This window comes from Perognathus longimembris, chromosome 11 (genome assembly GCF_023159225.1).
Source record: "Perognathus longimembris pacificus isolate PPM17 chromosome 11, ASM2315922v1, whole genome shotgun sequence".
Taxonomy (NCBI): domain Eukaryota; kingdom Metazoa; phylum Chordata; class Mammalia; order Rodentia; family Heteromyidae; genus Perognathus; species Perognathus longimembris.
The window spans coordinates 59,772,837-59,900,084 of NC_063171.1; the positions used below are offsets into that span (position 1 = coordinate 59,772,837).

Here is a 127,248-nt window from a genome sequence, read left to right on the forward strand (position 1 = left end):
GTGTACATTATTTGATTTTTTTTTTAATACTAGTAATGGGTAGTTTAAACTCAGGGCTTCAAGCTTATTGGACAAGTAGTCTACCACTTAGGCCGTAACTCCAACCTTTTTGCTTGAGTTATTTTTCAAACAGCATCTTGCATTTTTGCTGGAGTCTACTAGGACCACATTCTTCCTCTCTACACCCTCTAAACAGCTAGAATGACAAAAGCACACCAGCAAACTCAGCTTTATAGGTTGGGGTCTTACAAATGTTTTATGGGATTGGCCTCAAACCACAATACTGATTGCTACCTCCTACGTAGCTGGGGATACACGTGTGAGCCACCATACTACCTTTATTTGATTCTTAGTAAGGTCATTTCATAGCTATTATAATGTTTGAGTATTCATGTCCCTTCCAAAATTCACTTTGAAATTTAATCTCCAAGTATTAAGAAGGGAATCTTAGTCCTAGGAGTCACAGGGATTGTTCCCTCATAAATAGGATAGGACCCTTTAAGGAGGACTCATGCCCAGCAACAGTGGCTCATGCCTGTAATCCTAAACTCAGGAGGCTGAGAGCTGAAGACTGCAGTTCAAAGTCAGCTGGAACAAGAAAGTCTGTAAAATTCTTATCTCCAAGTAAGGACCAAAAAAGCCAAAGTGGAGGTGGTGCTCAGAGTGGTAGAGTGATAGCCTTGAGCAAAAAGAAGCCAGGGACAGTGCTCAGGCCCAGAGTTCAAGCCCCAGGACTGGCAAAAAACAAAACAAACAAAAAAGCTCAGGGGGAATACCAGGTCCTTAGTTCAAGCCCCATGACCAGACCAAAAAAAAAGAAAAGAGCATACCAGACAAAGCCTTCCTTTAGTACTCTGAGGAAATAACTTGCTCTTCTTTATAAAGTAATCCCAACTGAAGTACTTTGTTATAGTATCAAGGAGAAGTAGCAAAGCAATCAAGACATCTAGTGAAATTCATTACAACATTCATTACCTGGAGGAAAAGAGAAGACCACATACCTGTTTTTTAAATTTGAAGTTGAACTCCCACATTGGTTCTTGTCTATTCCCAACAATCTTTCTGCACCAGAAAAGTAAGCACTGTTTAAAAAAATAATAATGATAATAAAATAAAGAGGGAAAATCAAAAGTACACTATAAAGTAACAAAAAAACAACTGGAACAAATCTGTCTGAGGGCTCTAAAGCCAAGCACAGTCCCAATGCTGAGGCTTTCCTTTGGCACATGTGACTCAACTTGACATGGGTGCAACATGAAAAGATAACCCCAGGGCTACTCAGGAAGAAGAGGGACCAGTTTAAGTCAACCTGAGAGATTATTGAGATCAACTCGATTATTCTTGTCTTTAAAGGCAGAAACATGGTCTCAAAGTCAGGGGCATTTTCTCTGATTCAGCAGGCCACTGCTCTACATTAAAATATCAGGGCAGCCCACAGCCACCAGGCAAGATGATCTCAAGGCCATAAGGCAGGCAAGGAGTACCGGCCCTGTAATAGGAGCAAGCCACTCAGGACTTTCCTGGAACAGACAGCCAGTAATAGAAACCACAGAGCTGGGCTGAATGCAGTCTGAAGTAAGCCCCTCAGTAAAAGTCGGCTACAGCTAGGTTTAAGCACAAGAAGTGAGTACCTCCCAGGGGATAAGGGGTGGGTCGTCCGCCGTGCCAGCTGTCCTGCCCTTCAGACATGCCCTGTACGTCCTGCTGTTCCATCAAAAATAATGGGCTTGGCTTTAAGGGGAAAACACTTCTGCTGCCATCGCAACGGCTCCAGTGTCCCACACAAGCTATGCTACTGCAAAGAGAGAGAGGGGAATCAAATACAAAAAGGTGGAGTCCAGGACATGGGACAACTCTCTTCAGGCATGCTGGCAATTCCCTGAATGCCATGCGACCGTGGGCATACAAGTGGCAAGGCCATGCATGGGACATCTGCTGCTGCAGGCCCCACTACTTCTTCCAAAGACCTCTATCAAGGCACAAAGAAGCAGCCAGATGGCCTAAGCTTACTACCTGGATCAAGATCTTAGTTCTCATTCCACTTTGGCTTTTTAGTCTACTTTTTAAAAATTAATATATAGCAGCAAGAATATGAAGATATGAGTCTTAAAAGATTTAAGCAGTAGCCCTTGCATTGTGCACTGGAGCCGATAAGATGTGTCAAGCATAAGGGGTTTGTTCAATGCTGCTCTGCTCAGCAAACTCACCCTTGGCTTGATTAGCTCTAGGATGATCCCGCCCTCCCCACAGTTAGTCTGATCCTGTCAAATGCTTCTGGGGGAGGAACACTGTCCACTCATATTACAAGTAGAAGCAGCTGCTATGCATGCACAGCATGCTTTGCCTGCCCTAAATCCATCAGCTGCCATGATATTATGTTGTGTTCAGTTAATGGCTCTGACTAGGTATCTCAGTTTGTAAGCCGAGCAGAAAATCTTGGGTATCTTGAAATCAATAGTACCCTTTTAATTTATATGTATCAGGTAGAATATTATCACCATAGACCTAACCTAAGAGAGAAGAATCATCCTAGAATCATTCCAGAATCATTATATGGCCATCATCACAATGATGGCCGCAATCATAAAGACAAAGTGTAAGAGACTAGGAAGTGCTAGAGAACCTTCAATATGGGGTAGGAACAAAGTAATCACAATTACCTATCAAAATGGTACTAGTTGAATAAGAAAAGGTCCAAGATACCATCAACTTGCCTAAATAATACCTATTAAACTCACCAAGCCTAGCAAAAATGACTTTTCCAGGAAGAAAAAAGGAAAGAAGAACCAAAGACTAGCTGGCCTATTTATTACTAATCAGAAGAATTTCAGAAACTTGAATATAATGTATGAACACAAAATACTGGAAACAAAACAACAACAACAAAGCTTAAAACACAGGAGGAACTTTGGAGCTCTAAAGTCTATGAATTAGAGAACTTCACAGTTTTTAAGACAACATACCAAAGAACCTGGGAATAGTAGTCAGGCACATGGCACTTAACAATTTAAAAGCCTCTATCAGAATCCTTTAAGGAAGTCAGAAATAAAGGGAATTCTCGAATGTCAGTTACTTTAGAAAATCAGTGAATTACTCATGTTCTATCCTACAACATAAAGTAAGCACCTTTTAAAAACTACAGTATACACCTGCCATTCAACTGTGTGCTCTCCTTGCCCCAAACCATTGTTATATCTGTAGTCCAATGTACAATATATGCAAGTTAAAATAAAGAGAGTAAAGGATACACTAAAAGTACAAGAAAGCTTTACGGTAAAGAGGATGTAAGCCAGCTCAGCTCAGTGGGAAGGTCTTAGAGAAAGGAAATCTCTGAGTCCTAAGTTTAGATGAGTCCCCTATCAGCCTAAGACCAAGAGCCCTCCCATTAAAGAAGCTGAAAACAAGCCACAGTAAACAGATCCATTAGTAAAACCCCAACACTAATTCTCACGTACTTTGGAATTCTTTAGAGTGCTGGGAGTACTTTCTGGAATGGCTGGATTCTTGGAGATTCGAGCAGCAAATGGTTCATACATATGGTACAGAGATCGGATCACACATGCCCGGAGACAGCGCAGCTTCTCCATGGACTCTGGTCGCAGGCGCAAAGGCAGAGAGGCATCCAGCGTGTAGTGCCTGGAACATGACACATTACTCCAACTAATAGGTGACCTGTCCTTCCTGGTCTCTACATGAACTCTGTTACACTTTTCTACTAGTTGGTACTTAGCTGGCACACATACAAATCACCACTTCCTTAACTCCTCGGCAACTTCCGCTTCTTCATCTTCTATTCCTCTATTTCCTCACCTTCTGAAAATGTTTAAATCCACATGACTGCACTGTACAAAGGATTAACTCTTGAAATGATACTCACATAATATACTTCAGCTGCTCAAAAAGAACCTGCCCTGGGGAAGAGCCCCAGGTTCCCTGTCATTTGGCTCAGTTCTCTACTCTCTGCTACATCAACATGCGCCTACCATAGCCTTCCAGCTTACAATCTCCACTTCTGTGCCCATATCCAAACATACATAGATAGCGTTTTCATTGTTCCTATAATTCACTCCCTCCTCAGCATTACCATTCTATGTAGGGTAGCATAGCTACAGAAACTATGTAGTCCCTGCAGATGACTAGAAAAAGCTAGACAACAATTAATCCAGTGGGGAAAGAAGCAGGTAGGCATGTGTAGATTTTGAACATTCTAGTTAAGATAAACCTCTGAAGAGGTCCCAGTTCTCTCTGAGACATAAAGCAACAGGTTTGCTAAAAGCAGATAATGGAAGTCAGGGGTAGTAACCACAAGGAAGACAATCCCTGGACAAGCCTATTAAATTCAAATTTATAGAGGGGTCAAGGAGTCCAAAGCTAGGGTCCTACTCAGGAAGTAAAGAAAGTTTTGTTTTTTGTTGTTTTGTGTGTGTGTGTGTGTGTGTGTGTTTTGTTTTTTTTAAGGGAAGGACAACATCCAAGAAGCTCCAGATCCTAAACAGCACTGGAATTGGCTACAGAGAAAACAGTGAGCTCTCTGTGGTCGCACCTTCGGTACAACCTGGTCCAAAAGGCAGCAGTGCAAGTGACAGTCCAGGCATTCTTACAAATCAGGGAGAAGTTCACAATGTCCTCAGGACGGATGTAGGAAGCCAGCAACAGCCAAATATCCATGGGGTACTCCTCTCCTCCAGCCCCGTCCGGGTCTTCTGAAAGAGAAAAAGAACAATATTTTCTTTGATTTTCTAAACACACCTATCTAAGACACTCATTTTAAGTTTCCCACAGTGTGCACATTATAAAATAAAATAATAATAAAATAATATAAAACAAAAAGGTTTTAAACAGGCTCTGCTGGAATATTAGCATTACAAGCAGAAAGCTTTGAATGTGACAGTCTTAAAAATTATAAATACTGGAGGGGGAAATAAAAATATTATAACCAGGAAAAAAAACCACAACAGGCTCTGTTGGGGGAGGGGGAACCTTGCTGGAAGAGGTTGGGCTAGTAAGAGTGGTGAGGAAGAATATGGTCCAAGTTGTCTATACAAAAATAGAACAATGAAGCAGGATGAAAATTCTTTTAAGAAGGGGGTATGGGATAAGGGATAGTACCGAGGGGATAAGGTTGATTGGAATACATTTGCACAGGTGTGAAAACTCCCACTTGTACAAATAATGTATGCTAAGCACTAGGGCTCAGCTTCTCAGGAAGCTGAGATCTGGAGATCATAGTTCAAAGCCAGCTCACGCAGTAATGTCCAGTGAGACTCGTATCTCCAATTAACCACCAGAAAACCTGAAGTGGCACTATGGCTCAAAATGGTAGAGTCCTAGCCTTGAACTAAAGAGCCCAGGCCCCAAGTTCAAGCCTCACATCCAACTCTTTTAAACAGGTATGAAGACAACTCAGGCTGATATTTCCTACTAATTCTAGCTGCTAAAAATGTTTGCCTTCTACCACCTAAGTGGATAAAGAAACTCTTTATATACTATTTTGAAGTTTTCAATATTCCTTTGCATATTATGTCAAATAATTCTTCAAAAGAAATATGGAGGATATTATTGAGCCCACTTTAGTAATAAGAAAACAGAGCCTTGCCACCTAGACAAGGTAAACAGAATTCAGGTTTCGGACTCCAACATCTAGCTTTGCATTATATGCCTCCCTGGTCTTGGTATTTTTTTAGAGGGGGGTCTACATCCACCGAACATTTTCTTCAGTAATGCAAAAAGAATAAAAAAATGCTGCTAGGCACTGGTAGTTCACACCTGTAATCCTAGCTACTTAAGAGACTGAGACCTGAGGTTTGAGGCCAGCTAGGGCAGGAGAGTCATTGAGACTCTTATCTCCAGCCACTAGAAGTGGAGCTATGGCTCAGTGGTATCAGCCTTGAGGAAAAAGGTAAGGGACAGGGCCAGACTCTGAGTTCAACTATAAGCAAAAGAGAGAGAATCAATATTGATTTATAATGGTACAAGGACATCTCCAGTGCAAACTAAGTATGAAAATAAAAGCCAGATTAGTCACAGTACCACTCATCACTCCATAGCTGCTGGTAAACATACTTCTCTATTTTTACTGTCAGTTTAGCCTGCATCTCCAGAGAGGAGGCAGTCACCCCTTGACAATGTATCCCTCCTCCTCCTCCTCTTCCATCATACCTCACTGGTATGAATTTCCTTAACCCTGAGGTCCACTATACATCTCAGCTTCAGTTCACAATACATGGAACCCTCAATTCAGACCTAGTCATAGTGCTATTCTAAAACCAGCTTTCCCCTTGCCTAGAGCAAAAACAAACACTACACAACTTCCTCAAGTCACCCCAGCTTATCTAGCTATTTTCAGTACTCAATGACTCAATCAGATTCTGGTGTTAGGGTTTTCAATAACAAAGCCCAGCGTATCTGAAACAATGTTCTCTTTTCTGGTTCCTGTCCCCTCTTGTGTCCTGACTCTACCTCCCCAGTCTAAGCCTCACTTTCTCTCACAATTCATCCCTTTGACAGAGAAGGAAAATAATACCTACTGAGACTCATAGAACTTTTACAGAGTACTATCAAAGATGCTATCTGTATCTTTAAAGATAAATTCAGATCTTTCTGAAAAATTATCAGGGCTTTATACATAATTATTGAGAAACTGCAAAAAAAGGGAAATGGAATTGGTCAAGAAAAGCTTTACAGATAAAAGTCATAAAGTACACAAAACTTTGATAGGCACAGGTTAAGAAGTAAAACACAACAAGTAAAAGAAAACAGTTACACAAAGCCAAGACACTTAGAAAAACAAATCACACATCAGGGAAGTACAGAAAAAAAGTCTCTAATAAGATTTTCCTGACATTCAGAAATTAATAAGCAAAGTGCTTATTAATGTGACCAAGTGACCTAGAAAGCACAGGTCTTGGTTCAAACCCCAGTACAGCAAAAGAAAAAGTAAAGAAAAGGAAAAGAGGGAAAGAGGAAGGAGGAAGAGGAGGAGGGAGGGAGGGAGGAAACAGGTGTGGTAATACACATCTATAATCCTAGCACTCAAGAGGCCCTGAGTACAAACTCCAATATAACTTAAAAAAAATTATCTTTTGGAGATACCTACTAAAATATTGACAGGTAATAGAATATCTGGAAATTGTTTCAAAATGATGTAGTGTATGACAGGATAAGGAGTAATGGTTGTAATATAAATGGCAGTAGGTTGAGAATTGTTCAGGTTGGTTTATGGTTACAGAGTTCATTGTGCTATAGTTTCTTTTGTTTTTGTTTTTGCCAGTCCTGGGGCTTGGGACTCAGAGCCTGAGCACTGTCCCTGGCTTCTTTTTGTTCAAGGCTAGCATTCTACTTCTTGAGCCACAGAGCCACTTCTGGATTTTTCCGTTTATGTGGTCCTAAGGAATCAAACTCAGGGCTTCATGCATGCTAGGCAAGCACTCTACTGCTAAGCCACATTCCCAGCCCTAGTTTCTTCATATATATATATATATATATATATATATAATATTTATATAAATATAAATATAAAAATACATATATTCTTTGTGGGGGGGGAGGTAGGTGTCAGTTGTGGAGCTTTAATTCTGGGCCGGGGTCTTCAGCTCAAGGCTAGCACTCTACAACCAGAGCCACAGCGCCTCTTCTGGTTTTCTGTTGTTTAAATGGAGATAAGAGTCTCACAGGGTTGGGAATATGGCCTAGTGGCAAGAGTGCTTGCCTTATATAGAAGCCCTGGGTTTGATTCCCCAGCACCACATATACAGAAAACAGCCAGAAGTGGCGCTGTGGCTCAAGTGGCAGAGTGCTAGCCTTGAGCAAAAAGAAGCCAGTGCTCAGGCCCTGAGTCCAAGGCCCAGGACTGGCAAAAAAATAAAAATAAAAGAGTCTCACAGACTTTCCTGCCTGGGCTGGCTTTGAACCATGATTCTCAGATCTCAGCCTCCTGAATAGCTAGGATTACAAGAGTGAGCCACCAGCGCCTGGCTTATATATATATTTTATTTAAAAGAAACTAATGGAAAAAGGAGGGAGGAAATCTAATAATGGAGGAATCTTATGGAAATACCATGAAGCAAGAAAGGTGAACTATAGATAGCAGCCACAAATCATGTATCTGATAAGCAGCTGACATCCTGAATATATAAAGAATTCTTACAACTTACTACTTAAATACGAGTTTAAAGTAAGCAAAGCCTTTGAATAGACAGTCTACAGAAAAATACACAAGTACATGAAAAATGTTCAACATAGTCATTAGGAAAATGCGAATTAAAACCTCAGTAAGATACTTCACATTCACTATAATTTCATGTCAAGAGAATAGCAACTGTTGGCAAGAATGTGACAAAACAAATATTCACACATTGCTAGTACAAATATAAAGTGATATAGCCACTTCGGAAAATAGTTTGGTGAGTTCTCAAAAAGCTAAACATAATATTGTTAAAGTTCATAGACTTCACAGGCTATATAGAGTAAAATGACAATTTTCATCATTGTGAAAGTTAAAATGTATACTATACAATATCTGTAATAACTTAAACCCAATTAAAAAAAAAGTTAAACATAGGCTACTATTTTATCCTGTAATGGCATTCCTTATCTAAAAGAAATGAAAGCATATGCAAACACTTGGCTATAAATGTTCATATCAGTATTATACATAATAGCCTAGCAAAAAGCAAAAAAAATTGGGTGTGATGGCACACACCCACAATCCTAGTACTCAGAAGGCTGAGGAAAGAGGACCTCAACTTTGAGGCCAGTGTGGGTTGAATACAGCAAGATCCTGTCTCAAGGTTTAAAACAAAAATCAGCAACAACAACAAAAAAAAGCTGGGGGCTGGGAATGTGGCTTAGTGGTAAGAGTGCTTGTCTAGCATGCATGAAGCCCTGGGTTAGATTCCTCAATACCACATAAACAGAAAAAGCCAGCAGAGCCTTGGCTCCAGTGGTAGAGCAATAGCCTTGAGCACAGACAGGCTCAGGGACAGTGCTGAGGCCCTGAGTTTAAGACCCAGAACTGGCCCCCCCCCAAAAAAAAAAAAAAAAGCTGGGCATCATGGCTAAAGCCAGTGATCTTAAGTACTTAGGAAGCGTCGACTGGGAGACAGTGGCTCAAGGTCATCCTGAGCTATAATAAAGTACTCAAGGCTCATTTCAACAAGCTGGGAACAGTGACATATTCCTGTCATCCCATACTCCATACTACAGGGAAGCACAATGGCAGAGAATGGTAGCAGGTGCTTGTTATGCAGGTAGATGGGGAAGGACAAATAGAAAGATCACAGTCCAGGCCAACCCAGACATAAAGCAAGACCCTTTTACAAAAAATAATCAACATTGGGGCTGGGGATATATATGGCCTAGTGGCAAGAGTGCCTGCCTCATATACATGAGGCCCTGGGTTCGATTCCCCAGCACCACATATACAGAAAATGGGACAGTGCTCAGGCCCTGAGTCCAAGTCCCAGGACTGGCCAAAAAATAATAATAATAATCAACACAAAAAGGGCTGGCAGAGGGGCTGGGAATATGGCCTAGTGGTAGAGTGCTTGCCTCGTATACACGAAGCCCTAGGTTCAATTCCCCAGCACCACATATGTAGAAAACGGCCATAAGTGGCGCTGTGGCTCAAGTGGCAGACTGCTAGCCTTGAGCAAAAAGAAGCCAGGCCCTGAGTCCAAGCCCCAGGACTGGCCAAAAAAAAAAGGGCTGGCAGAGTGGCTCAAGTGATAGTATACCTACCTAGCAAGTACAGGCTCTGAGGTCAAATTCCAATACTGCTAAAAGTACATGAAAATACATGTGTATGCATTCATATGTATGTATATGTTTACACACACACACGAACCCTTAATAGAGTTGTAGTGTACATAGGAATTTTAGGGGAGAATAAAATGTAAAGAATGCTGCTGGGGCTGGGAATGTGGCTTAGCGGCAACGTGCTTGCCTAGCATGCACAAAGCAGTGGGTTCAATTCCTCAGTACTAAAAGGCCAGAAGTAGTGATGTGACTCAAGTGGTAGAGTGCTAGCCTTGAGCAAAAGAAGCTCAAGGACAGTGCCCAGGCCCTGAGTTCAAGCAACAAGACTGGCAAAGAAAAAAACAAAAAGAGGAAATAGGCCTGATGTATTAACACGTACTGTCCAACTGTCAAAATCTTAGCTGAGAGCCAGATTGTCCCCTAACTCTAGTTTCCTACTGATAGCTCCCTGTATGTGGAGAAAATAACAGCTTCAACTATCACCATAGAAAGAACAATTAAGGCAGAAGAGAGTAGGCTCTGTACCTTTGTGCCTCTTGCTTTTCTTTTTTCTGGAGACAGTTCTCTCATGGGCACTTTCTTCCTGAGCATCCATCTCATCACTGCTGTCAATGATGTCACAGGGCTCACCGGCCCCAGAAAGAACTTCCTCTGCAGGAACTTGGGAGGCTTCCAAGCCACAAAGAGATTTTACTAGAAGAAAATAAGGGAAGAATGAGATGGCAAAGAATCTCACCCAGAAGTACAAACAGCTTAGCCAAGGTTCCAGCATCCATTGGGGCAAGGGAGGAGGGGAGTCTTGCAGGGCTGCTGGAGGAAGCTGAGGACCTAAACTAAGTTAAAATTTTAGCATTTTAATAACATAAATTTGAAACGCAATGGACAAGCGGACTACTTCAGCAAGAGCGTGCACATAATCCATCCACTATAAACCCGCTATTGCAATAAAAGCCAAAGGTGAACTTTACTCTCCTCTACATTAACTCTGAGAAGTCAGGTTTAACCCTAGTCCTAAACTATAGACAGAAAAGTCTGAGGGATCCACGAGTTTAAAACTTTGAAAGCAAGAGAAAACACGAGAAAAGGAAAGGAACGTGGCAAGGTTATTAAGGAAGCAAAAAAGGGAGAGAGACAGAGGGAGGGACAGAGAGAGAGAATGAATTACTGCAAGAGATTAGTACCCAAGAAGCAGCAGAGGAAAACTACACAAAGTTGCTTTTTCTTCTTCTTCTTCTTTTTTTAACACAAAGACAGAAATGCAGCTATAGAAACCGCTAGTCTTGGCTAATCCTCCCCCTCACTCCTCCCTCGAATAGGAGAGCAAACACGTTTATGGAAAGATGCCCAAAGGATGGCGGAGGGCGGGGGGAAGGGGGGGGAGGGACGGGGGAGGAACGAAGACAAAACTCCCAGGAATATAAAAAGCCTAGCTCAGTCTACAGGGCCTGGCCGGCCTACCTTCCTGCTGAACGGCGTTGGCCACCGCTTTCTTGACCCGTCCAGACCTCACGACCGCTGGATCCGAGTTGGCATAATCCGCCACGGTGACTGAAAGACAGCACCAACCCTCAAGGCATAGGCCTTCTTCTCTGGGAGGGGGGGGGGGGGTCTTTCCCACCCGTCCCCGGCCGTCAGCCCGTGCCGGCGGGGCGGAGCGGTCCAGCCTAGCCCGCCCCACCCCCACCCCGGCCCCAGGCCCTCGGCCCGGCCCCGGCCGGCCGCCCCTCCCCTCCCGGCGGTCCAGTCCCACGTCCTGCAGCGCCCGCGCCCCAGCTCCCTCGCCCACCTCGCCCGGAGCAGGCGTCTTGGGCCCGGAATTTGAGTCGTTTTCCTCTCTTGGGCATGGCGACCGTATTCAGGTGAGGCCGGCCTAGAGGGCTGAGACCCCGAGCCATGTCTCGGGCCCGAGAGCCGGCTCCGGGCGACACGAACCAGCTCCGCCCGGTTCCGCAGCCATCCCGCACCGAGCCCGCAGTTCTCGCGATAACTTAGGACTAGCTGGTGCTCCTGCCCCATTGGGCAGCCGACGCCCCTCGTCAGCAACCAATCAGCGCCGGCCGCAGAGATACGTCATCACCCGACGCCCGCAGGTTCAGTGGGATCACCCCGGTTCTTCTGCTGGCTGGTCGTGGGTCGGGACGCATCTCCATTTCCGGGTTATTACACCAAAACACCCCATAGAAACAAAGACAGGTTGAGCCTCGTAAAATGAACACGTTCGGCGTGTCAGGCCGGATCCCCACACCCGCGTAGTTAGAACGGAGCGTGTACGTCCTGGTCCCCCGGATCCTCTGGGCCCTGCGGCTCCCGCCCTGGCCCTGTGGACGGAGCGCCCGCTCTTCCGATGTGAGTGAAAAAAACTCGTCGCAGGGATTCCTTAAGTTTTTCATTCCGTCATTTCCCCAAGCAAAATTCTAGGAGGATCGATGAGAATTCCATCTTTTGTACTGAGAAATCCTGAGTTGTTTTTCCTTGTAACTTCCAGCTCTCAAAATGGTAGGATCCCTGGGGAAGAACGAAGGAAAGGGTGACATTGACCAAGAAGCATTGTACTCCTAACCTGACTTGAGTAATTGTAACCCCTTTGTGCAACTACTTAATAAAAGTAAATAAAGAGGGGCTGGGAATATGGCCTAGTGGCAAGAGTACTTGCCTCATTATACATGAAGCACTGGGTTCGATTCCTCAGCACCACATATATACAAAAAGGCCAGAAGTAGTGCTGTGGCTCAAGTGGTAGAGTGCTAGCCATGAGCAGAAAGAAGCCAGGGACAGTACTCAGGCCCTGAGTCCAAGCCCCAGGACTGGCAAAAAAAAAAAAAACAGATGGAACGGGGAGAATCCCTGGCTTGAGAAACACTGTTTGGAGCTCAGGCATCCAATCTTGTGGAGACACCCAGACACCAGTGCCACCTAAGTTGATCTAATGAGCTAGTACAGTACACTGAAAAAAGTACAGCACACCGAGACCTTCTTAGGAGCATTATGTAACAGACTACCGGCAAAAGGTCATGCTAATAGGCTTGAAGCAACTAGGAATTATAATTAGAATGAATTTAACTTCATATAATTGAACTTTATTGTAACTGATTATAATAGTAAAATATTCTCGTTTAACTTGCCTATAGTTATAAGAAGAAACAAATTTTATACACTCAACTAAAAATACTGCCACATAATTTTCTACATATGCATAATTTAGTTTGTGGTTAAGGTCAAAATGCAGATGGTAAGCACTGAGCCTTCTCACGTCACACTGTCAATAAAAAATTCATGAAGTCTTCATGCATGTATATTTCTACTCAGGTGGCACATTGGACTTACGGGAATCAAAGAAGCAAGAGACATAGGCCCTTTTAATGTACTTATACTACCAAAAATTATCATTTTAATGCACTGAAATAAATTTCAAGTTAGCCAACCTGCATTGGTTGCCAGAATCTTCAGTTGAATTTTAATAACCTTTGAAATTCCAAAGCCTCAGAACTATTATATGGGAGGCATCCTAAAATCAATCCTAATAATTTGAAAAACTGCATGTCATTAAAATCTACTGGAGGGCTAGGAATATGGCCTGGTGGTAAAGTGCTTGCCTCGTATACATGAAGCCCTGGGTTCTATTCCTCAGCACCACATATATAGAAAAGGCCAGAAGTGACACTGTGGCTCAAGTGGTAGAGTACTAGCCTTGAACAAAAAGAAGCCAGGGACAGTGCTCAGGCCCTGAGTTCAAGCCCCAGGACTGGCAAAAAAAAAAAATCTACTGGAGAACACTTTAAAATTTAGCTGAGTGGGGCTGGGGATATGGCCTAGTGGCAAGAGAGCTTGCCTCATATACATGAGGCCCTGGGTTCAATTCCCCAGCACCACATATACAGAAAACAGCCAGAAGTGGCGCTGTGGCTCAAGTGGCAGAGTGCTAGCCTTGAGCAAGAAGAAGCCAGGGACAGTGCTCAGGCCCTGAGTTCAAGGCCCAGGACTGGCCAAAAAAAAAAAAAAGAAAATGGCCAGAAGTGGCACTGTGGCTCAAGTGGCAGAGTGCTAGCCTTGAGCAAAAGGAAGCCAGGGACAGTGCTCAGGCCCTGAGTCCAAGGCCCAGGACTGGCCAAAAAATAAATAAATAAAATAAAATAAAATTTAGCTGAGTGACATGAAGCAGTATCTGAATACCAGTAGATTGAAGGCAAAATCAGACTTTCTTGGGTTCAAAACCTGCCTCTGCCACTTACTATGTGTTAGAGAAGTTAACTACTCCTGGCCTAAGTTTTCTTGCCTATAACAAGTATTCAGTCTTCAAAGCCCATATCTAAAACTACTGTATTATCTCAAAAATGAAGAAACTAAGCCTTTGCCTTTGATTAACATTAATAACCTAAAAAGGGATTCATATCTCCAAGCAGCATGCAGACAGTGGCTACAATGGGAGAAATGTCTAAGGCAGAAATAAATAAAAGTGCTTACACAATGAATTTCTATGATATGACAAATCTGTTGACCGCATATGAGAAGAATTTGATGCGGAATAAGATGTCGGTGGCCCTACAAAAAGTATATTAATTTTATCTGGGGAGAAGAGCTTATGATTTTTTTTTCTTTTTGGCTAGTCCCAGAGCTTGAACTGGAAGCTGTCCCTGGCCTTTGTGTGTTCAAGGTGAGCCACAGCACCACTTCCTGATTATTCTGAGTAGTTTATTGGTGATAAAAATTCACAGGCTTGGGGCTGGGAATATGACCTAGTGGTAAAGTGCTCACCTTGTGTACACGAAGCCCTGGGTTCGATTCCTCAGCACCACATATATAGAAAAAGTCGGAAGTGGTGCTGTGGCTCAAGTGGTAGAGCTAGCCTTGAGCAAAAAGAAGCCAGGGACAGTGCTCAGGCCCTGAGTTCAAGCCCCAGGACTAGCAAAAAAAAAAAAACAAGCAAAACAAAATTCACAGGCTTTCCTACCTGGGATGACTTTGAACCATGATCCTCAGATCTCAGCTCCTAAGTAGCTAGGATTATAGGCATGAACCACCTGCACCGGCTGTGACTAACTTTTCAAGTCTTACAACAGTCTGTCTGGTTAAGTTCAAGTGGATGCTGAGCATTCTTCAGTTAATGATATTAAAACACAAAGAACAGTGGCTGGGGATATGGCCTAGGGCAAGAGAGCTTGCCTCGTATACATGAGGCCCTGGGTTCGATTCCCCAGCACCACATATACAGAAAACGGCCAGATGTGGCGCTGTGGCTCAAGTGGCAGAGTGCTAGCCTTGAGCAAAAAGGAAGCCAGGGACAGTGCTCAGGCTCTGAGTCCAAGCCCCAGGACTGGCCAAAAAAAAACAAAAATAAAACACAAAGAACAGCCTTGTGATAGAAAGCTCCAGCATTAGTCTAGCAGAAGTCTAGTATGAATCATGGCTGAAAAGCCCTGTAAATAGCTACCCAATCTTGAGAAAAATCATGTAATCTCTCCAAAATTGACCTTCTTTGTTTTTATAGTTTTGTTGGTTGTGGGGCTTGAACTCTGGACCTGGGCACTGCCCCTGAGCTCCTCAGCTTAAGGCTAGCACTCTACCACTTGAGCCACAGCACCACCTCCGCTTTTCTGGTGGTTAGTTAATTGGATATAAGAGTCTCACAGAGTTGCCTGCCTGGGCTGGCTTTGAACCTCGGTCCTCAGATCTCAGCCGCCTGAGTAGCTAGGATTACAGGCATGAGCCACCAGCAAACAGAAAAGTTGAGTTTCTTGGCTGGGGATATGGCCTAGTGGCAAGAGTGCCCTGGGTTCAATTCCCCAGCACCACATATATGGAAAACGGCCAGAAGGGGCGCTGTGGCTCAGGTGGCAGAGTGCTAGCCTTGAGCGGGAAGAAGCCAGGGACATTGCTCAGGCCCTGAGTCCAAGCTCCAGGACTGGGCAAAAAAAAAAAAAAAAATGAGTTTTTTAATCCATATGATGGGCATATTAATGATGCCCAGTTCATAGGACTATGAAGACTAAATGAAAAACTATATGGAAAGCTCTGAGCCCCACACCTGGTACATAACAAGCACTCAACGGCAGTTCTGCTAACAATAAAGAGCATGGTCATCTGAATCAATGCTGCACAACCATCTCCCTGTGACATTTTATATAAAGTGCAGTGACTTGGCCCCACAACTACACCATTAAATGTTCCTGCATTTAAAAAATAAAGCATTACCCAAGTATTCAGCCTTTGTATTGAAACCGCAGGTTTAAATCAAGCATCAGCAAAATCATTGCCTTCAGGTCAAACCTGACCACTACCTGTTTTTGTAAATACATGGAACATGGACAGCTCTGTTTATGTTTTATCTATGGCTACATATTACTTCTTTCCACAACTGATCATTAGTTCAGTAAAGCTGATAGATCTGGTTATCAGCATGTCTCAAGTGATAGAGTGCTTGCTTAGCAAGCATGCAGCTTTAAGTTCAAACCTTAATAGTTCCATCAATAAATAAATCTGATCAATCATCTCCAAAAATGACTTCAGGACTGGGGTCTGTGCTATTGGAATAATCTATCAATATCAGAAGATCCAGTGAGTCAGAAGCCACTAATAGATTCTCCTCTGGATTTTCCTGAGGATTGTCTTAGAGCCTGCCAGAGTCTTAGGACCTTCCTGCAAGAAGTTTTTCCTCATGGTGATTTGCAGAATCTTGTCGGAGCTGAGCTGGTCTTTGCACTTGGAGATTCTTTCTTGGCCAAGTCAGCATGCATCTTCGCCACGGGGTTCCGTTGTGGCTGACTAAGGTTGTTCTAATTCAGCCACTTATGCTCTCATCAGCATCTTTCTTAGCTGCATCTTCCTATGGTGAACTAGAGTGGACCGACCAAAGTCCAGCGAGAGCCAAGACCATATCTCCCTCAATGTGACTACTTTTGCTTAAGGGATAGTGGTAGTGATGGGATGGTGAGTAGTGGTGACGAAGACCACTGACCCCTCAAGGTCTAAAGTATTAGTGGTCTGGCCTTTACTGCAGATTGTGAGCAGCCTCTACCACATGGAGGCAGTAGAACCTCACTGCAGGACCTGGAGGAGCCTAAGACCTAATAAAACTAAACTTTGACTCTGCGAAACTGAGCACAGAGATTACAGAAATGAAAAATGATTTTCGGACTTCTTGGTTTCTTTCCCTAATTTCCAAGCGCTTTAAAGACACTCAAATACCAGACATGGTTCCCTTCTACTTCCATGACTAATAAAAACAGCTTGCCCCCCAGGGTTTTCTCCTCACTATCTAATCTTTTCCTCCAAACTCCAGCTTCAAAACTCACTTGTTCACTGAACGCCAAGGCAGCTTAGGTGTTCTAAGTCTCTTCCTCCTCTTTCTCTACTTCCTCCTCCTCCTCTTTCCTTCTCTTCTTGTGCCAATACTGAAGCTCCTCTTCCTCTTTCTTTTCCTCCTTCTCTTTCCTCCCTTCTTCTTGTGCCAATACTGAAGCTTGAACTCAGGACCTTGTGCTTTTTTTTGTCAGTCCTTGGGCTTGAACTCAGGGCCTAGGTGCTGTCCCTGCACCACACACACACACACACACACACACACACACACATACACACACACATCCATGTGCTTATTTGGGTAGGATCTTAAGATCTATATACTGCTCATATTTCTTTGAAGAGCTACATCCAGCCCCTGACATCATTTCCTTTATCAGTTGTGTCCCTTTTCCTGTTCAACATCTTCCTCCATGAGAAAAATCTACTATAGTTAGAATGCAGATTTCTTTGGGAAGTAACAAATCTGATCATGGAGCCTATTTTCTTTTCTTTTTTTTTTTTTTTGCCAGTCCTGGGCCTTGGACTCAGGGCCTGAGCACTGTCCCTGGCTTCCTTTTTTGCTCAAGGCTAGCACTCTGCCACTTGAGCCACAGCGCCACTTCTGGCCGTTTTCTGTATATGTGGTGCTGGGGAATCGAACCCAGGGCCTCATGTATACAAGGCAAGCTCTCTTGCCACTAGGCCATATCCCCAGCCCCAATGGAGCCTATTTTCAACCATTGGGTAAAAAAATGTGTGGTACACTCTAGAATGTAGGAAAATATTCTCAGAAAATAAAAATATTTTAATGAATACTATAGGAAATGCTATAACTTGACTGTTTCTTTTCGTTAGGTAGAGGTTATTTGTCAGGTATGGTGGTGCATGGTGCTAAAGACCTAGTTCTGATACAGGATCACATGTGTGGCTTCTTATGTCTGGTTTTTTTCACTTAGTATGTTTTCAAGGTCCAACCAGGTTGTAGCATGTATCAAAACCTCATCCCTTTTTAATAACTAAATAATATTTCATTGTATGGTGTGTTGTTTTATTTACATACTTATCAATTGATTATTTTGAATAATACTCTTGAACATTAGCATCCACATTGTAGAGTTAGTGCTTGCTTCGGCTGCACAGATACTAAAATTGGAATAATACAGAGAAGATTAGCATGGCCCCTGTGCAAGGATGACGCGCAAATTCACGAAGCGTTCCATATTTTTGCGATACTTACAAAAACCATTTGGTGTAAACCAACTGAACAACTCATGGGGGGAGAGGGAAAGGGGGAGGGGGCAGGGGGGAAATGAGGGAGGAGGTAACAAATTGCACAAGAAATGTACCCACTGCCTTACGTATGAAACTGTAACCCCTCTGTACATCAATTCGACAATAAATAAGTAATGATTCAAAAAAAACAAATTGTAGAGTTAACATGTTTCCATTTGTCATGGCTGTACACCAGGAGTGAAGTTGTTGAAGTATGTAAAGTATGTACATGTTTGTGTGCACACGCACCGGAACTTGAACTCAGAGCCTCATATCCTCTTCTTATTTTTTGTATTCTATACTTATAGACCTTTTTATTATTATTGTTGTTGTTAAGTAGTTGTAGAAGTGGCTACAATTCCATAAATCAGATTTTGAGTACAATGCTTCTTAGTCTTCTTTGGCTTCTTTGGCTCCTATTCCCCCCCACCTCCTCTTTTCCCTACCTTTAAGTTACATAACTCTTTTTTTGCCCAGTCCTGAGGCTTGGACTCAGGGCCTGAGCACTGTCCCTGGCTTCTTTTTGCTCAAGGCTAGCACTTTACCACTTGAGCCACAGCGCCACTTCCCACCTTTTTTGTTTATGTGGTGCTGGGGAATCGAACCCAGGGCTTCATGCATGTTAGGCAAGCACCCTACTGCTAAGCCACATTCTCAGCCCATAACTCATTTGTATATAATGTGTAATGAATGTAAAACTACATTTGCTCACTTTTCCTCCCTCCATTCTGTGCTCTCCTTTGCCTACTCCCCAAAACATGTTTCCACTTCCTGATATTCATTTTAACAAGCAGTACTTTTTTGCTCAAGGTTGGCTGTCAATCATTTGAGCCACACCTCCACTTTCAAGGATTTGTTTTGGTCCTGGAATTTGAACTCAGGGCCTGGGTGCTATCCCTAAACTGCTTCTGCTCAAGGCTAGCTCTCTACCACTTGAGCCAAAGTGCCACCTCCAGCCTTTTCTGAGTAGTTTTTTTGGAGATGAGAGGCACAGACTTTCCTATCCAGGCTGGCTTCAAAGTGTACCCTCAGATCTCAGCCTCCTGAGTAGCTTGGATTACAGGCATGAACCACCAATGTCTGGCTCACTTCCTGTTTTTTGCTGGTTAATTGGGCATAAGAATCTTTTGGATTTGTTTGTCTGGACTGGCTTCAAGCCACCATCTTCATATTTCAGTCTCCTGAGTAGCTAGGATGACATGCATTAGCCACTGGCACCCAGCTGCATGTGGTAACTCTTTTTTTTGGCCAGTCCTGGGCCTTGAACTCAGGGCCTGGGCACCATCCCTGGCTTCTTTTTGCTCAAGGCTAGCACTCTGCCACCTGATCCACAGCGCCCCTTCTGGCTGTTTTCCATATATGTGGTGCTGGGGAATTGAACCCAGAGCTTCATGTGTAGGAGGCAAGCACTCTTGCCACTAGGCCATATTCCCAGCCCCTGCATGTGGTAACTCTGTCTTTAACGTTTTAAGAACTGCCATGATGTTTGCCAGTGACTGAACCATTTTACATTTCCAACAGCCATGTAGAAGGTTCTGTTTCCTCTACATCTTCACCAAAGCTTATTATTTCCCATCTTTCTTTTTACAGCCAACCTAGTGGGTATGAAGTGGTGCTCACTGTAGGCGTGTGTGTGTGTGTGTGTGTGTGTGTGTGTGTGTGTGTGTGTGTGGTGGGTTTATTTTTTTTAATTAAATGTAGGCTTTTTTTTAAACTTTCAATTCCCTGATGACTAGTGACATTGAGCTATAAATGGTGAAAGCCACTTTGTTAAATCCAAGAAGCCACTAGCAGCTGTTCCTCCTACACTGTTCTACCAAGAAAATGCATTCTGTTAAAATAGGCTCTGGAAATTCAGCACCGTGGTGTATGCATGCCTGTAATCCCAACACTTTAGAGGCTGAGGCTGGAGGATGGAGAGTTCAAGCCAATCTGGGCTACAGAGCAAGTTTCAGAGCAGTCTGGGCCATATGAGACAAACCCTCCCCTTCCACCACCACCCCCGCCATAATTGTATGCTTTTCCGTGTTCTCAAATTCTTAGTAGTACTTGTCAATGGAATTTCTCTGTATTAGCTGATTCTTTGTCCATGGCTCAAGTGGTAGAGTATCTACCACTTGGCAAACACAAGGCCCTGAGTTAAAATCCCAGTAATTTCCTTGAAAAAAGGGGGAGGGTCCAGGTAGCAGTAGCTCACACCAGTCATCCTAACTACTCAGGAGGCTGATATATGAGGATCCCAGTTCAAAACTAGCAGGAAAGTCTGTAAGACTCTGATCTCCAGTTAACACCAAAAAGCCAGAAGTAGAGTTGTGGCTCAAGTGGTAGAGCACTAACCTTGAGCACAAAAGCTCAAGGACAGTGCCCAGGCACTGAGTTCAAGCCCAGGACCAGCCCAAAAAAAGGGGGGTGGAGGAAGAAGACAGAAGAAGGAGAAGATGGAATTAAGAGGGAATTGAGAGATTTCTAATGTTCTAATGTTAAGTGATACTTAAAAGCTAAATAAATAAATTTAAAACAATAAAATCTTGGTATCCCTGCCTGTGTGTGTGTGTGTGTGTGTGTGTGTGTGTGTGTGTGTGTCTGTATCTGTGTGTGTCTGTGTCTGTGTGTGTCTGTATGTATGTATGTGCCAGTACTGGGGTTTGAACTCAGGGTCTATGCACTGTCCTTTAGATTTTTCATTCAAAGCTGATGCCCTACCACTTGAGCCACAGCTCTACTTCTGGCTTTTTTTGATGGTTAATGGGAGATGAGAGTTTCATAGACATTCCTGCCTCAGCTGGTTTTGAGTCATGATCCCTAGATCTCAACTTCCTGAGTAATTGGGATTAGAAGTTTGAGCCATGGGTGCCCAGCTCATATCATTCTTAAATAGATGGTCTTGTCAGAAAAACAATAACAATAAGTAAAATTATTTAACAAGAGGAAAAACTGTAAATATAAGCTCAGAAATTAAATAGGACAGGTAAAGAGGGAAAAAGAAAAACCCTAAAGGATACCACACGTTTAGGCCCAAGAGTAAACTAGCCAGTAGCTCACACCTGTCATCCTAGCTATGCAAGAGGCTGAGATCTGAGCATCATGGTTCGAAACCAGCCCAGGCAGAAAAGTCCGTTAGACTTATATCTCCAATAAACTACTCAGAAAAAGCCAGAAGTGTAGTGGTTACCAGTGGCTCACCCCTGTAATCCTAGCTACTGAGGAGACTGAGATCTGAGGATCATGGTTCAAAGCCAGCCTGGGAAGGAAAGTCCGTGAGACGCTTATCTCCAATTAACCACCAGAAAACTGGAAGTGGCGCTGTGGCTAAAGTGGTAGAGCGCTAGCCTTGAGCTAAAGAGCTCAAAGACAGCGCCCATGCCCAGAGTTTAAGCCCCATGCCACCCCCCAAAAAAAGCCCAAAGTGGTGCTGCTGTGACCCAAGTGGTAGAGAACTAGCCTTGAGCACAAAGAGGCTCAGAGACCAAGCCTAGGTCCTGAGTTCAAGCCACAGGACCTGCCCCCCCCCCCAAAAAAAATCTAGATATGTGAGGACTGCTCTACGGTGACTTTGAGAAGACACACCAGGCCACTCAGAGTGACAACTGCCTGGGGAACAGCACCCCCAAGGTTGATCTGCTTTCAACTGACAGGTAATGCCTGAATTTCAACAAAGACTGGAAAGCTGGTTTTCAAACCCCACCCCACCCCAAGCAGGTGCTTGGATGAGACCCAAGTAGGCAGCAGCCCCCATTCAGGGGAAACAATGGTTGCCAGGTGGAGTAGAGTCTCCTGGGAGGGGTAACTACACTCAGCTGCTTCAGAGGAGCCACCCCCCCCTCCGCCCCCCACACACACCCAGGACCCTGCCTCTCAATAATAAAGCTTTTCCCCTTGGTGTTGGACAAAATCCTGCTCTGAAAACCCTCAAGCCCTCAAAGACTTTAGTGGATACAGCCAAACATGGACATGATCAGAAAGGGCTAGTCACCCTACGATTTCCATCCTTACTAGGCTGGCATGACGGAGAGGCACTGATGGGCTTTTCCCTTGCTGCTTCTATCCAGATCTTCTAGGTCTGCCAGATGCCATAATCCTGGAGAGGAACCACGTAAAAGTGAGTGTGGAACTGAAAGACAAGATCCAATTTATTCTTTAAAATTATTTATTTATTTCTAGTGGTTATTTTGTTTTTAATTTTTAGGCGTGACTGGAGTTTGGACTCAGATCCTTGTTAAGCCATGCCTCCTCTAGCCCTTTTAGTTTTAGGGAGGTGTTTTGGTTTTGTTTTTTCAGATAGAGTCTTGCTTTTTACCTAGGCCAGCCTGGTACTGCAATCATCCTACCTATGTCCCCTGCATAGCTGAGATTACAGCTCTGTTTAGTTTATTTTATTAGCTTACATTATAAAATAGTTAGGCAGGGTGGGAGAGCTCATTATTGCCTTCCCACACATGTTCACTAAGTGCTCCTGTCTCACCCTCTCTGTCTCCCACTCTGCCCCTTCCCAAAATAACTTCAATGGGTCTCTCTGGTCTGTTTTCATAGTTACGAACACTCTTTCAACCATATGTATCCTCCCTAACAGCTTATTTGTTGAGATGAGGTCTTGATAGTGTCTTACAGGCTGGCTTCAAACCTCAATCCTCCAGATCTCTGACTCCCAGATAAGATTACAGGTGTGAAGCCACACACCTAGCCTAAGGCCTAATTTATCAATCAACAGAACCTACAGAGAGATTAGCTGAGCATGAAGGTTGGGGAGTATTATGAACATCAAACATTCAATTTCTTCTTCTTGGCTACACATCCTCCCCTTACACATTGGGTCTCTAAGAGCAAATATACGAAGGAAAGCTCCTCTAATTTTGCCTGAAAAATGCAGACAGGTGGTAAAGAAGGGAGAAACTGAAAATTGAAGTCGTCGACCTTTTTATTTCCATAGATGGCTCCTCATAGTGAGAAGAGAAGATCAGAGAGGAAAAGGTAAGCTTACCACTAGTTGGAGGTGTGCAGCTGGTTTCAGGGTAGGTGAACGACCCTGCCCAGGCTCTCTGAATCTGCTCAGGATTCAAGACTCGTATGTCTTTGCACAGCTGCTGCAGCCTGAGCACCCTGCACCAGTTTTGGTGGCAAAGCATCCTAGTTACCGCATCCTTAGTTGCCCTCGGAGTCTTCCTGCAAAAGGTTAATGAGACTGCGGAGCACAATGTACCGGTGAGTAGCTTCAGTAGGCATTTAGATCACTAGCCAGCACTTAGATAACAGCCTTCTTAGCCAACCCCGTGGCTCATGCTTATCATTCTAACTACTCAGAAAGTGAGATTTGAAGATCTCTGTTCAAAGCCAGAATGGGCAGGAAAGGCTGTGAGACCCTTATCTCCAATTAACCACCAACAAAGCTAGAAGTGGAGCTGTGGCTCGAGTGGTAGAGCGCTACTCTTGAACAGAAAAAAGCCGAACGAGAGCAAGAAGCTCTGACCTAAACCCCAGACCTGCCTCAAAAGAGAGCAATCGTGGGAAGCATGCTGGGCTTGTCTGCAGGGTTCCAGTTCAGATACTGAATACTTGAGAATAGAGAAACTGACCCAGCCTTGCGATTATAGGACCTGAGGAGTGGGCACAGTAACCAAGGGCAAAGCTATGGCTCCGGTGGTCCTCTCCAGGAGGCCAGGCTAACTGGCAGGACAGCACATGAGCCTCCTGGCTGCTGCCTCCTCTTTCACCAGGGGTCATGGGGGCAGGCAATACACTTCCCCTTCCTCACCTGAGGGACTAGAAGAAACCTCCTTGAAAACGCCCACAAAGACAGGCCGAGGCTTTGGGGATACACATTGTGTGAGAACAGGTTGGTACAGGGAAAGGTCGTACGGAAGTGTGTGGGATTACAACGAGCAAGAGAACTGATTTCACACTCACTCATCCTAAGGGCAGGATTATGCCCTGCTTCTAGCATTTCTCCCAGACCCAGCACAGGCCCAGCCTGAGTCACATGATGATGGTCAAGTCATGACATGTGGGGCTGGGAAGGTGACTTAGTGGTAGAGTGCTTGCCTCACATGCACGAAGCCCTGGGTTCCATTCCTCAGTACTGCAAAAACAGACAAAGCTGGAAGTGGCACTGTGGCTTCAAGCGGTAGAGCTTTAACCTTGAGTACAGAGAGGCTCAGTGACAGAGCCCAGGCCCTGAGTTCAAGCCCCAGGACTGGCAAAAACAGAAAAGAAGGAAGGGAAAGGGGGGAGGGAGGAAGGGAGGAAGGAAAGAAGGAAGGAAGGAAGGAAGGAAAGAAGGAAGGAAGGAAGGAAGGAAGGAAGGAAGGAAGGAAGGAAGGGACAGACATGTGCACTATGGCAGATCAAGTAACTCCTCACTGTGTGTAAGCTTTGGGCCTTTCCTGTCACTCTACACATGACAAGCACAATGCCCTGTCTCAGGCCCATGGCTTGTGGCCTCTACCAGACAGCTCTCAGGATGAGGTGGAGAAAGCAGATAGCTAAGGGCAGACAGCCTCCCCAGTGGCTGGGTCCTGGGGATTACCCTGAGGGGGATGTGCCCCTCAATTGTCTCCAGAGGACCTAGGCCTCCCTTCAGTGTGACATGTATCTATCTCGTCCTCAAAAGGAAAAGGAGAAAATTTGGCAGATAACTCAGGAACAAATGAGCTCTGAAATCAAGAACCATCTGGATGCCTTCAAGGAGATGCAGAAAACCTTCCCCCTTTTCGAACACTCTAACTACACCCTCCTGGCTGGAGCCCCTCCCTGGAGGAAGAGTGAGTATGTGGGAGGGAACCTTCTAGTGGCAAAGGCCAAGGGAGGTATTTCAATAAGAAAAGGAAAGGAAAGCCCGGCACTGGTGGCTCACACCTATAATCCTAGCTACTCAGGAGGCTGAGATCTGAGGACCATGGTTAAAAGCCACCTCAGGGAGGAATGTCCGTGAAAATTTTATATCCAATTAACCACCCAAAAGCCAGAAGTGGAGCTATGGCTCCAGTGGTAAAGCCCTAGCTAAACAACAACAACAACAAAAAAAAAAAAAAAAACCACGTTAAGGGACAGCTGAGAATGTGGCTTAGTGGTAGAATGCTTGCCTAGCATGCATGAAGCCCTGGGTTCGATTTCTTAGTACTACATAAACAGAAAACGCGGGAAGTGATTCAGCTGTGGCTCAAGTAGTAGAGTGCTAGCCTTGAGCAAAAGAAGCTCAGGGACAGTATTCAGGCCCTGAGTTCAAGCTCCAGGACTAGCGAAATAAAAAAAAAAAAAAAGGAAAGAAGGAAAGCCGGGTGCTGGTGGTACCTCATGCCTGTAATCCTACCTGCTCAGGAGACTGAGATCTGAGGCATGTGGTTCAAAGCAAGCCAGGGCAGGAAAGTCCATGAGATGAATCTCCAATTAACCACCAGAAAACCAGAAGTAGAGCTGTGGCTCAAAGTGGTAGAGTGCTAGCCTTGAGCAAAAGAGCTCAGGGATGGTGCCCAGGTCCTAGGTTCAAGCCCCATGACTGACAAAACAATAGGAGATCAAAAACAGAGTTTGGGAGTAAGTTAGTAACAAAGGAAGGTGCTCTGAGCAAGGATCAGAATTGGGTACAGATTGCGTTTTCCTCCCATCACTGGCCAAGTGACTGAGCCATCATGACAGGCCTTTTGAGAGGGGAAGACAAGATAGGAGAGGAGCCCAGGGGAGGGGAGAGCAAAAAGAATGGGGCAAAGGCGAAAGAGGAAGGTGCACTGGCCTGATAGACCCTTCTAATCCAGGTCAATGTGATCTGTGCTTGCTGAGATAACTCTGAAAGTCAAGATGAGGCTAATTTGCCGAGCCAGAAAGTTTTGCCTTTACTACAAAGTGGTGTTCGCCAGATAAGAGAAAGCCTTGTTGGACATTTAGTTGGTTGCTTGGTTGGTTGATTGGTTTTCTGACCACAAGACCTGGACATTGTCCCTTTGCTCTAAGTTGGCACTCTCCCACTTGAACCACAGCTCCACTTCCCAGTCTTGCCAGTGTAGCACCCTTCATCAGCTTTTTAAAGTGCTGACCAAATGAAACCACATTCTCCCAGGAAAAAGCGATGTGAACTGGTCCCCGGGACCAGCCTTTGGGGGAAGAGAGCCTTTTCATCATCCTACCTTGTTCTTCCTCCTTTCCCACCTCAGAGCTGCTGGTGGTGGGGATCGCCTCGGTGCGGCGTTCCCATGGCAACCACCTCTTGGACACCTTGAAGTCCCTGTTCCAAGCTTCCTCCAGATATGAACTGGTGCATCCTCTCGTGCTGGTCCTCCTGTCAGATCCTGATCCTCAATGGCTCAGCCAAACAGTTGCCACTATTTCAAAGCGCTTCGCACGGTTCATTGAGGCCCGGGAGCTGCTTGTGGTACATGGTCTTCTCCGTGTTCCCCTGGTGAGGACGGCGGGTGAGGGCTCACCGTGTGGAGAGCTGTACTCTCAACAGAAAGCAGGTTTTGCCCTCCTCATGAACTTTGCAAGCAACCTGTCCGATTACTTCCTGTTGCTGGAAGATAATGTTCATTGCACCCCCAGGTTCGTGTCTACCATCTACAGGACACTAGCAGCCTGGGAAGATCTGCCTTGGGTGATCCTGGAGTTCTCCAGGCTGAGCATCTCTGGGAGAGTCTTCCACACTAGGGACTTGTCCCGCCTCATCTCTTTCTTCTTCCTCTTCCCCAAGGACACGCCCACCCACCTGCTTCTTTCTGAATTCCGGCTTCTCTTGAACCAACATGTTCCAATTCACTTCAGCTCGTCCATCTTCCACAGCCTGGCTGGTTATCCGGAGTCTGAGAGTGTGTGCTTTCCTGCCGAGCGGGAGGTGGTCTCCAGGAATCCAGACAATCCTGCTGCAGTTGTGTTCTCCAACATGGTCCCAATAGATTATCACATGCCGTATTATTATTATTACGCTTATATTCTGAACGAGGAGCACCTCAGGGTCATGGAAGTTGAAGAAGGAAACTTCTTGACAGTGATTCTGGATAAACCCCACAAGATCATTCGGGTAGCCGTGCTGACAGGCTCTGAGGAAAACGGGACGTACCACTTACAGAAGGCGCACGTTCTACTGGGCTCCGGCCTCATGGAGGACCCCAGGCACTGCAGCCATTATACCCTGCTCGGGCCACTGGTGGGAGGAAACTTGGACCAGAGGGTATTTTATGAAGAAGACTCTGTGGAGGAACTGAGCTGCATACAACTTCTGGTCTTAGCATCTCAGGAATCTTTGCTCCTGATCAGGCAGATCAAAGTCTGGACAGAAGATCAATAGGGCTAGAGGGCTGAATGGTGTTTCTGGAAGGATTGGATTTGCAAATGGGATCTACAGGGTTGAAAAATAAATCCAGACATTGGTTGAGAGCTTCTCTTCATGAGTATAGTGATCCTATAATCGATTCTCCAAAGTGGGACTCTTGAAGACTGAAGGAAATGCTATAAAAATTATACTAGGGCCCTGTGCCAGTGGCTCATGCCTGTAATCCTAGCTATACAGGAGGGTGAGATCTGAGGATCGTAGTTCGGAACCAGCTTTCAGACAAATTCCAGACATTCTTATCTCCCATTAATGTAGAGCAGAAAAACTGAGGAAAGTCAGAGGCCCTAAATTCAAGCCCTAGTACCAGCCCCCAAACAAAACACTACATTAGAGCATAGCATAGAGGTATGTGCCTATAATCCCAGCTATTCATTGCAAAGCACCAAACAACAACAACAGACACACACTGGGGAAAAAAATACACCAGGACGATAGGTGTAAACCAAGAACATCCAGATTTAATCTGAATTTTCTAGACTACTAAAGATAACTGACAATAGTCTGATGAGAAGCTTAGACAAGTAGTGGAGTAGTAGTCTAGAGTATAAAGGCTAAGGTAGAATACCAACCTGAAGAAAAAGCTAAGGGGAGATACTAAGGGAGAGTACAGGCTCAGAGTTCATGTTCCAAACAGGCACAAAAAGAAAACAAAAAAAAAGAAGAAACATATGGTCTATGAATATAGGGCTTTGTATTCAAATTGGAAGCAGAGATTATGAATACAAACAATAGCTCTAACTCTTGGACAAATTATTTTTATTTATTTTTTTGTGCCTGTATTCAGGCCCTTAATTTTTTTTTTTTTTTGGCTTTTTTACTCAGAGCTGGCACTCTTGTTGTTGTTGTTCTTCTTTGCTTTTTGCGCCAGTCCTAGAGCTTGAACCCAGGGCCTGAGTATTATCCTCGCTAGTTCTCTAACATTTGAGCCACAGCTCTACTTCCAGGTCTTTTGGTATTTAATTGGTGATAAGATTCTTGAGGACTTTCCTGCCCTGGCTGATTTTGAACTGTGATTCTCAGATCTCAGCCTCCGGATTAGCTAGAATTACAGGTATAAGACAAATGTTCCCAGCATGGCCCTCTACTTCTCGAGCCACCCCTCGAATTCTGGCTCTTTGTGAGTTAAATGGAGATAAAAATCACAAAGATTTGTCTGCCCTGGCTGAGTTGGCATCGTGATTCTCAGGCACTCAGCCTTCTGAGTGGCTAGGGTTATAGGCATGTGTGGCTGATAACCGTCTTGGGTTATTTTGGAACCCACAGGCTTTAAGGTCCTCATCTAAAATGTAGAGATAAAAACAATTCCTGGGAAGTGGCACTGTAGCTCAAAGTGGTAGAGCACTAGCCTTGAGCAAAAGAGCTTAGGGGCAGCACACAGGCCTTGCGTTCAAGCCCCATGACTGCCCCTACACACACACACACACACACACACGAAAGTGAGTTCCGTGTTTCAGCTTAACTCACAATTACCAGATCTTACTTTAACATACAAATTCCTGTGTCCCATGTGGAGCTGGGTCAAAATATTAGTTGAGCCAGAAATTTATGTTGGACTGGGAATGTGGTTTAGTGGTAGAGTGCTTGCCTAGTGTCCATGAAGCCCTAGGTTCAATTCCTCAGTATCACATAAACAGAAAAAGCTGAAAGTGGTACTGTGGCTCTAGAGTGCTAGTCTTGAGCACAGAGAGGCTCCGGGAAAGAGCCCAGGCCCTGAGTTCAAGCCCCAGGACTGGCAAAAACAAACAAAAAGAAAAATAATTCCTGCATTGGGAATGTGGCTTAATGGTACCTAGCATGCTTGAAGCCCTGGGCTGGATTTCAATTCCTCAGCACTACATATACAGAAAAAGCCAGAAGTGGTATGGTGGCTCAAGTGGTAGAGCACTAGCCTTGAGCAAAAGAAGCTCAGGGACAGTACACAGGTCCTGAGTTAATCAAGCCCCAGGAATGGCAAAAATAAAAATAAAATCCTACTCATGAGGTCGAAATGAGAACTTATTTACTATCATCATCATGGTCATCATCATTTTGCCAGTCCTGGGGCTTGGACTCAGGGCCTGAGCACTGTCCCTGGCTTCTTTTTGCTCGAGGCTAGCACTCTACCTCTGGAGCCACAACACCACTTCCAGCCTTTTCTGTGTATGTGGTGCTGAGGAATCGAACCCAAGGCTTCATGCATGCTAGGCAAGCACTCTACCACTAAGCCACATTCCCAGCCCTACTATCATTGTTTTTATGGTTTAAAGAATTAAGTCCTGCCAGGCTCAGTTGCGCACACCTGTAATCCTAGCTACTCAGAGCCTGAGATGTGAGGATCTCAGTTTGAAGCTAGCCCAGGCAGGAAAATTCAAGGGACTCTTATCTCAAATTAACCACCAGAAAACTGAAAGTGGAGCTGTGGCTGTAAATGGTGGAATGCTCGCCCTGAGCACAAAAGCTCAGGGACAGAGCCCAGGCCCTGAGTTTAAACCCCATGGCCCAGTTGAGGAGGGGGGTGAAGAATTAAATCCTAATCATTTTTGTAAGAATATAATGTAACCATTACCCATGTCAGCCAGCACAACTGCTACCAGACATGCTTCACTGTTGTCACTCTTTGGAATTCCACTTGCCCCTATTTTTTAACGTATTAGTGTTCAGAAGGGCATGAAGAACTCGGGCTTGATTCAGACCATTGCCCTTCACAATGACTGATCAAAGTACACTACCATTTACATTGAGCAATGGACTGGAAAGCAAAGAGGAGCGTGGGGCGGGGGAGCTTCTTGAAAAGAGAAAGGAGCCTGGCACTAATGGCTTATTCCTGTAATCCTAACTACTCAGGAAACTGAGATCTTGGTTCAAAGGCAGCTGAGGAAGGAAAGTCCTTGAGACTGTTATCACCCAAAATCCAGAAGTAGAGGGTATGACTCCCATCCTGAAGGGGAAAAGCTAAGGGATAGTAATCAGGACCTGAGTTCAAGCCCCAGTACTGGCACATTATATAATAATAATGATAAACAATAAAAAGAGAGCAAGAGAACAGAGCAATTGATCTTAGTAATTCCCAGAGTTCTTCTTGTGGTAGTGGAAGGAGTTCATCCTGCCCAAATACCTCCTAGCTTATCACCCTGAGCCTGAACCATCCTCCAAGAGATGCACAAGAAGTAGAGCAGACACTGAAACACAGTGTCCCAGAGCACCTGGGCTGTTTTAAATAACCTAGACCAGAACAAAGACAAAATGAGACAACAAAGTACCATGAATGTTTGTTCTCTCAGCCCCTTCCACCCTCACAATATATTCCTTCTTGCCAGCCTCCCTTTGACCCTCTGTTCTTTGACCCTCTGCAACAATGTTCTCAGTCCCTAGGAGGGCTTCTGTGTCCCAGGCAACATTCAGCAATGCCTAGAGATATTTTTATTGTAATAACTCGAGTTATTATAATAACTGGAGGATGCTATGCACATCTAGTGCAAAAAGGCTTCAGATACTGCTAAGGGACAATAATAAGCAGAACATGCCTTGACAATTATCTAGCCCAGAATGTCTAGTGTCTACTCTGTTCTTCAGTGAGGCAACTACAGCCTTCCTGACAAGGTGGAACCACTTTAAAATAATAGACTCTGTTAGGCTTGGTGGTGTATGCCTATAATCCCAGAAATTGAAAAGCTGAGGAAGGAAGATCAGGAGTTTGAGGCCAGCCTGGATTACATAGAGGGATCCTATTTTTTAAAAAAATGCTTTAATCTGGGTAGTGATGCCTAGATCTGAGGATAGAGATTCAAAGCCAGCCCAGGCAGACAAAGCTGAGAGACTCTTTTATCTCCAATTAACCAGAAAAAAAATGTGGAAGTGGAAGTATGGTTTGAGTAGTAAAGAACAACATTGAACAAAAAATCCAAGCAAGAGTGAGAGGCCCTGAATTCAAGCAACATAATAGCAACATGCACGCGTGCGCACACACACTCAGTCTTAAATAATCATCAATCCTTGTAAAGACTGTACTGTATTTTATAAATCTGTCAACATCCTTCTTAAATCCTTCTTAACTCCCTTCCTGTGAAGTTTGCTTCCCTTATTAACCAAGCAAAATTGCTCTTTTCTAGATTTTTTTTATATAGGTGCAATGTGTTTCATATTCACCATCAAGATTTCAAATGATTTCCACTTGTCAAGATTTTAAATGAAGCTGGGCACTAGTGGCTCATGCCTATAATCCTATCTGCTCAGGAGGCAGAGATCTGGGGATCGTGGTTCAAAGCCAGACTGACCTGGGAAGATCCATGAGACTCTTATCTCCAGTAAACTAACAGAAAACTGGAAGTGGTACTGCGTCTCAAAGTGGTAGAGCCCTAACCTTGAGCACAAAAGCTTAGAGATTAAGCCTAGGCCCTGAGTTCAAGCCCCATAACTGGCCCCCTCCCCCCAAAAAAGCTTTTAAATGACTTCCTGGCGACCTAAGTTGAGATTTCTCAGCATATAAAGCCACGAGAGCACCTAGGATGGAGCCCTAGAACATTTAACATTGGGAGGTAAAGCCAAAGAGGAACCAGCAGAAAAGGCAAAACTGAGGTCAGAGGAAAACCAGAGTTTGGTGCGAGGACTACAGGTATCTGGAGGAGAATGGAATAATTCACAAGATGAAAGCCATTGGTGGCCAGGCTAAATGAGACCTCATTGCCAACATTGGGCTTAGCCATGTAGAGAACAGGTAACTAGCAGCCAAAGGGATATAATACTGCCCCCCTTCCCTTCACCCCCTTCTGGCTCCCAAACATCGCTACTTTCAAGTTTTCTATATTTCTAAGTAATGCACTTAACACTACTAGTTTTCATTTGTACTGGTAGTGGGGCTTGAACTCAGGACCTTGACACTGACGCTTAGCTTTTTTTTGCTCAAGGCTAGCACTCTACCACTTGAACCACAGCACTTCTTCCAGCTTTTGGCGGGGGGGGGGGGGTACTTGGAGAGAAGAGTTTCACAGTTTCTTCCCCAGGCTGGCTTTGAATCTTGGTTCTCAGATCTCAGCTTCTTTGCTAGGATTACAAGTATGAGACAAGGTGCCTGGCAAATTTGTTAGTTATATATACCATTCTTTCCCTATTATTCCATCAATATGCCTTCTCTTTTCCAGGCTGTCTGGAAACAAACAGCTTTAGAAACTAGACTAGTATCTCCCTTCTGGGCAGAGGGTAGATTTTTTCTTTTTTCTTTTTGCCAGTCCTTGGCTTGAACTCAGGGCCTGAGCCCTGGCTTCTTTTTGCTCAAGGCTAGTGCTCCACTACTTGAGCCACAGCGCCACTTCTGGCTTTTTCTATATATATGGTACTGAATAATTGAACCCTGGGCTCATGTATACCACTAGGCCATATTCCCAGCCCCTAGAGGGTAGATTTGTTTATAAAGACAAAGCCTCTCTCTGGAGAGATTCAAGGCTGGCTCTTTAGTTATACTGAAGCTTAGGAAGCTCTCTCTTCCCTCCCCAGAGAAGCCCTGTTTTGTTTCCTAACCAGGATGATAAAGATAACATCTCCCCATGGGGCAAAGGTTGGACAGGTTTGGTTTTTAGACTCCAGGCCTAAAGTCCAGGAGCCCAAGCTAAGTCAGGCCACTTAACCCCCATATAGCAAATAAAGAGACACAGTGAAAGGCAGAGAAAAGAGATGTGTGACATAGCAGCCACAGGAAGGCGGAACTTCAGTACATCTTCAGCCTTCCTCAGAGGTGCAGACATTGGCTTCAGGTTATAAAGAGAGAATTAAAGGAATGCAGAGTGATAACAGTCTCCTTCCACCTGTGTGTAGCCTGCTGACCATGAGCTCAGCCTTTGTGCGTGGAGGCGTTCTAAAGTTGCTATTACCTTATTAATGGAGCGGAACAGGGACAAGGTGGTCTCCTGAATTTGGGGCTATTTGCCTTAAGATAAGACACTGCTTGTTTGAGAGGCAGTTTGCCTTCCGTACAAGATGGCTGTCACGGAATCTTCTTTTCTCCTGGAAACAAAGTGACTGCAGCAGAGAATAGCTGGGATCGAAAGGCATAGACACAAGGTTAGGGGACTTTTAGTTAACTCACATGGCCCAGCAAAAGCACTGTTTAGGTTGACAACAAGGGCAAAGATTAATAAAGTGGCTTCTTAGCTACTCTAGCAGTGGGGAAAGGGGAAGGAGTATCCGAATCTCTATAACATAATCTCCTCAGAGTCTCCAAGCAAAAGCTTTCCCTTCCAAGTTTCATTCTTCTGTATCTGACTGGGGGGCTTCACAACACCCTGGAACAACCTGACTTCTCAGGGAGTGTATAGGATGTTTTGAAAATTCAGATGAAAGCATGTAGATTATGCCTGTAATCCCAACTACTCAGGAGGCTAAGATGTGGAGGATCACAGTTCTAAGCCAACCTGGTCAGAAAAAGTCTGAAAGATTCCATTTCCAGAACAACCAGCAAAAAGCCAGGCTGAGAGTATGACTCAAGTGGTAGAGCATCAGCACGGAGCAAGCCAGCCAATTAAGTGCTACCCTGTGAGGTCAAGCCTTGGAACCAGAAGAAGAAAAACAAAGAGACAGACAGGCAGATGGAGAAGTCTGGGCCCATGTTATATTTTCAGCAAGTCTAGAAGGAAAGAAAAACAAAACATCTCTTGGATCATGCGCAGAGTTTGCCAATTATGATTGAAAACAGGGGCTCCCAGGTGTCTGCTGCTCCGGTGTGTTAGCTTAGGATGCTGACAATCACATATGTGGAACTCCTCTCTCTCACTGAACTTCAGAGAGCAAATGTCATCCTGGTTGGAATAGGCCTGTGTGAGAAAGAAGGATCAGCTTGGCAAAAGTGCAGCTGCAGAGGCTCTGTATCTATTTCTGACTTCCTGCGCTCCACGCTGCTGCTGCCAACAGAGCCCAACCCCAATTCCCTGAGCCTCCGGGTTGTCCCTGTTGTCCTCCGAGTTCTAACAGTAAGTGCCAGCTGTTGACTCTTTAGCTCTATAGCAGACACTACTGAACCCGTAATCATACCTCACTGAATTCTCACAACAACCCTATAACTAATTACTGTCTAAATTATAAATAGAGCTCTGTATCTAAATATTCATATAGATACCATCTATAGATGATAATGAATATCCATTGATAGGTGAAGAAACTCAAAGAATTTAGCTGAGCATCGGTGGCTCAGGCCTGTATTCTTTGCTACACAGGAGGCTGAGATCGGAGGACTGCAGTTTAAAGTCAGAGTCAGTGCCCAGGCCCTGAGTTCAAGCCCCAGGACCAGTGTAAAAGTGAAAAGAATAGAAAAAGTGGTTAAAGTGGTTGCAGGTATGGCTCTTGTTAGAGTGCTAGCCAATTAGCAAAAGTATTAAGTACTGAGTTCTGGTCTCAGGCAAAAATTAAAAAAAAATAAAAATGAGTATATTTACTTTGTATGTGTGCCAGAACTGAGACTTTAACCCAAGGCTCTGTTGCTGTTCTTTAGCTTTTATGGTGTGTGTGTGTGTGTGTGTGTGTGCGTGTGTGTGTGTGTGTGTGTGTGTGCTGGAGCTGGAGCTTGAACTCAAAGCCTGGGCGCTGTCCTGGAGCTTTTGTGCTCAAGGATAGTGCTCTACCACTTGAACCACAGCTCCACTTCTGACATTTTTTGCTGGTTACTTGGAGATAAAATCTCATGGATTTTTCTGCCTGGGCTGGATTTGAACCTTAATCTTCAGATCTCCTGAGTTGCTAGGATAACAAGCTTGAGCTACCAGCGTGCTGGGCTGGAGTCTGGGTTGGTTGGTTTTCAGGACAGTCTGCCTGTAAAGGCCAAGATCTTTTTCTCTAATGAATGAGAATCTAGATCAGACTTACAGCTTGACTTGAACTCAAAGGAAGTTCTTGAGTGGTTCTAATGGCTTGGCCATTAACAAAACCATCTTTTGTCCAGAGGGACCAGGAAATGAAGTTGCAAGCCACTCTTCCTGAAAGACACTTGGCTAGGCTGTTCAATTGTCTTGCAAGTCGGTTTGTTAGGAAAACTGTGTATAACACAATGAGTAATTTCAGGCCTTCCTGATAGACTTTAAGCCTGTTTCAACAATACTCTTTTTGTGGAGCATTTAGAGTCAGAGTTTCCAATCACCAGACTTAAGAGTGGCTCAGTTACACAGAACTGACCTCCCATTCCCAGATAAGTATCTAAGTGGCTGGGACCAGAATGCTGGAAAGGAGGGGCTGGAACTGCAGCCTTAAAAGGTCTTGAAGCTGGAAAACAGGTCTGAGCCAGGTCTTGCTGGACCCTGGGTGGGGTGGTTCATGTTTGTAATGCTACTCAGGAGGCTGAGATCTGATGATCATGGTTCAAAGCTACCCCACTCAGGGAAGTCAGTGAGATTCTTATCCCCAAGTTAACCGGCAAAATGCCAGAAGTAGAGCTATGGTTCAGGTAATAAACTGCTAGCCTCGAGTGAGAAAGCTAAGGGATAGGGGCTGGGAATGCGGCTTAGCAGTAAAAGTGTTTTCCTAGTGTGCACGGAGCCCGGTTCGATTCCTCAGCACCACATAAACAGACGAAGATGGAAGTGGCGCTGTGCCTTGAGCAAAAAGAAGGCAGGGACAGTGCTCAGGCCCTGAGTTCAAGCCCCAGGACTGGCAAAAAAAAAAAGAAAAAGGTCGAAGATAAGTACTGGAGCCCATTGGCCTGCCGGCCACCAAATCTGAAAGGCCAGGGTGGGGCCCAGAGCGGCTGCCCCGCCCGCCCCGCCCCCCCATCCCCCCCACCCCGGCCGCCGGCTCCACCCCGCCCCGCCGCCCCGTGGCGCAGTGTGCGGTGGGGCGCGCGCGCGCGGGGCGCGGAGCTGTCATGGGGATCCAGACGGTAAGACCCTCGTTTCCCATCCCGTGGCCGGGTGCCCTGCCCCATCTGATGGTGGATATCCAACCCTGGACCCGGGGTACCTCCCCACCCCCACCCCCCACCCCCGCCCCGTCCGCCCTGGGTGCGGCGGGGTCCCAGTGCGGCTGCGGTCCGGGGCGGGTGTGGGGGGGGGGGGGGACGTGGCTCAGTTTCCCCCTCGGGCTGGAGCTGACCGCGCCCACGCCGCCGCTCTCCCCCCCTGCAGAGCCCGGCCCTGCTGGCCTCCCTGGGGGTGGGGCTGCTCTCGCTGCTCGGCCTGGCCCTGGGCGCCTACGCGGTGCGGAGGTCCCGCCGCCGGCCGCGCGTCACGCTCCTGGATCCCGACCAGAAGTACCTGCTGCGGCTGCTGGACCGGACGGTACGCGGTGGGAAGGAAGGGAGGGGGGCTCGCTCGGGGCGGGCGGGGACGGGAGCGTCCCCGGGACCTGTCAAGGGCGAAACACGCCTGTCCTCCGTCCTCCAGACCCTGAGCCACAACACCAAGAAGTTCCGCTTTGCCCTGCCTACCGCCCACCACATTCTGGGGCTGCCTGTGGGTAAGGAAGGAGTGGAGCCGGCCAGCTCCTTTTCCTGTTCAGTCGGGAGGGCCAGGCCCTGGGGGGGTCCCCTCCCCTCCCCTGGCTCAGCTGCGGGATACCCCGGGGACCCTGTTTTAGGGTGTGGCTCCTGTGCCTCCCGGCAGCCCTCCATCATTCCAGCGGGACTTGCTCATACTTGCCTCCTAGCAGACACATCTCCTACTGCCCAGATTCTTGGCTCACTTGGTACCACCAAAGTCCTGGCAGTACTTGGCCGAAATCTCTGCAAAGTGATCGTGCCCAGCGTTCTAAGGGGCATAGACTCCCTGCCTGGCTTCTCTCCTTGGGACCACAGCAAGGGAGGGGGTGGGGAGACCCATCATCCTGTTCTCTCTAACCTCTCTGAGCATTTGGAAAGGGTGCAGCCCCTTATATACTGTGGTCCCCAGGTAAACATGTCTACCTCTCCGCCCGAATCGATGGCAGCCTGGTCATCAGGCCCTACACTCCCGTCACCAGTGATGAAGACCAAGGCTATGTGGATCTTGTCATCAAGGTAAAGGCGTGGGATGGAATCCCAAAGGCTCCCTTTGCCGTTCTTCCTGGGATTTTTAGATTTATTTGATCGCAAGGGATCATTGTGCCCTTGAGAAATGTTTTCAGGCTAGAGTGGAAGCATGTGCGTGACCTCTACTTTAATCTCCGTGACATCCCAAACAGTATTTTCTTCCTCTCTGCCTTGTCAGGTCTACCTGAAAGGTGTGCACCCCAAGTTTCCCGAGGGAGGGAAAATGTCTCAGTATTTGGATAGTCTGAAGATTGGGGATGTGGTGGAGTTCCGGGGCCCAAGTGGCTTGCTCACTTATACTGGAAAAGGTATTGTCCTATCTTTCCCTTGATTTTGTTTCCTTTCCTTCTTCTTGTGCCCATTTGAGGGCTTGAATTCAGAACTTTGCACTCATACTTGCCTTCCTGTTTGTTGTTGTTTTCTCCAAGCTGGTGTTTTATCTCGTGAGCCACACTTCCACTATCTTTTCCTTGAGTCTATCTTCACTCCTCTACCTCCCATAGTTTTCTTGGCACATGCTCTGCATGCCCATGTGCACAGGGACCGCAGCTGCCCTTCCTTCCCAGCAGCACGGATACTATAGGAAGTTGTTCCTCGGCCCCATTTGTCCCTGGACACTGACCCCCTTCCACCTGAATTCATCACCCATGACAATCAGTTGTGGCAATTACCAAAGCAAGCTCCATCTCTCTTCCTGTCTCTCACAGATGCACCCCACTGGTTGAGCCGTGGAGAGTCAGAAGAGACAGCTTTTAGCTCTTCCCACGGGAACAGCTGGGTGCATTAGCAAGCCCCTGGAGCTGTTCTGTGCCACTAGGGAAACTAAATTCACACTGGTCTCATGCCTGCCACCCTCACCAGTGCCAGAAGCCACTGATACTCACTGTGTGGCCCTGGACTACTAATAGATAGGCCTTGTCCATCGCCCTTCCTGTGTATTATTGCCAGGTCTGGCAAATCAAGCCTCTACTAAGTTCCAGCATCAGATTTCATAAGCAGCTGCTAAACTGGCCTCAGGTATGTTTTTAGTTCTGCATTTGTTTACTTAGTTTCCTGTTTTGACTTTGTTCTTCTACCCTTCCCTTCATTTGACTCCTCAGGGAATTTTAACATTCAGCCCAACAAGAAATCTCCACCAGAATCACGAGTGGCAAAGAAACTGGGAATGATTGCTGGAGGGACAGGTATGGGTCCCCTAAGGGCTATTTGCTCCCACCCTTGTTGCTTGTTACCTTACTGATCTTGGTGACTTACAGAAGATTTGGTAATGTAGCTTAGCTGTCCATCAGGGCATTTCCAATAAGTGCCTAGACCTACCCAGTGGCTAAAATCATAAGTAAGTAAAAGAATAAATTGCTGATAGAATGAGAGCAATAGGTCTAATAATTTTTTTTTGTTTTGTTTTTTGTTTTTTTTTGGCCAGTCCTGGGCCTTGGACTCAGGGCCTGAGCACTGTCCCTGGCTTCTTCCCGCTCAAGGCTAGCACTCTGCCACTTGAGCCACAGCGCCGCTTCTGGCCGTTTTCTGTATATGTGGTGCTGGGGAATCGAACCTAGGGCCTCGTGTATCCGAGGCAGGCACTCTTGCCACTAGGCTATATCCCCAGCCCCTCTAATAATTTTTTTATGAAACAGCCAAGAATGACTAGTCAAGAAGCAAGAAAATTAGCACTGGACGTTACTATATTAGACATATATCTATAGTTATGAAGTAGGAACCAGTCTTTCCTTGCTATAAATTATGATTCAAAAAGGTTAAATGGTTTCCACAGAGTTTTTAATTGGTAATATTTAGAGGTAGGATTAGAATTTGACTCTGCCTGATTCCAAAATACATGACTTTAACCTCTACAAGCAGCCTTCCAGAGCCCTCATCATTGAATTGAAAGGTATATGTAGTCATCTATGACATTTGCGTCCCTACCCTCTAAGGACTTTTAAGAGGAAGAATTTCAAACTGGTTTCTTAGGATTTTCTCAGTATGAACTTATGTGAATATTGAGACTATCCATAGTCAGGTGATGGTGGCTTATGCCTGTAATCCTAGCTCCTTGGGAGGCTGAGATCTGAGGATCACAGTTTGAAACCAGCCTGGGCAGAAAAGCCAGAAGCGGGCCTGTGGCTCAAGTGATAGAGTGCTAGCCTTGAGCACAAAAGCTCGGGGACAATGCCTAGGCACTAGTTCAAGCCTTAGAACTGGGGAAAAAAAATCATTGAAAATATCCACAAATGTAGGTGCTAGATGATACATAGGAGTTGATCTGAGGATTAGATTATAGTACTAGAGGAGAATGGGAGGGAATGTGAATGAGTAGAATTAAAATTGAAGTGCTTGATGGTGCATAGTTGTAATCCTAACTTCTCAGTAGGTAGAGACAGAAGATTAACAAAAGATCCTATTAGAGGGGCTGAGAATGTGGCTTAGTGGTAGAGTGCTTGCCTAGCATGCATGAAGGCCTTGGTTTGATTCCTCAGCACCATATAAACAGAAAAGGCCAGAACTGGCACTATGGCTTAAGTGTTAGCCTTGAGGAAAGAGAAGTGAGAGATAGTGCTCAGGCCCTGAGTTCAAGCCCCAGGACTGGCAAAAAAAAATCCTATTAGGAAAAAAAAAACACCTCAAAGCAGAACAACCAGGGATCTGCTGCTAAGCCTAGCAAGAGCCAGGCCCTGTGTTCAACACCCTCGAACCAGGAAAGGAAGAGAAAGAAAAGCAGCTAGGATAGAGACAATGTGACTACTACCTCTCAGTGTGGGATGTCCTCACACAGGAATCACCCCAATGCTACAGCTGATCCGGGCCATCCTGAAAGTTCCTGAAGATCCAACTCAGTGTTTTCTGCTTTTTGCTAATCAGGTTGGTTTGTGCTTTCCAGTGCTGGGATTTCAGAGTTGCTGTACAAGTTTATACAGCAAGCTTTGTAGGGCTGAAAGATGTAGAACTGATGGACAGCAAGACCCAGGGCCTGTATTAGCTTCTTGCCCTCAGCAAGATATAAGGCTATTACAATAAGGAGGAAAGACTACTGAGCATTGGAACATATTTCTTCCCTGGTCCCCAAGGAAATATGAAAAGATTGAATGCATCTCAGGCTGAGCATAGAAACATAGCTCTCCTTGGTTAAAATATTCCATCCTTAGCCAGGCGCCGGTGGCTCACACCTGAAATCCTAGCTAATCAGGAGGCTGAGATCTGAGGATCAAGGTTCAAAGCCAGCCCGGGCGGGAAAGTCCATGAGACTCTTACCTCCAATTAATGACCAGAAAACCAGAAGTGGTGCTGTGGCTCAAAAGGTAGAGCACTAGCCTTGACCTAAAGAGCTCAGGTACAGTGCCCAGACCCAGAGTTCAAGACCCACAACTGACAAAATAAAAAAAAAATCCATCCTTATTCCATTATAATGTGTAAATAAAAGCGGTTACTTCCATCCTAACTCCTGAAAGCATTGCGGTTGCTCCAATTCCCTTGAACTTTCATAGGTCTTTAGCATTCTTTCTCTCTCTTGATTGGAAAGTTGTTAGAGCAGAAGACTTATCCCATGTGAATTCTTTTTTTTTTCCATGTGAATTCTTCTAAACCTTTGTTTCCATTTTACATTTTAGACTGAAAAGGACATAATCCTGCGGGAGGACTTAGAGGAGCTGCAGGCCCAATATCCCAATCGCTTTAAGCTTTGGTTCACTTTGGACCATCCTCCAAAAGGTATCTTCCCCATTCCTGGACCTCCCAATGTTCGAGCATTTTCCAAATCAAGGCCTTGCCCTTCTGAGTTCTGGCTTCATGGAAACCAACCCTCCCTGGCTCTGCCATACCCCCAAGTCTGACTGCATAGACACGGCTCTCCTGGTCCCTTTCCTTCCAGTTCCTGCTTACCAGGTGGATGGTCAGGATGAATGTAGCTGCTGCTACAATCTGCGCCCGTCTCAGGAGTCCTTCAGGGCCCTTCCCAATGTGCAGTCTTCGTGGTACCACATTTGATTGATAACATGGGCGTGGAGCATCAGTTTTCTCTTCTCTCCTATACTTCAGATTGGGCCTACAGCAAGGGCTTCGTGACTGCTGACATGCTCCGGGAGCACCTGCCCCCCCCAGGAGACGACGTGCTGCTGCTGCTCTGTGGGCCACCCCCGATGGTGCAGCTGGCCTGCCATCCCAACTTGGACAAACTTGGCTACTCTCAAAAGATGCGATTCACCTACTGAGAAACTCCCAGTGTCCCTCGTCCCCACAGCTGCAATCGTTCCCAGTCACCACTCAGACACTACACACTGTCAATCCCTGTTCTGAAACCATCAGCCTTTTGTATCTTAAGGTGGAGATGAAATTTGGATGGTACCCTAGGAACAATTTTCCTATCACCACGGAAGAGGGTCAAAGCTGTCATTCCTGAGAAGCCCCCTGCCGGCGGTCTCCCTGTGACAGGAAGTCCAGCTGAGGCCCAGGGAGTAGTCTCTTCCCTCAGGTCAGAAAGTTAGCATCACAGCTGCTTTGTACCTTTGATGGAAGGAACCGGCCTATTCAGTGTGCTTTATTTAATATTCAATGCCTAAACCAGGGGCAGATTCTGCTTATGTGAGCACAAGTTGAATGGACTTAACAGAGATAGGCTATAGACAGTAGAGAAGGGCTGGGAATATGGCCTAGTGGCAAGAGCGCTTGCCTCCTACAGCACCACATATATGGAAAACAGCCAGAAGGGGCGCTGTGGCTCAGGTGGCAGAGTGCTAGCCTTGAGCAAAAAGAAGCCAGGGACAGTGCTCAGGCCCTGAGTCCAAGGCCCAGGACTGGCCAAAAAAAAAAAAAAAAAAAAAAAAGTAGAGAAGGAAGAAATGCTTTTTTTCTTTTTCAGAACTCCAGAAAGGAGTCTGGAATACAGATATGTCTGTTCTCTCAGCCCATGCCTGTGCTAGAAGAAAATGACTGTGCACAATCTAAGATGGTTGCTTGTATAAGGAGACTCTGACTGTTCAATAAATGGGGCTGAGGCCCTGATGTGGCCCCTAAGGAGTTTGTTGTGTCTGGGGTCCTTGTTTCCAAATATTGTGGGCTTTAGGAGGGAAAGCCTCCCAACACAGTCTCCTAGATCTTCCAAAGAGCCTTTGAGCAGTTGGGACCTGAGCTGAAATTGAAATGTGAGCTGCCACCAGACTCAGGTTCATCTCCCCAGCTGTTTCAGCCACTCAGAGCTCAACTGCTCCCTGGAGCCTTTTGTGGTGGGGGAAGGAGAATGTAGGTTTAAGGGGATGATTTTAGAGCAGAAGTTTCCCTCTCAGTGGCCCCTTGATCTCTTGAACTTAGCACTTTTCCATTCTTGCCCTTCCCTTTATCATATGAGGCAGGTGCTCTTGCCACTAGGCCATATCCCCAGCCCTCCCTTTATCATACTTACCCTTTAAGGTACTTGGCAAATAAATCCAAGTACTACCTTTGGAAGGGGAGCCTTCTTTAAAAAGTAACCTGACATCTCCAGCACAGAGGCTTTTTGGTATCTGGTCAGAGTTGGCCTTCCTTCAGCCTATCTGACGTGAGTAGTCATCTCACATCGTCTTTTTCTTTTCTAATCTCATTGGGACAAAGCTTTGCTTTCAATTCAGAAGGAAGGTCATATTGTCTATGGGAAGGTATATGCTTCTGTCCTTGGGACTCCATAGAAGAGACTTGACACCCTCAGAATTCCTGCAGAGGACAGATTTTTCAGTAGATTCTTCAAGTGGTTTGTGTGAGTTTGCCAGTACTGTGGCTTGAACTCAGGGCCAAGTCCCTGTCTCTTAGCCTTTTGGCTCTAGGCTGGCACTCTACCAATTGAGAATGACAGGGACTACTTTCTTGCCCAAGCTGGATCCAGCCTTGATCCTCAGATCTCAGCCTCCTAATTAACTAGTATTCCAGGTGTGAGCCACTGGTGCCTGGCTCCAAGTGTGTGTGTGTGTGTGTGTGTGTGTGTGTGTGTGTGTGTGTGTGTGTGTGTGTGTTGCTGAAGGTTGAACCTAGGACGTTTGCATGCTAGGTAAGAAAGTGCTCTATCACTTAAGCCAGGCCCCAGCCCTTCATCAACATTTCTTAGCAGCTAGTAGGTGTGGGAACTACCTCTCCTTGGGTCTGGAATGAGTGAGCCTCATCCACTTCACATACATTTATTAAGGACTGTCACATGCCAAGCACTGTGCTAGGCTATAAGGATACCGTCATGAACAAAGCTGGTGTTAGGACCCCAAAGAACTCAAAGTCTAAGGCAGAGAAGTGACAAATCATCAAGCACAATGTTCTTTTTTTTTTTTTTTTTGGCCAGTCCTGGGCCTTGGACTCAGGGCCTGAGCACTGTCCCTGGCTTCTTTTTGCTCAAGGCTAGCACTCTGCCACTTGAGCCACAGCGCCGCTTCTGGCCGTTTTCTGTATAAGTGGTGCTGGGGAATCGAACCTAGGGCCTCATGTATCCGAGGCAGGCACTCTTGCCACTAGGCTATATCCCCAGCCCAAGCACAATGTTCTTAACACGACTTTAGTGATATACAGAAGGTATAGATGGGAAGGGGTTGAGAAAGACTCAGAAGAGGAAGAGGAGAAAGAAGATGAACATCTGTGAGTTAGCCATGTGCAAGGTACTGTGCAAAGAACTCTTAAGTTGTATAATTGAACTGTATGCTGCCTTATTTTGCCAGGCCTGGGGCTTGAACTCAGGGCCTAGGCACTGTTCCTAAGCTTTTTTTGCTTAAAGCTAGCAGTCTACCACTTGAGTAACAGAGTCAGTTCTGGTTTTTTTTCTGTTTTATGTGGTACTGAGAATCAAACCTAGGGCTTCATGCATGCTAGGCAAGCACTCTATCACTAAGCCATATTTCCACCCTCCTGTATGCTGCTTTTATGAATTGAAATTAAGGATTTGCCAATGGCAATGGAGTTGATTGGTGGCTGGCAGAGCCTGAATCTGAGTTCAGGAATGTTTGACCTAGATCTGAGCATTGTAAACTGCTTAACTCTTTAGACAGTCAAAGAGTCAAAGATAACAAGAATGTGCAAGTAAAAGCCTGAAGGGACAAAAAAGGAGGTCACATTTAGAAAACCAGAAGTTCACTGAGGCCCATATGTCAGGGAGAGATAGAAGATGAGGCCTGAGAGTAGGTTAGAGCCAATTTGTAAAGGACAATTTGAAGACACTTGAACTATGGAAATTTTGGAGAGCTTTATAGATCAAGTAACACATTAATAATGATAGTTGGTTGGGTTTTTAGTTTGTTTCTTTAGTGTGAGTCCTGGGGCCTCAACTCAGCCTGAGCATTGTCCCTTAGCTTTACACTCAACGCTAGCCACAACTCTACTTCCAACTGTCAGTGGTTAACTAGAGATAAGAGTCTCACTGACTTTCCTGCCCAGGCTGACTTCAAATATGATCCTCAGATCTCAGCCTACTAAGTATCTAAATGAGCTACCTGTGCTAGGCTCATAGCTAAAATTTTTGAAGCATTGGACCATTTTCTAGGCAAATGCCTAGATGAATTATCTCAATCCTGACGAAGTGTAGCACTATTCTCTGTCTCTCTGTCTCTCTCTTTCTCTCTCTCTGCAGTAGGGATTCAGCTTGGAACTGTGTTTAAGATCATAGGCTGGCTATGGAAAGGATACTGACCCAGGCTTTTAATCAGCACCTGCAGAATTGACCTCACTGCCCTGATGGGTCACGATTTCCTTTCCTGACTCCAGAATAGCATTAGCTGTACACTATCCTCGGGAGGACCAGACAGTCCCTCGAATCATCTGGCTCGTGTGGTTCAGCCTGTTGGCTCCCAGGTATGCACTCTGGGTCATGTGGGAGCCAGAGCCGGAGCAAGGAGTGTTCAAGCAAGACTGGTTGGGAGCCGTGTCACCATTCCTTAGGATAAACAACCAGGACCGGAAACTAAAGCTTAGCTCGGTGCCTGACACACTGTAGTCGCTCCATAAATAACGTTGAGAAAGAAGAGAGGGAGGCACTATGAGGTTGGAGAGGGGTTGGTAATACTGGAGGCCTTTTGTAATACAGGCGACGTAAAGGATCTCCTGGCCTAGACGATGGAAAGTGAGCATTCAGTCCCAGGGCTCGGTCTCATTCTGTGCAATCCCTTCTCCATCACGCGCCGCAGCCTGCGTCCGGCGAGACTGGAGTTTGCAATCGGACGGTGTAGGGACCAGGCCGAGCAGCGCCAAGGTGGGAGAGCGGAGGTGGGGCTTCCCTGGGAGGGCGGAGTCGAGGGAGAGGGAGGGCGTGGTCACGAACCGGGGCGGAGCCTGCCGTGCGGGCGTGTCGGTGGGCGGGGCCAGAGGCGGGGCCCCGGCAGCGAGCCTGTGATTGGAACACCCAGGAATGCCTGGGATTGGAGGGGCGAGGTAGAGCCTCGAGGAGGTGACGCGGCTGCGGAGGTGACGCCGTGTGGTCGCGCGCCCCTTCCGGCGCGGGGAGGGCGCTGACGATCCGGGGCCGCTCGGCCGCAGGCCGCCTCCAGCGCCGCGGGATGTAGCGCGGGGGACCGCGGCCCCCAGCAGAGCCAGCCCGCCCGCCCGCCCGCCCAGCGGTGAGTTCCCGGAGGGTTGTGGGAGCGGGGGGAGAGAACTGGCCCGGGTGGCGATTCGATCTCCGCGCGCGGTGGCCGGGGCCGCTCCGGCCCAGGCTTGAGGAGGGGCTGAGCCGCGGGAGGGGGGTTGGAGGCCGCCGGCCCTGAGCTCCCCAGGGTGCCGGCTCCCGCGCTGGGCTCCCGGGCTGGGCCCCGGGGCGTCTCGACGGAGGAGTTGTAAACATTTCCGGCCCCTCCCACTGCGCGCCGCCTCCGGGGCGGCCTCCGGGGTGCAGCTTCGGGGCGGTGGGCTGCTCCGCGGGTCGCTTCCTCCGGCTCCCCTCGGTCCCGGTGAGTGCGCGTCCTCAGCCCCGCCGGCCCCGGGACGCCGGGTTCCGACTCCGGAACTAGCCGAGCGTGCGCGTGGGGGTGCGGGTCTTGGGGTTGCAGAACCGCCCGGTCGGGGAGCCACCCGCCTTGGGACGGGGGTGGGGGGGGAGGCCGCTCGAGGGAGGGGGCCGGCCGAGGCTCCAGTGGTCGGCAGGTGAAGCCGTGACAATGCCCCAACCTTGGGGGGTTGGAGGGGAGGTTGATGGATCTGTGGGCTTCATCTTTAAAAAAAAAAAAAGAGAGAGAGAGAGAGAGAGAAGCAAAATCTTAATTACTTCGGGGGGGGGTGGGGGATGGGGGAGAAAACGAAATCTCATCCCTTGAGAAATGTAGAATTGATGTACGCTGACTTAGGTTGGACATAGGTCTTCAAACCTTCCGGGTTTTTGAAAGAAATAAGCTAGATGAGCATTTTCCCGGTTTCTGGTGCTTCGGTGGGAGAAACTGACGGGGCGGATTTTTCAGTGTGCACGGGCTCCGATGTGAGCGAGGCGATAGGAGGCCGTGGAACTCTACCAGATTAACCAGAATATTCCCCCTCAGTACTTAGAAGACGGGCTGGAGGAACCGGAGGCCGCCTGCCTGTTTGGCAAATCCGGAGAGGAAGACGGCATCGGCTGGTCCGTTTCTGAGCCGAGGTGACAGTGGGGTTGCCCTGTGCACTGCTTTTCTGCTCTGATAGTGGCCAGGCCGGCTGGAGAGTAGGGGGGGGGTGGGGAGGCTGGGGGACGGGAGGGGGGTGGTGGTGCGGCTGGTGTTCCTGAGCTTCTGTAGTGAATGAATGTACGCTGCCAGGAGTTGAGACAGGACGGGGCTGAGCAGATTGCAGTGTCAGGGTTCCCGGCGGGCAGCCACTAAGCTGCTTTATTCCTAAAGTCCTTTCTGTATAACCGTACATGTGTGTCTTGGTGCTTGGAGAGTGAAGTCTTACAAACTGAGGTTATCCGTGGAAGTGGGCGTTAAAAGTAGACCTTCGCCAAACTGTACCTAAATGCAGAGTAGAATCTGAAAACAGTATTCCCAGTTGTCTAGAAAAGATGGAACTCCCCTGGGATAGTTTAAAAACAACCACTTTGCCTGCAAAAGAGAATCTCAGAAGAGTAACAGGAGCCACGTTAATTCAGTAGACTCCTTATATTTATTGCTAATGGATAAAATGCACCACCTCAAGTAGGCTTTTAGGCTGTCTTTGATCCCATCAATCTGGCCTCGTTTTACCTTTTGAAGATTCTAGCCTGGAAGCTGTGTTTCTTCAAGGCCTGTTTATACCAGGAACCTTCCTGAAACTGCCCTTCCCCCCCCACCCCCAGCTAGATTCCTTCTTGAAATCCTTTCATTAAAATTTCCTGATCACTTCACCTAAATGCAGAACTTTTCTTCTGAATTCCTCCAGCAGTTAGTGACACTTAACCCTGTAGTGAAATTGTTAGAAAACCTGTCCTTAAAATAGAGGACAGCAACTCTTTGAAGCCTAACACCTGTCTTGATTCTAGCTACATCACCATGTATATTGTGTTAATAGATGTCCTCAGATTCATGAAGGCTAGAACTTGTCCTTCTTAGGTTAATAAGTTTGTTCTCTATTTCCCTTCCTTTGACTACTGTAGAATAAAGCCAAACAAACTTTTGAACACTTGTGGCATCATCCTGTCCCATCCCATACATTCTTGATTATTCTGGTGAACTAAAGAATCTTATTTGTGTGCTTGTTTGTTGGTTGGTTGGTTGGTTGTGGGGCTTGAATTCAGAGCCTGTGCACTGTCCCTGTGTTTTTACACTCAAGGCTCTATTAATTTGAGCAACAAGCACCACTTTCAGTATTTGGAGATAAGAGTCTCATGGGCTTTCCTGCCTGGCCTGGCTTTGAACATGATCTTTGCTCTCAGCCTTCTGAGTAGTGGTGTGAGCCACTGGCACCTGGCTAACAATCATCTCTATATCTAGATGTCTTATTATGACTAGAGTTTTTTCTGATAGTGATACTTATCAAAGTTATTATATGTTGTACTTTATGGCTGTTTGTCTTTCTGTCCCCCATGGGATTTTGTTCTACTCACCATGCTCAAATTGATTGCTTTTTACTGCTCAGAACTGTTGAGCTCATGATTAATGTTTATAAAGTTTGTAGCTGGATGGATTGAAAAGATTCTTGAAAATTCCTTCTGGCCAAGCCAGTTCCAAGTGATTGGCTCTTAGGCATGCATCTAGTTGGCTTTTATTTCATTGGGACATCTGAAGTACACAGTTTTAAATGAGTGCTATTGTGCAACTATATTCACCACATATCTGTAGTACACTTGAGAAGTAGTATTAAAAACAGTAGCTGCCATGGAAATCTCATCTGTGCCTGATTTTTTTTTTGTTTTCTTTCTTTCCTTCCTTCCTTTCTGTCTGTCTGTCTCTCTCTCTCCTTCTTCCTTTCTTTGTTTTTCTGTGTGTGTTGGCACTAGGAACACTCTCCTGTGTCTAGTATCTTTTAGCCTAGCACTGGTGGCCACACCTATAATCCTAGCTGCTTAGGAGGTAGAAAAGTCTGTAAGACTCTTTTTTTTTTTTTTTTTTTTTTGGCCAGTCCTAGGCCATGAACTCAGGGCTTGAGCACTGTCCCTGGCTTCTTTTTTTTTTTTTTGCTCAAGGCTAGAACTCTGCCACTTGAGCCACAGCACCACTTCTGGCCATTTTCTGTATATGTGGTGCTGAGGAATTGAACCCAGGGCCTCATGTATAGGAGGCAAACACTCTTGCCACTAGGCCATATTCCCAGCCCCTGTAAGACTCTTTTAATTTCAGATAACCAGCAAAATGCCAGAAGGTGGAACTGTGTGACTCAAGTGGTAGAGTGCTAGCCTTGAATGGAAAAGCTAAGGGACAGTGCCTAAACTCTGAGTTTCAAGTCTTAGTACTGGCACCAAAACAACAAAAACTCCTTTTCTATTGGCATAGCTTAACTGGGGAAGCACCATGAAGGAAGTTAGATTGTGGTATTTTTTCCCCTTTAGATTCTGAGTCAGTAACAGTTGGCATCAGGTTAGGAGAGCTGAGTCCCAATGCTACACTTTGCTGATTTCAAACACAGGCCTTTGTCTTGACTCATTCTTTCCCAGCAGAACTAGGAAACTATCCTCCCTAGAGACAAATAGAATAGGAAGGGGGAAAGATGGGTCTTTCTTTTTATTTTATTTTTTCTGCCAGTCCTGGGGCTTGAACTCAGGGCCTGAGCACTGTCCCTGGCTTCTTTTTGCTCAAGGCTAGCACTCTACCACTTGAGCCACAGCACCACTTCTGGCTTTTTCTGTATATGTGGTGCTGAGGAATCGATCCCATGGCTTCATGTATATGAGGCAGGCACTTTACTACTAGGCCATGTTCCCCAGACTAAGATGGGTCTTTCTTATTCCACTAGATGGATCTTGCTTTAGAACTTTGACACCCAAGCCACACAGACAGAGCCTACATATAGAATCTCTATGGGTCCAGGAACCTCAGGTAAAACTGGTAGAATCTTTAAGCCTTTAACTCAAGAGAAGTGTGTATCATAGCCTTGTAAACTTGGAAATCAGTTCATAGAATAAATGTCTCCAAAAATTCTAAGAGAAATAACTCTCCAGCTTAACTGGCTGATGATTAAGAATCAACCTTTTCTTCAAGTTTGGTAAAGGATTATCTTATTTGTAGCAGCACAAATACCTCCCTCCCTCCCTCTATCCCTCCCTCCACAGCTTTACTCTCTAATATCCTAGGCTTATCCATTGGAAGGCTCACTGGTAAAGGTTTATTAGCTTGAGTTGAAGAAATCACATAAAAAATGTGCTCAAGTGGAATGTGGCTTAATTGTAATTGGCTGTGTTGGGTGTGGCAGGTTTGAGAGGAAAGGTGTTTCCTCCAATATGCATAAGGACATAGAAAGCTGGCAGAAAGTTGAAGTATATCTTGGCTCTCTTCAGTCTCCCAAAATAGTTGTGCTGATTTTATGACTAAAACTGTTGCTTGTCATTCCCAGTAGCTTGTGAGTCGTTTACCCTCTTGTTTTTTTGTTTTTTTGGCCAGTCCTGGGCCTTGGACTCAGGGCCTGAGCACTGTCCCTGGCTTCTTTTTGCTCAAGGCTAGCACTCTGCCACTTGAGCCACAGCACCACTTCTGGCCATTTTCTATATATGTGGTGCTGGGGAATTGAACCCAGGGCCTCATGTATATGAAGCAAGCGCTCTTGCCACTAGGCCATATCCCCAGCCCCTAGTTTACCCTCTTGGAAGTATCATTTTTCAGGCCCATGTTACCTGCTCTTTTTTCCTTGCCAGACCTCCAATTCCTGTCTCTTCCCTTTCCTTTCTCTGTGTTGTTACAGTTTAGAAGACCAAACTGTAGAAGACAGTGAATTTTGCTCACTATGATGCCATGATCTCCATTGACTTCCATTGTATGTGCTCAAATGCAGGATAACATATTTTGTATAATGAGCTGTAGCTGATGTTGGTTTGGGCTTTTAGGTTTGGTGACTCTGGGGGAGGGTACAAAAGGTAGTGACAGGAGCTACAAAGTATCCACAAAGTGGGGGAAAAGTCTTCAATAGTGGTCAAGATACTTGAAGGAATAAAGACTTTTCAGAAGCTGAAGTCTGCTTTTGCTCTTTGGACCCTGGTTTTCCAACTTTTTTCCCCAAGTTTTTCTGCTGTTCTCATTGACTCTAGTAAAATAGTTAACCATAAACTCAACATAACTTAAATGTGGGATCATTCTAGTTGGGTTTTCTTCCTTCCTGTTCTCATGAGACAAAGGAGTTATCACCTACTTTAGACCAAGCACAAACCACCTTACACCCTGTGAGGATCGTTCTTTGAAGACAGTAACTTGTTCCATTTTGTACTTTGTACTGGGCTTTAGGACGCCTTCAGATGATGGTTCTGGACATACTGTTAAATGTCCAGTGCATGTGATGGCTTATTAGGAGGGTGCAGTGCAAGAAAAAGTGCATGAACCTTGGCTAGTGGCAAGAAGTTCAGCTGTGTGGGTTCTCTGGACATTGTGAGATGTGGGATCTAAACACAATTATGGATGTGCATCATTTTTATCGTTTGTGTACTATTGCATCCCAGACCCAGAGATGTTTGTTTTCTTAGTTTCTGCTATGGTGCTCTGTTGTAAATTACTGGGAGCAGTATTTGTTGTAAGCTTAGTGTTGTTCTGTGTTCTTCCTTGGACTTCTCAAGATGCCCCAAATGATTTTTTTCTTAGTGTTTCAAATTCATTCTCTTTGTCTCTGTCTCTCTCTGTCTTTCTGTCTCTCTCTCTCTCTCTCTGTGTCTCTCTCTGTCTCTCTCTGTGTCTCTCTCTTTCTCTCGTCAGTCCTGGGGCTTGAACTCAGGGCATGGCACTGTCCCTGAGCTTCTTTTGCTCAAGGCTAGCACACCTCCACTTGTGGCTTTTTCTGTGTATGTGGTACTGAGGAATTGAACCCAGGGCTTCATGCATGCTAGGCAAGCATTCTGCCACTAAGCCACATTCCTAGCCCTTAAATTATTTTTTGAAATGATGCTTATGTAGTAGTAGTACTAGTACTTCACATTGAGGATGTATGTTTTGAGGTCAGCTATTCAGAAGGATTTCCCAGTGTTTTTTCTTGTCTGTCTCTTGAGCTAGTTGTTGACTGTGACTGTGTGCTGGCATCTATCTTGTCACAGTCTTGCCTGCTTAAGGGAAGAGGAACTGTCTGTGTGTTGACACCATATAGGAGTCTGTTCTAGTGAGTTATTATTGTTCATGTCTCTCTGATAAGATTTGCTTCTTGCTTTCAGCAGTTGCTTGTTGATTGAGCATAGCATGATGCGTGACTGTTCTGAAATTTGAGGCTTTGTCTAAGGGCATATTAAAGTAGTCAGAGATCTTCAGAAAGAAGTTGGAAGAGAGAGGACTGGGGAGAGAATTACTTATTAGGGATGTTAGTTCTCATGTTTATGGAGGCTCTCTCATTTATAACAGGCACTATACAAGCTAGAGCCTCAGAAGAGTTCAATGAAGTTCAAGACTGAAGGCCTGAGAATCTTGGGGGGCCACTGGAACATGTCCTAGAATACAAGTCCAGGGGTATTCCACCTCCAAGAGAGAAAGTTCATCTGTTCTGTCTGGGCCTTGGCAGCTTAGATGATGCACTTCCAGATTGAATGAGGATGGATCTTCCTTGTTCAGATTGCTAATTTGGTGTCTATTTATTTCTTCCTGAAATACCCTCACAGGTGTACCCAGAAATAATGCTTTATCCACTATCAGATTATCCCATGTTACAGTCAATTTGGCACCTGAAATTTGCTATCACACCTGACTATGTATATAACCAGTTATAATCTCAGACAAGGAATTCTGCTTACTCTTGGATTAAAAACTAGTAGAAGGGCTGGGGATATAGCCTAGTGGCAAGAGTGCCTGCCTCGTATACATGAGGCCCTGGGTTCGATTCCCCAGCACCACATATACAGAAAAGGGCCAGAAGTGGCGCTGTGGCTCAAGTGGCAGAGTGCTAGCTTTGAGCAAAAAGAAGCCAGGGACAGTGCTCAGGCCCTGAGTCCAAGCACCAGGACTGGCCAAAAAAAAACTAGTAGAAGACGTCAGATGTTTGTTTGTTTGTTAGCAGTTGTGGGTGAGTAGTGTCTCCTTTGGGAACAAAGTCAGGTTTACTTCCCAACACAAAAATGTTCAGCTCCTAACTCTCAGTTAAGTTTCTCTCCCATAGTGCAACCCAGAACAGACATGCTCTTGCATTGCCCACTTGCTTTGGGGGCTAGAAAATGCTAAATCAGACCATCCCTATGAGTAACAAGGCCCTTTGTCTCTGGTAGGGAGGAAAGAACGGTAATTGAAATCTTTGGAAACTTTTCTTGACTTTTCTGTATTAATTACTGCTCCTTAAGGCCATAAATAATCTCTTGTTTAAATAAAGATTATACCTGGGGCTGGGGATATGGCCTAGTGGTGAGAGAGCTTGCCTCGTATACATGAGGCCCTGGGTTCGATTCCCCAGCACCACATATACAGAAAACGGCCAGAAGTGGTGCTGTGGCTCAGGTGGCAGAGTGCTAGCCTTGAGCAAAAAGGAAGCCAGGGACAGTGCTCAGGCCCTGAGTCCAAGGCCCAGGACTGGTAAAAAAATAAATAAATAAATAAAAATAAAGATTATACCTAACCTCCAACCCAGGAAAACCTCGATTCTTTCTGAAACTTTTCAGAGAAAAAGGAATTCTGTGTATCTCTGGTTTGCCCAAAGGATCTGTGTGCCTGTCTAGTTTCTGAACAGCTTACTTAGAATGGGGCTTAGTTTATGGACAGTGGTGGTTGGGACAAACTTTCAGAGCTGGTGATTAGGTTTGTGTGTGGCAAAGGGCACATGTGGGGCTTCCAGCTTCTAGGTAAGTCACAACTTGCTCTAAAGAATGTGGAGATAACCTGTTACCCAGGTTTGGACCCAGACTATAATCCTGAAATAGAATTAGATTTTGCAGATAAATTAATCACTGAGTGCCCATGTCACATCATGCTATGTTCCTTTTTATATGTGACACATTGTGGTTAGAATATTTATAGACAAAGTCCAATGGAGCTTCAGTCCCTGGGTTAGGCCTTTTCTTGGACAGAATGAGTTTGGGGAATAAATGCAAGAAGACTTCTTTCTAAATGGACATCAAACCCTTGGGAAGGATGTTAGAGCGAGAACCCATTTTTTTCTGTGGTAATGGTTTTGGTGCCGAGATTGTAGATCCTAAGGTACGCAACTCAGTGTTATATCTTCCGCCTTGTCAGTAAGATTAGTGAGCTTCTGGGAAAATGATGATTATTAAAAGAAGACAAGGATTAGATTTCACATATGTGATGAGCTGCCGTTGGAGTTGGAGAGAGTGTATGCCAATTCAGTGTTGGATTATAGAAATGAACCTAGGAATAATGGTCAAAACCTTTCATGTTTGTGTTTGTTTTTAGTGTCCGCCATCGCCGGGAGATCTCTGCCCTTTGGGGCTGAGAGACCCCAACCTTCTCCCAAGCTGAAGCTGCAGGGTATTGTTGAAGTACCAGCCAGATGTCTTCCCACAAAGGATCTGTGGCAGCACAGGGCAATGGGGCTCCTGCCAGTAACAGGGAGACTGACACAGTGGAGCTGGCTGAACTGGGACCCCTGCTGAAAGAGAAGGGCAAGAGGGTAGCTGTCACCCCAACCAAAGTAAGTAGACCTCCAGCAGCCATTCCCCAGTATCACTTTTTTTTTTTTCCAATCTTGGGGCTTGAACTCAGGGCCTGCGCACTGTCCCTGAGCTTCTTTTGCTCAAGGCTAGCACTCTACCACTTCAGCCACAGCGCCACTTCCAGCTTTTTCTGTGTATGTGACACTGAGGAATTGAACCCAGGGCTTCATGCATGTAAGACAAGCACTCTGCTACTAAGCCAGATTCCCACTAGTGTCACATTTTTTTTGTGGGCCTTTTTCCTTTTTATGTACACCAGCATTGGGACTTGAATTCAGTCTTGCACTCTTCCTTAGCTTTTTTGCTCAAGGTTGGTGTTATATCACCTGAGCCATACCTCCACTTCCTCCATTCAAGCCTTTATCATTCTGTATTATTGGTATCATTTAGTTGACTCCCCCAAAGTGTCTAGCACTTTTATATCCCCAGTGCTTGCGCAGGCCTGAACTCCAACAAGTGATTAGTGAATGACCATGAGTAAATGGAGAAAGCAGTCAATTGAGATGAGGTTTGACCAGCCAGAAGTCCCTCTCAAGTCAAAGAATCGGAAAAAGCCAGCCCAGGGTTGACAGGAAGGCTCCACCCATCAGGTTGGGTTCTGTTTCTTCATGGTTCCTAAAATGTTGCTTCTTCTTTTTATCCTCAAATATTACTTACCATGAAGGAGGAAAGAGGAAGGTAGACAAGGGCCCAGTAGTTTCCTTTGAAGGAGAGTATCAGGAAGGACCTTCTAGCACTTAAGGCCAGAACTTGAAATGTAGTTACTGCTGTAGTGAAGATTAGGAAGTGTCTTTTCAGTGGGCTTGAGTAAAAGTGAAATATCATAGCCATGCTGAATACAACCAATGACTTTGTCTACTTGGAGCAAAGAGAGAAAATGTGTATTGGGGAGAGATAAGCCAAATTTTCATCATAAAATCTCAAAGGGACCATATTCCTGTTAGGTAGCTTCCGCAGGAGAAAGGGAACAAGCATAGCCAGAGGAGTTGAGCTGCAGGCTTCCCCTCTCTGTGGTCCAGAGCCCTGGGACCAGGAGAAAAGTCTGTCTCCCTGCCTTGTAGGCAAATACTCTCTCTGGTACACTCAGTCAGACCCAGGAGTCGGTCCTGCTGCTTCATTTGCGGCACAACACTCCTGGGATCCACTGGGATACAGAGTTACAGTCATGCCAGCATCCCCAGAGTCAGCAAGCAGAAGTAACAGAATTCTTGTTAAGGAAATCTCTGAGAGTCTTTTTCATCATCTTGAAATTTAGTGGCCTAGAGAGGGAAAAAAATGATTGGGAACAAGTTGAAAATCACTTGGACCTAGAGAAGAGAATGGGTCTTGAGCCCCAACAAACACCTAGGCTGGATCCTTAGTCTTTCGTCTCTCTATTGCTGTCCCCCGCCACTCTGCCTCTTGGATACCAGTAACGCTCACTCCAATCTGACTGTGGGGCTGTAAACTCACTAAGCAGCGTGCTTGTGGAGAAGACAAGGCCTGAGAGAGGCTGGGAAAAGCATTTTGGATTGAGGGTGCTCTGGATCTCTCTGACTGGGATTAGTACATTTTAGGAGGTGTCTCTGTAGAATTGATTTTTTTTTTTCCCCTCAGGCTGAAGAAGAGCAAACATGCCCAGTGCCCCAGGAAGAAGAGGAGGAGGTACGGGTACTGACCCTTCCCCTGCAGGCCCACCACGCCATGGAGAAGATGGAGGAGTTTGTGTATAAGGTAAGCCTAAGTTTCTGTCCTCCAAGGGGAAGGACAGGACGCATGTCTGGGATGTTCTTAGCTGGCAAGCAGGCAAGCCAGCCTGGTATCCAGCAATTCCTGTGAGTGGTTTGTTGGTTGGTTAAGGCAAAGTAAATCAGAGGTGAGAAGTGACTAAACTTTTGCTGTATACATTTTCATGATATACTCTAAAATAGGGGTTCTTAACTTTTTTATGGCTCTCTATAGCAATCATCAAAATATTTATAGCAATGTGAGTTTCTTTATTAGACACATTATTCATTAATGATACATTTTATTTATTAAGATCCGTAGTTTTTTAAGTCATGATCAGTAGAATACTATTTTGAGGTATCTGTTGTTGGTGATTGTAAAAATCGTGTCAGGATTCAAATCTAGGGCCTTCTGCATGCCAGGCAAGCACTCTATCACTGAGCTACACCTCTAGCCCTGAAAATGTTCTATGATTTCAAAGTCACAGTTTCACTAATACTACTGAGGTCTATTGCCCTCATTTATAATTGAGGAACATGCTAAATTTAATTAGTGGCAAATGAGAATAAAGACGTTTTTGTCTGGTCCCTGGACTCTTTACACAGTGCATGGATTCAGAATTCCTGCTCTCCAAAGATGCAGGCCCATACCAGCAAGAACTGAGAATGTAAGCCGTGAGGACTGAGCAGAAGACGAGCAGAATAGAGATCCATGTGCTTATATGTTTACAAAAAACATATCTATGCCAGGTGCTGGTGGCTTACACCTGCAATCCTAGATACTCAAGAGGCTGAGATCTGAGGGTCGCAGTTTGAAGCCAGCACAGGCAGAAAAGTCCCCTTGAGACTCTTACCTCCAATTAACCACTCCAAAAACTGGAAACACAGCTGTGACTCAAAGTGGTAGAGTTCTAGTCTTGAGCAAAAGAGCTTAGGGACAGTGCACTCAGTGAACTCATGCTCCTCAGTGAACTCAGGAGTTCAGGCCTCACAACTAACCAAAAAAAAAAGTATAATTTATTTGTTTTTATTCACTATCATAAAAATACTAGGAATCAGTGCTCTGCTGGCCCCATGTGTGTGTGTAGTGGTATCTCCTGGTCCAGGCTGTCACCCACCGACCCAGAGCCATTGAAGCCTTCACCAACATCCTCTGGACTGGTTTTCCCTCATGCTTGTCCTCATTCTCGGGAAGGCTAGTGTTCTCTGTGGCCCTGTCTCAACACACGTGTGTATTCTAGGTTTGGGAGGGGCGTTGGCGGGTCATCCCATATGATGTGCTTCCTGACTGGCTGAAGGATAATGACTACTTGCTCCACGGCCATAGACCACCTATGCCCTCCTTTCGGGCCTGCTTCAAGAGCATCTTCCGCATCCACACAGAAACCGGCAACATCTGGACGCATCTACTTGGTGAGTGACTTGGATAGGGGAAAACTCCATTTTTGCCTCTTCAATCACCATGAGAATATATGGCCTTTGTCCAGGCTGTTCAATAGCTGTGAAGGATAGTTGACTGGGTCAACTAGTTTCTTCTCTCTATACCTTCTACTCTCAGCCTTGAAGGTCAGTAATAAAGTCAACCACAGCCTGTAATCTTTGGTAGAACTATTGCAGATGGAGGGCGGGTGTCTCCTGCTTCATAATTCCCCACTATAATTACACAGTGGCAACATTTCAGAATGCTGTTTTTGTCTGACTATTGCTATTTTCTTAAAGTTAGGACTGCATTCCCATAGCTGAGCCCTATAGTTTGATAATTTAAAGCCATCAGCTATCAACATGCGTGTTCCCTTTTTCCTCACAGGATTGTTTTTTCTTTTTCCATCCCACAGGTTTTGTGCTGTTTCTCTTTTTGGGCATCTTGACCATGCTCAGACCAAATATGTACTTCATGGCCCCTCTGCAGGAGAAGGTGGTGTTTGGGATGTTCTTTTTGGGTGCAGTGCTCTGCCTCAGCTTCTCCTGGCTCTTCCACACGGTGTATTGTCATTCAGAGAAAGTCTCTCGGACTTTTTCCAAGTGAGTTTGAAAGAAGAGCTTTAGAAAAGGACATGCTCAGGGCTGGGAATATGGCCTAGTGGTAGAGTGCTCGCCTCATGTACATGAAGCCCTGGGTTCGATTCCCCAGCACCACATATATAGAAAACGGCCAGAAGTGGCGCTGTGGCTCAAGTGGTAGAGTGCTAGCCTTGAGCGGGAAGAAGCCAGGGGCAGTGCTCAGGCCCTGAGTCCAAGACACAGGACTGGCAAAAAGAAAAAAGAACATGTTCATTTGTTACGTGTTATAGCCCCAGTGCTAACTGGGTGCTGAGAACCCCTATAACTCTAGAGGGTCTTGGCTGTGCCGTTGGAGAGGCTTTTAGTTCTGTGCCCAGAGATATATCATGAGGCTTTACTTGTAAATACTTTGTGAGAAACTTAAAGCAGCTTCCTCAGTGCACAGAAACTAGTGGTGGATAGATTTTCTACCTGAACAGAGCACTGTCTTTTGCCAAACTTGGGGTGCAAGTAGGTTGCTTTTTGAGATCTTGTACCCAGTACTAGCTTATCTTGCTGTTGGCCCAAGCCAAAGTCAGGCGTGGCAAGCAGTCTGTGCTTCCTTCTGCCCACCAGTCAAAGCTTATCTGTGTGGCCCAGGCCTTGCTGGTAGCCCCAGGTACCATTCTGATGGTTCCCTGTCCCCAGAGCTGAGCCCACGTTCTGTTTACTTGCAGACTTGTTTTTGTTATTACTGTTGACTTTGGTGGTGATGGTTTCAAGTAAGAAGAATTATGATCAAAAGAGCCAGTGCCAGGCATGGCAGCAAATACCAGTAGTTCCAGCTACTTAGGAGGCTGAGGCAGGAGGATCACTTAATCCCAGGTGTTCTTTTTCTTTTCTTTCTTTCTTTCTTTTTTTTTTTTGCCAGTCCTGGGGCTTGAACTCAGGGCCTGGGCACTGCCCCTGAGCTTCTTTTGCTAAAGGCTAGCACTCTACCACTTGAGCCACAGCGCCACTTCCGGCTTTTTCTGTTTATGTGGTACTGAGGAATCGAACCTATGGCTTCATGTGGTACTAAGCCACATTCCCAGCCCTCCCACATGTCCAGTGCCAGCTTGGGCAACATAGTGAAGCACTGTCTCAAAAGAAAAAATAGGCGGGTTCCAGTGGCTCATACCTGAAAGCTTAGCTAATCAGGAGATCTGAAAATTACATTTCAGAGCCATTCTGTACAGATAAATCCGAGAGACTTTTATCTTCACATAACTTGCAAAAAAGCTGGAGATAAGGTACAGTACAGCCTGTGCATGATAAAGGCAAGCTGAGAGCGCACAGCCCTGAGTTCAAGTTGTAGTATCAGGGGGAAAAAAACCATAAAGACAGAAAGCCAAAACAGGACAAGCAAAAGTACCTCTTAATTATACTTCCAATGTAAGTTTTGTTTAGAACTAATATAACATTAGGGGCCAGGTCCTGGAGGCTCACACTTATAAATCCTAGCTACTCTGGCTACTCTGGAAGCTGAGATTTGAGAATCAAGGTTCCAAGTCAGCTGCGCAAGAAAGTTCATGAGACTTTGTTGTTTTTGTTTTGTTTTTGTTACCAGTCCTGGGGCGTGGACTCAGGGCCTGAGCAGTGTCCTTGGCTTCTTTTTGCTTAAGGCTAGCACTCTACCTCTTGAGCCACAGCGCCACTTCTGGCTTTTATCTGTATATGTGGTGCTGAAGAATGGAACCCAGGGCTTCATGTATATGAGGCAAGCACTCTACCACTAGGCCATATTCCCAGCCCTCATGAGACTTTTTTTTGTCGATTATGCTCTTCAGCTCAAGGCTAGCGCTCTACCACTTGAACCACAGCACTACTTCTGGTTTTCTGGTGATTAATTGGAGGTAAGAGTCTCATGGACTTTCCTGCCCCGGCTGGCTTTGAACCATGATCTTCAGTTCTCAGCCTCCTGAGTAGCTAGGATTACAGGGGTGAGCCACCGGCGCTGGCTTCATGAGACTCCTATCTCCACCTAAGTACTAAAAAGGTCAGAAGTGGCTCAAGTGTTAGAGTACTAGTCTTAATCACAAGAACTCAGGGACAGCACCCACGGCCTGAATTCAAGCTCCAAGACCAGCACACACAAAAAAAGATTGGAGAGTCCTCAGTGGTTCACACCTGTAATTCTGGCTACTCAGAAGTCTGAGATGTGAAGAATTGTTGTTTAAGCCAGCCCAGGCAGGAAAAATCCTTGATGCTTTTCTCTCCAGTTACTAAAAAACAAAGTAGAGGCGTGACTCAAGTAGGAGAGTGCCAAACTTGAGCAAAAAAAGCTAAGAGACAGCACACAGGCCCTAAGTTCAAGCCCCAGTACCCTTAAAAAAAAAATCAGGAACCTATCCAGAACACTTCCTGAGCATGATGCTCGGAACCAGCTGGATTGTGACCCCTGTAAATCCCTGTGTCCACCAAGGAGACACAGCCGATCACAGCCAGAAAGGGGATGGGCTCTATGGAATTCCATGGATTCCAGAGAGTCTTAGGAAATTTGTAAAGTGGAAACATTTGACTTTTGGAGTTTTATCTTAATACAGGATGTGGGATAGCTTTATGGGAAGTGACAAGAAACCTGGGAGCAGGTAGAGCCAGTTGAATGCACCATAGAGATTCTCAGTTCTCCCACTGATTTGTTTCATTTCTGTGGCTCTTTTTAGATTGGACTATTCAGGGATTGCTCTCCTGATCATGGGGAGCTTTGTTCCCTGGCTCTATTACTCCTTCTACTGCTCCCCACAGCCTCGGCTCATCTACCTCTCCATCGTCTGTGTCCTGGGCATTTCTGCCATCATTGTGGCACAGTGGGACCGGTTTGCCACTCCTAAGCACCGGCAGACAAGAGCAGGTGAGTAGGAAGACATGGTATAAACTTCCTAGATACCAGACCCTGTCTTGGGCCCTGAGGTTTGCAAAATCCACCTAAATCTCATTTATGTTTAAGTCTAATTTTCACAGCCCAGTCTTCCCCCAAACTTCATGCTGTTTCAGTAGAGTGGTAATGGGACAGATCATTACTCAGCTAGCTTCAAGCATAGATATGACTGCTCTTGTTCTTGGCTTAAGACAGTGTGGAAATACAGCAAACAGTTTACTGACCTAGGTCATAAGCACTCAGACCCAAGGACTCAAGTTTGGACGCCCAGGAGCATTTTATGAGGGGAGGGGAATGCCTGCTCGGTGAATAAAATATCTTGAGCACTTGAGCATAAACACAGGTAACAACTGATGAAGTAACTGTAAGCAGGAAAATCTTGTGTTGACTCCTCTGAACTCTTATTTTAAGCTTCTACTACTTGCAGCAACACCCCCAATTACCACTGGTTTCAGCCTCTTTAGTCTTTCACTGTCTGCTGTTTTAACCTTCAGCTGAAAGAATTCAGTGTTTGTCAAGCACCATGCAAAGATGGAGAGGGTTGTCCCTTTGCCCTCCTTCCCCCCCCCCACCAGCCACCACCACCACCGTAGTTCCATCTAGAGTGGAGTGGTATGGAAACAAGTACTCATTATTCTCTCACTTTTTCCTTGTGTGTCCCAGCAGCTTCTGGCCACTGCTCATCTGGGTATATATTTATGTACCTGGTTCCTTAAGTGCTTTTTACGACCTTAATGAAAAACCAGTCCTATCCTTCTCTAGTTTGGGAGCCAGCTGGCACCTAAAAACTAGAATCTGTACTCAAGGGTCCCTATCAAGATGATAAAGACTATGAGATGATGAATTTGGACGTAGTCCAGTGGTAGAGCACTTGCCTAACATGTACGGGGCTCTGGTTTCAATAAAAAGAAAGGTTTGTTCTGGGTGCTCCTTAACAGATAATGCTGTGTAAGCACTTTTGCAGCCTTCCCATTCTGGGCCACAAGACCTATCTGCTGACCGTCACCCATCTCGGGATTAGACATGACACATCAAACACTTGGACTGCAGTGTCAGGCTGCTGTGCCTTCGTGCAGCAGCTGTTTTCTCTCTTTACAGTCTCATGTCCCCTCTGTTTAGGAGTGTTCCTGGGACTTGGCTTGAGCGGCGTCGTGCCCACCATGCACTTTACCATTGCAGAGGGCTTTGTCAAGGCCACCACAGTGGGCCAGATGGGCTGGTTCTTCCTCATGGCTGTGATGTACATCACGGGAGCTGGCCTTTATGCTGCTCGGATTCCTGAGCGTTTCTTTCCTGGGAAATTTGACATATGGGTAAGAAATGACTCTTCCAGCAGAGCCTGTGGTGATAAGTGACCGGCCTAAAATTAAAGGTCTGGGGAAAATGGTAGTAAGAAACCCTGGTCATGTAGTGTTGGAGTGGACACACAAATGTCCATTGGGGGAAAATAGCCAATGTAAACATTTTGGTGTGTCTCTGATAAAGACTTTTATATTACTTTTATAGTGTACAAAAATATTTTTAGCGAGCTGCCAGTGGCTCACTCCTGTAATCCTAGCTACTCTTAAGGCTGAGGACCTGAGTTCAAGGCTCAGTACTGGCACTAAAGAAAGGAAAAACTAGAAGAGGCCGTGTCCTGCTTATATCTGATTCCTCCTTGCCCAGGAGCTAAACGTGGTTCTCTTCTTGCTCCTGCAGTTCCAGTCTCATCAGATTTTCCACGTCCTGGTGGTGGCAGCAGCTTTTGTCCACTTCTACGGGGTCTCCAACCTTCAAGAATTCCGTTATGGCCTAGAAGGTGGCTGTACTGATGACTCCCTTCTCTGAACCTTCCCACCTGAGCGGTGGGGGAGGACCTTCCCAAGTGCTTTTAAAAATCACTTCACTGAAGTGAGAGGAAGTCTGCGTTGTCTGTTTTTAGAAGAAACCTCATAGAGAATCGAGTACCAGTCAAGCCTCAGCTCACTTTCACAGCCACTGGGCCACAAACTTGGCATTTCATTCCCCCACGGAGGAGGGTGGGGCGGCTGCCCTCTTCCAGGCAACTACTGGTCCCTCACAGAGACAGGACTTGGATGCTCATGTTGAGATTTTACCCCTTCCTCCAGCCATTTTGGAAAAAAGAGATAGACTGGGACTCTTCGGAAATTCTGGGTATTTTTCTGGAAGAAAATGTCCCCCTCCCTTACCCCCATCCTTACTTTGTAACCTTGGCTTATACCAGGCCATCCATTTTTGTAGCACACTTTTCAGAACAATTCTAACTTGGTCCCACCTTTCTAGGGCCTAGTGCTGCTTACAGCAGGAAGAATGAAGCCACCAACTTTTCCGTAGCCAGGCTAATCATGAGTGTGTGTCCAGGCTTCAGATAACTTGAGTCTTAGTTTTTTTTTGTTTTTTTTCTTGGCAGAGTAATGTAAACTTAAAATGGGGAAAGATATTTAATATTTAATACTAAGCTTTAAAAGGAACCTGCTATCATTACTATGTATCTTGATGCAAAGACTATGGTGATAATAAAAGAAAGTACAGAGACACTTGCATTCAAAGATTTGACGTGTGGTTTCAGCTATTTGTGTACAACTTCCAAGAATTAAGATTTATAATAATTCTAGATTTTGCTGAGGCAAAAGTTTGCATGCTTAGCCCAAGCACTTGGTATGTGGGATCAGGGAAGGACCCACATTGTTAGTATCTCTCATCAATGTGATGTTTTCTGTACTTACTGCACAGACATCTGATTTGAGAAATTACTACACTAGCTTTAGTGTTCAGTAACTGGAAGATTCTCATAGCTATGGGGATATCCCCTACAGTTCAGCTTTACTAAAGCCACCTTGCCAAGGGTTGTCTCATCCAGGAGTTATTCTAGGCCTTTCTGCACCTTTGTGGTTATACTCAGTAGTTTTGTTGACTGGGTAGGATAAGCTGGCAGCCATTACTTAACAGTTAAAGAGGAGATTCGGGTTATAAAGTTGGGTTCACTTCAAGGGTCAGTGGGAAGAATAATCCTCTTAAAAAATAATCACATAGACCAACAAACAGGATGTGTTTCTTATCTTCAGTTGGTAATCAAGGAAATGGGAATTAAAACCAAAATGATAAATCATTTCACTCCAACTAGGTTGGCGCAAGTTAAAGTCTTAAGACTGTGAGTGCCTATAGGAGCGGGCCAGATGCTGTTGGTGGAAGTACACCGTGAGAGACCACTGGGTAGACATGCTAATACATGGACTCAGTGTTAGGTTTCATGAAGTGGGATGAGGGTTCAGCTCACTTGCAAAGCAAATGCTTAGCCTATGGGAGATTGTGGATTCTATTCTAGACTCAAGAGAAATGTCATGAAACAACCCTACAATGAGATGTATCTGATAACGAACTTACTTCATTTAAAAGGAAATGGTACTGGCTCTGGACCTCTACGTTGCTGTCGTAACTCATTAATTTGTCATGACTCATACTGAAAAACACTGCTCTTGAGAATCTTAGCTTTGGACCAAAGGGTTCACTGCAGCTATTTATAGTAGCAAAGCAATGAGAACAAATGTCTGCTGAATGGAAAAATAAATTTTGGGTTACTCATACAATGAAAAGCCAATGAAAGTGAATTATAAAGATAGCAGCAGCGTGGCTGAGTCTCAGAACTGACTGGCAGATGTGAGGGGAGGGGGCAGTTTCCAGCATATAAGTAGTTTGACTGCCCTTCTAGAATAGAAAGTTTAGATATTTGCCAAACTGAGGACAGCTTAAGGTTGCAGACATATGGTAAGAACTCTGGAAAGGGAATGTTTATTCTCAATTATGGTAATCATTGAAGGGGTAAGAGCAGACTATTTTAAAGCAAAACTGATATTCTTTTTAACTGTCTCTTGGTTATACAAAATTCTTTATTCTTGTCTGTGTACAATAAGTATTTTCTGTGTGGCCTAGTTCACAGATGTCCACAAACTTGTTTTGTTTGGCCTTGCACAGTGGGAACAGTTGACTTCAGCTCAGTCGCAGCTGTATCCTTTTTGGAGAGGTTGTGCTCTCTAGTTTCTCAGAGTGACTCACTCAAGGAGTCATCTGTTGATGGCCAGAGGCGTCGGATTTGTAACCACTGCTGCAGAACTCAAGGAAACCTGGGTATCGTGACTAACCCAACTCCATTGTAGCCAGTGTTCTGCTTTGTTTTTGGAGTCTCACTGTGTAACTCAGATTAGCCTCAGACTCGTTATTCCTTGAGCACTTGCTTCAGGATTGAACTCAAGGCCTCACACTTGCCAGACACTAGTTGAGCTATTCCCAGTCATTTTGCTTTGAGTTTTACCAGACAAGATCTCGTGCTTCCTCCTAGAGCTATCCTCAGACAGAGATCCTCCTGCCGGTGACTCCCAAGTAACTGGAATTACAGGCATGTACCACGCCCTCTACTTTGTACGTTTATATCTTTTTTGATCTCATGAGGTAGGTAGTACTATGAAAAAAATTAAGGCACATATGAAAATCTCATTCCCACTTTTTTTTTATTTACTGATAGGACATGGATAAAATCAGACTTTTAGCCTTTGTTCTTTTTTTTTTTTTTTTTTTTTTTTGCCAGTCCTGGGCTTGAACTCAGGGCCTGGGCACTGTCCTTGAGCTTCTTTTGCTCGAGATTAGCACTCTGGCCTTTTCTGTTTATGTGGTACTGAGGAATCGAACCCAGGGCTTCATGCATGCTAGGCAAGCACTCTACCACTAAGCCATGTTCCCAGCTCCCCTTTTGTATTTTCTTTAATCACAGAGTTGGTATCATTTACTTGTTCTTTGCTGTTTGGCCCACAAGTATTAAACAAGCTTGAGGATCACACTAGCCTTCATCAGTTTCCTAGGACTCCCTATCCTCATATAGGAAGTGAACGGAACGGACTTGGGTTTCCTTCTAGTTTTGCACTAAAAGACATCTCAGTGCAAACTCAGATGCCTCCAAGAGACTTATAATTATTCCTAAGGTGACAGCCCAAGACTAGTCAATACAAGTCCAGATCATTCCAACTTCATGTTCTAAACAAAATCACCGATTTAATAATAACCTCTGCTGGAGCCAGTGGCTCACGCCTGTAATCATAGCTACTCAGGAGGCTGAGATCACAATTCAAAGCCAGCCTGGGCAGGAAAGTTCATGAGACTCTCTTATCTCCAATAAACTACTCAGAAAGAGCCAGAAGTGGTGCTGTGCCTCAAGTGGTAGAGCACTACTAGCCTTGAGCACAGGGGCTCATGGACAGAACAGAGTCCCTGCAGGCCCTGAGTTCAAGCCCCAGGACTGACAACCTTTGCTTTTAATCCCAGTATCTTATTTTGCTTTTATTAGCCAAGAACTATCCCCTTCTACCTCTAACTACATATTCCTGATTCATTCATTCACTTCCCAAATCCCTACTGAGGACCTGGAGTGTGCTAGACACTATACAATAGTTAACAATGAGAGAAACACTGATTAACTATCATTAAAGGCAAAGAACAAATGCTTGTACCTCTTTCCTGTAAGACAAAATTAAATAACTATAGTTATCTATATGTAGTTATATATAGTTACATACATACATATATACATATATATAAATAGACTATGTAGGCCATTTTCAACTACAAAAAATAATAGAACTTTGGAAACATTAGTAAACTCAGGTTATTACAAATGGGGTAGCACCCAAAAGAAATTGACTGGGAATATGGCCTAGTGGTAAAGTGCTTGCCTCGTATACATGAAGCCCTGGGTTCGATTCCTCAGCACCACATATATAGAAAAAAGCCAGAAGTGGCGCTGTGGCTCAAGAGGTAGAGTGCTAGCCTTGAGCAAAAAGAAGCCAGGGACAGTGCTCAGGCCCTGAGTCCATGCCCCAGGACTGGCAACAAAAACAAAACAAACCAAAAGAAACTGACAGTCCTGGGTTGGTCTAGTCTTCAAGAAAGTACTCTCACAGATGGTAATAAATGTACGAGAATTTACAAGCAGGAGGAAATGCTTATGTATAAAGAAAAATAGGAAGGAAGCCAGAGAAGGTTGGTAGAGCCATTAGGCCTCAGCAGGAAAAGAGAGAACAGTCTTGCAATGAATTAAAGTTCAGCAAAATCTTCTGTAGGGAATTTGTAATTCACTCCTAAGTCCTGATAAGTCCCTTTGTCCACAAAGCAGTCTCTTTCTCATGCTTATCTCAGCTGACCCTAGCCAAGGTAGGAACCAGCCCTGGCCTGGGCACTTGTTCAGAAAAGGGATTTCTAAGAAGCAGCCGGAACCCTGCTTGAATTACACTCAGTTAATACCCAAGAGGTGTTTTCATGTCTGCACAGTGATGGAGCAAAATGCTAAGTGTTTGGCCTGGCTGGGTTACAGATTTGACCCACGCTCCAGGTACTTGTTCTAGACTTCCCAAGCACATTCCCTGTGCTCCCTTGCTGAAACCCTTCTGGAGCTATGAACATCTAGAGTCACACCCCAGGTGTCTAAAACCTAAGGTCATGGGCTGGGGATATGGCCTAGTGGCAAGAGAGCTTGCCTCCTATACATGAGGTCCTGGGTTCTATTCCCCCAGCACCACATATACAGAAAACGGCCAGAAGTGGCGCTGTGGCTCAAGTGGCAGAGTGCTAGCCTTGAGCAAAAGGAAGCCAGGGACAGTGCTCAGGCCCTGAGTCCAAGCCCCAGGACTGGCCAAAAAAAAATAAAAAAAATAAAATAAAATAAAACCTAAGGTCAGATGATGCGCGGAAGTGGATCAATTGACTTAACTTTATCAAGACCCAGTTCTCCAGGATGTACTCAAGAAACTCAGAAAAAAATCTGGATGTAGAGAATTGGGCCAGACAGCTAAATGGTTAGAAAATTTCTTCTATGAGAAGAATAATGTTGCTATTATTAAAACCCAGTTGTGTGCTCGTGGCCTATAATCTTAGCTACTCAGGAGGCTAAGGTCTGAGGAGTGTGTTTTAGAGCCAGCCCAGGCAGGAAAGTCCATGGTGGTGGTGGTGATAGCTTCTTCAGCTTTTCTTCTCTGAAAAAAAAAAAGCATAAACACTTTTATGATTCCTTCTCATATTTGGAAAAATGCTTAACTCAGCAACCAGAAATTAGGCAGTTTGTTCAAGTGCTATGTTGGATCTAGACAACAAGAAGTATTTTAAACCTCAGTTGTGCACATTTAAAATTCATATGATATGAAATTTCAAAGGCAAGAAAAGGTAGAGAAAAAAACTTCCTCAGTCTCTCAGCCAACTAGTTTCTCTCCCCAAAGAAACCAATGTGATCACTTTAGTTTGTATCTTTTTTCAAAACTTACACATATTCAGACAGATACAACTTCTTGTTTTCCCAGATTTTTATAGAGGTAACAAGACTTCACACATAGCTCACATGATATTGAGATGTACAAATGTACTACATTTATCAAATCTGTCTCCAACTAATGACACACAAAGTTATTTTCAATCTAATCTATAAACTGCTTCAGTGAGCAGCTTTCTATATACATCATTTTACTTATTTACAAGGGTAGCTGCATAGATTTACAGTAAGATCTAAGTATGCTTACATTCATAATTTTGATGAATGTTTTCAAAATGCCAATAGAAATTATACCAACCCTTCACTCCATTCACAATATGTAAATCTCAGAGGCAATTTTAGATCAGAAAGATAGGACATGAAACATGGGAAAGCAATGTGAAGTTAGAATGGTGTCCACTTGGTGATACTTTACTACTCTTTTTTTTTTTTTTTTGCCAGTCCTGGGGCTTGGACTCAGGGCCTGGGCACTGTTCCTGGCTTCTTTTTGCTCAAGGCTAGCACTCTGCCACTTGAGCCATAGTGCCACCTCTGGCCATTTTCTATATACGTGGTGCTGAGAAATCAAACCTAGGGCGTCATGTATATGAGGTGAGCTCTCTTGCCACTAGGCCATATTCCCAGCCCAACTTTACGACTCTTAAATCAAAAGCCCAGTGGGTGCTGGTGGCTTCTGTCTGTAATCCTAGCTACTCAGTAGGTGAGATCTGGATCATGGTTTGAGGCCAGTACCGGCTGGTAAGTCTATGAGATTCTTATCTCCAATTAACCACCAAAATCAGAAGTGGATCTGTATATCAAGTGGTAGAGCATTAGGTTTGAGCACAAAACTCAGCGCTCAGGCCCTGAGTTCAAGCCCGAGGACAGGCACCACACATACACACAAAAAAAAAAAGGCCCACAGAGGAAAACTGTATAACGATTACAGTCAGGTTGGACAGTCACAAAGCTAAGCTAAGGAACACTGTTCCTTTCCCAGCTATCAAGTGTCAAAAATCTCCAAACAGGGCTGGGAATAAGGCCTAGTGGCAAGAGTGCTTGCCCCATATACATGAGGCCCTGGATTCAATTCCTCAGCACCACATATATAGAAAATGGCCAGAGGTGGTGCTGTGGCTCAGGTGGCAGAGTGCTAGCCTTGAGCAAAAGGAAGCCAGGGACAGTGCTCAGGCCCTGAGTTCAAGCCCCAGGACTGGCCAAAAAAAAAAAAAATCTCCAAACAGTTCTCAGCACCAAATGATAAGGTGAACAGGTCGAGGAGGACGGTGGAGGTAAGCACTGCTGGGGCTTCCTTATCCTTTGCAAACTCCTTCCTCGGGGCCAGCTTCTGCAGCTTCTGCAGCCCCCGGAGTTCTTTCCACTTAGGTGTCTTGGAGTGAAGGAATTTAAAATCACCTATTGTGATGCACAGAACGTGAGGCCTGTGGACCCGCCGAGCCGGGCTCGGAGGGTTCTCGCCACGGCTGTGGGCAGCCTTTGCGCGCACCCCTGTGTAAGGCGGAGGCCTTCGCGGGTTTTCTCGTTGTTTCAGGCACCTGGCAGGTGAAGCACGGCCGGCTAGACGCTCCCGGTGGTCAGAGGCTCGCCACGCCCAGCCTGGGAAGCCTCTCGGCCCGCCCTGTGAGTCAGGCTCGGCCAATCCCAGAGCTGGTGAGCTATACAGGCCCCGCCCCTCCAGGCTCGGGCCCCGCCCACCCACCGCTTTCCGGCGTTCTCCGGCTCCTGGGTTACTCGCTGAGCACGTGATACTTTCTCTTCCACGTGACACCTAAAGCTGGGTTGGGGACGGTCCTGGAGCTGCATTGCGTCATCACGTCGCGCGGCCGTGGAAACCAGAACTCGGGCGATCACCGTAAAGGCTCCGGAGCCTCGGAGTCGGGGCTGCTGCGGCGCTCCGGCTCCTCCTGAGCCTCCAGCGGGCCGCGGGCCCCACCCCTTCCCCATCCCACCGGCGAGGGACGGGCCTGTGCGGCCGGACGGGCCGGGACTGGAGGTGAGCTGCGCGGAGGAGACGGCCGTGAGTCGGTCCTATCACTCAGCTCTGAGGTGTGGCCTTTCCCCATCCTGGCTCTCGCTCTCAGAGACTCCGGGGAGGCTGGGGGCACCGGGCCTCGAGCGCCCTCCCCTCCTCAGCCTCCTCTCTCACTCCCTCTGAACTGCACCCTCCGCCACCTCTCACCTGACGGTGCCAGTCGTAAGCCTTGGAGGTGTCTGGGGAGGAGACCTCGTTTCCTTCTCTGGAATTCTGCCTTTCTCAGCCTGCTACCCTCTTCCCTCCCTCCCCCCCGCTTCGCATCTCCAATGGTGGAACCTCTCCACCCAGGTGGTAGTTGTAGATAGATCATTTCTGAAAGATGAGGGGGACGGACTCGCTGAGAAACATGCTTGGTGAGGCAAAGATCCCTAAGAAGAGGAGTTACTGTATACCACGGGCCGTCAGCTTTGACAAGCCTTGAAGCCCAGGCCCAGGCACACAGGCTGGCTGGCCATCTGTTCGAACTTTCTTCTTTCCACTTCTTCCTCTCTTTTTTTTGTCGGTCCTGGGGCTTGAACTCAGGGCTTGTACTGCTCCTGAGCTTTCTTGCTCAAGGCAATCACTCTACCACTTGAGTCACAGCTCCACTTCTGGCTTTTTTTTTTTTTTTTTAGTTAATTGGAGATCCGAGTCTCTCAGACTTTTCTATTTGGGCCGACTTCGAACCATGATTCTCAGATTTCAGCCTCTGGAGTAGATAGGATTACAGGTGTGAGCTGCTAACAACCACTTTAACAACAACAACAAAAAAAAACCCACAGAAATGAAATAGTTACTTAAATAGCCAGACCACTCTGTGTTCCTTTTAGCAAAAGCTAAAGAGCAGCATAATCAAGAGTATCTGTGTTCAGGACCTTTCTTACATCTCCAGAGTTGAAAGGAAGGAAGGTGGACTTAAGTTAACTTAAGAAAAATATTTGGTATAAACGCAGTTGCTCCCTTTTCTGTAAGATAGATCTACAGAGTTGTTGGAGCAAGTGTCTAAAATGTTTAATAACTATAAAGAAAAATAGATGTGAATTTAGGATCTCGTTTTTCCCTATTCAAATATTGTGATCATACCAACCATTGTGGCTCATATCTGTAATCCTAGCTACTCAGGAAGCTGAGTTTGGAGTTAGCCAGAGCAGGGAATTCTGTAAAAATTTTTCTGCAATTAACCACCAAAAAGCTGGAAGTGAAGATGTGACTCAAGTGGTAGAGCACTAGCCTTGGGCCAAAGCTAAGAGACAGTACCCAGGCCCCGAGTTTAAGTCCTGTACACAAAAACAAAAAAAAAACAAACTGTGATTGTGAGTTGTGGACTTTTGAAGTCCATGGCTTCATTTCTATCTTTGTTTGTTTTTTTTTTCTTGGCTCATTTCAGGAAACTTTGGGTTCCAAGGAAAAGACTGTCCTAATAACCACCTTAATTTCTTTCTCCAGAACTCCTGAGGCAAAAACAAAAAAAACAAAAAAAAATGACTAAAGTCTGTAGACACTCCAGAAACTACTCCTTACATTGATTTTCAAGTATGTAATTTATTAGTGAATTCATTTAATTGGCATGTAAAAGTGAACATTGTAACTACAGTTGTGCCTTGGTACTCACAGGAAATTGGTTTCAGGAACCCTGTGGATACCCAAATTTGCAGATGCTGAAGTCCTTTATATATAACTGTGCACATAGTATTTGCATAAAACCTATACACATTCTCTGTGATATTTTGTTTATATTCCTGTTATATCTCAATTGTTAAGTAGTTGTTTTACTATGTTAAGGGAATATTAATAGGAAAAACTCATATGTTCAAAATTTTAAAAACCTTATTTTTTGAGTATCTTTGCTCTTTAGTTGAATCCTAGAATGCAGTACTCTAGGAACTGAGAGAGTGAGGAGGTGACTTTTACTTGGAATTGGTGGCTATATCATGGTGGTGATGCCAGAGCTAGGAGTGTTCTCTATTTGTGGATGTATGGGTCTGAGGAAGCCTTTTCTTAGTTCCTTAATTTGTAAAATTAGCTTATGTTCAGTTTCCCTATTTATTCAAATATGTTCTTTATTTTTTTCTCTCTCACTTGCTTTATCCAAGGATCCTTTGTTCTTTCTCAATATTACTTGATGGGAGGCATTATGGCCCCCAAAGACATAATGACAAATACTCATGCTAAATCCATCCTCAACTCCATGAACTCCCTCAGGAAGAGTAATACTCTCTGTGATGTGACCTTGAGAGTAGAGCAGAAAGACTTTCCTGCCCATCGGATTGTGCTGGCTGCCTGTAGCGATTACTTTTGTGCCATGTTCACTAGTGAGGTAAGTGGTACATTATCTCCACATAAATGAAAACCAAATATAGAACGTTAAAGTTTTCTCTCTCTCTCTCTCTCTCTCTCTCTCTCTCTCTCTCTCTCTCTCTCTCTCTCTCTCTCTCTTTTTCTCTGTGCTTGTTCTGGGCTTGAATCTGGATGCTGCCCCTTAGCTTTTTGGCTCATGGCTGGTACCACCTGAGCCACAGTTCCACTTCTGCCTTTTTGGTGGATAATTGGAGATAGGCATCTCATAAACTTTCCAGCTTGAGCTGGCTTTGAACAATGATTCTCAGATCTCAACCTCCTAGGATTACAGATATAAACTACCAGCCCCCAGCGTAATTGTCTTATTTTTGTAAATAAAATAACAGATGTTTGAGATGGGTATTTTTTTTTTTTTTTTAGTGGTACCAGAGTTTGAAACCAGGGCCCCAGGCTTGCTAGGCAGGTTCTCTACCACTTGAGCCATATCCTTCTCTCTCTTTTCTTTCTCTTTAGTTTCTCTGTTACTGAGGTAGGATTTCAAGTTTTTGCTTCGAGCTGCCCTTAGACCTTGATTAACCTATCTATGAATCTCCATGTTGCTGTCATCACAGATACAAACCCCTATGCATGGTTTACTGGTAGAGATAGGATCTCAAGAACTTTACAGCTGACTTGAACTTTGATCTTCCTGATCTTTGCCTTCCGAATAACTTGCATTACAGGAGTGAGCCTCTGAGTCCGGCCGAGTTAGTGAATTTTTATTTTTGTTTTTGCTTGTCCTGGGGCTTGAACTCAGGGCCTGGGCTCCCTGACCTGAGCCTCTTTTTGCTCAGGGCTAGCAATCTACCACTTGAGCCACAGCACCATTTGCAGCTTTTTTCTGAGTTTATTTGAGAGAAGAGTCTCATAGACTATCCTGCCTAGACTGGCTTCGAACCTCAATCCTTAGATGTCAGCCTCCTGAGTAGCTAGGGTTACAGGTGAGCCATCAGCTCCTGGCTAAAATTTTATAATTTTAATTGTTATGATGGGGTACTTGTACGAAGGGGTTACAGTTCCATAAGTCAAGTTACGCGTACAGTGCCTCTGGATCAGTGTCACTCCTTTCCTTCATTCTCATTTCCCCTCATCCTGTCTCTACACTCAAGTTACTTAGTTCATTTTTTTACGTAATAGACATTGAATATAATCACAACATTTACTCACTCTTCCTCCATCCCTATGACCCCCTTTGCTTATTCCCCAAAATGTGTTTCTACTCCTGGTGTTTGTTGGTTTTTTGTTTGTTTGTTAGTTTTTTTTTAAATCACATTTTTAATGTTTTCAGTGATTTTTTTTTACCAAGGATTGAACTCAGAACCAGTGCTCTTTCTCAACTTTTTTGTTCACAGATGGAGTCCTACCACTTGAGCCATGCCTCTTGTACTGTTCTTTTTTTGTTGTTTATTTGTTTTGTTTTTGTTGCCAGTCCTGGGGCATGGACTCAGGGCCTGAGCACTGTCCTTGGCTTCTTTTTGCTCAAGGCTAGCACTCTACCTGGTAGAGCCCTGTTATCATGCATAGTGTGTATGTGTGTTAAATAAACAAGCTCTGGGGGCTAGGAATGTGCCTTGCCCAGTAAGCTACCGCATAAACAGAAAAAGCCAGAAGTAGCGCTATGACTCAAGTGGTGGAGCGCTGTCCTTGAGCAAAAGAAACTCAGGGATAATACCTGGGCCTTGAGTTCAACCCCTGGACTGGCAAAAACAAAGAGTAAGAGTCAGACTGTCTATAATAACTCTTTACAATTATGAAGAAAATCAGTCTTCATTACAGCAATGCAGATTTCAGGGTAATTCCAAATGGGTTCAAGAAGATTTAATGAATGCCTGTGCAGGTACACAGGATATAACATAGAGAAAAGATGCTGGTTTAGCAATATACATAGTTAACAAAGGAAATTCGGAAAAAAATAGGCTTGCCAAGAGAAAAGGCACTGCTCATGAAGAATTAAGGAATAGTACTAGTCTGGTGCCAGAGGCTCACGCCTCTAATAGAAGCTACTTGAGAGATTTAGATTGAGAGGAACATGGTTTGAAGCCGGCTCAAGCAATAAAGTTCAAGAGAAATCCTCTCATCTAATAGCTGGGGACAATGACATACACTGTCATACTAACTGAGATCAGGAGAGTCTACATTCCAGGCCAGCCTAGTAGAAAATTATTTGAGACTCCTATCTCAATTGAAGAAACAGCATGGTGGTGCTCACTTGTCATTCTAGTTATGGTAGGAAGTGAAAAGTAGCAGTATGGTCCAGGCTCCTGTCCAGGTAAGCAGGAAGTTCCTACCTCAAAAATAATGTCAGGAGGCTGAGATCTGAAGATCATGGTTGGAGGCCACCCTGAGTAGAAAAGTCCTCATGACACTCTTATCTCCAATTAACTACTCACAAACCGGAGCACTGTGGCTCAAAGTGGTAGAGTGTCAGCCTTGAGCAAAAGAGTTCAGGGACAGCACCCAGGCCCTGAGTTCAAGCCCCATGACCCACAAAAAAAAAAAATTCAACGTAGCCAGGCACTATTGACTCATGCCTATAATCCTAGCTACTCAGGAGGCTGAGATCTGAAGATCATAGTTTGAAGCCAGTCTTGACAGGAAAGTCTATCAGACTCATCTCCAGTTAACTACCAAAGAAAAAATGCCAGAAGTGGAGTTGTGGATCAAGTAGTACAACAAACACTAGTCCAGCAAAAAAAAAAAAAAAAAATCAGGGACTTCACCTGTAATCCTAGCTACTCAAGAGGCCGAAATGTGAGGTGCATGCTTCAAAGCCAGCCTGGGCAGAAAAGTTGGTGAAACTCATTAACCACCGAAAAGCTGGGATGGAGCTTGCCTCAAGAGGGTGAATGCCAGTTTTGAACAAAAAGGCTAAGGGACAGCACCCATGCCTGAGTCCAAGCCCTAGTATCAGCACAAAATAAAATAGAACAACCAGTATTAAAAAAAAAGGACTGGCATTATAACTTAGTTGACCGGCTGCCTAAGAATCATGGAGGCTCTGAATTCAAAATCAAAATCAGAACCACCAAAAAAATAAAGACTTTTGGTCTGGGGCACTGAGCTACTGTAGCCTTAATTTTCTTTTAGATAATGTCTTTTGTTTTCCCCTGCTAGCTTTGTACTGGGACCCTCTTACACTTGCCTCCCAGGAAACTGAGATTATAAGTACACATCACACCCAAATTATTTGCTGGTATCTTGCAAACTTTTTGCCTAGGCTGGCTTTTAGCTGCCATCCTCACAAATTTTTTTCCCCTCCCAAGTATCTGGGATTATAGGCATGAACCATTATGCCCTGCCATAACTTCAAAAAAGTCTAACCATAGTATTTTTTTGGTCAGTCATGGGCCTTGAGTTCTAGACCTGGATGCTTGTCCCTGAGCTCTTCAGCTCAAGGCCAGTGTTCTACCACTTGAGCCACAGTGCCACTTCCAGTTTTCTGGTGATTGGAGGTAAGAGTTTCACAGAATTTCTTGCCCAGGCTGGCTTCAAACCATGAGTCTCGGCTCTCAGCCTCCTGAGTAGCTAGGATAACAGGTGTGAGCCACTGGTGCCCAGCTAGTATTTTCTTTAGTTAGTCCCCTTCACCTTAGTGAGAATAATATTGCTAGAGCTGAATCTGAGAGGTAGTATGATAATAACTACTTTCTGGGCAAATGACTGTGCTTTGTGTTATTCACATATATCTGATTAGCTCATTTTATAAATGAGGGAAAGCTGGCCACTGATGGCTCACACCTGTAATTCTAACTACTTAGGAGGCTAAGAGGATTGTAGTTCAAAGCCAACATAGGCAGGAAAATCTGTGAGACTCATTCTCCCATTAACCACCAGAAGTGGTGCTGTGGTAGAACGCTGGCCTTAAGTGGAAAAAGCTCAGGTCCCGAGTTCAAGCCATATGGCCACCAAAAGCAAAAAAGAAAGTAGGAGCAAAGTCTCATTAAATGACTTGACCATAGTCCCAGAACTTGTCAGTGGTAGGGGTAGAATATAATCCTGCATTTACTGTCTGTAAAGCCCCCCCCCCCACCTTTTTTTAAAACCCTGTGCCTCCTAAGTCTCATAGGTTTTACATTCTACAGTATAATTTATAACACTGTGAGCAGGGCTGTCACGTAGCTGGTAGAAATAGCTTAGAAATCTGCCAGGTCAAGGTAGCTAATCCAAGCTCATTTAAAAATCATCTGTATAAAATAACATACAGATCTCTAATCTTCCTGAGAGCACAGGCAGCAGTCGTGCTTAACTAAGGAAAGTGTTACCCAGCAGCTTCCAGGCATGACATGGGCCAGGACTGCTGGTTGCTAATGACTTAATTGTGCATCCTAGCTTTTGTCATGTCAGTATGAGCAAGAAAATTTGTCTGTCTGCACTGTTTTATTTTTCCCCGTTCAGAAATTAGTGTAGAGTTTTTGTACAAGAATTCTTTTTCTTTTTTTTTTTGGCCAGTCCTGGGCCTTGGACTCAGGGCCTGAGCACTGTCCCTGGCTTCTTTTTGCTCAAGGCTAGCACTCTGCCACTTGAGCCACAGCACCACTTCTGACCATTTTCTGTATATGTGGTGCTGGGGAATTGAACCCAGGGCCTCATGTATACGAGGCAAGCACTCTTGCCACTAGGCCATATCCCCAGCCCCCTTCTTTTTCTTTTATTGGCAATTATTTCACTCTTTTTTTCCCAATTTGCTCTATTGTTATTATAGAGGTGATATACAGAAGGGTTACATTGACATGCGTTGGGTAATAAGTACATTTCCTTTTATATAGTGTCATCTGTTCCCTCATTCTCTCCTATTCCCTCCCTCCCCATTTCCACCCACGAACTGTGTAATTCACTTTCATCAATGTCCACTGCTTTCCACTCCTGTGCTTTTTCACACATACCCCCCCTTTTTTTTTCCAGTCCTGGGGCCTGAACTCAGGGCCTGAGCACTGTCCCTGGCTTCTTTGTGCTCAAGGCTAGCATTCTACCACTTGAGCCACAGCACCACTTCTGACTTTTTCTATATATGTGGTGCTGAGGAATTGAACCCAGGGCTTCATCATGTATATGAGGCAAGCACTCTACCACTAGGCCATATTCCCAGCCCTTTTTCACCCTTTTTTTTCTTGCCGAACCAGCTGGGCACTGGTGGCTCACACCTGTAGGGACAGCACCCAAGCCTAGAGTTCAAGCCCCACGACTGACACACAAAGAAAGAAAGAAACAAGCAAAGGAAGAAAGAAAAACTATTTGATGAGCTGTGCACTATAATTCTCTCACTACTCAGGAGGCTGAGATCTGGTGACCAAGGGTTCAGAGTCAGCCTGGGAAGGAAAGTACATGAGAAGCTTATCTCTAGTTAACTACCAAAAATCTTGGAAATAGAGCCGTGGTTCAAAGTGGTAGGGTACTGGCCTTGAACAAAAAAGTTCACAAGCCCTGAGTTCAAGTCCCATCATTGAAAAAAGAATGCAGCTACAGCTATGTCCCTAGCAACCTAATGTTTTGAAAAACCTGTCAAGTAGCTCAGGTATATTCTGATTGTTTTAGAAGAGAGTCCCTTACAGTGGTGTGCATGTTCCTTTCTCTGCTACCAAATGTAGTCTAGGAGTGAATGACAAGACCTTGATAGTCCTGGAGGATGTGGAGCTGTGTCCCCAGTGTTATGCAAGCATGGAATATCATTGAGAATTTGTATTTTGTCAGTCCTGGGATTGAACTCAGGGCCTGAGCACTGTCCCTGAGCTTCTTTTGCTCAAGGCTAGCACTCTACCACTTGAGCCACAGCGCCACTTCTGGCTTTTTTCATATATGTGGTACTGAGGAATCAAACCCAGGGCTTCTTGTATGTGGGGCAAGCAGTCTACCACTAGGCCACATTCCCAGCCCTGTATTTTGTCTTAAAAGCTCATGGACACTTTGTTTCTAGAACTTTTTGTATTCTGTAATACATTTATGTTTTTTAAAATATGGATTTGAAGTTTAAATTATTCATCAGTAAAAGTGTTATTTTTACCTCTATTGCTGGGGCTATGGACAGCTGCCTTCTCCATTTGAAAAGCTACAAATACAGTTGGGTGCTAGTAGATCACGCCTGTAATCCTAGCTATTCAGGAGGCTGAGACCTGAGGATTATAGTTCAAAACCAGCCTAGGTAAGAAAATACATTAGACTCTTATCTCTAGTTGACTAGAAAAAAATCTGGAAGTAGAGCAGTAGGTCAAATGGTAGAGCACCAGCCTAGAACGAAAAAGCTTAAGGATGGCACACAGGCCCCGAGTTCAAGTCTCAGTATTATAACATATATAAAAGGTACGCTATATTTGCTTTGTACAAATCAAATGAAATAGGTAATTTTTAAATGTTTGTAATTTAATTACTACTATATCCCTTAACCTCTTGGATTCAAGATTCTGCCTTTATCTTGTGAAACTATAACCAGTGCTTTTTTATACCTGTGAACTTTCAGCTTTCAGAGAAGGGGAAGCCTTATGTTGATATCCAAGGCTTAACGGCCTCTACCATGGAAATCCTGTTGGACTTTGTATATACAGAAACAGTTCATGTGACAGTGGAGAATGTACAGGAGCTGCTCCCTGCAGCTTGTCTGCTTCAGCTAAAAGGTGCGCACATGAGAAGTTGCTGTTATTCTACCAGGTGTGGTAAACTGTTGTAATGTTAATCATGAGACTTAACAGAAACCAGACTACATGTCCTCACATGTCAATAACAAATCAGAGGAACTTCTCCCTCTACTTTTTAAAGAAGTCGAGTGGAAGATACATGCATCTTCTTACATATATGTATATAGTACTCCTGAAAGGAAATCTTTTGGCTTTTGTGGGTTTTGTTTGTTTGTTTGTTGCCAGTTCTGGGGCCTGAACTCAGGGTCTGGGCACTCTCCTTGGGCTTCTTTTGCTCAAGCTAGCACTCTACCATTTGAACCACAGCACCACTTCTGGCTTTTTCTGTTTATGTGGTACTGAGGAACCCAGGGCTTTATGCATGCTAGGCAAGTACTGAACCACTAAGCCACAACCCCAGCCCCTGAATGAAAATCTATGGAATTAATAGTATTTATTGCCTGTATGGATACTGTTTATCTGTTTATCTGTTTATCTTATACTGTTATCTGTTTATTTTCCTGATAAGCAGGAAGCTAAAGTGACTTTTCATTTTTTCAAAGGTAAAATAGTTCTAGTAGGTCAAGCACTAATAGCTCACACCAATAATCCTAGCTACTTAGGAGGAGGCTGAGATCTGAGGATTGAGGTTTGAAGTCAGTGCTGGGCAGAAATTCTGTGAGACTCTTGTAGCCAACCAACCAGCAAAAACTAGAAGTGGAGGTACAGTTCAGGTGATAGAGTGGAAAGAGACAAGTGAAAGCAGGGGCCCTGAGTTCAAGCCCCAGTATCAGTACAAAAAGAAAAAAAATCTAGTAAACATTTTTCTGTATTTAGAGTTATATCCTTTTTAAACTGGAGTTTGAACTCAGGACTTGATGTTTCCTCCATAGGCATTCTATAACTTGAGCCATACCACCAGCCCTTTTTTATTTTAATTGTTCTTCAGGTAGGACTTCTATTACCCTGGCCCTCCTGGACTATGATTTTCCTACTTTATACTCTCCCATGTAGCTGAGTTGACAGACATGTACCATAACATCCACTTGTTTTGTTGAGATGAGGCCTTGATAACATTTTGCCTAAGATGGCCTCAAATGTGATCCTTCAGATCTTCTACCTCCCAAGTGACTGGGATTATGGAAGTGAGCTACTGTGACCAGCCTGTTTCTTTATATTTTTAAACATGTAAAATATCTACTAAGAATTAAAATTCAGGGGCTAGGAATATGACCTAGTGGTAAAGTGCTCGCCTTGTATACATGAAGCCATGGGCGCGATTCCTCAGTACCACTTATATAGAAAAAGCCAGAAGTGGTGCTGTGGCTCAAGTAGTAGAGAGCTAGCCTTGAGCAAAAAGAAGCTTGGGACAGTGTTCAGGCCCTGAGTTCAAGCCATAGGACTGGGAAAAAACAAAACAAAGAAAAAATTAAAATTTAACCAAATGGAGGCAGGAGGAGTATGAGATCAAGCTTAGTTTGAGATACAGAGGAAGATCTTAGCCAGTCTGGGATACTTAGCCAGACCCTGTTTCAAAAATAACCTAAGGGGGCTGGGAATATGGCCTATTGGCAAGAGTGCTTGCCTCATATACATGAGGCCCTGGGTTCGATTCCCCAGCACCACATATACAGAAAATGGCCAGAAGTGGCGCTGTGGCTCAAGTGGCAGAGTGCTAGCCTTGAGCAAAAAAGAAGCCAGGGACAGTGCTCAGGCCCTGAGCTCACGGCCCAGGACTGGCCAAAAAAAATAAATAAATAATAATAATAATAACCTAAGTAAAAGCAGGTGGTGGCTCATGCCTATAATCCTAAGCTACTCTGAAGGCTGAGATCTGAGATCTGAGGATGTGGTTCAGAGCCAGCCTAGGCAGAAAAATCCCCAAGAGCCTCTTATCTCCAATTAACTACTCACAAACCAGAAGTGGCACTGTGGCTCAAAGTGGTAGAGTGTCAGCCTTGAGCAAAAGAGCTCAGGGATAGCACCCACTCCCTGACTTCAAGTCCTACAACTGATAAAATAATAATAATAAATAACCTAAGCAAAATAAATAAATATCTAAATTAATGTCCAAAAATGAAAATACCAAATTTCATGAAACGATTTAATCTCTTAATTTCTAATATGTCCTCCCTCCAACCCCCCGTCTCTTTCTTTTTTTCTTCTGGAGATAGGATCTTACTGTATAGCTCAGGCTAGCTTCAAACTTGTGATTCCTCCTCAACCTCTGTTTGCTGAGATTATAGGCATGCACATCGTATTTACCATGTTCAACAATCTTATTTTTAGTATCCACTTATGTTTTCATCTTTTTCTGTGCACACAATTGAAACCTTTTCAAATTTTATTATTTTTTAATTTTATTTTGTGTCAGAACTGGGCCTTAAACTCAGTGCCTGGGCACTGTCACTTAGCCTCTTTGTTCAAGTTGGTGTTATACCACTTGAGCCAAAGCTCCACTTACAGCTTTTTTCTGGTTAATCGGTGGTAAGAGTTTCATGAACTTCCCTGCTCAGAGCCAGCTTCCAACCATGATCCTCAGATCTCAGCCTCCTCAGTAGCTAGGGCTATAGGCATAAGCCTCTGGTACTTGATGCCGTTTCCATTTTAAGAGATGGAAAAATAGTGTGAAACATTTACATTGGTACTCAGCTATAAAATTAAGTTTGTACTCTAGGTCATGTGTGCACGTGTGTATTGCTAGGATAGAACACAGCATTTTCTGAATGCTAAGATGTCAGACAATGCTTTACCACTCCACTGCATTCCCAGCTCCTATTCTGTTAGACAAGTACAGGAATTTTTTATTTTATTTTATTTTATTTTATTTTTTGGCCAGTCCTGGGGCTTGGACTCAGGGCCTGAGCACTGTCCCTGGCTTCTTTTTGCTCAAGGCTAGCACTCTGCCACTTGAGCCACAGCGCCACTTCTGGCCGTTATCTGTATATGTGGTGCTGGGGAATCGAACCCAGGGCCTCATGTATACGAGGCAGGCACTCTTGCCACTAGGCCATATCCCCAGCCCCAAGTACAGGAATTTTTTAAAAATGCTTTTTGTTTGTCCTTCATGTGTCTTTTACTAAGATTTGATATGCAGGTTGGGAATATGACCTAGTGGTAGAGTGCTTGCCTTGTATACATGCAGCCCTGGGTTTGATTCCTCAGCACCACATATATAGAAAAAGTCAGAAGTGGTGCTGTGGGTCAAGTGGTAGAGTGCTAGCCTTGAGCAAAAAAGAAGCCAGGGACAGTGCCCAGGCCCTGAGTTCAAGCCCCAGGACTAGCAAAAAAAAATTTTTTTTTTGATGTGGAATACAGAACAGATACCTTTTTCTTTTACAGATTGGCCCCCAAAGTTTTACAGTTTTTGTTTAATTGTAGGAATGTTTCTGGAAGTAATCTTGCTATACTTTCTAAAGATTAGGTAGGGAAAGCTGGGCACCAGTGTCTTACACCTGTAATCCATCTACTCCGGAGGCTGAGATCTGAAGATCGAAGTTTGAAGCCAGTCTGGGCAGGAAAGTCTGTGAGGCTGTTATCTCCAGTACACTATTCTGGAAAAGCCAGAGGTGGTGCTGTGGCTCGAGTGGTAGCGCACTAGGCTTGAGCATAAAGAGGCTTAGGGACAGCGCCCCAGGATCATCAAAGAAAAAAAAAAGACTAGGCAGAGACAGGCATAAAGGCCCTCTGAAGGTAATACAACACATAACAAACATTTGAACTTCTTTTGCATAAACCTGTAGTCTGTGTAGGTGTTGAGCAATAGCATGTAGAGAAGATGCTGAAATCTAAGAATCTGAGGCCACCTCCCAGCCCACCAGGTGTCATGAAGTATGCTCACTGCCTGTGTTTGTTGTAGGTGTGAAGCAGGCATGCTGTGAGTTCCTCGAGAGTCAGTTGGACCCCTCTAATTGCCTGGGCATCAGAGACTTTGCTGAAACTCATAACTGCGTTGACCTGATGCAAGCAGCGGAGGTTTTTAGCCAGAAGCATTTTCCGGAAGTAGTTCAGCATGAAGAGTTCATTCTTTTGAGTCAAGGGGAAGTGGAAAAGCTGATCAAGTGTGATGAAATTCAGGTATGCATCTGGCTGGCTCTTAAAGCTTTCTTTTTTTGTGCCAGTCCTGGGGCAGTGTGTGTCCCTGAGATGTTTGTTTGTTTTATTTCTTTTGTTTTTGTTGCCAGTCCTGGGGACTCAGGGCCTGAGCACTGTCCCTGGCTTCTTTTTACTCAAGGCTAGCACTCTACCTTTTGAGCCACAGCGCCACTTCCGGCCTTTTTCTGTATATGTGGTGCTGAGGAATCAAACCCAAGGCTTCATGTATGCGAGGCAAGCACTTTACCACTAGGCCACATTCCCAGCCCATCCCTGAGGTTTTTTTTAAGCTCAAGGCTAGCACTTTACCACTTGGAGCCACAGTGCCATTTCCAGATTTGGTAGTTAATTGGAGATAAGAGTCTCATGGACTTATCTACCTGGTCTGGCTTTGAACCATAGTCCTTAGATGTCAGCCTCCTGAGTAGCTAAGATTATAGGCATGAGCCACTACACCTGTGTCTTAATGCATTCTTCACAGCTGGTGAACTTGACAGGGCAGAGACTCTTTCTCTCAAGGCTTCATGGTCATGTCCAACGGGGCTGCATTATTCTTACACTATGTTGCTTTCCTCCGCTAAATACATGATCCCCAGTGCTTAGGAATCTCCGTGAGAGTATGGAATGAGCAGAAATTCGAAGGGACATACATTTTCACCCAACAGAGTAAAATGAGCTCTCTAAAGTAAGACTATATAGAAGAAAGGAGAATTAACTTTTGCCCAAAGGAGGAGCAAAAGTTTGGTGGTAAGGCCCTTCGTGAGCGGGTGGCCGATTGTAACTGCCATGCAGAGCAGGGGAGGGCAGAGGAAGTGAGGAGGGACATGTGAGCTGGGTAGCAGCTCATCTAGCTCAGGAAAGAAGGCCAGAAAAATCTCAGTCCTGGAAGTGATGCTCTGGCTCAAAGTGGTAGAGTGCTAGCCTTGAGCAAAAGAGCTCAGGGACAGTGCCCAGGCCCTGAGTTCAAGCCCTACACCTGACCAAAAAAAAGTGGGGGGGGGGCCTGGGAATATGGCCTAGTGGTAAAGTGTTCGTCTCATATTCATGAAGCCCTGGGTTCGATTCCTCAGCACCACATATATAGAAAAAGCCGGAAGTGGCGCTGTGGCTCCAGTGGCAGAGTGCTAGCCTTGAGCAAAAAGAAGCCAGGGACAGTGCTCAGGCCCCAAGTTCAAGCCCCAGGACTGGCAAAAAAAAAACAAACCAAACAAATCTCAATCCTAATCCTAAATCAGATACAGGAGTTGAATTGATTTTGTTGTGTAATGGGGTCCCCCCAGGGGAGGGGACCACAATGTAATGGGGTCCGAGGGTGGGGGGGATCCCCCATCCCTCCAAGAGTCCACCACTCAGAGACAGTCTCAAGTAAAAAGATGGATTTATTGGGGAAGTAAAAAATACACTGACTGTGGCCAGGGTTACAGCCCAGACTCGGGAGCTGGAACCGCAACTGTAAAAAGCAGGCTGGCCAGCCAGGGCTGCAGCCCAGACTGTGGGGAGATGGGACCGCGCGCCCCAGGCCATGCTCAGGCTTGGGTTATAAAGGCAAACACCACACCGTCAAGCCTGCCACACGCAGGTGGCCAATGAGGTTACAACACTTACAGAGCATGCCAGGTCACATGCAGGTGGCCAGTGGAGTTACAATCTGCCTCATAGCAACTGTTTGAACCAACCTATCATTCTAGTGAGACTTGGCGCACGGATTTGATGGGACTCACATGATGCAGGTGAATACACCTACTCATGGGAGAGCACAGGTTTAACCTTGAGCTTTCCACTACTCAGGCGGTCCAGCAGTTTACACAATCTTATCACAGAGAAGGGGAACTTCCTGGATAGGGTGGGGGAGATCTTAGTGAAGATGGAGTCGGCTTCTGCTCTCTTTAATCTGAGATGGAGTCAGTCTGACACCCCTCAACAGCCAGTGATGGCGCTGGCCAGACCTGACCTCCATATTACAGTTGCACATAAGTTTATAGTTAGGCTGAGATTTGGAGTGAGAAATACAATATAGGATTAATAGGTGTCGTTGGAGCCTGTAGCTTTAATCTCTAGTGACCTAATTCTTTAGTTAGTAGGTTTTAGAAAAGTGGGGAGCAAAGCCGGTGATAAGATAACAATGTATCTGTTGAGTTTTATTTCCCACAGAAGAAATTTGACTTTTTAGACATGCTTGAGGATTTTTGTTGTCATTTTTATTTTTTCCCCTTTTTATTGTAATAAAATTAATTTAAATAAGTTGATTTTCACAAGTAACTGGCACCTTTCTAATGTCGTACTGAGGAATCAAACCCAGGCCTTCATGTATGCTAGGCAAGCACTCTGTCACTAAGCCACATTCCCAGGCCCTGTACTTCATTTGTTTACCTACCTTTTTTTGTGGTGCTAATCAGATTTGGTGATTTATACATATTAACAAGCACTCTTACTGCACTTACTCCCAGCCTGGTGTGCCTCAATTTAGACACAAGATTTAAAGGGGAGAGTCAAAATTTGATTGATGGTCTTGTTGTGCCAAGTCGCAAGACCACCCCCAAGAAGACCACCGAGATTCAGACACTCTGAAATGCAAAAGCAAGGCAAGGCTTTATTTAACGAGCTGCCAACTCGGGCCTCGTCCTACCCACTGACACAGCGGAGGTTAGGAGGAAGCCCAGAGCTGTGATTACACAGGGCTTATAAAGGCAAAGAACAAGGTTACAACAATCAGCTGGGCAAGCAAGATTAGAACACAGGTACAAATCTGATTGGCTCAGGGTTCGATTCTAAAATGGGGTTCACGTGGTGGGGCCTGACTTCAAAGTCTGGCACCTCATTAAATGTTGTGCCAAGTCGCAAGACCACCCCCAAGAAGACCACCGAGATTCAGACACTCCGAAATGCAAAAGCAAGGCAAGACTTTATTTAACGAGCTGCCAACTCGGGCCTCGTCCTACCCACCGACACAGCGGAGGTTTGGAGGAAGCCCAGAGCTGTGATTACACAGGGCTTATAAAGGCAAAGAACAAGGTTACAACAATCAGCTGTGCAAGCGAGATTAGAACACAGGTACAAATCTGATTGGCTCAGGGTTCGATTCTAAAATGGGGTTCACGTGGTGGGGCCTGACTTCAAAGTCTGGCACCTCATTCTCAGTGTTATAGAAGGAATTTGATAATTCCTCTTTTCTTCTTTTTTTACCCTTTATTTGGAGGGAGCAATACTGTGGTTTGAACTCAGTATCTCTCACTTATTAGGTATCACTGTTCTACTTCATCCATGCCTTCAGCCCAAAATTTGCTATTTAAAGAACTTCTAAATCCAGGCACTGGTGGCTCAGACCTGTAATCCTAGCTTCTCAGGAGACTGAGATCTGAGGATTGTAGTTCAAAGCCAACCTAGGCAGGAAAGTCTGAGAGATTCTTATTTCCAATTAACCATCAGGAAAATGGAAGTAGGGGGCTAGGAATGTGGCCTAGTGGCAAGAGTGCTTGCATTGTATACATGAGGCCCTGAGTTCGATTCCTCAGCACCACATATATAGAAAATGGCCAGAAGTAACGCTGTGGCTCAAGTGGCAGAGTGCTAGCCTTGAGCAAAAAGAAGCCAGGGACAGTGCTCAGGCCCTGAGTTCAAGCTCCAGGACTGGCAAAAAAGAAAGAAAAAGAAAAAGAAACTGGAAGTAGCACTGTGGCTCAAAGTATTGGAGCACTAGCCTTGAGCAAATGAGCTCAGGGACAGTGTCCTGGCTCTGAACTCAAGCCCTACAACCAACCACAAAAACAAATAAATAAAAAGAATAAGAAATTCTAAGGTTTCCATATGGTGGCTCATATCTGTAATCCAGCCACAGGAAAGTATAGGTGATAGGCTCAAGGTCCAAAACTGACTCCAGCAAAAAATGCATGACTCTAATCTGAAAAATAGTTCAACAAAAAGGGCTATAGGGCTGGGACTATGGCCTAGTGGCAAGACTGCTTGCTTCATAGACATGAAGCCCTGGGTTCGATTCCCCAGCACCACATATATAGAAAATGGCCAGAAGTGGCGCTGTGGCTAAAGAGCTAGAGTGCTAGCCTTGAACAGAAAGAAGCCAGGGACAGTGCTCAGGCCCTGAGTTCAAGGCCCAGGACTAGCAAAAAAGAGAAAAAAGGGCTATAGGTGTTGCTCAGTAATAGAAAGTTTGCCCCAACATACACAAGGCTCCTGAGTTCAACCCCTAGTACTACCCAAAAACCCCATCCGTGTATATACACACACAGACACACACACACACAATACACTTTTACAAACTAAGGGATTACTCTCTGGTTTATTTTCTGAGTTGGTTTTTTTTTTTTTTTTTGCCAGTCCTGGGGCTTGAACTCAGGGCCTGAGCACTGTTCCTGGCTTCTTTTTGCTAAAGGCTAACACTACCTCTTGAGCCACAGCACCACTTCCGGCTTTTTCTGTTTATGTGGTGCTGAGGAATTGAACCCAGGGCTTTGTGCATGCTAGGCAAGCTCTCTACTGGTAAGCCACATTCCCAGCCCCCAAGAAGTAAAAATTTTTATATAAGATAATCAAAGGCTTTAAAATATTTTTCTTACCAAGTGTGAGACAATTTTTATATGAAACCCTTCCTTAGTAGCTGAGGGAAAGTTGATGAGAGTCACTGGTAAAATTGTTTCCAAATAAGAAGGAATTGTTCTCCACCATTACATGCTATTCCTATCAGCCCAACAGAGACTCTTTACAAATGTTGCGGAGTGAAGAATTAGCTCAATTTACTTCTCACCCTGGCTGGTACCACACTGGATCCTGTGCTGACATGCCAAGCATACCAAAGGAAGCCTTCTGCAGACTTAGAGAAGCTAGTCATTTACTAGCATACCTTGGTTTTTATAAAGTGAATGTAATGGGCCCTACAAACTTGGAGCACACTGCATATGGCAATGAAGTAGGGAGTCCTTACTCAGCATTTACTGTTGGTTCGTTTGCCCGGTATTTCTTTTTTTTTTTTTTTTTTTTTTTTTTTGCCAGTCCTGGGGCTTGGACTCAGGGCCTGAGCACTGTCCCTGGCTTCTTTTTGCTCAAGGCTAGCACTCTGCCACTTGAGCCACAGTGCCACTTCTGGCCATTTTTTTTTGTATATGTGGTGCTGGGGAATTGAACCCAGGGCCTCACGTATACGAGGCAAGCACTCTTGCCACTAGGCTATATCCCCAGCCTGCCCGGTATTTCTTGTGTACTTATGTATGCCCTGAATAGTTCCTGGTACTGGGAATCCAACTGTGAGCAAGACAGAAGAAAAATTCCAGTTCTTGAGAGTGTACTTGCTTTTATTTATTTATTCACTTAAATATACATATCTTTGTTTTCATTTCTGGGGATCAAACTCAGGGCCTTGCACATGCTAGCCAAGCATGGTATGGAGCACAGCACAAGCACAGTACCACCCAGCCCTGGAGCTTTCGATCCAATGGCACCATTCATTCTTGTTGTTTTTACCTTTTTTTGTTGTTTTCATTGCCAGTCCTGGGGCTTGGACTTTGGGCTTGAGCACTTTTCCTGAGCTTATTTGCTCAAGGCTAGCACTCTACCACTGCCTTTTTTTTTTTTTTTGGCCAGTCCTGGGGCTTGGACTGAGGGCCTGCGCACTGTCCCTGGCTTCTTCCCGCTCAAGGCTAGCACCCTGCCACTTGAGCCACAGCGCCACTTCTCATGTATATGAGACAAGCACTCTTGCCACTAGGCCATATCCCCAGCCCTACCACTGGCTTTTAAAAATTGATTGGAGATAAGGGTTTTGGTATTTTGATGTTCTTTCCTCTCCCCTCCTCCCCCCCCCCCATCCTGGGGCTTGAACTCAGGGCCTGTGCTCTGTCCCTGAGCCTCTCTGCGCTCAAGGCTAGCTAGCGCTCTACCACTTGAGTCACTGTGCCCTCTCTGGCTTTTTCTGTTTATGCGCTACAGAAGAATTGAACCCAGGAAATCAAATGTTCTGTAACATTTCCTGCACTTGCAGATTACCATAGTTCTTTGGAAAATTTCACAAGTTGTTTTGTTTTGTTCATGAAGTCACCCTGAAACTTATTCTCTCTCAGTATATGCCCTAGGGATAAATGGGAAGGACAAAGAACCCACACTCCTATGTCTTTGGGAAATCTAGGTGTTATTGTACCCCTAGCATCTTTCTGGTGGTATAATGTAGGCTTTGCTCTATTCAGTTTGTCATATGTGAGCCTAAGTTTAAGTTCCCATTCAGTTAAATATATATATGTATATGTGTATACACTCTCTCTCTCTCTCCCTGTCTCTCTCTCTCTCTCTCTCTCACTCTCAAATACCGACGACTTAATAGTAGTTGCTTAAATGCTAGGTGACCATATTTTGAAAACTGCAATATTACATGTAGTACTATGAATAGCCCCTACTTCAGAGGTTCTGGGGAGCCTGGAGCTTCTTAGACAATTATTAATACAAGTAATTTCAAGAAGCAATTTTAATTAGTGCAAAAAATTCTCCACTCTCCCTAAATATTGCAGAAGTGACCCAACAACAACTCAGAAATAGGAGAAATTCTGAAGTGATGACCAAGATGTGACAAATAATTTATTAGGTACTAAATTTGGTGTTGTTTTTTTCCCCCCAAGTCCTGGGGCTTGAACTCAGTGCCTGCGCATTGTCACTGAGCCTCTCTGTGCTCAAGGCCAGCACTCTGCCATGTGAACCACAGCGCCACTTGCAACTTTTATGTGGAACTGAGGAATGAAACCCAGGGCTTCATGCATACTAAGCAAGCACTCTACCACTAAGCCACATTCCTAGTCCCTTTTTGTTTTGTTTTTAAGCCTGTTCACTTGAGTTATTTCCCTACATCTGAAAAGATTGTTTTCCCAAGAGCCTGGTTATTTCTGGAAGGTGGAAAATTATGGTGGTGATGACAAAAAGTACAAAAGAGAAATAAATATGTTATTTGGGAGGGAATTGTGAGCTGAGAAAGCAGAATTCCATGATGTCTAATTATACAGGTGGATTCAGAAGAACCAGTCTTTGAAGCTGTCATCAATTGGGTGAAGCATGCCAAGAAGGAGCGAGAAGAGTTTTTACCTGACCTACTACAGTATGTGCGGATGCCCCTACTGACCCCCAGGTACATTACAGACGTAATAGATGCAGAGGTAAGTCATGCATGATGAGCTGTTGCAGCTTAGCGTTGTACTTGCAAACACTGCTGGTTTTTATGTAAGCAGAGTCTTGGCTTGCTTCTCCAGGGATGTCAGAGAGGTGGTGCAGGATACTCTCCATGCATATTTCTAAGAAAAATTCATCACTTGGCAAGTAAAGTTCTTGACACAAATGAAAATTGGTGATAATTTAATTTTGTTTTACTGGCTTTCAGTTTTACATGCCTCTGAGGGTTGCTTTAAAAAAAATTTTTTTTTGGCTTAAGGGGCTGTTTTTTTTCTTCTTCTGGCACTGCTTCATGCTTAAGCAGCACCTCCATCACTCAGGGTTTTATTTAAGCAACCTCAGATGATAAACTTTGTCTCTTGCCCTGAAGAGAAGAGCAGAAATGCTTTTCTCAGCAGGCCATTTTATTCTTCAGTGAAGCCAGCATGAAACGAGACTGATAAGTTTTAGTGTTTTTTTTTGGGTTTTTTTGTTTGTTTTTTTTTGGCCAGTCCTGGGGCTTGGACTCAGGGCCTGAGCACTGTCCCTGGCTTCTTTTTGCTCAAGGCTAGCACTCTGCCACTTGAGTCACAGTGCCACTTCTGGCCATTTTCTATATATGTGGTGCTGGGGAATTGAACCCAGGGCCTCATGTATATGGGGCAAGCACTCTTGCCACTAGGCCATATCCCCAGCCCTATGTTTTAGTTTTAACTTTGGTCATGATGAATTTGTCTATAGAAGTGGTTTTCCAAGCTGAACACTGTGCCCTAGAAAATCACTGTATGTATACACCCAAGATCCTTCTCAACCAGTAGGGATGAACAGTAACACATGCTTGTTATCCTAGCTGTGTGCAAGGTTGAGGTTGGGAGGAACCTTTGTTCCAGGTAAGCCCAGGCAGAAAAGTTCAGGAGAATCATCTCAAGAGAAAGAAGCTGGAGGGGGCTGGGAATATGGCCTAGTGGTAGAGTGCTTGCCTCGTATATATACATGAAGCCCTAGGTTCGATTCCTCAGCACCACATATATAGAAAATGGCAAGAAGTGGCGCTGTGGCTCAAGTGGCAGAGTGCTAGCCTTGAGCAAAAAGAAGCCAGGGATAGGAAGGAAGGAAGGAAAGAAAGAAAGCAAAGAAGAAAGGAAGAAAGAAAAGAAGCTGGAATGCTAGTGTGCATTTGTCATCCCAACTACAATGGGAAACCTGAAACAGGTTGATCAAAGTCCACACACATCTGGGCAGGAAGCAAGGTCTTACTCAAAAAAGGGCTGAAGGGATGGCTCAGAGGTAGTATAAGGCCCTGAGTGTTTTTCCAACTTCAAGTCTTTGCGTTTTCAGAATTTTTTCTTTTATTTGCAGTACTAGATGTTGAACCTAAGGCCTTCCTTGCATACTGTAGGCAAGTGCTCTACTGAGCTATATTCCTCCCCCCTTACAGTTTTGGAACAGAGCTCCTCTGTATAGCTGGGGTTAACCTTGAATTTCCTCGACTGACCTTGATCTGAAGGCCTTCCTGCTTCTGCTTTCCCAGTGCAGAAGATGGCATCCACCCCCACATCTAGCATGTTTTCATAATTTTTACCACATATGCCACCTGAGTTAACTGGACTGTGGGTGAACTCTGATTTGTAACATACAGATAAGGTTAATGTCAGTGAATAAGTTTCTTCTCTGGCCCACCCTGGATCTTTCTAAAAATTAAACACAGGACAGTTTTATCATTTGCTTTATAAGGCTGGTTTATGTCACACCTCAAGCTCACTTTTCCTATTTGTAATTTCCTTCTTGCAACTTATGCATATACCCATATCCAGTTCTTTACATTGTGGTTGGTTGGGTGCACAGACTCTAAAGCTAGAATTAGGGGCCTTAAACCCCACATCTAGTGCTTCCTAAGCAAACATTAAGCAGATTACTTAATGTTTCTTTGTGCTTCAGCTTTCTTATCTGTAAAACAGAATAGTATTTACCTTATAGATTATTGTACCTGGTAAATTAACATGTGAACTTACTTTTAGAGCCATGTCTTACATATAAATATTTGGTACTATTATTTTCCTTTCTAACACATACTGAAAACAGTGGGTCAGGTTAATGGATGTGCTGTGTAATTAGAACTTCATTTAATTATGTTCTCAGAAGCAAACAGATGGCATGTTCAAAATGGTATAATTTTAGGGAAGGTTTATTTATAGAAAGGAACTGTTTATAAATGTATAAGTGTAGAGAAGCATCAAAAGACAAAATATTTGAGTGAGAGAACCCTTAGATCTGTCAACAACCCTTAAGCTTGAGTGGTTGGAGTGGCTACCAGAACCTGAAAGGAGTCTTGTAGACTCACTGTAGAGGAAGAAACTTTGACCAAGGCTGGGAGCCTGGCCCATGTGAATAGAATGCTTGTCCAAAAAAGTAAAAGAAAAAAGCTTTAACTTTTAGTCCTTTGGTGAGCCAACCCTAACCAGAAGCCAGAGTCAGAGGCCAATTGAATCATTCATATGGACAGTCTTCTGAGCCAGAGAGCAGAGTGGAGGAGTATGCAGAGCACTGGGGAGGCAAAGGACAATACAGAGCTCTGTTGGAAACAGGTGAGAATTGTATCAGGATATGAACTTTGAGGAAGTTGTTTCAGAAAAGACTGAAAGTGTGCTGCTGGTGTAATTCTAGTGTCTCAGGAGTATGAGATCTGAGGATCTTGAGTCAAAGCTAGCCCATCAGGAAAGTCCAGGAGACTCTTATCTCCAACTAACTCCAGAAAACCAGAAGTGGAGCTGTGGCTCAAAGTGGTACCTCACTAGCCTTAAGCACAAAAGCTCAGGACAGTGCTCAGGACCTGAGTTTAAGCCCCATGACAAAAAGAAAAGACTGAAGGCCAGGCACCCATGGCTCATGCCTGTAATCATAACTACTAGGGAGGCTGAGGTAAGGCAGAAAAGTTTATGAGACCCCTGTCTCCACCCACACCTGAATACAGTGGTGCATGCCTGTCATCCCAGCAACTACAGGAAGCATAAAGCAGTCAGGTTGCAGTCAAGGAGTGCACCTGAGCAGGAAGCAAAACCCTATCCCCAAAAGCGGTGAAAAACAAGGCTGGAGGTTATGGCTCATGATGGAGTCCCACGCCAAATACATGGCTCTGAATTTGAACCCCAGTATTGCTCCCTCCACCCCAAATAAAATCTATAACTACTTTAGAAAGACAAAGGAAACTAGCTAGGCATTGGTGGCTCACGCCTATAATCCTAGCTACTCTGGAAGCTGAGACCTGAGGATTTTTGAAGTTTGAAGTCAGATCAGGCAGGAAAGTCTATGAGACTCTTATCTCCAATTAAACACACTCTCTCTCTCTCTCTCTCTCTCTCTCTCTCTCTCTCTCTATCTCTCTCCCTCTCTCTGTAAAGCACTTGGCTAGAGCAAAAAAGCTCAGGGACAAGGACCAGGACTGGCATAAAAGGAAAGGAAAATTTTTAAATCATTTCTGGAAACCCACAGTCATCCTCCTGACATCACAGGCCTTTCCTCTGAAAACTGGTTTCCTGTACCATTGATTTTTTTTTAATGTATGTCATTTTATTCTTTCAGTATTAGAAATGGCCCTTGTGGCTCACTGTATCTACTGTACTGTTTCAGCCTTTCATCCGCTGTAGCCTACAGTGCAGAGATCTAGTTGATGAAGCCAAGAAGTTCCATCTGAGGCCTGAGCTACGGAGTCAGATGCAGGGGCCCAGGACAAGGGCTCGTCTAGGTAAGCTGGCATCTTGGCAGAACGAAGGATGTTTTTTCAGCTACCTCTTACAGGGAACGCAATGTAATTAAGATGAACATTCTATAGTATATACAAAAAACTCATTGCAGACCTGTTTTTAATCTTTTATTGTGTTATCTTAGACAAGTCACTGCCATTCTAAGCTTTACTTCCTCTAATCCAAGAATATCTTCACTTTTCTCTGTCACATACCTGTTCGGGGATTATAGGAGGTAAGTACAAAAGGACTTTCTATATTGTCAAGTATTATGTATATGGTACAACATTTTTTCAGCTTTTTTAGATCTGTGCTTGGTAGATTAACTCGAATGCCATGTTCTAAGTGATATGTTCTCACCCACCTCTCCCCTTTCCTGTGTATGGTAGTTTTGTCCATTCTAGAATGAAAGGAGGAAGGACTTTTGGGCACATAAACTAGGAGAGAGTAAGGGAAGGAGTGATATTATTGAAAAGGAAATGTACTTGTTACCTGACTTACATAAATGTAACCCCTCTCTACATCACCTTTAAAATAGCAATAAAAACGGGGGGGGGATTACACTAATATTAAAAGATCCTGCCTATAGACATTCTGCTTTTCCAGTTGGAATATGGAGCTGCCTGCTGGGACCCACTTGTTAGGTCACTTTGGGGGAAAACCTACTTTATTCAGCAAGTATACAAGACGGGTACCCTCTTAGAAAATGAGTTTAACTACATGGCTTATATTTATTGCTAAGAAAAATTTCAAGTAATAATACAGTGATCTGCTATATCCATCACCCAATTTCAACAATGATCAACTCACTGCTAATTATCAGAATTCCAGACACAATATAATTTTATTTCAGTGTATCATACTTCAATGTATGTCTCTAAAACACATGGAATCCCTTTTAACACATGTGCAATACCACATATGAAAACACACTGCTGTGCGTGGTGGTACATATCTGCAGTCCCAGCACATGGGCGGTAGAGGCAGGGAGATCATGAGTTCAAGGCTACCATAGGCTACATAGTGGGACCCTTTCTCAGAAAAAAAATCTAAATGAAACAGGGCTGGGAATGTGGCTTAGCAGTGGAGTGCTTACCAAGAATGCATGAAACCCTGGGCTCGATTCCTCAGCAGCACATAAACAGAAAAGGCTGGAAGTGGTAGAGTGCTAGCCCCAGGACTGGCAAAAACAAACAAAAACTAAATAAAACAAATAACATACAGAATTTCATTGTCATCATTAGATATCAAGTACTTATTTGCTTAATTTCTTACTGCTGCTATTTGTTGTCTATTTTTGGACACTTTGATTTGCTCAAATTAGGATTAGCCCTAAAACCACGTATTATACTGATTTCCCAAATGTGTCTCTGCTTTTGAGCACTGTCCCTGAGCTTCTTTTGCTCAAGGCACAGCTCCGCTTCTGGGTTTTTTTGGTAGTTAATTGGCAATAAGAGTATCATGGACTTCCATGCCTGGTCTGGCTTTGAACGAACCATCCATAGATTTCAGCCTTCTGAGTAGGTAGGATTACAGGTATGAGTTACTGGCGCGCGCGCACGCGCGCGTGTGTATCTCTCTTTCTCCCTCTCTCCCTCTCTCTCTCTCTCTCTCTCTCTCTCTCTCCTGGGGGATTCATGGATAAATTCATGGATGCTGTTTCTGAGCTTTTTGTTGTTGTTCTATTGTGGGGGTTGAACTCCGGGTCCGGGTGCTGTCCCTGAGCCTCTTTGTGCTCAAGGCTAGTAGTGCTTTTCCCCTTGAGCCACAGTGCCACTTCTGTTTTTTTGAGTGGTTATTTGGAGATAAGAATCCCATGAGGACTTTTCTGCCCAGGCTGGCTTTAAACCTCAATCCTCAGATCTCAGCCTCCTGAGTAACTAGGATTACAGGCATGATCCACCAGCACCTATCCTGTTCCTGAGCTTTTTTTTTTTTTTTTTTTTTTTGGCCAGTCCTGGGCCTTGGACTCAGGGCCTGAACACTGTCCCTGGCTTCTTTTTGCTCAAGGCTAGTACTCTGCCACTTGAACCACAGCGCTGCTTCTGGCCTTTTTTTTCTGTATATGTGGTGCTGGGGAATCGAACCCAGGGCCTCATGTATCTGAGGCAGGCACTCTTGCCACTAGGCCATATCCCCAGCCCCTGTTCCTGAGCTTTTTTGCTCAGTGTTAGCGCTTTACTACTTGAGCTCCACTTCTGGCTTTTTGGTGGTTAACTGGAGATAAGAATCTCAGAGAGTGTCCTGCCAGAACTGGCTTGGAACTGTGATCCTCAGATCTCAGCCTCTTGAGAGGCTAGGATTACAAGCATGAGCCATTGGCACCCATCTCTCTTGAGGCTTTTAATCCATGGATTTTTCTTTCTTGCTTTGATTTTTTTTTCCCCTTGCAGATTTATTTGTTAAAGAGACCAGGTCCCATATTTGGGTTTTATTGATTACAAATTTACAGTATCATTTAACATGTTCTTTCTTTGCCAATAACTAGGGCTTGAACTAGGGGTGTCACATACTCTTGCTTGGCCTTTTCACTTGAGACTGGCACTCCACTACTTGAGCCACACTTCCACTCTGGCATTTTAGTGGTTAATTGGAGATAAGAATCACTCATTTGCTGGGGATATGGCCTAGTGGCAAGAGTGCTTGCCTCACATACATGAAGCCCTGGGTTCAATTCCCCAGCACCACATATATAGAAAACAGCCAGAAGGGGCGCTGTGGTTCAAGTGGCAGAGTGCTAGCCTTGAGCAAAAAGAAGACAGAGACAGTGCTCAGGCCCTGAGTCCAAGGCCCAGAACTGGCCAAAAAAAAAAAAAAAAAAAAAAGATCACTCATTTATCTGCCTAGGCTGGCTTTGAACCTTGATCATCAGATGTCAGTCTTTTGAGTAGCTAGGATTACAGGTGGCATCAGCCACAGGCACCTGGCTTTTAACATGTTCTTTAACTAGATGTGGTAGCATATACTTATAGCCCTAGCACTTAGAGGCTGATGTGGAAGAATCACTTGAGCTCAGGCATTAAAGATCAACCTAATTAATATAGTAAGACTTCATCACAAAAAGTACAAAAAAAAGTTCTTCTACCTTCCCTATTTCCTACAGATTTGCAGTTATACCAGAGACTTTGTAGGATCTATGTATAGGTTTTTTTGAGAAAATTTCTTCATAGGTAGATATCAGGGAGGACACAGTAGTCTGATGGCTACTTTTTTCTTTCCAAATCTAGGTTACATAGAACATAGACACGTTATTTATAAGCCTACCTAGTAACTGAATTGTCCAAAACTCCACCAACCTGTTTTCTCCATGAGTTCTAGTGAAAAACTGGGATTTCCTCAGTCTTTGCTCCTTGTAAGCAGCTAAAGTAGGAAGTACTACACCAGAATAAGGATTTAGGGAATATGGGAGGATTGTTTTTTTCTTTTGTCTGTTGTAGGGCTTGAACTCAGGGCCTAGGCACTGTCCCAGAACTTTTTCACTCCAGGCTAGTGCTCTACCACTTTGAGCCACAGCACCACTTCCTTGCTTTCTGGTAGTTAGTAATTAGAGATAATCTCACAGACTTTCATGCCCCAGCTGGCTTCAAACCAGGATTCTCAGATCTTAGCTTCCTAAGTAGGTAGGATTACAGTCATGAGCCACCAGTGCCCAACTAATATGAGAGGATTTAAGGACTCAAAATATGCCAGGAGCAGTAGCTCATACCTATAATTCTAAGTACTCAGGAGACTGATATCAGAGAATCAAATTTGAAGCCAGCCTAGGCAAAGAAGTTCCAGAGACTATCTCCAATTAACTAAAATTTAAAAACTTGGACTAAAAGTATGACTCAAGTCATAAAACACCAACCATTTGCAACAAAGCCAAGGAAGAGCATGAAGTCCTGAGTTTAAGGCCCAGAGTTCAAGTTCTGCTACCAGTACACACACAAAGACTCACAAAATATAGCTTCTTTGGGAAAATAAGAAAAGGACTTTCATTTCAAACCTTAGTTTTAGCTGGGCAACAGTGGCTCACACCTATAATCCTAGCTACCCAGGAGGCTGAGATCTGAGGATCTAAGGATCACAGTTTGAAGCCAGCCCAGGCAGGAAAGGCCATGAGACTCTGACTTAGAAAACTGGAAGTGGTAGTAAGGCGCAAAGTTGTAGAGCACTAGCCTTGAGTGAAAAAGCTCTGAGACAGTGCCCAGGCCCTGAGTTCAAAGCCCTATGACTGACTAAAAGAAACAAGGGTTTTTGTAACTTGCAATTTTAAAGAAATAATAGGAAGGGCTGGGGATGTGGCCTAGTGGCAAGAGAGCTTGCCTCGTATACATGAGGCCCTGGGTTCGATTCCCCAGCACCACATATACAGAAAACGGCCAGTAGTGGCGCTGTGGCTCAAGTGGCAGAGTGCTAGCCTTGAGCAAAAGGAAGCCAGGGACAGTGTTCAGGCCCTGAGTCCAAGGCCCAGGACTGGCCAAAAAAAAAAAGAACTAATAGGAAATATGATCAGATAACTAGCTCAATTGGGGAAGCAAATGGTCATTGAAAAGAGAGGGTTTTTGAAAGAGCTTTTGTTTTCCCTTTTGAACCTGGCTCCAGAGCTTTGCTGGGTCCAAGCCATTGTCCTCCAGGCCCATCCCTAAGGAAGTTCCAGTTTTCTACAGGTAGCCAGCTTTAGCTACATCCATCCGAAGTATAAAGGTACATGCTGCCTGGGCCCATCTTACCTGTTGCATAGTCAGACCTTGATACCCACAGGTATATGGTTGGTTCCAAGGAGACTACCTTTGAGGAAAAGCTTTGAATGCTCAGGATGCATAGGATTCAGTGCTCTATTGCAGATTTTCCCCCGATGCCTCCCAACATGCTAAAAAACATGCTCACTAGGGCTGGGAGCACGGCTCAAGTGGCATATAGTATCTGCCTGGTAATCATGAAGGTCTGAGTTCAAAACCCTGTGCCACCAACAAGGAAAAGCTTCCTTTCAGTCTAAAATTTTTACTTTATTACTTAAGTTAAACACATTGCCACTTACCTTGCTTTTGTGGCACCATTGCTTTTTCGGGAAGCAGATTTTCACAAAATCAAGATGAGGGAAATGCTTGGCAGATCACACCACGATATAAACAGAGCCAACAGTAACATCAGACTGAGAGCCAGTCTCAGTCAGCTGAGTTGTGGACTACATGCATGAAATTAAATTGTTCTGTTTTTGAAATTTGATTATTTACTGAGTTGATCAAAACCCTTGTAATAACTCTTTTTTAAAAAAAAAAAAAAGCAAGATTACTTCACTTAAAAAAAAAAAAAGCAAGATTACTGTACTTAAAATGACTCCAAACTGATTGTTTCCAGTTATCTGACCTTCCCAGTGGACAATGTCATTTTCCCTGTGTTTGCAGGAACCCTACAAGAAACACCTTTGGTCTATGTTCTTTTTTCCTACTGGATAATTTTAGACAGCCTGAATCTTCTGTATGGAAACACCCAGATCCCTTTTCTCACTGGATGGTTGGAAGATCTATCTGTCCGTTATTAGTCTGAGTTTCAGCACTTCAGCATTCATTTTTCTCAGTATACCAATAGTGCCACCACACCTGATCCTCGCAGGTGCTTTTATTTTTTTTTTCCCCTCAGTTGTGAAGCTTGAACTCTGGGCCTGGGCACTGTCCCTGAGCTCTTCAGCTCAAGGCCTAGTGCTCTACCACTTGAACCACAGCACCACTTCCGGTTTTCTGGTGGTTAATTGGAAATAAGAGTCTCACAGACTTTCCTACCCAGGCTGACTTTGAACCACAATCCTCGGATCTCAACCTCCTGAACAGCTAGAACTACAGGCATGAGCGACTGGGACCCAGCCTAAATATGTATTTTTCATTTTGCGTATATACATTCTTCTGAAAAACAAAACCCAATTTGGCTTTTCCTGCTTAAGAAGAGTAGGCAGAGGCATTTAGCCCCCGCCCCTCGCAATTAGGACTTCTCTTACCATGTCAATCATAGTCATTTAGTTAGGCTGAAGTAGTGGAGAAATGCAAGTTTACCTTCCAGATTCCTATAGTTATCCAGGAATGTACATTTCAGAGATTCGGGTCCTCAGGATGAAATCCATGTCTGTTATGCAGCCTTACAATGTAATTCCTATTCCACTGCTTTTCCCTGCACATAAACAAGACAGCTTGCAACTATTCCTGCTTGCTCCCCTGTGATATTTGGCCCAGTCTGGGAAAATAACCTTTTCCTCTCTTACCTTTGTTCTCAGGAGCCAATGAAGTGCTATTGGTGGTTGGGGGCTTTGGAAGCCAGCAGTCTCCTATTGATGTGGTAGAGAAATACGACCCCAAAACTCAGGAGTGGAGCTTTTTGCCAGTAAGTATTGGTGGAACCATTTGTGGGTGGAGAGTAAGCGTTCTCATTCCCTAATTCTAGATTAAAACTGCTCCAGTCAGGAGAGTAAAGCCTCTGATAGCATAATATTCCTACCAGAGGTGTATGAACACAGTAGATCCTAAACAGTGGTTGACTATTTTAGATTACATAATGTTCTGCCACAAAAATGTCAGTGGCCCTGTGTCAGATTTAATTAAGCTGGGCATCATTTAGACACTCAACCTGCTCCATTGGTTCTGCTAAGTTAAATTGTACTACATCAAACTAGAGACTAATTGAAATAAGATGGTATCTTTCTTCCTCAGTCTAGTATAGCAGGTCTAATTTCTAGTTCAATGCTGAATGAACAATAATAGACTTGGAAATTTTTTTTTCTTTCTAGTCTTGGGGCTTGAACTCTAGGCCTGGACACTGTCCCTAAGCTTTTTTGTGCTCAAGCTAACACTACCACTTGAGCCACAGCTCTACTTCCAGCTTGTAGTTAATTGGAGAGAGAGTCTTACAGACTTCCCTGCCCCAGTTGGCTTTGAACCATGGTCCTCAGATCCCAGCCTCCTGATTCGAGGTGGGAGCCACCAGTACCTAGCCAATGAGCCTTTTATTTGGTAGGCAGTCTGCTTGAGGCCACTTGTGGAGGAACTGCTTGCCCAAGGAGGGTTCATGGTAACAGAAAGAAGCAGAGAGGCATGTAGATAAAAACAGAAGGATAGCAAAAGGTAAGGCTTGACTTGCGTCACTGAAATGTTCTGTACTCTTCTCTTCCAATGTCAAGAGCATCACTCGCAAGAGACGCTACGTAGCCTCAGTATCCTTACATGACCGGATCTACGTAATTGGTGGCTACGATGGCCGTTCCCGCCTCAGTTCAGTGGAGTGTCTAGACTACACAGCCGATGAGGATGGGGTCTGGTATTCTGTGGCCCCTATGAATGTCCGACGAGGCCTTGCTGGAGCTACCACCCTGGGAGGTAGGCTTGGCATCTAGACAATGTTACCATCTTCTTGTAGCTGGTCAGTATTCTTGCCTCTCTTGTCTGGCAGGAGTATGAAAACATGGAGGGTAAATTGGTAAAGTCATATATTCCATTTTGCTTTTGGAAATACCAATTTACAGAAGCTGTTCCATAATGGTGGATATTTCAACACTGACTGCAGAATTGGTCATTGAGGTTCTACTGCATTTTATGGGAACTAACACTTAATTGTATTTTTACACATTGATATGATAGTCATCAAATGCTTTCTCTGTGTGTGTGTGTGCCAGTCTTGGGACTTGAATCAGGAGCTGGGCATTGTCCCTGAGCTTTTGTGCTCAAGGCTAGTGCTTTACTACTTTGAGCCACAGCTCCATTTCTGGATTTTTGGTAATTAATTGGAGATAAGAGTCTCACAGACTTTTCTGCCCCAGTTTGTCTTTGAACCATGATTCAGCCTCCTGAGTAACTAGCAGCATTTCAGGGATGAGCCAGGGGTACCTGGCTTCAAATGCACTCAAGAACTTCATCTTAATTTGGATGTTAGTGGTTCTTTTATCCTAGGTACTCAGGAGACTGAATCCTGGAGGCTTATGGTTCAAGGCCATTCTGGGAAGAAAAGTTCTTTTATACCAACTCCAAATAACCAGTAAAAGTCAAGAAGGAAGGCATGGCTTAAGTGGTAGAATCCCAGCCTAGGAAGTACAAGGTCTTGCCTTCTAACCCTAGTATTACCACAAAAATATAAATAAATAAAATTTTTCTTCTTACAGCATTCTTCGTGTCTCCTCCCTCCTACTCCCTTCTTTCTTCTTTTTTTTTCAGTCTTGGGACTTGATCTCAGGGCCTGGGTACTGTCCCTGAGCTGTTTTAATCAAGGCTAGCTCTCTACCACTTTGAGCCACAGCTCCACTTCTAATGTTTAGGTGGTTAATTGGAGATGTGAGTCTCGTGGCCTTTCCTGCCCAGGCTGGCTCCAAACCACTGTCCTCAGATCTCAGTCTCCTGAGAGTAGCTAGGATTACAGACAAGAGCTACCAGTGCCCAGCTTCTTTGATTTACTGTGCAACCCAGGCTGGCCTTAAACTCATTACCCTCTTGCCTCTGGCATCTGAGCGATTACAGCTATGCACTACTACATCGAGCCTAAGCAATTCTCTTACATGCCTTAGCTGTGCTATTTTCCTTGTCTCTGAGACTCAAATGATTTAGCCCATAAAGAAATACTATATTTTTTGCCTCCAGATATTTGAAGGATCTATGGGGAAGGATCTGTAGAGAAAAGAGTTCTGAGAAATCTCTCCTCATTATTTAATAACGTGTGATTTGTTCATTCTGATCAGATATGATCTACGTCTCTGGAGGCTTTGATGGAAGCAGGCGTCATACCAGTATGGAGCGATATGACCCAAACATTGACCAGTGGAGCATGCTGGGAGATATGCAGACAGCTCGAGAGGGTGCAGGACTGGTTGTAGCCAGTGGAGTGATCTACTGCCTAGGTACTCAGTGTGGGATGAAGGGATGAGAGAACTGGGGTAGGTAGGCTCTGAGTGGAGCCTCTTTTCTTTGCCAGAATTAAGTTCAAAGGCTTCCCTCCACACAGCCTGTACTCTCACTCAGTATATTCTCCATTAACTGGCATTATCTTTGTCAGCAAACAATAGGACACTGATTTCTCTCTGGGTTATTAGAGCAAAATAACAAAATTAAATTAACCGAATTAGGTAAAGCATTCAGAGAAGGCCAACTTGGATTTACCTTTTTTTTTTTTTCCTGGAATGATCTCTACTTTGTCTTTCAGGAGGATATGATGGCTTGAATATCTTAAGTTCAGTTGAGAAATATGATCCCCATACAGGACACTGGACCAATGTTACACCAATGGCTACAAAGCGTTCTGGTAAGACCAATTCTGAGAGGTGGTAAAGAATTTTTGGTACTGGGGACTGAACCCAGAGCCTTGTTTGTGGAAATGAAGTGCTCTACTTCTGAGCTAGATCCCATCCCCTTCTTCATGTGGACTAGGCTGAGAAGTAAGAAAGAGAAAGCATATACAACTCTAGTTTACATCTATCCTTTGGATAAAAATGCCCCAGAACCATACTCACGTACTCCTTCCTTTTACCTGTGCTGACTCCCTTCTTTCCTTCCTCCCTTCCCTTCCTTTCCCATCCCTTCCCTTGCCTTCCTTTCCTGGTGGGCTTGGAGTGACTGAGTGAAGAAGAGAACCGTTCCAGTTTGTTCACAGATAGAGTGACTTGTGCTATACTATCTGAGCCTGTCTGGACCACAGCCATATCTCTCATCTACCCCAGAATTAGCTGTTAGTGACTATGTTGTTTTAGAATTCAGATGCTAGACTTGGGGACATTCATTTGCTCACACCCTCTTTTTTCCCCAGGTGCTGGAGTAGCCCTACTAAATGACCATATTTATGTGGTAGGGGGATTTGATGGCACAGCCCACCTCTCTTCTGTTGAAGCTTATAACATTTGCACTGATTCCTGGACAACTGTCACTAGTATGACCACTCCACGATGCTACGTAGGGGCCACAGTGCTTCGGGGGAGACTCTATGCAATTGCGGGGTGAGGACTCAAAGACCACCAGGGTTAGTTATCATGCCTCCAGAGCAAGAGTGTCTGCGAGCTGGTCCTCAGTTTGGATGGAATCATGGTCTGGGTTGGGGGAGACATTGCCAGGGATGACTTTAATAAGGAGTTGTCTGAGAAGGAACGGGTAACTTATTCCTTTCTATCACTTGTCCCCCTCAGCTATGATGGGAATTCCCTGCTGAGTAGCATCGAGTGCTATGACCCTGTCATTGACAGCTGGGAAGTGGTGACATCCATGGGAACCCAGCGCTGCGACGCAGGAGTGTGTGTACTCCGAGAAAAGTGACCACTGTCAAGCAGCCTCCGGAGCTAGCAACCAGTCCCAGGGACACTTTGTGGGAGAACCAAGGATCCTTTCCAGAATGTCTAGTTCTCACTGTGTGCACAGGGTGATTACAGGCACCAGTGCAGTGATGATTGTACGTATTTGACTGACCCACTCTCTCTCGCGCTGGTGGTATCCCTCTGAAGGGTGAGTCACATCTGCTCCAGGGAAGAGAATGTACATTGAACCGGTGTGAGACCAGGCCTTGCCTCCCTCTGGTCTGGGGAACACCTCCTTGTCCTTTCTCACGTACCTTGTGCTTGGGAGAATATATGTATATGTGAATCTTGTGCCTCGTATATTACAGAGAACTCTGTGAGTATGGCCTGCTACAGGGGCGGACAGTAACCAACTTAGGTGATTGGAAGGATACCAACTTGCATAACTTGGTAAAGGCCAAGTCTTTCCTTTTCAATCTTTTTTTCCATGAACAAGTATGTTTTCTAATCTACAGGTAGCTAGGAGCACCACAATTCCGTTCTGGAGGAAAACAAAGGGAGAGCCCTATCAAGATGGGTTAAGGGGAGAGATTCATGTTATGCGCCTTTAGGGAACAGGGTTGGTACATCAGAAACTGAGGATAGAGAAAGTAACCTGGAAATGAATTTGATGGGGTGTGAATAAGCCTGGAGCACTGCTGAAGTGGAGCCTGGAGGACTGAGATGGATGCACTATCTGAAGGATCTTTCTATTTCCCCAAGGTCTTTCTAAAGTACAGTGGCGAGCATCTTGGCACTGAAGACTCAGAGATTTCAGATGGAGCCATTGTTGGGAGAGGGGAGGACGGAGGTGTGGGAGCTTCGTGTACCTGGGGATAAACTACAATGTCTTACTCCCTGCCAGGGCACGTGCAGCCATGGCACTATTTGTCTTGAATGGGTAAATGACCATCTTCTTTTGTTGTTGTTAAATCAAATACCTGCTACGTTGTTACACTCCACACTTATTTATTTGGGGGGACACATTAGGGGTTGTCAGCAGCCCAGAAGTTCAGCTACTTTATTACTGCCTCATTCTTTCAAGGGTTTACTTCTGCTGAGAATTGTTTTTTACTGCTGTGTGTGGTACATTTAGTCCTCTTCCTGCTACAAGTTATTACTTACTTGTCTTTGGAGTGAATTTTATTCATCTTGGGACAGGCTAATTAAGGACAACCAAAATACTTCCATTTGTTCCAGTACCTGTGCTATCACTATTTCTGAGCTGCGCTTCAAGGCTCTTCTGTATCTCGCGGTGATTTCTTGCTTTGTGAGTACTGGGAGTGTGGGGATGTGATAACCTAAACAAGGGCGCCCTTTCCCTTGGCTCTGGAATGCCATTTTTTCCCCTCTGTCCCTAAGTTGTATTGACCTACAGAGTTAATTTCCTTTGTATTTTTTTAAGAAAATATTAAAAATCAACTGTCTCAAATACCTTCAAGAGAGTTTGTGGCTAACTAGCTCTGCCTTCAGGGGTCAGCCTGTTCACCTCCTGTTTGCTTATGGGCCCTGCTGTTTCTGTTAGATACAGGTAAGAGGAGACACTATACCACGTGGAGAGTCATCCGTGGAAGAGTTCCTTTAATTTTTCAAAATTTTTGACTCTTTTTACTCTTGGGAGTTCATTTGAAAATCAAAGTGAATTGTAGAAGCAGTCTTGAATTTATTTTGTACTCACTTAATTTTTAGGGCTTTAATCTCCCCCAATCCTTCTGTTTGTTTCCATTTATAGCATATGACATAAACAGGTATGCAGAAGGCTTGAAAAGTGGCAAAAATATGCTAGAACGAAAAGAAACTTGACCTAGGTGCTGGTGGCTCACACCTATAAGCCTAGCTACTCAAGAGGCTGAGGTATGAGGATCACAGTTTGAAGCCAGCCTGGGCAGGAAAATCTGTGAGACTTTATTTTTTTGTCAGTTGTGAGGCATGAACTCAGGGCCTATGCTCTGTCCCTGAGCTCTTGCCCAAGGCTAGTGGTCTAACACTTTGAACCACAGCTCCAGCTTCTAGTTTTCTGGTGATTAATTGGAAATTAGAACCTCACGGATTTTCCTGCCCTGGCTGGCTTCAAACTGCGATCCTTAGATCGCAGCCTCCTGAGTAGCCAGGATTACAGGCATGAACCACCAGTGCCCAGCCATGAGACTTTTTTTTCTTTTAACTCAACAGTCCAACAGATTTAATTTGGAACGAAAACCTGGAAGGGCACTAAATCTCCTGAAGAGAAAATGGCACACCTCCTTTAGAAGTGTCCCTTTTTATTGGGCAGAAGACGAAGTCAGTACAGAGGTTAGGGTGGTTTGTTTTGTATGGTGGACAGGGCCAGATGGGAATAGAGGAAGGAGCTCATGGTGTTCATGAAACTCTTATGTGCAGGTAGCCACCAGTAATCTGGAAGTGGAGCTGTGGTTCAAAGTGGATGATTGTTAGCCTTGAGCAGAAAAGCTTGGGAATAGCGCCCAAGTCTTGAGTTCAAGTCCCACAACTGACAAAAAAAAAAAAAGTAGACCATAGGCAGAGCCTTGATAGCTGGCCTCCAACTCACCATCAGCTTCTGCCTCTGTCTTTTAAGTGCTGGGATATCACGTGTGTGTCACTATTCCCAGATGAGGAAGTCATTTTCACTTTTTAAATTTTTTTGGGGCAGCCGAAGTGCCCACTAAGTGAATCACTGCTTATGAAATGCAACTTGTCTGTCTCCAGGGGAGGCTGAGGACTGATGGCTTCTTGGCTGTCTTCAGTGCTAACATCAGAATTTCAGATCAAATTCACATATCCCCATACCAGAAGCCACAACTGAACACTGGACAAAATTCACTGCTCCTTTTCCATTTTCCACACCATCCTATGCTTTCACACATACACAGAGCACCCTCTAATGTGGGGATTCCTCTTACTCTTCTACCTCATACAACTAGCAAGCAGCTACTTGAGTTGCCTAACCTTGGGAAGCTTGTGTCTGTCTTCCTAATCACTTTTTAAGTTCTACACAAATTGTGCCTTCATTTGTTCCAAGTCCTTCCCCTTATTTTTGCTCCCTCTGCTTCTAGAAAGATCAGGAGTTTATTATAGAAATCATCTGATATCTGCTCTTCTTTTCCTCTCTTACTATCTAGTGTTTCCATTTTGTCATCAGTTATCTTTCTGATTGTTATCATCACAGTACTTAATGTACAGCCGATTATTGATTAATACTCAAGTTATTTCTTCAAATTTCATAGAGTCACATTGCCTGTATTATAAAGGTCAAGTTCTAAACCAATGATTATCTGGGCCCATTCTAATCTTATTTTGCTACCTCTTTCCCTAGGCATAACATGTCACAGGTAGGCTAGCCTTTTCTTAGTCTGGTCCCACTGAGGCTCATGTATAATACTATTTCCTCTGAAATCTTCCTTTTTTGAGTATTAGTCACTTTTTTTTAAACCAATCTTGGGGCTTGAACTCTGGACCTGGGTACTGTTCCTGAGCTTTTCTTTTCAATGCTAATCCTCTACACTTGAACCACAGCTCCACTTCCAGCCTTTTGTGGCTAATTGGAGATAAGTCTCATGGACTTTCCTATCCTGCCTTACTTCGAACACTGAGCCTCAGATCTCACACTTCTGAGTAGCTAGGATTACAGGTGTGAGCCACCAGTGCCTGGTAGTCACTTCTTAATGCCTAATTAAAATATTACCTAGGTAAAGCTCTAATGCCCCAGACAGAATTACTCCTTAATCTGTGCTTCCATTTACAACTTTGTTCCTGTGATTATTGTATCACAGGCCAGGAGGTTTGGGGCTGCCTATTCAGGCTGTATTCTTCCCTACAAAGTGCCTGTCACTGTATCCCCAGTGTAGCATAGTATCATTAAAGGTGGAACTTATGAAATATGAGGATGTTGGGTGGATGTTAGAGTAAACTAGACTTTGCCAGGAAACCAGGGAGACATCCAGGTACAAAGACCACAAAGCAATGATTTATTGCCAGCAAAGGGACCGACAAGACCCCTTCTCACAAGAGAGAAGTGGTGGCTATTGGCTGGGGTGACCTCCTAGGTTATATCCTAGGAGGTTTTAGAGGCGGGGACCCTGGTGTGGACCTGTGGACCAGAGGCTTTATCATGGCAGGCTAGGATTTATGGCTGCGGCCTAAACTGTAGATAAGGGGTCTTGCAGCTGCCCAGACCTGAAGGTCACTCTAAGGAGATCTTGTTGTCTTATGTGGTTGTAGCTGCCCTGAAGGAAGAATGTCATCTCAAGGTAAAAGGGGGTGGAGGCGGATTGTTTACTGCCCTTAAGAAATGGGCCTGGTGTTGTTGAAAAGGAGCATGCTAAGCTGGAAGAGAGGAAGCTACTGAGCCAACAGTGGAGGCCTTCATAAGGTCACTCTGTTCCCCCTCCCCACTTCAGAACCCCTACAGCTTGCTGCACCAGAACTTAGCTGGTGATGCAGCCCAGACATAGGAGCAGCAGCTTTAGTGCTGCGCCTGGATATATGGCCAGTGGAAAGGTAACCTCTGTGATCTTTGCCTTCCTCACTATGGGCTTCCTCACTATGCAAACTCTATTGTAAGAGAAATGATTTCACAAGTTCTCCCAAAGAACTGGAATGCTCCACTACACAGTAAGTGGTTACTATGATAGGAACAGACTGGCAAGTCTACACATTTTCCCCACGTTAAAAAGGATCCTGAGTTGTTTTCCATAGACGAAGCTCTTGTGGCTAAGTCTTGCTGAAGGGAAGTCCACCCCCAAACTGCCCCCATCCATTTACAAAATCACTGGATCAGAAAACGAAAAGGTAGGGGCATCCTTAAGCGACTCATTTGTCTAAATCTTGGTGGTCAGGGAAGCCTGGCGACCAGGAAAAGGATCTGCCTCTGGTCCCAGGAAGTGCCTGTGTCACAAAGCCATCTGCAGGACGGGGTGGAAGTAGGGAAAGCGGCCCGGGCTTGGCCCCGCCCCTCCAGTCGGCGCGTGCGCAGTAGGGAGCCAACTGCAGGGACTGCGCTTGCGCAGCCTGTCTGATCAGCTGCGGTGGTGGCGGCGGCGATGGAACCCGCGGAGCAGCCGAACGACCTCGTCTCAGCTGACGGCCGAAACCGAAAGGCAGTGCTGTGCCAGCGATGTGGCTCCCGGGTGCTGCAGCCAGGGACCGCGCTCTTCTCCCGACGGCAGGTAGGAGGGACAGCTGCGAGGGCGCTAACACGTGCGAGGGCCGGAGCATTAGCGACCTGGGACCCGGTTTCCGGAGACCGCGCCCTCCCTAGGCCCCGCCCCTGCGTGCCCGAGGCCACGCCCCGCGGGCTCTGCGCGCCCGGGCTCTGCCCCCGGTGGCCCCGGGCTGGCCGAGGACCTTCCCTGTAGCTTTGCACCGGGCAGTGGCCAGGCCGGACCACAGTGCTGGGTTCGGGAGCGTGCTGCGCGTCCCTCTGCCCCTGGGGCTTCCGCGGGCTCGTGGGAGGAGTGCACCCCAGCCCGCTGCTTCCTGGAGTTCTATCTAGCCAACCTTCCGGAGGCTGGGCGCTGTCCCTGAGCATTTTGGCTCAAGGCAGGCCCTCTACAACTTGAGCCCCGTTTCCACTTCCGGCTTCTTGATGGAATTGGAGATGAGTCCCCCCGACTTTCCTGCCTGGACTGGCTTCTAACAGCAGTCCCCACTTCTCAACTTCCTGAGTAGCTAGGATTACAGGTGTGGGCCCTCTGCACCGTGCTTAGAGTAGACAGATTCTAACACAGTGGCCCTAGGTCCCCAGAATAATAGTGCAAGTTGCATGCTCTTTTCTTTTTTTTCTAATACAGGGGATTGAACCCATGACATGGTGCATCTAGGCTAGGGTTCTACCAATGAGCTACACTCCTCTTTCTGTTTTGCTGTGGGGTTTGTTTGTTTTAAAGACATGGTTTTGCTGTATAACCTACGCTGGCCTTCAACTTGTGTTCTTACTGGCTTAGACTCCCAAAGAGCTGGGATTACATTCATGTACCATGTTGAGTTGCATGCCCTTCTCATCCAAACCTGAGCTCTGGCTCAAGTGGTAGCTAGCCTTGAGGTAAAAGAGCTAAGGGGGCAAGGTCCAGTGGACTTTATGGATAGCTAATTCAGATTATTTGGGAGCAAAGACTTCCAGAGGAGCTCACATTTGAGCTGAACACCAAGTGGCAGAGTTGGCCTTGCCAATCTCTGAGGTCAGAATGGGCTGATGAAGCCAGGCAGCCAAAATGGCAGAAACATGGTGAGTTGGGGGAGACTAGGTTGTGTCAGGCCTGCAGTCCGCCAGTAAGAGCGGAGGTGAATTGGCCAGCTGCAGCCCCTCTGATTATATCTCTTAAGCATCAGAGCAGGCACTAGAAGAGCCACCAGCGTCTGTCTCCTACCGAGATGGATGCTCTTTCCTTTTTCCTGTTGCAGAAATCTGTCAGTAGAATGAGGTGTGCAGGCTGGTGCAGCCTTGACATTCCTGTGATCTCTTTCCTCTACAGCTTTTCCTTCCCTCCATGAGGAAGAAGCCAGCTCTGACTGATGGCAGCGATCCTGACCCTGCTGGCGATCTCCTGCAGGAACACTGGCTGGTTACCGACATGTTCACCTTTGAGAACGTGGGCTTCACCAAGGATGTGGGCAACATCAAGTTTTTGGTGTGCGCAGACTGTGAGATTGGACCCATTGGCTGGCACTGCTTAGATGACAAGAACAGTTTCTATGTGGCTTTGGAACGGGTTTCCCATGAGTAACTGCAGGATGAGGACTCGGCTGCACCCCACCTATAAAAGTTCTCCCACAGGAACTGGCCCTCGGCCCTGGTGTAGCTGTCATGCTGCTGCCTTCTCTCTGCTAACACGGTGATGAGCGCCGTCCGTGTTCTGGGACACGCAGGGGCTGCTGTTGCTTCCTCAAGGTGCAGCATGCCTCTGGCCTCATCCACAGTGCATCCGTGCCCTAGCCTCTACATACCCCAGTTTCGGGGTGCCATAGCTCCTCACTGGCATTCTGCTTTGGTTCTATCCTACCTGTGGCTTCCTTTTCTTCTTAGCAGTATACACCATCCAGCCACGATGACTCTGAAGTTCAGAACAACAGATGCTCCGTGCTGATCAATGAAACTACTTTTTCTTTTTGCCAATCCTGGGGCTTGAACTCTGGGCCTGGGCACTATCTTGACCTCCTTTTGCTCAAAGCTAGTGCTCTTCCACTTGAGCCACAGTGCCACTTCCAGCTTCTTCTGAGTACTTTATTGGCGATAAGAGTCTCACGGCCTTTTCCTGCTTGGGCTGGCTTTGAACTGCAATCCTCAGATTGCAGCCTCCTGAGTAGCTAGGATGACAGGTGTGAGCTCTGAAACCACCTTTTGCTCTCATTTAAGAAGGAAAGCACGGGAGTACCGAGAGTGACTTTGTTGTCAGACTCACCTTGTGACCTATCTATAGTAATTCAGTTGTTGTTTTTTCTTCAATTGGCTTTTTTACTTACCACTTCCTAGATGAGGCGGTAAAGGACCTGAGGCTTCTGTCCTGATCACACTCTCCTGTGCCAGTGGCCGTATCACCAGCGGCTCATGGAGAGGTCGTGGCTGCTTACCAAGGCCACCCACTGGCAGCCTGTGAGCAGGTGCCTCTGATAGTCGGCTTTCTTTTATTAGCATGTATTAATTACACATTATGACACCTTCACACATGTATCTGTGGGATCCTGCCCTTTGCCACTTTCCCCATTTCTCTCAAAACAATTTCAACGGATTTCATTGTTTTTTTAATACCACTTATTTTATTTTTAATTCAGTTCAACAAATCGGTTTATAAATACAATGCATCCTTGATCAGTTTCACCCCTTCCATCGTTCTCCCCCGTGGTTTCACTGTTCTATCTTCATAGATGCTAAGGAACAATGTACGCCTCCTCACTCACCCTCTTTGTTAACCCGTCCGCCCTGCTGGAGCCGCCTCCTAATGAGCCTGTCTTACTTTCTTGTCTTTTTTTTTAAGTATGTATTAATTGTATCAAGAGATTTCATTGTGGTATTTCATGTACTGTGGTATTTTAGAGGTGCACCTATTTTGCACACAATAACCCTCTCTGTTTCTTTCTCTTCCCCTTACTGATCCACAGCTTTCATTGAGATCCTTTGTGCTGTCTTTATATATAGCTACACTAATTTATTAAAGTAAAATACTAAGCCAGACACCTGTGGTTCATGCCTGTAATCTAGTTACTCAGGAGGCTGAGTTCTAACAATCACGGTTCAAAGGCAGCCTGGGTAGCAAAGTCCATGAGACGCTTCCAGCAAAAGTCTGGAAGAGCTGTGGCTCAAGTGGTAGAATGCTAGCCTTCTGCACAAAAAGCTCAGGGTCGGGTCAGCACCCAGACCCTGAGTTCAAACCCCAGCATTGGCATGATAAACATACCATTCTTTATACAACTACTTAAAATAATAAAAACTTTAAAAGTAAAAACTGCCTCTCCTCATACATGATTTCTCTCTTAGTGAGAAATCTCAAGTCTCACTAAGACAATAGTAAAAAAAAAAAGGGGGTGGGAGCTCACATAGACATGAGATATTCTGGTTCCCACAAATCCCTCTCCACCTTCTGCTCCTCCCTTGCTCAGGCTGTGTTTGGCATTAATGCATTGCTGTGTGGTGGAGGAGGATGGGGAGAACCAAAGATACAGATCCCTCCCCCAAGCTAGGCTTGCTTGTTTCCCCACGGACTGCCTGCTGAGCTTGAGAATAAGTTCCTGGAGAAATGTGTAGAAGTAGTGGCAAGTCTGCAATGACATGGACACGCACAGGTTTGGAAGCAGTCTAGATCACAGAGATGAATCCACTGCATTTTAAAAGGATTGGTTTTGCCAGGTGCTGGTGGCTTGTACCTAGCTATTCAGGAGGCTGAGATCTGAGAATCAGAGTTTGAAGCCAGCCCAGGCAGAAAAGTCTGTGAGACTTTTCTCTCCAATCAACTATGAGAAAACGAAGTGGGCTGTGGCTGAGTGCTAGCCTTGAGCAGAAAAGCTCAGGGACAGTGCCCATACCCTGAGTTCAAGCCCCATAACTTGACCAAAAAAAAATTGGTTTTAATTGGTATGATGTAAAGTATATCCCCACTGAAAGTATTTGTTTATGTAATTTCCTCCAATGACAGGACATCATTGTTACCTATGTAGTTATAATCCTAGGAGAGCTGACTCTAGTCAGGAGTGGAAGGACGTCTTAAACTGGCAGAGTCTACCAGCGGGTGGAGTGAATGCCTAATGAGGGGAAGCAGAGATATAATGAGGTTGAGTCTGGTTTTTTTTTTTAAATCAGTTCATGACTAGGAAGCTTTCTTCTTATTTATTTGAGAGCCTCACAATGTATTCCAAACTGCCCTTAAATTTGTGATCATCTTGCCCCCAACCTCCCAAGTTTCTGTGATTACAGGTGTGTACCACCACACCCAATTCAGAAGCTTCTTCTTAATCACTGGCATGCCTCCCTTAAGAAAGATGTAATATCTGAGCTGTTTTGCAAAGCGGGGTGACAGGCAACGAATAACAACAGGTCAGTGGTATATACACAAGAGTTCTCAAAGCACTTAGTTGACTTTGCTTCCATATCTTTCACCTATGCCCAAACTGAATGCACAGTTTTAAAGATGGCAGCTTCATAAATCCCAGTTCAAAGAGTGCGATGAAACCAGCACATTTGGGGACACTTACTTGAGGAAATGTGAGTGCAGGAATCCACCTACGAGGCAGATGGCCTGAAGTCACAGTGACTGCTACACTTCCTGAGCTGCCTCAGCAGGAAATCATTACAACTGCAACTCCTGCTCTGGCAGTATATCTCCAAGCTAGATTTGCATCAACTGGGAGCCAGTCACCTTTTCATTAAGGAAGTGGTAGGAGGCTTTGGGTTCCTCGAATGTGTTACAATCAAGGGTGGTCATTATATGGGGGGGAGGGGGGAGATGTCCAATCATTTGACAAAACACTAATACTCCCCAATTGGGAAAAGGGTTAATTTCTCATGCTCAGTTAACAAACTCCTTGGAAAGCCCCCCCTGGAGGCCTAATGGTAGAATGATCGCCTAGCATGCATGAAGCCCTAGGTTCGATTCTCAGCACCACATATACAGAAAAAGCTAGAAGTGGCACTGTGGCTCAAGTGGTAGAGTGCTAGCCTTGAGCAAAAGAAGCTCAGGAACAGTGCTCAGGCCCTGAGTTCAAGCCCCAGGACTGGCAAAAAAAAGCGCCACCCTTGGAAAATAATACGCAAGTAGCATCATCTACTGCCTGAAATACTGCTCTTATCACATAGCACTTCTGCTGAAGAACCCTCCGTGGTGTCCCATTGCTGGTGAAATTCCATGTTAAGTCTTCGGCCTAGCTCAAACACACACACAACCACGCCCGCCCCTAGTCAAAGGATGTAAAATTCAAGGATCAGTACCTGCACTCCAATTTCCCACACCTGCTGCCCTTTGCCTGGCCTTAGGGCTTGCTAGCACCAGCTGTGTGTGTGTTGGGGCTTGAACTCAGGATCTGGGTACTCTGTCCCTGAGCTTTTCCGCTCAAGGCTGGCGCTCTACCACTTGAGCCACAGCTCCACTTCCGGCCTTTTGGTGGTTAACACATACGATTCTTATGACCATTCCTGCCTTGCCTGGCTTCGAACCGTGATCCTCAGAACTCAAGTCTCCTGAATAGCCAGCGGCGCCCGCCCTGAGCACTAGCGTGTCCTCACGGCTGAGATGTCCTCCTCTAGGGTAGCTGAGCTCAAACCAGCCCCAGCTTCCAAAGGTGACTCACCTTCCTACCCCAGCCTCTCAGACCCAGCGGGCGGCGCCACGCTGAAGAGGGTGGACCCAGCCCGGCGGCCGCAGACCCGCGACGCCGCCCCAGAGTTTGTACTTGGCTGGCCAATAGAGGAGAAGGGGGCGGGCTTTACGGGAGGGCTCGCCCAATGACAAGTGTGCGAGGGAGGGCCCGTCTGACCATCGCCCAATGGGAGTCCAGATGGAGACTCCGGGCGGGTCCCCAGCTCCGCAGCGCAGTTCCTCGCATCCTGCCGACCGTGAGGGGTGCTGAGCGGGGCGGCGGACGCCCTGGGGGTCTGGGCGGGGAGGTGGGGCGCCCCGGCAGCGGAGGGCGCGGGTGGGCTGTGCAGGAAATGCTGGGGACATTAGTGGCTCCGCGGTGAGTGTGGCTGGGCGGGCGCCGCGGGACTGGGCGCGGTGCCCGGCACCGGGCGGCCGGGAGGGAAGGGGTGCGGCGAGGCTGCGGCCGCGCGGACTCGGGCCTGGGCCGCCCGCGCACCTCCCACATAGGTGAGATTAGGACACACACACCCGCCTTCCCGGGTGCAGAAGGATGGACCCCGCATCCTGGGGAACGCCAACGGGTTCCCCCAGTTCCCAGCCCCTGGGGAGGAATGATAAGGCTGCTCCCAGAGAAGGCCTTCCAGGCACCTCCCTCCTTCTACACAAGGCCCAGCCTGTCCCTGGGCCCAACTGCCCCCATCAGCCTCAGTGGCGTCCATCCATGGGAACTAGGCAGGGATACAGATGGGCACTGCCTCCTGGGGGGGTCTCTGCTCACTGGAACACAAAATCCGGTCCTGGGGTGCAAAACCTTTGTCAGTGAGACAGGCTGGCAATTACATGCCCCTGTCTTCTTGAGAGTTGAGTGGGACAGCCCGTTATTTCTTGCCAGCTCCGAAATCAGGGGGGAGTTCTGCAGTTCTGCTTAGGAGTAAATCCTTAGAAGACCGACACTGAGTCTGAAGTGTATCCGGGTGCTGTCTTCATTAGGGATCTATGGGGCCTTCCTGTGCTAAGTGGGATCAGCCACAGCTCTGCTGGAAATCGCCAAGAGTTTGAGTCACCAGTCTGACCTAGAATGAAGACCGCAGAAAGGGCCAGGTGCCAGAGGCTCACACTTGTAATCCTAGCTAATCAGGAGGCTGAGACCTGAGGGTTGTGGTTCCAAGTACTGGAAGAAGGGGAACCGCAGCAGCTTGTGACTGGTACCTGATGGTATCCCTCAGTTCTTTCTGTCCACCGGCTTCCACTAGGGGGAGCTGTGTGGCCTGCTCTGGGTGTGGATCTGGGATGGGAAGCCTGAATCACTTGCTTTGTCAGGGAGTTTGTGAATTGGAGAGTTCTGTCCTGTCAGTTCCTCGCTTGCCACATCTGTCTGGTGCAACTTCTCTTTAAGCTTTGATCATCTCAGTGCAGTGCAGCTTGTTGTTCTTCAACTCCATTGCAGATCCTACTATCTGGGAAAGACTCTGTCTATCTCTTAACCACTTCTCCAGTTTGCTCATTCCCAGTCAGGGGCACTGAGAGGAAGGCAGGCTGGGAGCAGTACTTTGGCTCTGTTGCTCAGTAACAGTTGTCTAGACATACTCTGCTCAGTAGACTGAGGACGCAGAGAGTAACCAAGGAATGGGGGTCTGTGCTCCTCATCCAGAAGGCAGGTAAAACAAATCACCTCCTGAGATTAGACCTTTCTTGTACTATATATGACTGGTATAGTTGGATGCTTTTCTGGCCCAAGGAACAGCCACCTCAGAATTACCTAGTCTGCCTGGTAAACTTGAAGTTTCTTGGATTTTAGTCTGATGTAGGGCCTAGGAATTCGTATGTGTTCAACAGAACACCTCCGCCATTCCTAGACTGCACCTTGATGGGCAGGCCCAGCTCTCTCACAGCAAATCTCAACATAGAGCCCCACCTCTCCATCACTGCCTCTCTGTGTTTTAATGGTTCCTTCAACATGGCCTTCACAGAGTTCTAGGCCAACTGATGCACTACTCCACTTTGCTGAGCTGCTTACTCATTGTCTATGCTGAGGAGAACCATGAGCTGCTCTCATTGTCAGAGCTCACCCATGCCTGCTTCAAACCCTGAAACTAGATGGCCAGGTGTGACCCTCACCATGGCCAGTACATGGCCTGCTCCTTGTTCTGTCACAGAAATGTGCCCAAGGATGTGAATGCTGCCATGGCCTTCCTCAAGACCATCATCCACTTGATGCCACTTGGTGCCCTGTGGAGTTCAAGGCAAGTGGATGGTGACAGGAGGGATTAACATGTGACCTGTGTAGCCGTTGAGAAGGGAGAGTCTGTGGGAGCTGCAGGCCCGAAGGACAAATGCACTGGGGATGTAGAGAATGACACAAATAGAAGCTTTCAAGGCTGCCTTTAACTCGATACACCTGCACTGGGGTAGCAGGCCTCTGGACCAGAAACCAGGATGGACTCTTCTGGAAAGATTCCTTTATGAGTAGGGTGTCAGTGGCTCTTGCCTGTAATCCTACCCCCTCAGGAGGCTGAGATCTAGGGATTGCAGTTTGAAGCCAGCTGGGGCAGGAAAGTCCATGAGACTCCTAATTAAACACACACTTTTTTTTTTTAAATGTGGAGCCGTGGCACACATGGTTGAGTTTAAGTGCCTTGAGCACAAAAGCTCAGGGACAGCACCCAGGCCCTGAGGTCAAGCCTAGGACCAGCACACACACCCAAAAAAAAAAAAAAAAAAAAAAGCTGAACCAGGGCTGGGAATGTGGCTGACTTAGTGGTAGAGTGCTTGCCTAGCATTCATGAAGCCCTAGGTTCTATTCCTCATTACCACATACACAGAAAACAAAAGCTAGAAGTAGCACTGTGATGTAAATAACAGAGTGCTAGCATTGAGCAAAAGAAGCTCAGATACAGTGCCCAGGCTCTGAGTTCAAGCCCCAGTATGGGGTGGGGAGGGGGGTGGAAGTTGAACCAGAGCTTTGAGACCCTGAGTTCAAGCCCAGGTACTGGCACCAAAAAAAGGGGGGGGGCGGGGAGGGTGGTCTGTAGGCATGCTAACCAAATTGAGGGGACTGGCTTCCCATTCATGTGTGCCAGGGGCATGCCACATGACATGGCTCTCACTCCAAACATTTAAATACAGGGCTCTCATTAGGTAGCCCACACTGGCTCAAACTTGCAATGCCCCTGCGTCAGCCTCCTAAGTGCTCCTATTACAGGCTTGAGCCACCATGTCTCGTTTAGGGAATGCCTTGGAAGCACAGAAAGACCTGCCCTTCAGGAAAGCGAGGATCCAAAGGCACCCTCTGCAGTCATGGAGGATTCCTGCCTGCTCCACCCACTTCCCAGTCCCCATCCTGGGGTGCTGGGCATATGACCCAGTTTTGGTTTTATGGGCTTTGCTCATAGAGAGATGAAAGGTGGGAGTTGTGGTATTAGAAAACAAGGGCGACTTCCCTGCCCTGGTACACTGCTGTGGATGTGGCCACACGGGGTGGGGGTGAGGGTGGGGGGGTAGGGGGTGGGATTCCGGCTGTGAAGATCATAGCTGCTTGCTTCTGCTAGAGAGCTACTCCGTAGCTCAGGGGGAGAAATCAGGGGCAGAATGTCTGGACTGCAGAAGCTGGCCGTTTCTGCCTCCATATTAGGAAGAACTTTAGCTTCTCAAAGAAGAGTAACTGCTTCTAGGAAGCCGTGGTACACTTACTGTCCCTGGAGGCATTCATAGGAAGTTGACTTTCTTTTTGCAAGGGGAAGGAGGGGATATTGATTATGAAATGTATTTATATATTCAGAATACACCAGTATTTAAAGTAGGTTAAGTTTACATCCATCTGTAGATTTTCAGAGTTTATGTATTAAGTTATTAAAGTTTTAAAATATGAAGTTATTAAAGACCCAAGTGCCAGTTGTTCACTTCGGTAATCCTAGCTCCTCAAGAGGCTGTTTCTGGGCAGGAAAGTCTGTATGTCCAAGTAACCACCAAAAGTCTGAAAGTGGAGCTGTGGGTCAAGTGGTAAAATGCTAGCTGTGAGCAGAAAGGCTTAGGGACAGTGCCCAGGCCCTGAGTTCAAGCCCCAGGACTAGCATTTAAAAAAGGAAAGAAGTACATGTGCCCCTAGCATTTCAATTCCAGAAGAAAGCCCTAAATTTTAACCTGTCCTCTTTCCTCATGGCCAACAGAGGGCAGTAGAGGTTGAACTTGGGCCAATCTGTAGCAGCCATCTTAAAATTTAGGGCTCTACCCAGATGCCTTATAAAGGCAGGAAGCACAACTCCAGAAAACAGGGGTCTTTTTAGTCTGATGCAATGAACATAGGAAGCAAAATGTTAAGTGCCCATGAACCTTTTAGGTGACATCGTCTCAGTCTTTTATGCGAAGTCCTGAATGAGGACACAATAGGGCCTTTTGCAAGGTGAGCAACCTCTTTTCTACCATGGACCATTTGGATATTTATAACATCATTCGAGGATCATTCACAATCATCGCTACAGGCAGATGGCCACAGCAGCCCGTGAGAGCCAAGGAGAAATGTGTGTACCCTATGACACAAATGAGTTTGAGACCCTATACAGCCCAGGGGACACAGGTTCCCCACCCCTGCAAGCTGGCCATCTCTGGGCACACAGGGTCTTGGAGCGCAGTATGGCAGTGAATGGTTCTGGCAATAGCTAAGGGCTAACCAGATGGCCATTTCTAGCCCAGCCAGGCTCAAGGAGGAAGTGACTTCAGTAGTGTGCAAGTTCCCTGTGCCAGGCCGAGAAGGCAGATTTGTATTCTCACAAATGGCTGGGAACCCCAAGAACCCCACCCAGCCCTCACTGGAAGGGTGGGACCCTCTGTGTACTCTTGGCCTGCCCAGCATTTTAAACACCCCCCTCCTGGCCTGCCCAGCATTTTAAACACCCCCCCTCCTAGCATGTGACTCGGAAGTGTCTCAGCCATTTGCTTGTTTGTGTATTGACCAGAGATTGGCCTCCCAATTCTAGATCCTCTTGCCTCGCCTTCAAAGTGCTGGCATGCTAGGTGAGCACCACCACATCTGGCTCTGCCACTTAATCTATTTTATTTGATTTATTATGGTCATACTGAGGTTTGAACTCAGAGCTTTGTGTTTGCTTGGCTTTCTTGGTTTCCTTGCTTGGCTGGTACTTTACCACTTGATCCATGCCTTCAACCTAGCTTTTTGCTGGATATTTTGAAGATGGAGTCCTATGAACTTTTCTGTCCTAGTTAGCTTCAAATGGATCCTCAGGGTCTCCGTGCCCCGACTAGCTAAGCTTAAAGGCATGAGTCACCAGTGCCCAGCTGCTCTCTGCTTTTGTTTTGGTTTTGTCAGTCATGGGGCTTGAACTCAGGGCCTGGGTGCTGTTTCTGAGGTATTTAGCTCAAGGCTCCCACTCTATCACTTGGAGCCACAGCTCCACTTCCGGTTTTCTGGTGGTTAATTGGAGATCATATGCTCACGGGCTGGCTTTGAAGCATGATCTCAGTTTCCTGAGTAGCTAGGCTTACAGGCATCAGCTACCAGTGCCCGGCACAGTGAGTTTAGGAATGTCTGGAGTGCCTTTGTCACCTGTGACCTTGCTTTGGGTCTAGGAGCCTGGTTCGTAGTATTAGTCTAGACCAGATTCCCTGCATTTTGAGCCTTGCCTGATGGGCTCCAGGAGGGGAGGGCAGAGAGGAAGCTACTCCAGCACCCAGGCCCAGTTTCTACGACCTCTCCCGAGGGGAGGAACCAAGTGTCTATAATAGTGGCTGTGGACCTGTGTGCTCGCCATTCCTACCCGTTGGGTCTGTCTCCATTTTCCTGTCTTCCTCAGATGGCACTTCCCTGACTATAGAGGTCTGACTTGTCTCCTGCTTAGCTTTTCCCATTTTCCCTCACACCTCAGAGTCCCAAGAAGATAAGACCCTTGCAAAACATCAATAGCACTGGGGCTCATGACTGTAATCCTAGCTACTCAAGAGGTTGGGATCTGAGGATTACGGTTCAAACCCATGCAGGTAAGTCCCTAAGACTCTAATCTGCAAGTAACCACCAAAAACCTGAAAGTGGAATTGTGACTCAAGCAGTAGAGCATGAGCCTTGAGCAGAAAAGCTCATAGACAGTACCTACACCCTAGGTTCAAGCCCCAATACTGGTGCGTGTGCGCGCGCACATGTGCACACACACACACACACACACACACACATCCTTCAGTCTACTGTATTCATTTGTCCTGATCGTTTCCCAGCCCTGCCTGATTTGTGCCCCCCCGATTTCTATTTTCAGCATCTCGGGTCTCCCCTGTTGCTACTGTTGATTTTCTACTTTAGAATCCTTTTTTCTCCTAAGCTGGCCCTTGTAGACCCCCTTCTGGTTCTTCCAGTGCTCTCAGGACTGGGCTAGAAGAGAGATGGGTGATAGAAGGGAGGGAAAGAGGCCAGGCCAACCTGCCCCATTAAATCTGTGGCGTTGTTCACCCACTCCTGCTGGAACTAACAAGCTGACGTTTCCTTTCTTCCTGTCCCTGCTTTTCTTCTCTCCAGACACATGAATTCATACGTGTTAGTGGTTCTTCCACTGTTAGCTCACACATGAGGGAGACCACCCCTCCCCCACCGTCATTCCAGGTAGCAGGAAGGACAATGTCCAGTGAGGGGCCGGACAGCTAACCCCAGGGCTCTTGTGCATGGGTGCACCGTAGACTAATTCCTTTCCAAGTGCCGGGAGCAGGCTAGGTAACTTATTTGTTTGGATAAGCCCACAGCAGCCGTTCTTCTTCTGTGTCTCTCAGGTGGAATAGGACAGAAATCACACTTTCTTCTGCCTCCCGCCTCTGTTTGCACTTTTTTAAATAAACAGGGACAACTTTTATTAAATCTGCACATTGCTTCAGCCTACCCACCTACTGGCAAGCCTTGGGTTCCTTTCAAGCTCTGGAGGCCTGATGGGTGAGGATAGAAACAGGAATTTTTTCTTCAGAGCCTAGGGCACTGTCTCTTAGCTTTTTAAAGCTCAAAGCTGGCACTCTGCCACTTGAGCCACACCTCCACTTCTGGCTTTTTGCTGGTTAGTTGGTGGTAAGGAATGCTGGATTTGTCTGCCAGGACTGGCTTCAAACTTTGATCCTCAGATCGCAGCCTCCTCATAGCTAGAATTGTAGGAATGAACCACAAATGCCCAGCTCTTTGCTGGTTCTGTTTCTTTTTGCTGGTTATAGGCCTTGAACACAGGGCTTGGGTACTGTCCTTGCTCTTTTGCTCAAGACTAGTGCTCTAGCATTTTGAGTCACAGCTCCACTTCTGGCTTTTGGGTACTTAATTGGAGATAAGAGTCTCATGGGGACTTTTCTGCCTAGGCTAGCTTCCAACCTTGATCCTCAGATCTCAGCCTCCTGAGAGCTAGGATTACAGGCCTGAGTAGCTAGAATTACAGGCATGAGTCGCCAGCACCTGGCTTTTGCTGGTGATTTAAAAAATAAAGTCTCTCACACGTTTCTGCCTGGGCTGGCTTCAAACTCTAGTCCTCCAGATTTCAGCCTCCTTGAGTAGCAAGGGTCACAGGCATGAGCTACTGGCACCTGGCATACATTTTACTTGAGATACAAGAATTCATCTTTTATTCCTTCACATGAGAAACAAGAAAGTGGTTAGTCTCTTTCACCTCTCCTCTATGGGAGTAGAAAGAATCATCTAAGGAGAGAGAGCCTGCCAGGCCTAAGTAGAAAACTTTACTAAGCAACATGCATTTTCTCCTGCCTTCTGAGCCCTGATGGGGCCCTAGAATCCCCACGTCAACTTCCACAGGGTCCTTAGAACATGGGGTATGAAATCCTGCCATGTGAGCCTAAGCTTAAAAGGGAAGAAATTCTGATGAGGGGGCCGGGTGAACAACTCCCAAGATGACATGAGCATCAGGAGTAGAAATGTGAATTGAGCCAGGCATGCTGACAGACAAACCAGAGAGAGACGAGGCAGAGGGAGCAGCGTACCAGCAGAGAGAAGGACACCTCGCTGGGCCTCGTGGCCCAAGGCAGAGTGGTCGGGAACAGGTGAAAGCTCAATGTGGGGCGGCCGACTGTCTGTGGAACCGGTATGTGCGGGCTCAAGAGGAAGGTTCAGGCTTCAGAGAGAGAAGACAGGGTTTCCCTATCCCTTGGAGGGCAAGGAATGTGTTAATCATGTTTCCCTGACTGGTCTTCCCCCACCCCCCCTTCTCCGTCCTGAGCAGGACTGTTGATGCTGGCTCCACCACGGACTTGCACCCCTGGCCGGACTCCGCTGAGGTGGCCGTGTGGCGTTCCCTCGCTCACAGGAAGAACGAGGGGCCAGTAGGGAGCATGTGGATCTGTTTTGCCTCACTTCAGTCCTCAGTCTTGGGGGAGAAAGACAGGGCATTGTAGAGTCAGCTCACGGGATGAGACCTGGAGACGTAACACCCTCCTCTGGATGCCTTTCTGGTCTGTGAGTGGAAGTACTTGGGCTAGATCTTCAGTTCAGAATACCCCCTCTCTGCCTCTCTAGATTAGGGTACACAAACCAGGCAGCTGGAAAGAGCTGGAAGCATGAGGGTGTCGCCGCCCCGCCCTCCTGCATGCTAATCTCAGGGCTGACTCTTCAAGTCTGAGCAGGCTGCCTGTCTGGGAGGGGCTGCTTTCCTGCTGTCAGAAAGGCCGGGGCAAGTCGCTTAGCGGGGTTCATGCAGCTGTAATCACCGAGCAGGAGGCCCGTTTGGTCATCTCGCTCTAGACAGAGTGTGCCACCAATAAATGTCCCTGCTGCAGTGGACTTTGCCAGCCCCAAGCCACGCCAGATTCAGGTGCTATGTTTAATGGTTTGGTAGACGTGGGAGAAACTGTGGGATGTCCATCTGGGTTCCTTTTGTAGCATGCCTCCTGACAAAACGTGTCCGTGTGTCTCTGTGTCTGTGTCTGTACGTACGTGCTCACATGCGTGTTGTGTACAGGCTTGAACCCGGGGCTTAGACACTGTCCATTAAGTTTTTCACCTAAGGCTTGCAGTCTAGCCACAGCTCCACTTCTGGCTTTTTGGTGATTAGTTGGAGAGAAGAATCTCAGTCTCATTGATTTCCCTGCCCAGGCTGCCTTCAAACTGCCATCCTTCCATCTCAGCCTCCTGAGAAGCTGGATCTAGGCATCAGCCACTGGCGCCCAGCTAAAAAAAACACACCGAATACCTGAACGGGAGGACCCTCCTCAGCACCTAGGCTCAGAGAGCCGGGGACTCCTTGGTATTCATTAGTGTCTGCGCTCACCAGTGGTGGTGCGGGTAGCCGCCACCGAGGAGAAGGGGGCTGGACCGAGTCGAGTCGCGCACCGTCTCCATCACTCTCCTCTCATAATAGCCCTCTGTTCCTGCCCTGCGTAATCACTTTGTGCTTCTCTGCAGCCCTTCATTCCCCCAAAATTAAGCTCTTTTGAAGACACTCATTCTCAATGGTTAATTATTCCAATTTTCCCCTTTGCCAAGACCTCTCACTCTTCTACCCCACCCCCCGCCCCACCCCCAAGATTGCAATGTTCTGGAGCCCACACAGTCATCTCTGTGCGTCCCAGCTCTGGCCCAAAGCCCACCTGCACAAAGCCCCCCTCAGTCCCCTCTACCCCCCCTCCCCTGCTCGCCCCAGGCCCAGCCTCTCACCCACACGCCCAGCAGCCTCTAGGTAGGTCACATGGGAGCCATTCATACATACAGGCACAACTTTGTCCTCGTTCCCAGCCGCTGCCAGCAGCAGGGAGACCCGAGTATTTTATCTGAGTGCTAGGCGAGCCCAGGGCTCTGACAGGGCTTCTAGCAGAAGGAATCAAGCAGTCGTGAGGAAGGCCCAGGCTTGTTAGAACACACGCTTCCCCACGGCCAAGAGGCTTCAAACAACCACTGCCTTTACGGATGATTCTGTGACAAGAAAATAAGACGGCCCAACATGGCTTCTTCCCCCCCCCCCACATCTGAGGCCTCAGCAGGATGACGCGGTGGGGGCGAGGGGATCCTCATTCTGTGCTTGTTTCCTTTCCAGTCTCTCATCCTGGGCTTTTCTCCAGCAGTGAGATTGGACTTTGTATGACAAACAGGTTCCAGAGGGTGAAAACAAGCTGAGAGACCTCCTAAGCCCTAAGTTTTGAGGCTCAGATCTATGGAGGGATGTTAGGGGTTGAATTGCCGTTTCCATTACCCCTAGAGTCTACTAAAGTCCTAACCCCAGGAGTTCAGAATGTGCCCAGCATCAGAAATAAGGTTGCTGCAGGTTCCTAAGGCAAGGTCCTAGTGGGGTAGGGTGAGCCCCATGCAGTATGCCAGGTGTCTCTACAAGGGAGCCGTTGCCTGGTGCTGGTGGATCACATCTGGAATTCTAGCTACTGAAAAGGCTGAAATCTGAAGATCTCGGTTTGCAGCCACCCCAGGCGGACAGATCTGAGAGACTCTTATCTTCAAATAGCCAGCAAAGAGCCCAAAGTGCTAGGGCCCCCAGCCTTGAGTGGAGAGAGCCAGGAAGTAGTACCCAGGCCCTGAGTTCAAGCCCCAGTACTGGCCCAGTAAACATAAACTAATAAAATGAAGAAATTGAATATAATACACACAAAACACACACACACAATGCCATGTAAAGGTTGGAGTTATGCTGGCCAGATACTGAGAGGCCTGGAACTGCACCTTCAGAGGAAACAGCTCTGCCAACACCTTGATCTCAAGCTTCTAGGCTTCAAGACAAATTCCTGTTTTAACTCACCTGGTATATGGAACCTTGTTACATGAACACATGGAAAATTAAGTCCACTAGCATTTGTTGTTGTGATCGTCTCTTTTTTTTTTTTTTTTTTTTGGCCAGTCCTGGGCCTTGGACTCAGGGCCTGAGCACTGTCCCTGGCTTCTTTTTGCTCAAGGCTAGCGCTCTGCCACTTGAGCCACAGCGCCACTTCTGGCCATTTTCTGTATATGTGGTGCTGGGGAATCGAACCCAGGGCTTCATGTATACAAGGCAAGCACTCTTGCCACTAGGCCATATCCCCAGCCCTGTCTCTTTTGTTTTTTGTTTTAAATTGTGGGCTAAAGTCCTCTTGATGTGAAGGTTGATGGAAACAGGAGGAATGGTGGACAGGGCCACTGGGGACAGGCACACTTGGGTTTTAGGCCAGATTCTGCCAAGAATTTTATGGGAAGCTGCTTAATTAACTCTGCCTCTTTTCAGGATACAAAGAACAGGAAGACAAAAATGTCTGTTGGTTTTCAAATTCAATACTTAGTAAGAATTCTCCAGCTGGTGCCAGAGCCCCCAGATTACTGGTCCCACTCACGCTGATGCTTCGACCCAGAATGTGGCTTGAGCAAGTATCGTTTTCACACTGTCCCTGGTGACGCTGAGGCTGGCTAAGACTGTGTCGGAGATCCTTGTTCGAGCGCAGTGGTTCCCAGCTCTGCCTGTACCGAGAGTCAGCAAGCTCTTAGCAAATCCTGCTGCCTCTACTTCACCGAGAGCTGCTGCACAACTGGCCTAGCTTTGCTTCCAAGTAAAGCAAACGTGCAGCTGGAGGCTCCAGACATTTGAAGGGAGCGCAGTCAGCTGCTGGTGCATACTTAAAATAGTTTCTCAGTCTGATATTCAAGGCGAAATAAAATAAAGCTTTTTACTATTTATGTCTTATTCTCTT

The 127,248-nt window shown here is 45.7% G+C and overlaps 6 protein-coding genes and 1 non-coding gene across 12 annotated transcripts in view; 6 read left to right on the forward strand and 1 right to left on the reverse strand.

Moving 5' to 3' along the window:
- The window catches only part of Tmem183a (transmembrane protein 183A), a 19,840-nt gene extending 8,097 nt beyond the window's left edge, over positions 1-11,743 (reverse strand). Inside the window, exons 1-6 of one of the 2 annotated variants that reach the window (XM_048357205.1) lie at positions 11,543-11,743; positions 11,215-11,304; positions 10,282-10,449; positions 4,544-4,703; positions 3,456-3,636; positions 1,002-1,082 (exon numbers count right to left, since the gene is read on the reverse strand). In XM_048357205.1, the coding sequence (XP_048213162.1) occupies positions 1,002-1,082; positions 3,456-3,636; positions 4,544-4,703; positions 10,282-10,449; positions 11,215-11,304; positions 11,543-11,651 (789 nt within the window). In that variant the 5' untranslated portion in view covers positions 11,652-11,743. The remainder of the gene's footprint in view (positions 1-1,001; positions 1,083-3,455; positions 3,637-4,543; positions 4,704-10,281; positions 10,450-11,214; positions 11,305-11,542) is intronic. The other variant, XM_048357207.1, reaches the window with a different exon arrangement.
- Positions 11,744-18,150: 6,407 nt separating this feature from the next.
- Positions 18,151-18,257, forward strand: LOC125360320. The gene has a single exon (XR_007212710.1). It is a non-coding gene; the product is annotated as a U6 spliceosomal RNA (small nuclear RNA).
- A 4,973-nt stretch (positions 18,258-23,230) lies between these two features.
- Positions 23,231-27,571, forward strand: LOC125360225 (alpha-1,3-mannosyl-glycoprotein 4-beta-N-acetylglucosaminyltransferase-like protein MGAT4E). Its single transcript, XM_048358249.1, has 4 exons — positions 23,231-23,271; positions 23,382-23,502; positions 24,878-25,058; positions 26,445-27,571. Exons 1-4 carry the CDS (start codon positions 23,231-23,233, stop codon positions 27,569-27,571), a joined length of 1,470 nt encoding a protein of 489 aa, XP_048214206.1.
- An 8,811-nt stretch (positions 27,572-36,382) lies between these two features.
- Positions 36,383-42,243, forward strand: LOC125359817 (NADH-cytochrome b5 reductase 1). The gene is made up of 9 exons (XM_048357699.1): positions 36,383-36,449; positions 36,694-36,846; positions 36,952-37,024; positions 37,456-37,562; positions 37,753-37,882; positions 38,675-38,758; positions 40,345-40,430; positions 41,177-41,276; positions 41,604-42,243. Exons 1-9 carry the CDS (start codon positions 36,435-36,437, stop codon positions 41,774-41,776), a joined length of 921 nt encoding a protein of 306 aa, XP_048213656.1. The 5' UTR covers positions 36,383-36,434; the 3' UTR covers positions 41,777-42,243.
- A 3,704-nt stretch (positions 42,244-45,947) lies between these two features.
- On the forward strand, positions 45,948-63,871 carry Adipor1 (adiponectin receptor 1). 3 transcript variants are annotated; one of them, XM_048357220.1, is made up of 9 exons: positions 45,948-46,120; positions 50,835-50,906; positions 54,455-54,692; positions 56,311-56,427; positions 57,662-57,833; positions 58,256-58,442; positions 61,106-61,293; positions 62,440-62,633; positions 63,019-63,871. In XM_048357220.1, exons 3-9 carry the CDS (start codon positions 54,552-54,554, stop codon positions 63,145-63,147), a joined length of 1,128 nt encoding a protein of 375 aa, XP_048213177.1. In that variant the 5' UTR covers positions 45,948-46,120; positions 50,835-50,906; positions 54,455-54,551; the 3' UTR covers positions 63,148-63,871. The 3 variants fall into 3 exon arrangements, with proteins under 3 accessions (XP_048213177.1, XP_048213175.1, XP_048213178.1); XM_048357218.1 differs by lacking the exon at positions 50,835-50,906; XM_048357221.1 differs by lacking the exons at positions 45,948-46,120; positions 50,835-50,906 and adding an exon at positions 47,110-47,127.
- Positions 63,872-69,843: 5,972 nt separating this feature from the next.
- On the forward strand, positions 69,844-106,261 carry Klhl12 (kelch like family member 12). 3 transcript variants are annotated; one of them, XM_048357224.1, is made up of 13 exons: positions 69,844-70,619; positions 72,087-72,173; positions 72,734-72,957; positions 79,429-79,582; positions 83,442-83,659; positions 90,673-90,822; positions 94,442-94,556; positions 100,805-100,911; positions 101,705-101,900; positions 103,250-103,408; positions 103,711-103,809; positions 104,311-104,497; positions 104,684-106,261. In XM_048357224.1, the coding sequence occupies exons 3-13, from the start codon at positions 72,763-72,765 to the stop codon at positions 104,808-104,810; spliced, it is 1,707 nt and encodes a 568-aa protein (XP_048213181.1). In that variant the 5' UTR covers positions 69,844-70,619; positions 72,087-72,173; positions 72,734-72,762; the 3' UTR covers positions 104,811-106,261. The 3 variants fall into 3 exon arrangements, with proteins under 3 accessions (XP_048213181.1, XP_048213180.1, XP_048213179.1); XM_048357223.1 differs by lacking the exon at positions 72,087-72,173 and having other exon boundaries at positions 69,844-70,672; XM_048357222.1 differs by lacking the exon at positions 72,087-72,173.
- A 3,518-nt stretch (positions 106,262-109,779) lies between these two features.
- On the forward strand, positions 109,780-111,598 carry Rabif (RAB interacting factor). Its single transcript, XM_048357225.1, has 2 exons — positions 109,780-109,992; positions 111,298-111,598. Exons 1-2 carry the CDS (start codon positions 109,867-109,869, stop codon positions 111,547-111,549), a joined length of 378 nt encoding a protein of 125 aa, XP_048213182.1. The 5' UTR covers positions 109,780-109,866; the 3' UTR covers positions 111,550-111,598.
- Positions 111,599-127,248: the final 15,650 nt, after the last annotated feature.

Bases quoted from the DNA above. Each gene is read 5' to 3' on its own strand.
- LOC125360225 (XM_048358249.1), top strand. From the start codon at position 23,231: ATGGCTCCTCATAGTGAGAAGAGAAGATCAGAGAGGAAAAG. The intron at 23,503-24,877 runs GTGAGTAGCTTC...GCCTCCCTTCAG, and splicing joins CTGCGGAGCACAATGTACCG to TGTGACATGTATCTATCTCG. The intron at 25,059-26,444 runs GTGAGTATGTGG...TTCCCACCTCAG, and splicing joins AGCCCCTCCCTGGAGGAAGA to AGCTGCTGGTGGTGGGGATC.
- LOC125359817 (XM_048357699.1), top strand. The intron at 40,431-41,176 runs GTTGGTTTGTGC...TTTACATTTTAG, and splicing joins TTCTGCTTTTTGCTAATCAG to ACTGAAAAGGACATAATCCT. The intron at 41,277-41,603 runs GTATCTTCCCCA...CCTATACTTCAG, and splicing joins TTTGGACCATCCTCCAAAAG to ATTGGGCCTACAGCAAGGGC.
- Rabif (XM_048357225.1), top strand. From the start codon at position 109,867: ATGGAACCCGCGGAGCAGCCGAACGACCTCGTCTCAGCTGACGGCCGA. The intron at 109,993-111,297 runs GTAGGAGGGACA...TTTCCTCTACAG, and splicing joins CGCTCTTCTCCCGACGGCAG to CTTTTCCTTCCCTCCATGAG.
- Adipor1 (XM_048357220.1), top strand. From the start codon at position 54,552: ATGTCTTCCCACAAAGGATCTGTGGCAGCACAGGGCAATGGGGCTCCT. The intron at 54,693-56,310 runs GTAAGTAGACCT...TTTTCCCCTCAG, and splicing joins TAGCTGTCACCCCAACCAAA to GCTGAAGAAGAGCAAACATG. The intron at 57,834-58,255 runs GTGAGTGACTTG...TCCATCCCACAG, and splicing joins CATCTGGACGCATCTACTTG to GTTTTGTGCTGTTTCTCTTT.
- Klhl12 (XM_048357223.1), top strand. From the start codon at position 72,763: ATGGGAGGCATTATGGCCCCCAAAGACATAATGACAAATACTCATGCT. The intron at 72,958-79,428 runs GTAAGTGGTACA...GTGAACTTTCAG, and splicing joins GTGCCATGTTCACTAGTGAG to CTTTCAGAGAAGGGGAAGCC. The intron at 101,901-103,249 runs GTAGGCTTGGCA...CATTCTGATCAG, and splicing joins TGGAGCTACCACCCTGGGAG to ATATGATCTACGTCTCTGGA.